This window comes from Drosophila albomicans, chromosome 2L (genome assembly GCF_009650485.2).
Source record: "Drosophila albomicans strain 15112-1751.03 chromosome 2L, ASM965048v2, whole genome shotgun sequence".
NCBI classification, from domain to species: domain Eukaryota; kingdom Metazoa; phylum Arthropoda; class Insecta; order Diptera; family Drosophilidae; genus Drosophila; species Drosophila albomicans.
Genome location: NC_047628.2, coordinates 22,345,593 through 22,447,388, shown reverse-complemented (window position 1 = coordinate 22,447,388; position 101,796 = coordinate 22,345,593). Strand labels below are relative to the sequence as shown.

Sequence of the window (101,796 nt, the reverse complement as noted above, 5' to 3'; positions counted from 1 at the left end):
AAAAGTATCTTTATTTTGGGTCATTGATGTTCGATGTGGAATGTGGATGTGTTGTTGTCTCGAAACATGATTGATTTGTGCTCTTATTTATGGCTACCCAATGTTGGTGTGATGGAATCGAAGTCAGAATCGAAGTCGATGTTCGGAGTCAGAGGCAGAGAGTCCTCTCAGTTTGTAGTATGGTATTTTTATCGTTTCGATTAGCTCAGTGTCCTTGGAACAGGCCATAAAGATGATAAATGATTTGGTTGTGTTTGACTATAAAAAACTTGCATCCTCGTGCATCGCAATGCGAGGGAAAGTGCAACAACGCCTCCTTGTAAGAGAAACGACAATGCCAACAACAGTGAGAGAATGAATACTATATGTATACATAGCGATGCTTTATCCTGTGGCCCACTATTCCACTTTTATGGTTTCACATAACGATTTAGCCGACAACAGCAAAAGGAACTTTTTACAATGCACAACGGCGCATTTAAATTGATTGTAAGCACGAGCAGAAAGACGAAGCAGTGGCAACAGAGTGTGGAACTGGCAGCACAACAGGAAGCATCCAAGGAACTGGCAACATCAATCAAAACGCATTGTGCCGAAGCGCCAGAGTTAAGGATACTGCGGGGAGTACACCACAACACATGGCAGAGAGTCGAAGCACGAAGATCCCAGCTTAAAATGGAGGCAACTCACTATGGCGAATTGTCCGCAGCAGCTCCTCTACCTGTGGAAGCATTAAATTTAAGAACCAACGAAGGCACATTGGGAAGAAGCACCTAGAACCAATACATAAAGACATCCTCTTCTAGCCGAAACACTTCCTTTGCCAGCCAAGTAAGTGCCTGAGTGTGTGTGTGTGTTTTGGTAATATGTGTGTTTGTGCACATGAGCGTGAGCATATTGCCTACACATGACGATGAAATACCCGATTCACTTCATAAACATACTACTGCTAGAGATGTGCACGTGAGCCAGGAAGGAACAAAAGCTGCAATAAATAACAGTTTACAGCTAAAGGTTATCCTCTTGAATGAAGAAATACTGTGGGTCTTAAGGGACGCATTTATGGCGGAAAACTATTTTAGATGGAAGAAAAGCATGAATATAAAATGCACTTACGACTCGCAGCCATAAATCACATAAGTTGTTCAGCAATAGAGCAGTTAATAGAGCAAATATCAGGCATTTAGTGGCGAGAACTTGTGTCGTGCTTCCATTAGCATCACAAAGAAATTCTCTATAAAGTAAAGGCTACAAATATTGTATCTTTCTTTCTATCTTCTGCCCCTACGGATATGCACAAAGTAAGCCGAAAATATGCTAACCTATCTTGTACCCTGTAAGCAAACAATGGGGTTGGGGTGTCCGTAAATATTTTCCGAATAAATTTTTTGTTTCTTTTCTTATTTTTATGTAATTTTTTTCGGCTTTTTATTTTATTTCTTGTTTGCCAGTCGACTGTAAAAATGTTCACAGCTCGAGGTTGCCTTGGGCTTCCTTTGGCTGCTGCTACCGCTGCCTTGGCCTGTTTGCCAGGCTTCTTTGCTAGCTGACTTGCTTGATGCTGTTACTGTCCGCAGGCGAAGCTTAATGTCAGCCGAACATTTCAATAATAATATCCTAGATACTCGTACTCGTACGACGTGCTCTTGTGGGCCATGCCATATTTTGGCTTTCATTTCAGGTCAGGGGGCTTTATGTCCTTTTAAAATGTTATATTAAAATGTAAGCGTTGTGCAAATTCAAATAACTCAGAACGCAGCGTTGATCAGAGCATCTGAAAAGACCGTCCGCCCACTCAAAACCAAGTCAGGGGTTGACTTAACTGGTCATTGACTTTACCAACTTTATGATGCACTAAAATTAAATATACAACGTGTCATATAAATATCGTGCATCGTGTCTGTGCATGTGTATATACTCTCATATTCAACACACACACATACACACACACTCACAAAAAAAGGACAACTTTTATTTGCCACACTCAGCAAAAGGCAGAGGCAGGCTTACGCAGGAGCAGCAGAGCAGAGTACTGGACCTTTTGCGGTAGTCCAGCTAGCAACAGGAGCTGGACATGGCCAATCCCTTTGGCTTGTGCTGCTGATTAAACATATTGCCTCAACCAAAAAAAAAAAAAAAAAGTGAGAAAAACAAAACACACTCCACAAACTTTAAGCCACTAAATTTAATTCACACCGAGAAGTTGGCTCAGTTGTTTTTTCGAGATGCTTTTCGAGCTTGTTTTTTCGTTTTGATGTCCTTTTTTTCTCCTATTTTTTGGCTGTGCTTCGGGTGAATTGTCGCCCCTGTTGCCAGCTTCCGGGTGGGTAGATAATGGATATCATGTTGCCGCTGGGTTTACATTTTAGTTTTACACTTGGCGTTGTAATAAACACACGACAATACCACCGAACTCTACGAGCTTGCTGGCGCTGCGAAAAACCCTTCCAAGAAAATAGCATAAAACGTCTGCTGCGGACGTTGTTCCCACAAACGATTCCACACCAAATTCGTCTAGTTCAAAGCGAGGACAAGAGTTAAGCTTATGAAAACATCAAGTGACCCAACTCTGATCCCCTTAAGCAACTTAGCTGTTTAACCCAAATTACTGCAAGTTGTTTCCTAATTTGGGTTGGATTTTGTTGAAAAAAAGATTCGCCTTTAATCTTGAAGAAAGAGCAACTTTTTTTTTAAATAGCTTAATTTAATTTCACACATTGAGGACTTTTTCAACTTTGTGCGAAAGCGTTGGCTGGAACATTAAGTTACTTCTTCGGCATGTTGACTTTTTTATTTCGCTGTCTGCTGAAAGGGTACAAGCTCTGATATGCATGTGTTTGTATATGTGTGTCTGTGTGTGTATGTTAAATTTTTCTGCCTTCCCTGAGGGAAAAATATTTCCAAGAGAAACTGGCAGCAGAACATATTAATACTTTTTCATTTACATTTGGGAGAGGTTGGAAAACTTGAGAACGATTCGAGGATTTACTGAAAACTTTGCAAGTTGACCAAAAAAAAAAAAAAGAATAATAATAAAATAAAATCCAAAAAAATTTCGAAGAGATGAAGAAGCAGCTGAAGAAAACGAGGAGAAGAAATGTTTGCCTTTTGTCCCCGAAGTTTTCGCATATTTTATCTGCAGCGCTCTGACTTAACTGCGACTAATGGATTTATGTTTCACCAATTTACAAATGGAGATCTACACAGACTTAAAATGTGTTTCTAATAAGCCCCTCTCGTTCTTTCGCTCTCAGCAGGCTCAAATTCAAGTCCTCGAATAATCAAATTAAATCCCGAGGTTATTCGCTTAAATGCCTCCCCCCAAAGTATGCAACATTATTTGGTGTAACAATTTGAAGATTGCTTCGCAAAACCTTTGCATTCTTTATACATTTCACTCTTGCTTTTAAATTTATTTATTATATTTCTGTTGGCTCTTGGCTCTTGGCTTATCGGCCGACCGAAGTGCCATTAACCTTACTCAAAAATCCTATCAGAAGCGTAATTAGGTTGCCTGCTGAGCGGGCAACGAACCGAGCAGCCATCGAACCAACCAGGCAGCAACCAGCAGGCGTCAGGCAGTCATCCTTAATATTAATATTATTATAAATAAATTTAAAACGCAAACTTGCTTAGACCTCAAATTTTCAGCAAGCACATACCGAAATCTTTAAACGCACTGCTAACAAATTGTTGGTGGCTGCGGTGCAGGGGCGATGTCAGGTGGTGCGGTGCTGCGATGGTGCGGTGGTGTGGCTGTTTTGTGGCAGGCGTGAACCGCATCATAAAGCGTAAGCTAAGCCCTTCTTGCTTGAAAAATGACACTTCCGCAAAAAAGGCGATGAACGGAAGCCCAACGCAACCAGCAAAGGAAGGGCCTAAAACAACGAAAATTACAAGGAACAAAGACTGCAGATTATAGCCGCAGGGCAAATACTCTAGCGGAAATTGCTACTATACAAGTTGCAAATAGAGAATGCAAATACTCTTCTGATAAAATGCGCCGAATTCTTATCTCACACTGGAGATATTTTGTACGGTTTTAAAGGCAAGCTACCAATCCATTTCAATAAGCGGTGTATCAAAATCTGATGTATCAATGTTTATTTCTTAGGAATAAAATATATAATTCACGCTAAATTTGTTTGAAATCTAGTTAAAATATCAAGTCAAATAAAGCAAATAAAATGTAAAAATTTACTTGAAATTATTTCAAAATTCTAACTAAAGCCTTCTCTCACGATAGAACAATAATTTGTTACATGCATGTTTTATAAGTCAGATAATCCCCCGACCTTCTAAGTAAAAGCCTTTTTTTTATTGGCATTTCTCAATTGCCTCACATATATATTTTGTTCCATATCCCTTAGTAAAATGTTAATTCTTTTGGCAAGTGTATAACAAGCTAAACAACTGGACGCAACTAAATTGGGCATGGGTTTGGTTTTTGGGCTTGGGCTTGGGATTGGGTTTGAGTTAGAGCTTTTGGGTTAGAATTTGATTTCCTGACTGGCTGCCTTTGCTGCTTTGCTGCCTTTCTTGTTTACTGACTGTTTTTGTTGCCTGCTACTTTCCACTTGCCACTTTACCGCTGGTCGATTGCCGTTGGCTGCTGGTTGGCTGCTTTATCAACATCGAGGAAGGCAGCTCTGGAAATCGACACAAGCCATTTTATTATTGGCTTGTGCTTCCCCCAAAAATGACTAAGGTAGCAACAGAAGTTGATTCCCAACTTCCTCCTCGCCCCATTGTCCTGGTTGCCTATTACTCGCTCCCCGGCGGCATCGTCTTATGCTCTTTTGTTTTGGGTTGACTCAGTGAATCGAATTAGCATGCAAAATCTTTTGTTTGACTAACAATGTGTCAAAGTGTGTGACGAGAGCGCGTTAGTCTTTGTCAAGCTTCGAGCTTCACTCCCAGCAAGCTTCAAACAGCATCCCCCGCACCCGCACCTGACTGACAGCCTCTCTGGAGCCTTGAGGCCATTAGGCTGATAGAGTCACAGAATCTGCATCAGCTTTAGCTCCTTCTCATCGTCATCGTCTGTCCCCAAAGGCAAATGGCACAGCTCTGGCTGAGTAACTTGTCTGATGACACTGCTGGTCATCTGAATGGAAACCGCAACTGAGTTATTGTTATGGCCAATTAAAGACGTCTAATTAGCCATAAACCTGTAACAGTTAAACTAATTCACTTAATGGTCCGGGTTACCCACAAAAGCCATTCAGAATAACGAATGTTTTTCGGTCCTCTTCGGAGGTGGGAAGTCAAAAGGGTTCGAATTAAAGCGTTATCAGTTTATAAATTTAAGCAAGTTCGCACTGATGTGATACAATCGTATATCAATATTTGTCTTTATATTTATAAGTCATATTTCTTTTTTCGATGGCATTAATTTATTGTTATCGAATCATTAAGACATATTTTAAAAGCATCACGCATAGTTAATCTCAATCCGTAAACTAAATGCGTCCTTTCTGTATCTCATGAATTACAAATGGCGAAATGGGAGCAAAATTGTGTTTGGGCCATGATTAATGTACCAGCCATATATCAATGGTAGCATCTCTTATAGGGGTTCATTTTTCAAAAACACAAAAACAAAAAAAAAATGTATTAGGAATTTCATTAAAGCCGCATTAAATTGCAAATGTGTTTCATTCCCCCTTCACTCTGTGCATTTCAGCTAATTATTTATTCCTGCGGTCAGTTTTGTATTTGCCAACTCTATTGAATTGGGTCGCACTGTAGGGGCTTTTGAACGGAGAAGGGAGAGATAGAGGGGTTAACGAGGGGGTTGCTGGGAATGTTGTCCATCTTAGGATATTGTTTGTCATCTATTCTAACCAAACTGAAGCTGCTTAATTAATGTTAGTTTACTTTGATGATGTTGCTGCTGTCGTCGTCGTTGTTTTGTTGTCCTCGATGTCTCGTTGTGGCTCCTCTACATTGTGTTGACCTTTTAGCAAATGCAACTTGAACCACTGTGTGTGAGCAGAGTGGGCAACGGCAATGGGCAGAGGAAGTGGTAGTGGGGAAGCTAGCGAATAAGTAGTCCAACAGCTTGTGCTAAATTAGCAAATGACATAGTCAACATGGCCAACATAGCGGCATGCCCCATGCCACATACCGCATGCCAGCAAGGCCTGCTAACCCACAAAAGAACGTGCAATGCCGACACCATTTACTCGCCTCGCCTCGCCTCACCACCCATGCCCACCTCGTCCCTGTCGCCAGCACATCCATTTCATTCCTGACGCCTTTGCGCTGACACAAAACATAATGCCGACGGGCAATGCTCTTTTAAGCACGCAGCTCTCACTGAATGGATGGGCCGAGTGGGTGAGTGTGGGCGAGAGGGGGAGACTCTGACTCTGAATCTGAATCTGAATCTGACTGTGGTGGCAGTGTCTAGCGAAAGTGCCTCAAATGCGCGTAACAATGATGATTATATATACTCGTACTTGTACTATAAAAAGCAAAAGAGCTCCTCTGGCTCCTCTCATCAGAATTGTGACAAACAAAAAAAAAAAAAAAAAGAAAAATAAAATACCAACAACAACGCAAGCAAACAAACAAAGAGATAAACAAAGCGACTTTTCTCTTGCTTTCGCTCGCTCCTTTGCTGACAGAGACGTTGACTTTAACGCTGCTTTCATTAGTCGTAGGTAAAGATAGTCCCTCCCTCCCTCCATCATCCATCCCCACACCCTCTTTTACGAACCCGCTCGAACCCAGCGAACTCAGCTAACCACCTAGAAGAGCCCATAAACGCCCCGCTGATAGCTTCTTTATGTCTTGGGTCCAACTTGAAGAAGACAGGACTTGCAACTTAGGGCGCCAGCTGACTGTGACACTTGCCCCCCATACCCAAGAAAATTATGCTAAGGCAGCACGAAAAATATTTTAAATTGAAATTCTGTTTATCGCGCTGACAAAATCGTCCAAACCGACCAAAACTCATGGCCCCATCCGCCTACGCCACCGATCCGACCCCCAAAAGAATGTGTCGTTTCTTAGCACACATTGTTGCCTGGCCTCGGCTCGACTCGACTCGACTCTACTTGAATCAACTCGACTTGGTTTCATTTGGTTTGGCGTGGTTTTGGTTCAAATTGGTGCGGTCTGGCCTGGCCTGGCCTGGCCTGGTATGGTCTCGTTGGGGCCGAGTTGCCCTGGCTTTGCTTTGCTTTTCGGGGGTAATTCAATAAAGTGGAAAATGATGCTCATCGTCAACGTAATTTGCTTTCGTGGTTTGCACAAATCTGCCAAGGAGGCCAAACTGACTACTGATATGAGCACTGAGCGCTGAACGCTGAGCACAGTAACCGAGATAAATACATTGTAGGGGCCAAAGTGTGCGAAAGAGATGGCGAAAACGAGGCTCTTCAATGCAGTTAATCGGTTCTTCATATCATATCGTCAAACAGACGGCAAATCGCTGAAAGTTGTCGTCGTCATCATCATCATCATCAGCAGCAGCGGCAGTAACATTTTCATCCAGCTGTGCCTAGAGATGGACTTGTTGCCCTCGTTGCTCTGGCTGTTGCTAGCACAATTCGTGCGTGATTCGGCTTGAGAAATAGATTTAGATATGCATCTAGATTTAAAGCTTAGGCAATATAACCTAATTGAGCTCTTTTGGGCTGCAGAAAGCAGCTGTGGCTTTATGCTTGATTTGATTATAATGTGTTCTGTTCTCAAGGCTTGCAAATATTATTTTTTATATCAGTTACACTTTGGCATAATCAAGAGCAACTTCAATCTTTAGGTTTTTCGGTCAAATTTCCATTCAGCTTAAAGGTTTAGCTTTATATTCGAGATAAACATTATTAATTGTTTTAGCTTTTGTTTTTGGACGTTGAGTGTTATGGGAACGCATCCCTAGCTGGAATGCGATTAGTAGACGCAATAGCATTAACAGTTAGCTGTCGCGCTCTCGTCAAGTGGCACAGTGCGAAGGACCGAATAACTATGGCACATGACGATGGGATCCTGCCAAAAGAGCCAGCCAACAGAATCAAATCCAAAGCCAAAACCCAAACCTAAACCCAATCCTAAACCAAACGAAATTCATTCAAACCCAAAAAGAACCCAAGCGAACAGAAGCAACACATACAAAAGGCAACTGAGTGGCCGGGACACTGATGATGAGGTGTGTGTGCGAGTGTGTGTGTGTGTGTTTGTGTGTGTAAGAGACGACCCCATTACGTGCCAAAGCACTAAAAACAAGCCCAACCAGCCAGCACAGGGTGTTTCAGTTTATGTCAATGTGTTTATGTGTGTCTGTGTGTGTTCGCATCGCTCGTAAATTTTGTCATATTTTCTCGTCTTTCGCGTTCAAAACTTTTTTCCATGATTTTCTCGTTGTTATTGTTGCTGCTGCTCTTCTTGTTAATGCGCCTGACTTTGTTTTGTTTTGTTTTGTTTGCTGTTTTTCTTTTCGCATTTTGTTGTCGATGTTGTTGTTGTTGGTTTTTTTTATATTTTATTTTCATTTTGTATTTTAGCAGCCCATTAAAAAATGCGGCCGCACGCACAGTTTGACATGCACTTTTAATCGATTACAAAGGAGAACGAGCAGCAGCCAAAGCAGCAGCAACAACAACAATGTGCTGACATTTTCTTGGCACACGATTTTCATATTTGCAAAGAGCAAAAAAAAAAAATATTTTTTATATATTTTACATTTTTTTTCTTTTGCTGTGGCTCACATGTGAAGTGAGTATGATTGCGAGTGTGTGTGTACAAGTGCGAATGTGTGTGTGTGTTGTGTTAATGTGTGTTGCCTTTGGGGGCCTTGTTATTATTGTTGTTGCTTAACTGCTGCTGCTGACGCTGCCTCTGCTGATGTCTACGGTGCGATTAAAGTTTATTTTTTCTGCTTTAATTGAATAATAAATTAAGCGAATGTTCAGAGTTGGCCTGGTCTGCTTCTCTGCCTGTCCTTCTCCTTGTCCTCATCATGACACAAAGGCTCGACACACACACACTCCGTGAATGTATCGAGTTATCGAGAAAGTAACGGTAACTGCCAAAAGCAAACGAGCCTGACACATGTAACTACACTAGGCCATAATGGCCACAGCAGAAACAACAACTGTAGTTAGGGAGATTAGGTGTCTGCGTACTTGTGTCTCCATCTCCTCCTTCATCTCAGTCTCAGTCTCTGTCTTTGTCTCAGTCTGAGTTTTTGTCTCCGTCTCTGCGTGTGGCAGGTCGTTAGAGCCCAAGTATTGCTGCACTAGCGTGTAATTAACAAACAAATTTCGTTACAGTTTAAATGGGATTTTGCCCGAAATATATGAGACTTCACTTCGTAATATTCTGCACATCTGTACAGATAATTATGCAAGCGGAAAAAATGCTCACAAAGTTACTGAGGCAAGGTAACCAGCAACATTATACTAAAAGGATTTTTAAAGGTAAACTCGCGAAATTACATTTATTATGAAAGAAAGAAAAATCTACTCCTTTCATTTGAATTTTAAAGAGAATATCTTTTACAATGTTTTACCGTATACAGTTAATTACTAAAAGCAAGCAAGCCAATTTATTTTCTATATTGCAAACTTGTTAAGTTTACCTTAACTTAAGTATTTCTAATTTAATAGGATTATCATTGCTACCTTCATTCAAAAGGATTCTTCAACAAAAATAAATTTCCACGCTATTGTTAGAATAAAGACTTGTGCGCACGTTCTTCACATTTCTATTTTCACAATTTCAACTTAACATTCATACAACTATTGCATCTGAACCTGAATTCTGAATGACGTTAGAAGCCACTTTCCCAAACAAATACCTAAGACTTTGTTTTCAAAACACACTTCAACTGTAGAAAGGTGAAAATCCTTTACAATTGTCGACAATAATTTGCTGCTTTACATTTTAAAACAATTTCCATTTTATGTGAGTTTTGTTTTTCCTCAGTATTTATTCAATTCGTGTAACAAATTTGCTCTTGTTGATTTTTTTGTGTTTTTGTTTTAGGTGTTTTGGGTAAATTGTAATGTGGCCTCTGGGAAAACAAAGTTAACAAAGTTGTGCCTTTTGACCATCGTGTAGCACAAAGTGCTCTGCTCTACCCGTATCACATGTGAAATGCAAATAAAAAGCAAATAATCAAAAAATATGAATAATCATAATAACCGTAATAATAATAATGCTGAATGCTGAATGCTGAGTCTGAGTCGCATTCTGTTATCGAAGTTGAACCTGTCCCTGAACCCAGGCATTGTCCTCTGCATTCGTTTGCATGTTCTAACACGCTTTGTTACCTCCGAATAACAAGAGAGGTGAAAGACAGAAAAAGCTGAAATGGAACCTGAAAGGTGGAATAACAGGTAACTGCCAAGCTCCAGAGGGCAATGAATACAATCAACAAAAAGTGTAAACAACAAGCTAAACAACAACAACAACAGCAACAGCAACAACAAATAAAACAATCAAGAAAAACAAAAACTCTAAGCGAGAGAATGATTAAAAGAGAAGCGCAAATTTATCAAAAGCTAAAATAATTGCAAAGCATTTAAGTTAACGAACGAGGGGAGCGAAGAAGAGAAAGAGAGAGAGAAAGAAACAGGCGGATATGGATAGCAAGAAAGTTGAGAAGCAAATGAAAAGGCATTAGGAAATATGAAATTTAATTTTATTCGGTTTTTTTTTTTGTTTTTGTTGGTTGGCTCAGTGTTTTTATTTTTTTGGCCAGGCCAAAACAATTTTGTCCCTAATGGAAACGTTTTAAGAGCAGCCATATGAGTGATGGCCTCTGTGTGTGAGAGAAGCAGTGCGTAAGAGAAAGTGAGAAACAGAGAGAGGGGAGTGGGGAGTGGAGAATGAAAAAGCGAGGAGTGAAGAGTGCTTAGAGCTGCACATTTAGCAGATAACAGATACCCGGCTAGAGAGACAAGAGACAAGACTATGACCAAAATATATATGCTATGTATACATATATAAAATGCATAAGCTGCTCAGAAGTTTAATCGGTTTATGCGACAGCCCAAAGTTCTCCCAGTGGATATGGATACAGAGTGGTCGATGGGAGAATCGGGGGATAGCGGGTAGCTCCACAATGAAACGCACTAAATCACAAGGGAAGTGCTGGCAGAAACTGCTCCTGTTACTACTTTTTTGAATCCAGCTGGAGCAGCAAGTGGCTGTCAATGCATTTTTGGGGCAAGTCCTTAAGATAAGATGCGGGTCTTTAGGTCTTTGTCATGGAAGCCTGAGCCAGTTAACTGTCGAAACTTTGCTAGGGATTACGCGCACAAACAAAAAAAAAACCCAGAGAGAAAAGGAAGAGAGAAAGGATAAAGGCATGAAATGCAATCCGAAACAATTTTGGTTACTGCCTGTGGCATAGTTTTGGACCATAAATGAATGTGTTCTTTGCAATTCTTCTCGCCGAATAGTTTCGTTGCATAGTTTGAGGTCTGGCATAAATGCCGCAGAATTTGGATCCGAGCACATTGAACTTTAATTAAAGTTTAATATGTGCCAAATCGCTGAAAATGATTCAGTCACAATTGAAAAACCTTTGGCTGCTCAACCGACTGAAACTAAACCAATTTGTACTCATTTACATTTATATGATTTTCTTTTCCATTTTGGTAACCGCAGAACGAATACATTTTCAAACGAATGCCAATTCCAATTTTGAGCTGGGTCCAATCAATAATTCCTTCACTTGTCTTCTCCCTTTTTCTTTTTCTCGCATGGGGTTAGTTGCCCCTTGCTTTGATATTGGCCCGATTCACTGTTCAAATTAAAGTCCCCAACTTGTTGACAACAAACAAAACAAAAAAGCAAAAAAAACAAACTCAATGCTGAGTTATTTTTCTACGATTCTGAGCGATGCAAACACAAACACTAACACAAACACAACACACGAAAATACAAATACAGGACAGACACTCGCACATCGGTAGAATTCCTCACATCATTGAAATATTCGTTATTCGAAGAGTATGCGAGTGTGTGTGTACATATCTGAGATGTGTTGTCCTTCCATTTCTCGAGGGCTAAATAATCGAAAAAGGGGAGTTGCGTTCCGCTACACAAAAAATGAACTTGTCACTGAAATTGCCTGGAAATTTGAGCAATCAAATTGACAGGCATAAATGAATACATATGGCACTGACAGACTAAGAGATATGCTTCAGAATTTGAGTCAACAAATTGAAATAGATAAATCGAATGATTTTACAATTAGCTTATAAATTGAATTGTATTGATGTGAATAGTTCATATAAGTATATGCCTTATTATGTATACAATCTATATACCCCACGTCGCTTCACATATTTTCACACAGCATTTGAATATGCCATATTGAATGCATGTAAACAGGTGACTTCACTGGAATTGCCAAATATTACGTATACGATCTCGAGAAATTGCCAAAACAAATGGAATATTGTCAGAGGTGTGACTGCCAAAGCGAGGAAGGGTGAGAAAGAGGAGGAGGGGTCAGAAACACAAGTGCCAATGGTCGATGGCACTTGAAAATTCGATTGATTTTTTGACAAATTCAGTGAAATTGTCTTTCAACTTTCGCACTGTTTGCACAGCTGTCGAGTGTCAACAGTGGGAAAAACAGTGGAAAACCACAAACAAAATCAAGCAGTGCTATGCAAATTTCACACCCCTAACACCCCTAACACAGCAGCATCGTCAGCCTCATCGAGAAGTGTGCCCCCAAACAGCACGAAGACAAACAGAGTGAAATCAACAAACGCAGCGTTAATCAAAAATGAGTGAATATTTCGTTTTGCTTTTTGTTTTTTAATTTGTTGATCTGGCAATGCGTCACAATGAATGTAAATTTCATAAATGAAGTGCTGCAATGACAGCCGACACACACGCACACACACACACACACGTCGAGAGAAATGCCATCAATAATAAAATGCAATTACAATTGCCAATGAAATTGAACAAACATGTGCAGCACAGGTAACGGAATTCAACACACACATACTCACACACTCACACTCGCACAAAAAGGTCACAAAAATTACATAGCTCAGCAGAGCGCATTGAATTACATTCGCTTCCCAATTGCCGTTAAACTTGCAAATGCAATTTGCAGTTAAAGATACGGATACATTTACATTTGCATTTGCAGCAACAGCTATAGATAGATACACTTGAAGATACAATTGCAAGTGGCATTGCTGTTGCAAGATACAGATGAAATAGGAGATGTAGATGGAAATGGAGTTAGAGTTAGAGTTGGAGTTAGAGTTGGAGTTGGCGTTGGAAGTTAGCTTTAGAGCAACACTAATTGGAAATAAATTCACATTTGCCGCATTCGAGCATTCGTGAAAGAGATATATTACCTGTCTTTAGTTTCAACTGAGCACTTACTTAATTGAGCTTTGCTAAGAAATTTAATTGTTGACTTTGCTTGACTTTAATGCTTCTGAACTTAAGATCAAGTACTCCAAGTTTAGAGTGTTTGATTATTACTTCGAACATTTTTAATTAACTGAACAAAATTTTGCTGCTCATTTACATTTTGTTCAGAAGTGATTTGAAAGCACTGCGATGCCTCAGAAATCAATAAATTCACAAGAATTTATTTGAGATAATGAAGATTTTATTTAATTATTTACATTTATCTAATAATGGGAAGATGAATTTAAAATTAATTAAATCTTTTCATTAGGTGCTTTTTAAATAAAAGCATTGTATTAATTTACTGACACTCTGAAATGTTTAGTCAAGTGTTGGCAAGGATTCTTTGTACTGATTGAATTTTCTTTTAAATTCATTCAATTTATTTATAAATTAAAAATTTATGGCTTTTTCACATGTTAAGGTGAAATCAAATCGACTTGCATAAATCCTTTTATTGTGAGATATTCGAGTAACTCGTTAAATTCTTTACTCAAATGATTTAAAGAATTCTTTGGAATAAATGAAAATTGTATTAAAATATTTACATATATTTCTAGAAAGTGTTCAATGCATGTTTTCATATATAAATTAAATCTCAATTTCATTTCAATTCATTTTTTTTATCTTGAGCCATTCGAATTAAAAATTGTACTTTGTTAGTGAATATATTGTTTATTTGCACTTCTTTTTCAATTTATAGGTACATTTTCACATATTAATTTGACTGGATTTCACTTTACTTGAGCACCTAACAGAAACTTACCAATCATTAAACAATTTATAAATCTATACCACAATTACATTGTTGTCCTTAATTTAAGCCATTGCCATTTAATATTCGATTTCCCAATTGTAAATATTCCGTTTAATTTTCAAGCATAGACATGGTTAAAGTTTCCTGCAGCCAAAAGGCTTAACTCAACTTGTACTCAAACTAAATCCAGCTAATCCCTATTACAGTACACATAATATGATATCTTTTCCCTTCCCACCCGCCCCGTCTACTGCAATTATGAGGAACTTTATTTCACAGGATACCCAAAACTCACCATCTCAATCTCTGTGGTGTGCAATTAAAGGCCACATTAAGTTTGACTAGATAATTAAACCATCACTCGGCTCATGAATTCGGAATGTGCTAAGCATGTTCAGTGGCATCCCAGCCACAAGAGTGTCCATTGGATCAAAGAACTGATGTCAGTACTTGGGAGGGGGGACAAAATTAAATCAAAGTTGATAAGTGTCCAATTTTCATTTCATAGAATTGTAAATCATATTTTATGCTAACTCAGACAACACAGTCTGTTGCAAGCTGTCAATCACAGTCGCAGTCACAGTTGAAGTTGAAGTTGAAGTGGAAGTGGAAGTCGAGTAGTTGCGGCATCTTGGTGGCACATTTATAATGCGGCAGGTGTTGTCCACAAATTGTTCCCGATTGGGAGACCATTTAGTTGTCACTTGAGCAAACATTACTCGACTGCATTAAATTTATGCATTTATTAATTTTATTATGCTGATAGCTCCAATTACAATTACAACTGCAACTGCAACAGCATTGCTGCAGCTGCAAACAACATGCTGTGGCATGCCGCAATATTTGTCACGAAATGTTATTAATTTATGAGGCTGGCCACTGGCGCTCCAGAGGCGCAAAATGTGCTAATAATAAAGATTCAAAAGTTACAAAAACAAAACAACAAGTAGAGGGGTAAAAAAAGAAAAAGAAAAGCTTGAACGCACACTTAATCTAGTTGCGACGTGCTTCCTCTCTCTCTCGCTCTGACTTTCTGCCTCTTCCCCTTTCCCATCCCATCTCATGCAACACTTGAGCGTCAGCCACCACTTGCCACTTGCCACACTCGTAGCAGCAGCAACGTCTCGCAGAGTCATTCAGTGGCGCTTATGTTTAATGCATGCCACAGTCAGCGTGGCAGTTGTAAACGTAACCAGGCAACAACTACCAACTACCAACTGCCGACTGTCGACTGCTGCTGGCTGCTGACTGCGGGCTGCTGACTGCCGTGGACTGGTCTTAATCGGAGTCACAGTCGCAGCAGCCAGCGAGAGTCAGTCAAGCAAACGTTGAGACCATGGAGGCGACTACAAGTGTAACTGCAAAATGGGCCGAGGGAGCACACGCAGAGGGAGATGGAGGGTGACGCCCAGGGAAAACCCCTGGGGAAACTGCGAAGCACGCACACACACACACCCACACGCACACTTACACGCATATAGAAAAACTGTCGTCCTCGCACTTGGCTTTAATATTCAAATGGCAACCAACCTAAAGCAATTGTAGCAAACGCTGCGCGGCAAAAGCAAGAAAGCAAAAAAAACAACGAAATAGAGAATAACACAAGACACAAACGAACCGAAAAAAAAACGCACACTAAACTTGTAGATGCGACCGCGACGAGCAACAGACGAACTTGTAGCTAAAGTTGGAGTTGGAGTTAGAGTCAGAGTTGAAGCTGGAGCGTGAGATGTGCCGATTGAGATGGAGATGGCGATGGAAATGAAGTTGTGGCCGGAGATAGTAATAGAGATGGAGATGGAACTACGCTGACAGCTGGAGCACTGATATACGCGACACACACACACACAACACACAACACACAGAGAGAGATATGTATATTTGAATACGTATACGCAATACTAACGCGACACTCGAGTCGACACTCGCAAAAGACGTTGTTTGTGTCCCGGGTGTCCCAGCAGCGTTCAACGACAACGACAAACGTAGACGGAGACCGCGACTGTGACTGTGACTGCTAACGGCGACTATGACTGAGACGGAGACGGAGACGTTGACGGTGACTGAGACTAACACGCCGCACAGCCAAAATTACACTGAAACCGTTTGTGAATGTGAACTCCAGACGAGCCCAGACGACGACGACGCTGTGCCAGCCAAACCGAAGCCGAGCAGAGCCGGGGAGCCGGCAGCCCAACAACAGGCAGACAGACGGGACACAGCGACAGCGACAGACGGCCGGCCGAAATACAACGGGATCATATTATACGAGCGCCAATAGTATATCTATGGCAACCGAGTCAAATGAACGAACGAACGAACGCAAAGTCACGAGCAATGTGCAGCATGCCGCCTTCTCCTCCAGCCAGAGTCTGCGAGATGAAGTGTGAGAAAGAAAGAGAGAGAGGGACAGAGAGAGAGAGAGAGTGGAGGCGCAATGGTCCATGCAAAATAGCCAAATAGCCAGAGAAATGTATTTTTGGCTAACAGAGCGAGAGCGTAAGCTTCATTCACAACACAAAGTGAGAGCGAATTTGTAATGTAACAGCAAGAGAGAGAGAGTGAGAGAGAGAGAGAGAGAGAGAGAGAGAGAGTGAGCTTTTTCCAGGCAAACTCTCACTGCGCATACTTGCTAACTGAAAACGGAAAAACTGGAAAACTGTTAATGTAAAATGCCTTTCAAAACGCTCTCACGCAATGTCTTTTTGGCTTTGCCATGGCATTTCGCTCTCTCGCTCTAACCAGCTAGCTGCGTCTCTGTCACCTGCTCCCACAACATTCCAGCGCAAAACGACAACTGTGATGTTTATGACGCTTCACGATTTGCTAGCCAAGACTCCATGCTCCATGCACTCTACTACCAAACACTACACTACACTACACTACATTACAGACACTCACACGCACAGATACAAGCGTACTTCAAGATACAAAGATACACTTACTCTTTGCTCGTTCTTGACTCTGGCCTTATGATTTTTGACTCGTAATTGAAATTTCATGCAATATTAGTTTTTGGGTGCCGCACTACAAAGTTGTAAGCAATTCCTTTAGAATTTCCACCCATCTTCCCCCCTCTTCTTAGCACTCTTCGTAGCAGCTGACTAACGCTGGACGCCAACTGTTGATTGGGTAGGTCAAATGCCTGTGGGACAAGTCGTCGCTTTGGCTACACACTCTCAAGCCTTTCCCTTATCACAAGTTGTGGCTGGTGGCTGTTGGCTGTTTGAGGGTCTCTCTCTATGTGTGTGTTTGTGTGTCATGGGCCATGTAGCAGCTTAATGAAGCGCTTTACTGGTCAATAGCCGCAGGCACCTGGCCAAAAAGCTCTCCACTTAACGGCTAAGGCCACGACCGTTGGGGCAAATGTTTTTGGCCTCAAGATTCCACTACAAGTAATGTAATTGCTTTCACAATTGAACAATGAACCTCAGATACTTAAGCCTCCTCTTGGTTGTTGCTTGTCGTTGCGGGTTTCAAGGTAACTGAGACAGCATGAAGTAGGCCCTTGGAAAAAGGGTTTGTTTGACGAAATTTCTGCACAATTAATTAAGAGATATTACAAAACTATTTTGATTCAATTCTTCAACCTCAACTCAGTTATAAAAGTGTGGCAACTTGTTTGATCCTTTATAAAGTATACAGAATTAGGAAAGATGCACAATTCTCTTTGGTGTTCAATAGATTTGTTTATTGCATTTCAGTTTTGAGTTTTTCGTATATTTATGTATAGTAATTAAGTTTATTCTTGTTCATGAATTATTGAGAGAACAGTTTCGTTTTGCTTTTTGCTTTTTCTTTATAGTTTAAATAGTATACAATTCGCTTAACTATACAATTAAAAATCATTTATAAATATTTGAAAAAATAACAATCGTAAATAATTAAATCAACCGATAAATAACAAAACAATGTTTCACGCATTCGCATATATGTTTTTTTGTTTTTTTTTTGTTTTTGGTTTCTTTTCAATATGTATATTTGTATATTTTTATAGTTTCTGTATGTATGTACTGTAATGCATGTGTATAGTATATACTTGTATGTATGCATGTTTATTATTAATTATGTTTTCTTATTAATGCATTTTTCATTGTAAAAACTTAACAAATGTTTTGCAAACTTTATCATTTCCTTCTTTTTTTTGTTAAATGTATGTGTTATGAATTAATTTTTATTTGGTTTTTGTTGTATTTTATTGCAAAGCGTTAGAATTTTTTGTTTTTTTTTTTTTGTTTTGTTAATCTTAGAAATAATCGTAAGTAGTAATTTATTTATAGATACAATATATGTATTAGTTAATTATGCAATGTTTATTATGTATAATGCTTGCTGAGAGATATTCAAAATGTACAAGAGGTTTCACCCAATAATGATATACAGAAGAAACACCGTTCATATGTATCGTTATATATGTATATATATGTGTGTGTAAAGTGTAAAGACTCTGACCTCCCCATCTCCTCACTTCTCTACCCCTCACTCAGCTAATGTCTGAAACCCTCTACGAAGTTAAGAAGTGATTCTGTTTACAAGAACTGAGAGAACAAGAAAAACATTTTCAAATATGCCAGACTTTTAACTGGGTTTATGCTCTAGTTAAAAGGGATATCTTTGCCAGAGATTTTCCATGCAAATTTCACTGGATGTCTGCCAACTGCTCCCCATCATCACCTCCCCCGTCCGTTCCTTCAATCAACAGCATGTTGTCGATTACAGGTTGAAAATAATTAAAGTCAAGTTAAAAGTTCCCTTTGCTTTTGGTACAAGTAATTTGTATGTTATCAACTTGCTTCATATGAGGAGTGAGCAGGCAGACAGGAACAACTGTTGGAAAATTCATTTGTTTTTCTTAAGTTGCACAAAGTTTACACAATGTTTTTCGGTTCGTAGCATCAAGTAAGGTCCATGGCTGCGTACTTATTAGCTGAAAATTTAACACGTGCCCTTAACAAGCGATTTGGCAGCGTCTGCTTGAATGAATTTTAAGCAGTTGCCAACTTTTTTTACTCATTTATTTTTTTTGTTTTTATTAAGTATACGTATCTGTCGGACTGTCTAGAGCATGAAGACTTGCCTTCGTTGACTGTGTCTCTCTGAGCGTTTTGGGGTTCTTCTAATTAGGCAATTACAAAGCTTATAAGCATAGTCGAAAATAAGAAAACAGTTTCGTTTGCACAGCACGAACTGAAGTCGAGTTATTTGAGTTAAATGTTCTCTTTTCGCTAGGGGTTGATCAAAAATGGGATTGAAAAACGCTGAGGAAAATAAATAGCTGACGGGCTGAACGGTTCGCCTTTTCGGGGTCAACTGGCAACCCATTTCATTTAAAACTTTTGATATACCAATATGTACATTCCACTGTTTCTATCTTTGGTAAAACACAAAAAATGAATCGATATGTCTACGACAAAAAAAAAAACAAAAATGAATAAAACCGATTTAAAAACGCGAAAGCCGTGTGTGTGTGCCGATGCATTATTAACTTTAATAATACTTAATATAGCTCTAGGTAATATGTATGTCATGATATGGCCAAATAATGAGGAGTCTACATGTAGATATTGCGTGTTAATAGCCTTCAATTACGAGCACTCGCATGAGTGTATTCACACTCACACTCCCACTCATACGTATGCGAAGATTGATTATGTATTTTTTTGTTTTCGATTTTCAGTGTTGTTGTTGTTAGATTCGGTATTGCTTTCAGATGGATGGCGGGGTTCCTTTGGAACGTTTAGAGAAACGCCTTCTTGGTGGCCTCCAGAGTGGTGCTCGTGGTGGTTGTGGTGCCCATCTGGCTGACGGTGCTATCCTTGCCCAAGCTGGCGGTGCTTGTCACCGCTATGCTTGGCACCGTTGGACCCGATGCCGCAGCCGCTGCTGCGCCCGCTGCTGTTGCGGTTGCTGTGGCGGATGCTGTCATTGCATTGGCAGCTGCCGCTAAGGTGACCGGTATTGTGGGCGCCACCGTGGGCGTGGTTGTGGCGATCGTATTGGTGTTGCTATTGGTGGCCGCTAACTGCGTGGGGAAACGTGGCTGAAATGTTGGCTTACCCATGGCCAGTGCCGGATTCAGATCCAACATGGTGCGTGGACTCATCGCAACGATGCTGGCACCCAAAGGACCTGTGAAGAGTTGAGCAACTGTTTGGTTTTAGCGCAGTTTGACCACGACACGTGTCGATAGGTAGGTAGGTAGGTAGGTAGGTAGAAGTAGTAGTAGTAATATAGTAGAGGATAGACAGAGAGAGAGAGAGAGAGAGTGTGAAAAAGAGAAGAAAGAAAGAAAGAAGTAGAGAGAATAAAAGCATTATTAATTGATATACAATTTAATTAAACGAAACGCAACCAATTCAATTCAATTTCAATAAACTTATTTCAAATTTCGTAGGGTAGACGCAACGCTATAAGTGTTGTTTAATACTGGGTGCACTTGATACTACTCATTACAGGGGGGAAGTGTGGTGGTGGTTGTGGTTGATTGAGGGGGGGGGGGGGGAACAAGAGACACACACGTTGCCACAAAGAGAGTTGCACACACACATACACGAACATTTTACAGTTTACAGTTTGACAGGCACATGTTTTGGTTATATAGGTATGTATAAAATGTACAAAAAGAAAGTGAGAGAAAGACAAACTTAAAGTAATTAACAACTAACTAGATTTAATGACACTCGAGTGGTTGTTAAGTGGCTCGCACCACCCGACGACGGGCAAAAAACATGCAGCATGCAGCATCGAAAAACAATAAGCTACTTTTTGGATACTTTCGAATACTTTCGGTTACTTTAAAGGGTCGTTGGTATAGGCAAAGGGCGGGGCGGGGGCAGTAGCGGTAGCGGGGTGGGGGATTGCTTTTTCAAGTTTCGCACAACTTGCAAACTTTTCGAATCAACGCTGGATAGTTTAAGGTGTGAAGGTTATGGTTGCAGTTACTATTACAGTTACGTTTACGGTTACGGTTACGGTTCAGTTTTGAAGGTTGCTACAAACTAGTTTTAGTTTTTTTTATTTTTGAAATTTTTGTTGTTAAAAGGGGATTTTTGGTGGAGGTTGGTTGCCAGAGCGCACCTACTCGCTACATAGATATATATGCGTTTTGGATATCGTTTTAAAGGATTAAAGAAGAGTACAAGTACAGTTAAGAGTTACTAGTAAGTAGTATAGAGAATAATGGTTAACCAACACACCCGCCCAGCTTAATCCGTTACATTTTATTGCATGGCCTGAGAGCATGAGGGATGAGCGTTTTACGATAACGATACGATAACGATTGCGATTACGATTACGATTGCGATTTAAGTATTACATTTCCTTTTCTCTTTTTTTTCGTTTCTTTTTGATTTTCTTTTGATTTTGTTTGCAATTTTGAGCTTGTCTTTTAGTAGTTGTTTTTCTTTTTTGTGTTTTGTCTTTTTGGTGCTTGCATTTGAACTGTGTTTTCTGTTTCGGTACTTTTTTTGTTTGGAATACAAATTACAAAATATGAACTGGTTCTAGGTATTTAGTCGAAACTGAAGGCCATATCTGAAATACAAAAGTTCAAGATAATACAAAGGTTCGTCAAAAAATGCTTTGTAGTTGGTTTTACGCACTATAAAAATTCAAATACATAATTCCAATACATATACCATATAGTAACTAATCATATAAATATTCTGAACGCTTAGATTTACAATAAAAATACATAAAAAGTATATATTTATATATTGATAATATACACACACTCATTGAAAAAACACACACACACCGTCACACAAAAAATACACATCGAAAATCACATAAGAGAGATAGAGAGAGAGAGAGAGAGATAGGAAGGGATAAATATTTGTAGAATAGAATAGTATAATACTTTGGAACGAAAGAACGAACGAGCCAGAACTGATGAACAACACGTAAGTATACGATACGCAATATCAATATATCAATATTCATAAAGAGTACAATAATATATGTATATATAGAGAGATAGAGAGAAGAAAACACGTAGAAAATTACATATATATTGCACGATCATATATATGGTAGTATATATACGATATAGCAAGTTGGAGTTGCAGTTGGAGTTGGAGTAGTAAGAGTATTCAAGTAGTAGCAGTAGTGGTAGTAGTAGGTGTTGCTAGTACGATAGTAGTTGTAGTAGTAGTAGTAGGAGTAGCAGATGCCGCCGAGTGTGGCACGTGTCTTTATGATTATGGACTCCAAGTGGGCCAACGTACCACAATTGGGATCGTCTATCCGGTGTCAGTTCCATCTTAAAACGTTCTTTCAATTTTCTTAACTCTTTTTGTTCTTTCTTATAAATATGCTATTTGTCTCCAGTTCCAGCTTTCCTTTTCAATGATTCCTTAGTTTGGTTTTCTTTGCTCTTTGCAATTCACTTTTGATTGGGTTCTTCGTCTTTGGTAGAGGGAGAGTGGGGTCTAATCTCTCTTATAATTTGTTTCTGGTGCAGAGTTTTATTTGTTTCATTTGTTTTGGGCTTAGAGCAGCCTGCTCTTTTTGCCATCTCGGGGTTTGCCAATCATGGTTGTATATTCATCTAAGTATTTACACAAGATTGTTGGGTTTTGGTTTGGGTTTTTATCAAATAAATTATAAATGTATTTGGAGCAAAAAGTATATATTGTAAAATTAAGTTCGAAAGAGGCTTAAAATTATTATATCACAATATGGATAAATATATATTTATAATAAAGAAAGAGAGAGAGAAGAAAATAAACCCCATTTTGCCATAACTTTTCGGGGAAGGGCAATATACAAATATGTTCTTGGATTCCGTACCAAAAAAAGAGGTGATAAAAAGCTGATTGATTATGAGTTTTGATGGCGAAGATGAGCTTGGAATGGAGCACTTTAAGTTGGTAATCTTGAGTATCTCCAATTCACAGTCTGAATGATTTGAAAAGCTCTGGGAATGAGCAGCGTTAAAGGAAAGCTAAGCTCGAAGAATGAATCGAGAAATGAGTGAGCTGTGATGTTTGATATGAATGCATTCATTGTAATTACATAGAATACATATATACACGTACATTTCTGGTGGAGGATTTGCAAACGCTCAATGAGCGCACCCAAAAAATTAATCATAATTTATATAGTAGCAATTTATATATAGACAAAAATAAAAATATTACATATTATAGTAAATTATATGGTTATGTAATTAGTCAACTTGTTGAGAGCGAGAGATAAAGATCACTTGAGCTGTGTTGTGCGCAAAGCTGTTGCATAGTTTTGGAGCGATTAATTCGAATAGATAACGCCTAGAAAATCACAATAGCTGCTAAATTGTTAAGCTATTAACACACTGCTAAATTTGATCGATTCAACGATTCAACGATCGCATTGAGAACTGGAGTGCAGCTGTGCAAGCTGTGAGAACTGTTTTTGATCAGCATTGGATATACTACATTAGGTGTGCTGTGTTGAAGCACAGCTCAGTTGGTAACATATGGAACATATGGTGTCGCTTTTTTTTTTGCTGGTGTGCAGCTTGATGACTGTGACAGAGTCGGAGACCGAAACTAAGAGAGAGACAGAGATAGAACCAAAAACACTCACCTGACTTGGGACTGACCAGATCCTTGGTTTTATTGTTCATGCGGCGTGGTCCGGTGCCGCCAGAGCCCATGGGGCCCGAGTGTGGACCAGATCCTGGAGTGCCGCAGCCACTGACACCGCCAGGAGCACCTGCATCGCAAAATGAGAATTCAATATAAATTAAAAGGGGGAATGTTGGGGAGTGCGTGACATACGTTCACCTGGCAGTCGAGGCTGGCGGGGCTGTTCGACGGGAAGCACTCGTCTACGCTTCTTTGGCAGTTTGGCCCGCGCCTGCGTGTGCGAATAGTACATGGCAAAGTTGCTGACGATGACGGGCACTGGCAGTGCAATGGTTAGCACACCGGCTAAGGCGCACAGGGCGCCGACAAACATGCCAATGTAGGTCTTGGGCGCCATATCGCCATAGCCCACGGTGGTCATGGTGACCAGAGCCCACCACAGGCCCAGCGGTATGCTATTGAAGTCATTGTGCGGATTGGGCTGGATGCGCTCGGCATAGTAAACGAGACTGGCAAAGATCACAATGCCCAGCACCAGGAAGAACACCAGCAGCGTCAACTCCTTGGCCGACGCACGGAACGTCTGTATCAGGATCTTCAACCCGGACGAGTGGCGCGTCAATTTGAACAGACGCATGATGCGGATGATCGAGAAGAACTCGAGTATGTCAGCGTTCTCCAGATGCGATGCGAATCGCTGAAGCACTAGATCGATATAAAAGCTAAGCGTGGCTATATAATCTATGATGTTAACAGATGACTTTAAGAATTCACACTTGTTCGGTGACGAGATAAAACGGACCTGTAATATAAAAAAAAGGAAATTTATAAAACGTTGCGACTTTTTTGATCAATATTCAATTTGCGATACTTCACTATCATATTTGACTATTTTATTTTACTTTTATCTTAAGTTTTTTTTAAAATATGGCTGAACTTGATGGCCCACTAAAATCTCTTAAGTTCTTATTAAATAAAATACACTAATTTGGTATTTTCTATCAATTAGTACTCTCCTTAGTTTTTCTACTTTTCCTTAACAACTTGTATTTTCTCCTAAATAGTTTTCTAATACAAATTGAAACTTCTTTATCTACATACAAATATTAAACCTCATAAGTTCTCTCATTTTGCTTTTCTCTCATTCTGATTTAATCTAAATTAATCTGTTAGGCTATTTAAAGACTATATTTATAGACTCACCAGTATCTCGAATGTAAACCAGGCATTGCAAACGCATTCAATATAGAAGAAAGCAATGTGCGCATTGGTCATTGACTTGTCCAGAAACCAGGCGGCGCTGCCATTGGCCGTTTTCACGGTCACATTGTGCACAATGGGCACTCGCATGTCCGGATGTGTTTTCAGGCAGAAGGACAATATCGAAATGCATATGAAGAATACCGAAACGACGCCAATTGTCTGTAAGGCAAGCGAAGACAGTTAGAAAACAGTTGAAGAAATGTATCTAGGTATCTAGAAGTAAAAACTCACCTTGGCGGCATTGGAACTGTAAGGCTCATCGAATAGCGACCAAATGCGCGGCTTCATCTCCTGCCACCAGGATATTGTGCCTTTATAGTAGTCCTCCTCAAAGCCAAATTTACGCGCCAATTCCTCTTCGGACGGTTTTTCCGTATCCAGATCCAAACGATCGAGTACGGCTAGAGTTTCCTGTGTGTCACGATGCTGTAAGGCAATTCCGAAAGTATTTTGTTTTAGAACACTTTAGCATATGCAATGTCAGTAAGCTACCTGTGTATATGTCATCCAGCAGCAGGGCTCCACTTGATTTGAGTCTAGACCCCAAAATTCCAACTCCTCCTCGAACAGCGGGCCACACACATCTGTGGGATAATGCAGCTTGCCGGTTCTGCAAAAGATTCATCTCAATTAGTATAACTTGAACGGAATTTAATGAACTTGAATACAACCTGTAATAGTTGAGCACTTGTGCGAATACACCCGGATGCCGATCGAAGAAGTATTCGTTGAGTATGGGATCATAGTTGGCCAGCGCCTCGGTGAGTCGGGACAGTCGAGTCGCTGGAATTTTCTTCAATGTGGCCTTGTATGTCTCGTGCCTAATGCCGCCCACATTGAGGACCACCCGGTTCTCCGAGTCCATGTTGATTAAATTCATGGCTGCATGCGTATAGTGTTGCATTCTTTTAGGTATATAAGTCATGATCACATTAGGGTCAAAAAGGATATGTAATTGTTTTTATCGAGCTAACACTGATCAATGCTGATCAGTATCTACAGTGTTGTTTAATTGATTGTTGTAGTTGTGGTTGTTGTTGTTGTTGCTGTTTGTGGTGCAAAGTGTTTTCGTCTTAGCTGTTGTTTATTGCTGTGGTGGTTGTTTTGTATCATTGAGTTGGACGTGTGAGTGTGTCAATGGATTTATTTCAGCCGCAAACCTGAATGTTTATCGTATTCCTTGCCCACGATTAATTTTGTAGTTGTCGCGTGTCCCGCTCAAAAGGGTCACACACTCGTACACACACACGCACACACACTCGGACTCAGTCACACACACACACACAGGCACAGGCACACGCACCGTCTCCAGCCGCAGTCACGCCCACTGATGTCACCCACTCTCTCAGTTTGCCGTTGCCGTTGCCGTCGCCGTTCCACGTCGACTCCGACTCCGAATCCCAATCCGACTTGGACTTCCACTCACTTTCGTCAGTTGAACGTGCCTAGCGCGTATGCACTTGAAATTTATCTAGATGTTAGCACGACGAAAGCATTTTGTGTGCTTACGTGCGGCATTGAGGTACTCACTAGGTTGGGGTTTGGTTGAACAACATGGCGCTGAAAATTTTGAGAGAAAAATTGTTGTAAATGAGTGTACTCGTGCATAAAACGAAAGAATTCATAAGTGTATTCACTAATACTTTTAATGTATTTAGTCGTACAATTAAATAATTCAATTCAGTGGGACTATTAATAATACTCAGATGTATAATGTGAGTCTATTCATCAATAACGCGAGTATTAATGGCAGTAATTTCCATAATCGATCATCAGATCAACACCAAATTCGAAAAAATAATTAATTGCAAGCGCAACCTTGCACTGAAACCATTAGAACGTTGAATAATAGCATAAATACAATATTATATCTTTAATCAATATTTTCACTTGGCTTTTTTTGTATACAATTGAGCAGAGCAGCATATTCATATTTTATATCAGTTCAAATGAATCTCACACTTTCACGCATACTCAATTTATTGTCGGAAAACAAATGGTTTATTGAACGATTCTGTTATGAATACAAATATTCTGTATGTGGGGTATGCATGTGAATAAATACCCAGCAAAAAGCCCCAATTACCAAATGATTCACATCAATTGCGAATTCATCGAAACTAAACTAAACTAATGATAAATGCTTCCCAATTTCCAATGATTCTATTACTAATTCGTATTCTAGTATGTGAACAAGTGATTTTTCTGTGGTATACAGACAAAATATACAAAGAAAATAAAAAAAAAATAAAAAATTCAAACTTCGGCGAATACAAATAGAAAACAGAAAAAAGTGAGTACTCACAATAGTACTCAGGCTCTTAAGTAGCAATAATATTTGGTTCAATTGAAATGACCCATTAGCAGCTCGTGAAAAGCATCCCACGATTTTGTTTTGTTTTGCTTCTTTCTAATGACTAAATATAATCGGAGCTGGATATATACTATACTATAATATATACAAATGTGGAGGGGGAGCCAGCAGCGAGAGTACTATATAAATATAGGGGGAATGAATATCATCGATAGCGTCATTAATTTGCCTTGTGTTGGGGCCTCAACGAAGAAGAAGCGACCGCGAATAAAATCGCTGATTCCGTGATTTGCACAAAAGCCAAATATTTGTTCTTAAACAATATTTAGTTTTAACGCTGCATTGTTTACACGCCACGCACACAAGTTTACGCACGCATTCGCCTCCAACTCACACAAATGCACTCACACAGCCACATATATATAATACACCAATACACACACACCACCCACCTCATGTGGCGAACTAATAACAAGCAACAGCCGTTTCATCGAATCGCCTGTCTACTCTGCCTGTCCGTCAGTCTGTCTGTCTGTCCGTCCGTCCGTCAGATTGTGCTCTCTTTTGTCTATCGATTGCCGGCACAGACTTTGTCGATATTCAATGTTTATTTGCTGCCGGACAGACTGACAGACAGGCCAAACAGACTGACGGACAGACGGACGGACAGCTAGAAGAATGAAAAACATGAGCTTTATAAACAAAACAAACAATCGAAACACACGCCGAGGGCAGCCCCCGGCAATAACCCAAATCGTGTGGCTAGGCCGCCTACTGAAGAGAGTGTAGAGATGGAGAAATGGAGACATGGAGACATGGAGAGAGACGCTAGTAGTAGTAGTGTGAAGTAGTCGGAGAGTTTGTTGTGTGGCTTAATATTATATTTGCAATTAATGCTAACGATTATGCTGGCACCACAATCTCTAGCGCAATCTCAAGCTCAATTTCAGCATAGCGTCAGCCTAATCAAAGATTCATGCGCAGTGCTTGTCAAACTGTGCTCAACTGTCTCATCTTGTTCGATTATTTATAAGCCTCCAACTGACAAACTGACTGACTGACTGACTGAGTGACTGTGCGTATAAGACTTGTTAGCCATTAAACGGGCTTATATTAATATGTGAGGTTCAACGTATAGGGTATGTTTCCATAATTTATGCACTTTTAATGAGCATAGAAAACTTCAAACAGCTCCAACGCACACACACACACATATACACTTCCATGCCCACATATTTTAAATGAGTTTTCTGTTTTTCTGGCGTTCTGTTTGCTTTTTATACCAAATTTCCTTCCTTTATGCACACATACACAGCCAAATGGGAGTGTGAGGGGGGTAGGGGAGAGGCGCTGATGGAGCATGGGCACACACCCACCACATCCTGTAGTGCACACACACACACACGCAGTAGCACAGCACACGCACACGCACACGCAAAGTGGGAGTGAGGCAGGCAGGCAGGCGGCAGGCAGTAGGTCAGGAGTGTTGTACGAGTAAGTAGCATGTAGTAAGTGCGGCATGCCTCTAAATGCTGTTTCTTTTCGCTTTTTTTTTGCTTCTTCTTCTCATCCAGTTCTGCCGCTGCTTCGCCTTCGTTGCCTTTCATTTTTCTCCTTTTTTTTTTGTGTGTTGCTCCGTTTTCTCTCTGTTTTTTGTTGTGGTATGAAGTCGTTGGTTGGCTGCCTTCTGTGTGCTGTTCTGTGCTGTGCTGTGGTGTGCTGCGCTTTGGAGTATACATGTTACACACATACACACACACACAAACACACACACTGTCAGGGAATACGTGTGCGTGTATATATCTGTGTGTTTGTGGGAACAGGCGCACGCATCGATTTTTCCGTTTGGTGTAGCACAAAAACTTCCTGATTGTTTTGCTGCCCGTTGACTTTAAAATGAACTGACTTTTCATGCCGTCTTGACATAGATCACACTACCCTCCCCCTCCCTCACGCTCACACACACCCTCACACGTTGCTACACAAATACTATACACACTCACACACACTTTCTCACGCACACTCATAGTTGTGTAGTGGGGTCATTTTCATTTTTCTTTTCTTTTATTTTTTTTTCTTTCTTTGAGTGGGGGCCGCTTCTCACCTATTTGCTGGATTTGTGAATTTTGTGCGCGCTGCCAATAAACATAATCGCTGAATTGTTGTAGTTATCTTGTTGTTTCTGTTGTTGTGTTGTAACAAACCAAAAGGATTGCAACAAAAGGAGCATGAAATGAAGACAACAACTCAACAAAATGGGGGGAAAATGAAAACGAAATGAAAAGCCTAGAACTACACTACACTTTTGTGCCGTTAACGTGCCCCGTCTCGACACTGCTTCGCGTTTTCGCTACGCTCTCGATTCGATTTCTATTTAAATTATTCTTCGTGTTTCGAGTTCAGCGCGTTCCGAACGGTCCGATGCGATTCAACAAACTGAAACCCAACTGAAACAACCACAAATCTGATGGAATTTTTCTGTGCCGTTTCCTTAGTTTACTTATGCTCTTCATTTGCCTCTGTGCCGCATGCGCTGTATGCGTTAACTCTGGGCCTCTGCCACATTTATCTTTTGCTCTGACATTCCATTTTTTCACCAGTGAGTTTAGCGCCTAAATACAACACTGCGTATACGCAATGAAATTTCAAATTCAAGTTTCTAATATATTTTCATTAAATATATTTTTATTTTATAAGTGTTATTTATTACTCTTATAAAATAAAAATATATTTAATGAAACTAGTGTTAATTATTACTCTAGTTATTCATAGTGCAAGTATTTATTACATTTTTTCAAATAAGGAATTTAATTGCAATTGCCTAAGCATTAGAAGGCAACACTGCGTATACGCAATAAATTTTCAAATCATAATTATAAATATGTAGATATTTATTTTTTTGATTGTTTTAATGGTAATTATTATTAAATTAGTTGTATTTCAACAACAAAAAATTATTTAATTTTAATTTGTTACATGCGCTGCATGTCACACAGTTTGAGAGCCACTGCTGACAGTGACGAATGCGTATACGTTCTCTCTGTAAACAATTAAAGCAATTGTTTAAGTTAATTTTGCAGTTTAGTGGTCTCCGTTTGCTCAGTGTGCAATAACAATAATTCAATAAGAGATTGCTAGACAACCAAACACCCATTAATCAAATAACAAGATAAACAAATAAATTTTTTATTGGTCTGCCATTTTGTACAAATATTAGGCGCATTTATTAAGCGACATTTGATTAACATGATTTAGAAAGTATTGTTTATAAAATGCTTACTCCCTTTGCTTCTATCCGATTGATTTGAATTGTTTTATCTTAGCAAATAACGTTTGACAAGCACAGCAAACATGTTTCATACAATAAAATTTTTTTTTTCATTTTTCAGAGGTTGCAATTTGGGAACATCTGAAGTATAGAGAGCCATTGTGAAATACCATTTAATAGAAATATGCAACTATAAATGGACAGGTAAATGTATAATTTACAATTCTACTAAAAATAAATATTGGCTTGGTGACAAAAATGATGCTGCGTGACAGTTTGAAGAAGTTCACGACTGTCTCGACCTGAAACTAAAGTAAAATAGTATTTAAGCCTGCTGCTCTTCCTGACCAGACTCGGTAGTGTGCCAAACGTGGCCAGTTTCAAGGGCCTGTAGCTTGAGCATCTCCTTTTGGCTGTCCTTGGCCTGCAGCAGAAATACACTTTGCTGTAATTTAAAGAAAATAATCAGAAATAATCAGAAAGTAGGAAGTACAAGTTTAGTTATTGACACTCACTTTGACCTCCTTGCTGGTGAGCACATCCATCTTGTCATAGATGATAGCATGAAGACCCAAATCCTTGAGCAGCTTGATTGTGTCCTTGGAATTGTTGTCATCGCCCCAGCAGAAGAGCACTAAGCCACGTTCCTTGGCAAGATTCACCTGGAACATTCGTATAGATGAATGCCCCCAAAATGATAGCTGATCATTTTACCTGGCTGGGATCACGCAACAAATCCTCCGTATGCGCCACAATGCCCAACAGCTGCATCGCCACCGCATGCCACACCGCAGTCTCCATCGAATTGCCACGCGGATCCATATATTTCTCATACTTTGTGGTATGTCCCAATGTCAAGAACATAACCGGATAGCGATTCTGTTTGTACCGCAACATAGTGCAAATATCGGGATCAAAGCAGCTGAACACCAAGCGACGCTTGCCCGCTTTGCGCAGCACTACATCGAGTATACAATCAATATACAGATTACGATCGACAACATGCTCAAACTCCTCCTCCATGCGTCCATCCTGCAGACGTTGCGACCATTTAATCTCAATATTAAAACCAATATGCTCATCGAGCGCATCCAGCACATCAGCAAGCTGTGGAAATGGCTGATGCTCCAGCAGATCATCGTTGTGAAAGGAGCGCGTCTCGCGTGACAATCCCTCAGCGGTGTGATAGACCTTAAGTTTCTTGAGCTGATCCAAAGTCAGTTCACGCATGGGTAGCGCTAGAAAGTCATGTTCCTGCATGCTGCACTTGCTCTTCAGCGACACATAGATCATGAAATCATGATAGACCACAGGTACCAGATCCTTGCTGAGCTGCACATCGAACTCCACCATATCAGCGCCATGATCGGCGGCATTCTTCAGCGAGGTGATTGTGTTCTCTCTGATGACGGCATCCTTGGCCTGCAAATTAAGTCACTTGTTAAATAATTATACAATTCAGAGTGCGTTTTAAAGCCAAACCTTGAAGCTGGTGCCCGAGCCGCGATGTCCCACATCAAGACCCGTCCATTTGTTGTTCCAATAGCGGGCATAACTCACACGCATATCCAAGTGGGCGCTGTGTGATGAAGGTTTAACAATTAAGTAACCCAGCCGCATCATACCCAGTGGCCGATGGCCCTTGGCGCAAGTGATGGCCAGCTCCAGATTGCCCTCGGAGCGTTTAAACAAATTGGGCAGCACATAGTGATAGCCCAAATGCAATGGTGGACCATCCTCCCGGGCCACCTTCGAGCTATAGCTGTAGAGATCAATCAGATACGCCGTATTCTCCATATCCGCAACAGTCAGATGAAAGATAACCAAATCCTCAGCACCACATGCAGTGCCAAACTGTTCCTGTGCACGCACTTCACACTCATCCGAACTAAGGGTAACCACTTCGCTAAAGGCAAATGCTGAACTGTCGCCGCCATTCTCACGCGTATCGTGCGTGTCATTTGATAGTGAATCCTCCAGCTGTGTCACTGTGTCGCCACCAACACAACCGGCGCTAGGTATGCGCAGATTCATGGGCGTCACCTTGACATGAACGAGACGTCGTTTCATGCGCTGCTTGAACGTGAATGGCGCATAGAAGAACTTCAGCTGCACCAGCGTCTCTTTGGTCAACCAACCACGATCTACCCTTCGCTGCTGGCCCAGCACATGACCAAATGTGTCTTCGCACTGACCACTCGGCTCGTCAAGCTCCGCGATACGACGTGGCTGCAATTGGACTTCCCAACGGCGCACCAACAACTGCTCCGAAGCCGCATCCATGCCGCAGACCATATACCGATACTCGGTAGCACACTCACGTGGTATATACACTTGTGCAGTCCACACATTGCCATCCTGCTCATCCTCCTGCTCTTGCTGTTCCTCTCCCGCTTGTTGCCTGGCCATCAGGACTGCTCCACTGTGCTGCCAGTTGCCCAGCGCCTCACAACTGCCCACAATGGCGAGCTGCTCGTTGGCTGCCAGTGGATCGTTCATCAGGACACGAAATGTCCACAAGCGATTGGCATTGATGTCGCCATAGATGCGTTGCTGACTCGCAGGTGGTGGTGTTGCTGGGCAAGCGGAGGGCGCGGCCATGGCGTCCTCCTCGCAGTCGGGGGCAGACCAACGTGACATTATTAATTGTTTATCTAAGCTAATTTATTTTACCAGCGAAACTTTCACTTTGTATATGAAGGCAACAAAGTTCTCTTTGTGTTTTACAGTTTTATGCACATTTCGATAATTATAATTTGATACGTTGGCTGTGATTAGCAGGATGAGAAAAGGGCACGACGCAGTCTCGGCAAAGTCGGCAGATTATCTCGAGTTGGTATCGAGTGCAATTGTTGCTGTTACTGCTATCAACAATCAGCTGTTTTTGTTATTTATGCATATATTATAAAAGCATCTCCGTTTATAATGCTCTGATCCAATTATTTATTTATAATTTATGTCCAAAATGAAACACAGTCGCGAATTAACGTTGTTTGCGCTTAAACTGATACTGCGAGTTTTTGCATTGCAATAAGCAGAAAAACAGATGACATGGTTCTATAGGATTACAAGGTAGCACGCAAAGCAAAACATATGTTTTGCACGTAACTGCCTATTAACGGACATCTGAGCAAATATTATTGCAAACGAAATTAAATAAATAATATTTACATTTATTTAAATTACTAACTGTTGCTTAATACATTTAATGACATTTACCACGGCAGTTGCAAATTTAAATGTGTTTACGTCACAACACTACTGGCAATGCATTAAGCTTTTGTCACGAATTGTGCCGGCTATCGAACTATCGCACGACGCAGCGTTGCCACCTCGAAATTAATTTAACATACATAGTAGCCAGCTTTAACATGCATGTTCTGTATTTTGGCGGGAGTTTTTTTGCACTGGCTTATTGCAGTGTTAATTTTTGCAGAGTTTTGTTGATCTTGCAATGGATCAATATCCCGATGAAAATGAAGAGTTTGAACTGCAATATCAGGATGAGCTCGAGCTGCTGGAGGATATGCCGCACGAGTACGATGCGTACAACGACGGACCCAGTACATCGCACAAAGCGAAAGCAGCTCTCGAGAAGCGGCAAGTATTTGATGTTGATGTTGATGGAGCGCCCCCAACTAATGCAGCAATGCATGATGTGTCGCGGCTGAGCAATTCAACGATAAGTTCGCCACAGTTGTCGCAGATCACATTCGGCGCCACGCAAATCGAAGAAAGCGCCGGTGGCGGCCAAGTGAATCGTCGGCTCTTTGGCACACCCAAAGGACCGACGGCGGGACGTGGTTGTTCCACACCATTTCATCGTATGCCGGCCATCAAAGAGCTTGCCAGCGATGGGACAGATCATGCGGCGCCCTTGCTAACAGCAGCCGCCGAGCAGCTGCAAGAACTGGGATTGCGTGGCAAAAACAAACGGCGTCTGGAACGCGATTTGTTTGGCGACATCGATGATCTGTATCACGAAAGCTACGAGGATCCTATGGTAAAGAAGGCACGCACCGAGGAGCAGCGCGACAACGATGCCATTGAACGCATTCTCGAGCTGCGTCGTAAGATGCGCGAGTCCAGCAAAACAGTGCGACACGATGATGTGTCGCGTCTGAAGGCGTTGCACGACTTCAAGATGAAGAATCTGTCATATGAGATACCCTCGTGGCCATTTCTCGCACTGCAACGCAGCGATCTAGAGCGTCTGTATGTCCGCTATCACTCCGAGGACTATGAGCGACGGCAGCTGGAGTTGCTGAGTGCGCGTGGTCAACAAATTGGCAGCCTGCTGGGCGAAGCCAAGCAACAAGTGTGGCAGGAGGCAAATGAACTGGTAAGAGTCATTCAATCTTTGCTATCAACATTCATTCTAATCTCTCTGTATTTCTTGCAGGTGCTGCGTCGCATGGCTCCCGCTACACAACCACAAATAGAGGCTGCGGCAACGCCTAGCGTCAGTCCAGAGACTGGACGCCTTTGGGTGGACAAGTACAAGCCACGTAAATACATTGATTTACTATCAGATGAAATGACCAATCGCAGTCTGCTCTACTGGCTGAAAATGTGGGACAAAGTGGTCTTTGGCAAGGCCTTCCACAGCAAGCAGGAGCAGCAGGCAGTCACCTCAAACTCCAACTCGTCTTCGGCGGCACAGCAACTGAATAGCTTCAATAAACGCACAGGAAAATTCGAATCGAATGGAGGTTGGCGACAGCGCAAAACACGCCAAGCGCTTAACACCAATGTGGATGAGCTTGGCAGACCTATGCAAAAGGTGGCACTGCTCTGCGGTCCCCCAGGTCTGGGCAAGACAACGCTAGCGCATACGATTGCTCGCCATGCGGGCTACAATGTGCGAGAAATCAATGCCTCCGATGATCGCAGTCCAGAGGCATTTAAGCTGGCTCTAGAAAATGGCACGCAAATGTCATCGGTGCTTAATCAGGACAAACGTCCCAATTGTATTGTGCTGGGTAATTTTGCAGATAATAGTTAGGCTAAAGAAAAAATATTTATCATTGTTTGTATTGCAGATGAAATTGATGGGGCACCAAAGCAATCGATTGAGTATCTGGTTAAGTTCGTCAGCGACGGAATCTACAGCAAGGTAAAGGCCAAGGGAGCCAAGGCGGAGCACAATGTGCTGCGTCGACCCATCATCTGCATTTGTAATGACATCTACGATCCCGCGTTGCGGCCACTGCGTCAAATAGCTTTTGTGGTCAACTTCCCGCCCATCGATGCCGCGCGTTTGGCTGAACGGTGAGTTGCAGTCAAGAGTTTAATTCTGAGACTCGTCAAATGACCTTTCCTATTTTCCCATAGGTTGCTACAAATTTCGCGCAAGGAGCAATTGAAGACAGACTTTGGTTCGCTTATTGCCTTGGCCGAGAAGTCAGGCAACGATGTGCGCAGCTGCATCTCTTCCATGCAGTTCTTCAAGTAAGTTTCGTACTCTTTGTATAAATTCAATTCTAAATTGTATTTTCTTTTCCTTAGTGTACAGAAACACAGCTTGACACTGCAGGATGTGCTGAACAACAATCTGGGCCAAAAGGATCGGCATCAAGGACTGTTCGATGTTTGGGGTGCAGTATTCAGAGTAAGTGCAGCAATTTTATAGATACTGAATTGATAATTCAATGCGCTTGCTCTTCAGATACAACGTCCCAAGAAGATGCTGCAGCAGAACAGCTCTGGCAATGGTGATGAGCCCGCCCAGGTGACAATGACGAACATGTCAGTGGGCACAAGAGTGCGTAATGTACTCGATGTAGTGCACTCTAGCGGTGACTACGAGCGGTAAGCTAAGTAAATGGAATTACTTGAATTATTATACAATTATCTGTTGTCCAATGCAGACTCGCTCAGGGCGTTTACGAAAACTATTTGCAGCAAAAGATGCCGGATCCAAATTTCAATGGTATTTGCGAGGCCTTGCAGTGGTTTTGCTTCACAGATGCACTGCAGCATCAGATCTCAAGGCAGCAGAACTACAGCATTTATCCATATTTGCAGTACGGGTTTGTGGTATGGCATTTGCTCTTTGCCACATTGGCCTGGCCGAAAATTGCATTTCCCACGCGTGGCTTTGAGGTAAGCAAAAAACGACGGCGTTAAACGTTGAGCACGATGACGACAACGACACTGAGGATGATGCTGATGGGCCTCAGGTCGCATCGCTTCTTTTCATTTAGAATGTAAGCTGTAGGTTTTCTTTTGAGGCAGCCTCATGTATTATGCAGTCCTCATTAGCTGGGGCAAACAGTGCTGGGCGAGGGCCACAGAAAAGTGCATAATCAACACAATCAAGCCATGTAATTTCTTGTGCATTATGTGCCTCAAATGCAATCACAAGATTAATGAGAGTTCTCCATAGATTTCACACTGTTTACACTAAAAACAAGCTCGTTCACAAGCAAAGCCACCACTTACCATTCTCTCTCTTCATCTCACTCTCTCTTTACAGTTCAATCAGAAATGCACGAACCAGCGCAATATTTTTCTGTCGCTGCGCAAAGGTATCACCTCATCCGCACAGGGCGTCGGTCAGGGCAACATTCTACTGCTGGACACGGTGCCGCTGCTGAAACGCATTCTATCGCCACAGTTGCGCTCAGTGGCTGTACAACTGTTATCGCAAAAGTGAGTGCATTAACAAGCATGAGTTGTGGATGAATTGAATGGTCTGCTGAGAGACATTTGGCAGATGGCCAAGCTGACGCTAAAGTAGCCCACAGCATCAGTGACAAGATAGAGATTATAAGCTCTTTGTTGATTTCTAAATATTGTATTATTAATGTAGTCTAATCTATGTCTGCAATTCACATCTAGAATTGTAACTTACTTGTATTAATTATCTATTCTTACCAAATCGAAGTTAATATTTAATGGTTATATTGTTTATAATCTATAGTTTCTATATATTATTTACTAATTACCTATTTTAAATTCGATTCCCAATTCAGGGAACAATATGATCTGCGCCACACAATTCAAGTGATGGTCGATTTGGGTGTAAACTTTATTCAAGTCAAATCATCAGAAGGACATTATGTGTTTCAAACCGAACCCGATCTGGATACGCTCTGTGCCTTCCCAGGTAAGTCAACTGAAAGCACTAAATATTTGAATCAAATAATAATACTTTTCTATTTAGGTGCTGCTGGTCTCACGCTGCCGTACTTCAGTCGCCAGTTAATCGCTCGTGAGGTGGACCTCGAGCGCATACGTCGAGCCGCGCCCAAGGGCAGTGATGGAGATGCAGCAAAGAAACCATCTACATCGAGTGCAGCGGCGGCAGCCACAAAGAAGAAGGCGGCATCACCGCGACTGCCAAATCATTTGCAAACATTGAAGCCAAAGCAAATTACGGACATCAATGGACGCAGTGCACCCAAGCAGCAGGTGCGTCCGTGGAGCATTCTCCATATTTCTATGCCATCAATTTGCATGCCTTGCATTTACTTAGCAGCAATTTTGTTGCAAATATTTTTGGCCGTTGCGCAGCTTATTGAAATTTTGCTTTGCCACAATTTGGGCATATGCTACATGTTAGTTGGCCACCATGCCACCCACCAGATGAAGTAGTCTACTCTGGCTTTTGCTCGCGTTTGTGCTTGCGCTGTGAAAATCCTGTAAGAGCTAATAACCCATAAGGGGATTCATTGGGGTCGTAATGTGGGATCAAGCCAAACGAACATTTATTGCCACTCTCGAACGAATGCGACAACAAAAAACGACCAACTGCAGAAAGGTCCTTTACTCTGGGGGTTGTTTTGCAGTCCTGACACTTTATATAAAGCTTTATTCTTATTATACAGCATTTGTTTATTTTTATTTCATTGTTGAAAATTCCCTCCTTGAAAATTAATAATATATTATTCAGTTAATTCATTTGATTTCTTTGTTCTTTCTTCACAGCTCACCAAGGACTTCTTTGGCCGAGTGACTCACAAAGTAACAGCCTCGGCATCCAACGAGGAGGGTAAGTAATTTCCTTAAATTCTTTTATTTTTTTATAATAATAAGCGCTTTTCTCGCAGCCAAAACGGATGCCATTGTTAAGAGTCCTATATGGTATCGCTACAAGGAAGGCTACAACAACGCTGTTCGCAAGGATGTCCACCTAAATGAGCTTCTTTAATCAAAGAGAATCTAGTTATTATTGTTATATTAATCAATCTTATATTTATTATTGCATTTTTACACATATGTTCATAGTTTAAAACTGTAAAATATAATACAAAATAAGGATCAATGTTGTTTGTCTTTAAGGATAGGATTTTCAGAATAAAATTGGCTAAAAATTAAAAAATTAACGAATTTTTATTTTTGGGGTGGGAAATTATCCATTCAAAAATTAACGACCATCCATTCAAAAATTAACGACCATTGGGCAACTCACTCAGGGCAGTAGATTTTCACTCAAGTTAAATTTCACTCAAACTAAATCTTGCAGCTTGCTGCTCATTTCTGTTCGCCTGGTACTTAAATTGACTTTGCAGCCATTTTTCGAGTTCATGACGCCTCAGTCAGTTAAAGTCAAAAAGTGACCAATTATAGGGTGAATTACCAGGCGAACATAAATCAGCAGCAGCTAACAATACAGAAAGTCACATGCATTAAAAGCTCCTAACGGCTTTCTGAATTTGAATGAAACGTCTAATTTGCTTTAACAAAAATCAAATTGCATACTTTTAGGGGCATGCAAAGAGCGACTTTAACAGAACCAAAATTGAAGAAACTCACAAAATCCAGAATAACTCGAGAACTACAAGGACGATTGTAATGTCCTTTGGTATGATAATAGGTATAATCTATAGGTTTTATTTGACGCAGGAAAGGAAAGGATTAATCAAGAATCAGCCGAGATATAGGCTATTTTCTGTTTAGAAAAAAGTCCTTGTAACTTGACAGTCTAAAGGACATTCGTCCTTTTTGTCATACCAATCGGTTTGTATTGATAAGAGCTATCTTTGTTCCAAAGGACATCCCAATCGTCCCTTAAATGGTTGAGATACGGCGAATTTTTACAATTTTTATCAATTTTCCATGCCTACCCCTTGACAAATTTATGGTGAAATTTTTGAGAAGTTTTTCGAAATCACTGAATGTCAAACTGTAGTACTACTTAACCTGTTTACAAGAAAGTATATTCTGTCGAAATCTTTAAGGCTTTGACCATGGTACGCCAAAAACTAATTGTCCTTCCTCGAAAATGAACTGTATCTCGGTCATATCATGTCAAAATTTATTGGACCCGGCATAAATCCGAGTGTTAAAGGAAATGCGCGCTTTTACTTCTTTTCACTTGTTTGTACAGGACAAGACTCTTTTTAAAGATTAAAACTTATGTAATAGTGCAAGAGAAGTGGTGCAATAAATAAAGCTTCAAAATGAATATCACCATTCTAGATAAACACTACTTTGCTGTAGATTCATTTTCTTATCACTTTGTATATTTACATAAAAATAATAAATATTTAACTAAATGAAATAACAAAAAAAAAACTATTTATTTATTGCTGACACATGCGTCTGCTTATCGCATCCGTTTAGCTGCTGGGGTATCACCAGCTGTGGCTGTAGCTGCTGCTGTTGTTGTTGCTGTGGGTGTTGTTGTGCTCTTTGTTGTCGTCTTTGAGACTGATATTGTTGGACGCTTTGAAACTCGCTCACTTACTCGATTGCCGGCTTGGTGTGTTGTGTTGTATAGTTGAGAGTCCCGAGTAATCAATGGCATCGTTCAATTCTGTGTTGGGTTTGTTGTTGTTGCTGCTGTTCGTCTGGTTAGGTGAGAGCAGGCACATTGATACACGTTACACTCGATCAATACCAAGTAAGTTGCAGATACAGCAAAATTTAACCGCAGCGCAATTGCAATTTGTTAATTACGTTTTGTTTATGTCGCTTTGTCAGGTATTTGCTTGATGCCGCCGCCACGTGCTGATGGTATTTGCACCATCGAGATCGATGGCTTCTACTTTGATCCTGCCACAGGAAACTGTGAGGAGTACACGATCAGTGCCTGCCATGTGACGCCTGGGCAAAGCTTTGGCAACCAACAGGACTGCATTGTAAAGTGTGTGCGCGGTCAACGTCACAATCGCGAATACTATAGGAATGAATGAAAAAACAGATCGTTGTGATGCGATTATCGAATAAACAAAACAATCTCACAGCACAGTTCACAGTTCTTATGCTACTTACTATATACTATACAATAAACTACGTCTGAACAGATTCTAATCAAATTCACAACAAAATTCTTATGCCAACTGATCGGTCGCCCTCAACGACCCGTGACGTAACTCCCTATTTTCACATTGTGTTCAGGAGCTTGGACTCTTCGTACTCGACATGGCGAAACGTGATTGACTTTGCCTAGCTTAAGTGTGGCATGTTCCAAGTCGCAGTCTACTTAATTAGCTGACTTAGTTCACTGCGGAGCATCGCTTGCGTCAGCTATTAATACACTTACTAAATGGGGGCACTAGGCATTGATAAAACATTTAGACAAAACGAGTAAAATGCAACACCAAGAACAAGACAAGATTCGTAAATTTTTCCAGACTATTTTTCAGAAAATAAAAAAATTATAGAAATTATAACGAAGTATTCAAAGGTAACTTTTTTTTATAAATATATTGTCTTCATTGTTCATTAGGTACACATTTTTTCTATGAAGTTGCATACAGCTTGTTGTTCGAATAATTTATAATAAGGGTATTTTGAAGTCGTTGACTGTTCATAATTGTGCTGACAGCCCTGACTAAGAGTAGCAATATGGCCTTCTGCAACAGGCACACGCCGGTTTAAGCTGGAATACTGGGGAGCATCCCAGAGGAGATCGTTGAGTGCATACTTCTACATTACATATTATCAACTTATAAGGCTGCGAGACGTGTGTGTGTGTGTGTGTGTGCGTGTATGTACACACTCATAAATGTCTTATCAGTGAGCAAATGAGCAACGTCAGCGTTGGCAGCGGCTATTGGCAGAGCGCAGCCTGATTACTGTGTGATGTTGGCTTTTGTTCGAGGTTTCGAGTCGAGTTTGCGACAGCTCAAAAAGCAGAGCCCCAACTTAGCCAGTGACCAAAAGTGGCGTAAAAATCATATATAAAGATTCAAAAAACACAAAAATTAATTAAAATTGGTTTTACCCAAAACATATACATAAAAATATATACTGCAAAGTACAGCTGATTTGGATTTGAAACCAATCCGTAAAAAAAATTAAATTGTGAATCTGCAATCTACAAAAATTGTGCCAAAAGGTTCGTTGTGAATCGTTGTGGAATTTTTGGGACTAGCACACAAGCTTGGTCTACGTACTGAGCTGAACTCTCGCCGATGTCGATACCGTTGTCGAGTATAAAGAACTCATAAATCGAAATCAACAGATCCGTATACTAAGTACAGTATAGACATAAAGCATTAATCCACTTCATTTATAAGCCAATATATATGGCGAGTAGCTGCGCATTTTCACACAACTTCGTCGCAGCAATTGACGACAGGGAATCTATGGAAATTCAGATGATATCTGTGCCAGCCACAGTCCAAAGCTGAATACACACAAAGGATCAAAAGAAGCAGACTTAAGCTACAGCTACTGCGACTATCACTGTCATCATCACTTCTGCCAGATAGTATTTTAAATTGCAAAATGAGTCGAGGAATGCAAATGCCCATGCTGAGCCTGATCACGCTGTTGCTGCTGAGCCTGGAGCTGCACATGATTGCGGCCAAGACACGTAAGTAAAAAGAGAGACATATGAGCAACCTTTAAGCATTGTTAACTGACATTTCCATTGTTTCGAATAGGCGATCTATGCCAGGTGAAGCCAAGCACGAGCAGCCTCTGCGTGCCGTCCACTCTGGGCATATACTATGACATAGAGACACAGCACTGCAAGTACATGGGATGCAGCAACAAGCGGCTGTTTAACACACTCGAGGATTGCGAGAAGATTTGCAACAATCCGCGACACGTGAAGCGGCGCACTAACATTAACAACAACAAGGCGAATCAAACAACAAATTGAATATACTACTTAGTAATCGCAAACAAAGTTATGAATTCAGTTTCTGGCCAGTTTCTGTTATTAATTGAGCATTGATTCACATTCATTCATAATCATTTCGCGATCGGTTTTACGGTTCATCGGCTTAAATATCACGGCAACTATATTCACATTCGGCCTTGCTGTCGAAGCGATTCTCGTTGCCACCGCAACCGCCATAGATGAAGGCCTCGCAGCGACGCTGGAGAGGATTGTAGGCATAGCTCTCGACGTGACCAAAGCAGCGTCCGCTGATCATCGGCTGCAGACACATTTTAACTGCAACAACACACAAAACACTTCTTAGCGAACACAATTCGATTGTTGGCTATAGTATCACCATGTAGCTTACCACGTTTGGAGGCGCCACTGCCACCGTCGATCATCAGCAGCGAGAAGAGCAGCAACAGCCATTGCCAAGGCATTTCGATGATCCGCCGCGTTCTTTGGCCAACAACTCACTGAACAACTGTCAATTGTTATTTGTTATTTTCCAAATGTTTCTCTTGCCGCTTTGCCAAGATTCAGCATTGACCAAGTTAACTACAAACGTTCCCACAACTATCGGCCAGCACGACTTTCATCTCACCTACTGTACTTTTTTGGTTTTTGTTTTGTCAGTTTCGCTTAGATCATTGATTTATTAGCTTAAATCGTAGATTAGATTTGTTGTTTGCTAAGTGCATATATTAAACATTTAGTGCAAAGGTTAAAACACTTGGAGTACTGCGCATTTTTTTTTTGCTTTTTCCTACACTGCTTAAATGGAAAAGTTTGCTTTTAATTTGTTTGTAAAATATATTATTACTAGTGAGAATTTTCCCACGTGTTTTGCAATTAATATTCGTATCAATTTCAAGTGTTGTAATCTGCATTCATTTGACATTGAGTTTGATTGGTTATCAATTTGTAAACTGCATTACAATTGTTTTTAAATTGTAAACTATCAAGACAACATATTAAGATAATAACTCCTAATATCTGTTATTTATGCCTTACAACAATAAGAAGAGAGAGAGGTTAGAAGAGAATAAAATTTCTTGCTGCAATTGAATACACAAATTTCTGAAAAACAGTTGTAAAAGAAAATAATCTAATTAAGTATTCCATTCTCGTTATACCTCATTCCCTAACGGATACCCTACACCCAACACAAAGTATTAATAGCAGCCAATTAGCTTAATTATGATATCTAAACGAGTTACTTATCGAAAAAATAATTTTAATTGGCTTAGATTTTTAAATATGCAACATGGAATAATGTTTACAAATAAAGATTTATCTGAGAGACCTTAAATCGATATGCCTTCGTTTCCCACTAATACCCTGCACACAAAGTGCTCATAACAAACAGCGTTGTTCGCAGGAATGACGTAAAAACTTTGCAGTGGCAACAGAGAAAAAGAAAACATGTTCCGCATATCAATGACAACAACACCAGCTACAGAGACAACAAATTGAAGTTGATTTTGCTTGGGGTATTTCCAATAAAAGTGCGAGAAAAAAAGATCTAAATGATGTTGTTGGAGCTAAAATGAGCGAGCTTTCGATTTCAACTAAAGTTGTTTACATGCATACGTTAATCGAGATACAGATAGATTTTGCACTTTGCATATACATAGATAGATTTGGGGCACTTTGGGTAAACGCTGGGGGAATCTATGGAGCTAGAGCCCAGTTAATTAAATGAACTAATAAGAGTTGAGTGTATTCACGTTGCTCTGTTGCTTAGTTTTGGGTTTGCATCTCGTCGTTCAACTGGGGACTAGGCCTAATTTAGTAATTAAACACACAGTTACAGATGGACAGGGGTAGAGGAAGGGGAAGGGAAAGGGACAGGGGTGCAATTAATGTGTCTCGCTTGGGCAGCATTTCAATTATTTCAAGCAAATTAAACAGTTAACTGAATTGTCACCACACACACACACACTCACTCACACACTCACTCTCACTTGGCATTTCGGGCATTCAATCAGCCAAATTTGCGTGCCACCCATTTGTAGTGCGTTTGAGTGTTGAGCTAATGAATAAATAGCACGATTCTGTTGGCTGTACTCTACTCATAGTACTCTCCCAGCATGCCTAATCATCTTCATCATTATCATCATCATCCACAGCATCGTTGTTGAGTGATAATTCAATTTGACCTGTGCATTAACACCTGCCAACGTTTTTGCCCCAGTCTCGGTCTTGGCCACGTCATTTAGGCCCTTATAATGTCCGTCTAATTATCACTTTGGCCTGCATCGTCCTGTGATTTGTCTCCGTCTCTGTTAACCAATTCTTAATGCAATTTTAATGAGTCTGCCAAGTGCAATGCATTCCTAAGTATGTTTAAGTACTCATACTTATTCATACTTATATTCGTATTCATACCTTTACTCAGTACTTAGTTCGAGTGCAGTCAGTAATTGCTCATTTATAATGCAAATTGTTGTAGGGAAATTCAATGCGAAAATTTTGACAAATTACTAGTTATAAATGAGTATTTCACTCACTAAATACTTGAATATTTATATGAATAATTGCGAATATGAAAAAAAAAATAATTTTGTTGAATATAGAAATTAAATCAAATAAAGCACTGAGTGATAAATTTAATGTCATCAGATGTGCAAGAATTTAATGAGAACTGATTTACTAAACCAGATAAAAATTATAACAAATTAACGCAAATTCCATAGATGGTGATACTGTAGATACCCTATATATATGTCACAAATATTTCGACTAATAATTTAGAATAATAACTAAATTCTTCTCGCGTAAATACTATTTTGGATTGACTTCTAACGATGAAGTTAGAAGTCATTAATATTTAAAGTAAACAAATGAGAAATAAATACATCACAGTGTAAACAAAAGTTCAGGTTTTGTGCTTAGAAGCTTTCAAGTCAGCCTTTCTATATAAATACAACTGTATATATATGTATATATATTTGTGTTGAAGGTATACGTGTGTATACACATAGATCTGATAATTAAGCACGCTCGCGCTCAACACGTCGTATGCGCAATTTGCGTTAAACGCCTCGCTTAACAGCAGAGACACACATATACACGCACAGTCCCTCTCACAGATCACATATTCATTTGTTCTACAAAAGCTCGTTAGGCAGTTGAAATCATAGAAGATTTCAGCGGTTCAGTTGTTGTTTGCAGTTAATAACGCGCAGTTATCAGCAGCGATCACATTGAGCATGAAGCTGCACCAGATGACCCAGTTACGAGTGATGTGGCATGCCGCCATACTGTTGCTCTGCCTCGCCCAACTGACGCAGGCGGTGACCACAGCCAAGCCCAAGACCCTAGTACAGGCAACACAGCCAACAAGCACCACAACTACAGTAAAGACTAGACAGCTACAACAACAACCGGCACAAACTCAACAAAAGAAGCAAGGTAAGGTCGAATGAATATTTATATTTGGCAGTTGCAGTTGCAAGTTATTTTCTGTATCTCTCGCTAGATCCTAAATGTCTGCAGCCTCTGGAGATCGGTCCATGTCGCATGAGTCTGGAGCGTTACTATTACAACAAGGATAAGAATGCCTGCGAAACGTTCAAATACGGCGGCTGCCGAGGCAACGACAATCGCTGGGGTTTCCAGCAGACTTGCGAAGAGGCGTGCCTCATCAGAAAGTGATTCAAGATATATTCAGTCATACACACGCAGACACAACGCATAATTTTTAGACAAATAAACATTTGAAATCAAACCTATCGCGAGTTTTGCCAAGTCAAACATCAACAACAAGTTCTATGAAATATTTATATCCGTGACTCAAATTCCAAGCGTTAATTTGTTTACATATTGAAATGAAGCGTAAATATTTATTAGTTTATTTTAGCGTGTTGTTACCGAATTATGATAATTGAACTCAGTTGAAACAGTAGATAATTGATTGAATTCGTGAAGACTTCAATATTTCAAGAATTAAGTATGAATGAATTTATTATTTCTAAATGAAATTTAAACATAAAACCTTCGCAAACATTACTTATGATTTACGAATCTCTAAAAAAAAGTTAATTAATGATTTACTAAAGGTGTTTTCTCACCCATCTTCTGAATTCTATTCAAATTTGTATCAAATCAATTATGCAAAAAGATTTTTAAATCAAAGAATTTAGTATACTAATATCAGTTGAATAAAGAAGCAAGAATTTGTTAACTTTATTGTAATATCCAAAAATGATATTTCAACATTATTCATTGATGAATTTATTATTACTAAATGAAATTTAAACATAAAACCTTCGCAAACATTCCTTATGATATACGAATCTCTGAAAAAAGTGTATTAATGATTTACTATAGGTGTCCATCCTTTCTCACCCAACTTCCTAATGATTCTATTCAAATTTGTATCAAATCAATTATGCGAAAAGATGTTTAAATCGAATAATTTATACTAATATCAGTTGAATATAGAAGACAGAATTTGTTAACTTTATAGTAATATCCAAAAATGATATTTCAACAATTTATTAGTTATTCGCATATTAAAATAAACTTGGCAAACTGTGCAAAAAGAACTGCGTGGGATTTTCCAAATTATCAAGTTTTGTTTACCTTTTTCAACTCATTCTGTGGCTTTAGTATGATTTTTATACAAATTACGTGGGGTTTCCCACGTATTTCAAATGTAGTTCTCCAATTTGTAAACAGTAAAGTAAAAAAAGCAATGTAAATTAAGGAAATCATTTATGTAGTTAAATTGTTTCCAGCTAACTGATATTGATCGTCATGAATTATCAAACAAGCCTAAGTATCGTGATAGTTTTACGTAATACATGATCTAGTCGAGGAAGTGACTGCAGCTGTGCGGAAATGATTGAGTACCCGAAAAATCATTTAACCGGGTTTTAGCCCTATCTACGTACATATCATATTGCATAGTGCTATTAATGGGGATCGTTGAACTGATACTTTAGAGGCATTGGACGTCAGAAACTGTCAACGAGACGAGGCTGTGATTGACAAGCGCCGGCGAATGAGTCGAGTAAATACAACGCCTCTACAACAACAACAACACGTAAAGAAACTATGGATAGTCGTCGTCGTACGTGCGGCTTGAGGTCTTCTGACTCATTTCGATGGGCAATTGCAAGCGGTATTTAAGCCTGGCCAAGTGCCCCAACTGAATTCATTCGCTACGCAACAATCGAACCGAAATGTATTCCAAGTCTTGCTTGATTACCCTCAGCGTGCTGAGCTGTGTTCTCGCTGTGCTGAGCGCCGCTGTGGATCAATCCCAGCTGCCGTCCAAGTCGGAGCTGGTCGTGGAGAAGCAAGTGGATGGCCAGCAGCCAGCTGTGCCCGTCGATGTGAATGCCGTGTCTGAGCAGTGTCATCAGCCAAAGGAGACGGGACGTTGCTTTGCGCTTTTCTATCGCTTTGCCTACAATCTGGATACTCAGTCTTGCGAAGAGTTCATCTATGGCGGATGTGCGGGTAACAGCAACAACTTTGACACCAAGGAGCAGTGCGAACAAGTCTGCCTCAGCAAAGTGGCACCAACCACAGCACCATCCGCAGCTGAATCTGCGACTGAATCTGCTACCGAACTGACTACGGAGCAACAGCAACTAGAGTCCAATAGCAGCTCTAGTCAGGCCACAAAAGTTTAGTGTGAAGCTCCCGTTCATCTAGTATATAAGTATTGTATTATTAAAATAAACTCTCTCGTTATTGCGAAGTGCAAGTAATTTAACTATATGTTTACCTATAGGTATTTATACTATACCTATGTTTTGTACCAGGAGCGTTCTGCGAAAAATATATAATATACAAACAAACATGTCACAAGAAAAATTAAATAAACAGAATTTATTATTTATCCAAATCTGCGTAATTCTATTTAATTTGATTTCGGTGAAATACAAATTTTGGGTGTGGCTTTTCACAAACGTGACGATCATATCACTCACGCTCTTTAACATTTTCATTAAGTATCTTTGTGAAAGTCTATATCTAAAAAGAATCTGCAATTGAAAGTTATGGCAAAGTAATATAAACTACGACCTATTAAGTAAACATATTTATGTTTTGTTCTATAAATTCGAGTATTTTTTAAACAGATCTGAAAAAAGTTAAAAATAAAAAATATTAGACAATTTGTAGTTTATTTAAGAACAAAATTTAATTAAATTAGCCTAGCATTCATTTTGATAACAGATACTCTCACATATTTACTTTTTGTTGCCCAAAACTAGAATCGATTTCAGTTTCGTTGATGCCCATATGGATAAGCGGGAAATGTTTTCAGAGTCAATATTCTCTTAATAAAATAACAATTTGTAATATTTACATTGTTCGCACCATTTTAAATCCGCTCCTGGTGATTCCCATCAGCGGATTAAATAAAACAGAATTCACATGCATTTGTTAATGAACTTTAACTTGACTTAGACACACAATTGTACGCTCAAACATACGACAAATATATAAACACACCTCTATTGAGCTCTGTACATAAGAGTACACAATCGCACACACACACACATTGATGATTTAGCTAAGTAGGTGTAGCCCTGGAATGGTATAAAGCATCGAGTTTCATTCAATAATTTAGTTAGTCTCTCTCTTAGAGTGGTCGTAAAATATAGTTTCAATTGCTGAATATGAAATTCGCTACGCTGATCTTTGTGCTCTGTGCACTGTTTGGTTTCTCTCTGGCCTACAAGAACGGTAAGCATAAGGATAATTGTAGTTAATGGATGATTCCCTTCTAACTGTGTGACTTATTCCTTGATCCTCAGCCAAATGTGGCTTGCCCCCAGCAGTTGATGGTAATGGATTGATCAAGTGCGCCGCCTTCCAGCCCAGTTTCAGCTACTATCCTGCCGAAAATGTATGCAAGGACTTCGTTTATGGCGGATGCGGTGGAAATGAGAATCGCTTCGCTTCCAAGGCTGCCTGTGAGGCCGAATGTGTGAACTAAGAACCTTAACTTCGATCTGAATAAAAAGTATGAAATTAAACTGCTGCGTTTCGTCACTGAAATATTCTAGACTCCAGGGTTACGAGTGTGTGTGAAGGCTGATCATCTAAGCTTATCAGTATTTCATTTCCAGTATTTAGAAACTGAGTTTCGGCACCAAGCATTGCCGACTGCGACAGCGATTTGAGTACATTTTCGAATAAAAATAGTTCTCTGAGTTCAAGATTCAAATTTTGATAGCTGGCGATCCACATTTGTCAAGGGCACTTCTTTTTGGCAGCAAATTAAATAAGATCGGAAAGAAAACAATCGAATAAAAATGGAAAACCTTTTTCGAATATATTGCTATGCATTAGACGTCAAGTTGCTGAATGACTCGTCATGGAAAACCCTAGAGTTCTCTCGTTATTCTCACGCTCATAAATCTGACAATGTTGTCTAATGAATATGTGACTACAGCTGACTTGTTGTCGTTCAACTAGCAATTTGTTTATTGTTTACTTTTCAATATATAGTACTTAAAACCCGTTCTATTAAGTAAGAGCAAATAAGAGCAAAAGTGTTTTTGTCTCTGTCAGGCAAGGAAATGTGTAATAAACTAACATATATTCGGAAATTCGTTTGGCATTAAAAATATATATACATATGTATAAAACTGGTTAAAATTTAGGCGATAACTGATAAAATCAAAAGCTTAAGACATATTATTACATATTAGAAAGGGGGAAAAATAGTCGAATAACTAAAAACACACTTAGTCTCAATGTTTATACAGTTAATTAAAGTACTCTATTTACCACTATTAAACTAAACAGGAATCAGAATGAAGATCCTTTTTTGCATTAGTGATATTTATAGCATTCTTTGTCGGCTCCTTTGCCCAAGAGGAAGGTAATTGATGTTCCTGTGATACAATATTTAAATGGTACAGTTCTTAAATTGTGAGATTTAATTTTGAAATCATATCTCACAGAACGTTGTTATGACCTTACAAATACGCTGGTATCACGATGCAAATTTCAACCGTTGTATGCCGTCTAATTTGTATGAACATATTATATTTATTCGCAACAAGAGTGTATCGACAAATGTGTTGAATAGAACTCACATTTTATTGTACTCAAATACTGAAAGCAATGTCTATTAATCTGATTCTTTCTGTAATCCTAAATAAAGATGCTGAGCTTTACTAAGCTGTCACTATTTAATAATAAAGCATTCATTTAATAATAGGGACTTTTAGGGCTTGGTTTTATATGTGCACCCACGTATAAGAAGCTTAAACATGCCAAACTAATAATATTTAAATATATTCCGTATAAATTGATAATGCTTAAATGTTTTCATATATACTGATATGATGAGAGAATATATTAGTTCGTTGTCGTTCATCAACAATTTGTTTATTGTTTACTTTTCAATATACTCAGAACTCATTCAATTAATAACACACAAACATTAGGGAATCACCGAGCACATGAATTTCCCAGAAGCAAGGAAATGTGGAAACAACAATACGTAATAATCAAAACATTTGGGCGGAAATGCGCTTGACATTCAAAATCTAGTTGAAACTAACTCAAATTTGGGTGATAACAAATGAGCTTCTCGGAGAGCACGAGCGCTGTGCTAAAGTACAAATTTAATGCTCTTTTGCGAGATACCCTGTAGTTAACCTACAACAAAAAAATGTAAGACGTATAAATACATATTTAGCTCATGCGAATAGAGAAAGAAATAACCACAAAAAAAAAGAACATATACATCAATTGCGTGTACGAAGTGTATTTAAACTACAACTAAGTATCGCATGCACTCAGTCTCGATTTTTATTCGGTTCACTAAAGAACTCTATTTGCATCATTTAAACAAACAGGAATCAGAATGAAGTTCCTTTTGGTAGCAGTGCTCTTCCTTGCCTTCGTAGCCAGCTCTTTTGCGTTTAAGAATGGTAAGCGATGTTGTTGGGATAAATTGATTTATATAATATAATTTTTAAATCAAATTTAACAGCGGCCTGTGGAGAACAATTTGCCAATATTGGCATTGGAAGAGGTTTCTTCCCGAGTTGGTCCTACGACAAGAATACCAACAAATGTCTTCCGTTTATCTATGGCGGAGTTGGAGGAAATTCAAATTCATTCCTTTCGGAAGATAAATGTATCGAGACATGTGTTGAATAGTTTATTCCAAATATCACTTTATTATTCAACATTTTAAACCAACATACATATATTCTTAAATACAAAATGGAATATCTATAATTCTGAGTCTTTTTTGTTGCTCTTAATAAAGTTGTAAGGCATAACTAAAGTGTCACTCTATAATAATGAAGCACGGGTTATTCTCCCCCTTTCAGGGTAATAAAAGAAAACGCTAAACATATCATATCGGCGTACCTGTTGATTTTTAAAATAAATACAGTCTGTTTGATTTATTAGAGTATTTCAAAATCTATCTAGCGAAGGGATTCAGGCTTTGCTAGCTTGCGTTCTTTGTACTAAGGCTTAAAAAAAACTCACATTATTTTTATTTTTTTTACGCCGCAACAACATGTTGCATCTACATTTTAAAATATTTGTATTCTTTAATGACATTTATTCTCAATACAATAAATAATGCTTAACATATTTGGATTATGTTAACCAACCCACAATTGTTTTAAATTTTTCTAGTTAACTAACGCAAAATTTGTAACAATAATTGATTTACATTTCAGACATATTATAAATCAAATAACTGAGAAAAATATACATTTTCAGAAACTCTCAGTTGTAATTAACTAACTCATAACCTTTTCCTATTTTGGCATATAATTAAATTTTGTTATATAATAAAAAGTACGAGCAGCATGTTCGCATTTCGTATAAATACAGTTGAAATCAGTTAGGATTAGTTAGTAACCCGGGAATAAGAGTCACTGTCACAATGAAGTATATTGTTTTGGCCATATTTGTGTTTTCCCTGATTGCTGTAGCAAAGTGTTGGAATCGTAAGTAATAGAATTTGAAATATCCTGTAAATACTCAAGATAGTTTTTTATTTCAATTTTAAGTCAGCTGCTATGAGCCTGTTTCGAATAGAGGATACTGCTTCGGATTCTACAAGTTGTGGTCCTTTGATTATACCACAGGGCAGTGCGTACCGTTTGTCTATGGAGGTTGCGGTGGAAATAATAATAGATTTGAGAGTAGAGAGCAATGCGAGTTCTTATGCTTTTCATGAATATGATGACGAGTTTTTGAATAAATAATTGTGAATAAAGTTTTCGTTTAACAATTACAAGTCCGAATGTTGGAATATTTTAAACAGCTGAAACGATTGAGAAATAGTTTTGATTGCAACTACTACAGAAACTGTTATATTGTATATTTTGTAGAAATGAAAAACTTATTTGTTTAAAGTGTTTAATATTCGATTAGGAACGCATTTCAGGTATTCATATCAAAAACAGTCGACTTCATCTAAGCGTCGTCACTACAATTCCTGTATTTTCACCATGAAGTACGTTTTATTTGTCCTATATCTGGAGCTTTCTCTTATTGCCTGGTCCATTGCGGCTCAAAGTCGTATGTAGTTAAATGTTATAAATAAGTTAAGGACTTCTAATAGTTTTTTTTTCCTAGGTTACTTACCAGGATGCGATGAAAATGATATTGAAACAGAACGCTGTATTAAACTACGACTAAGACTACCAATTGAAGGACTATTTCGTCGCTAAGATGTAATCTTGAATTGATGTGGATCTTCGAGCATTGCAATTTACATTCATTTAATATGATTTCAAAGATCTTGTATCTACAAATAAATGCAGCAGATGAAAATTTACATATATGTTAGTTTTCAATTAGTTCTTTCTCCGCTTGCTAAGTAGAATCGCTTTAAATTATTCACAAATCTCATTTAACATGGTAATTATATAATTGAAGTGAATCGACTATGACTTTTGTTTATTGAAATAAATAGCGCTTTAGTACAGATTTACTTTAGTATAGATTTATCACTACTGCAATGAAGTGCTTTTCATTTATCTTATTTGTGACGCTTTTTGCTCTCGTCATCTGTTTTAATCGTAAGTTATGCGATTTGAAATTATTACATTTATCTTTTATACTTACTATGTAAACAATTTACCTCAAAGCTGCTTGTTATGAGCCCCATTCGGACACTGGACCCTGTAGAGCAGCTTTCCCTATGTGGACCTACAACCCGGCAATAAACAAATGCATAGAGTTTACCTACGGCGGATGCCACGGAAATGCGAATAGGTTCGATAGCAAAGTAGAATGTGAACAAAACTGCCTTATAAAAACACGCCTGTATGGACAATGATGGAAAATTATGGAATATGAATTTCAATCATGCTAAGAAACGAAATCCAATATTGCATAAAATTTCTCAGTTTGTCAAATAAAATCTTTGCATTTATGAATCCACCGTTTATTTTGTTCTTGAATGGAAAAAGTTCATTTAAATCGATGAGTACTAAATATCATAAAAATAGTTGTTTGTCATCGAAATTATAAAGAATATCTTCCATTGAGTAATTTATTAATATCAATAAAAATTACTTTTCTTGTGCTCTTTTTGATGTTGCACATTGTTTTTGCATTCAAAAAGAGTCAGTCCTTGATTTATAATTACTATGTAAGAATTATTAACTGAATCTGTAAATATCTCTGGTTTTAGATACTTATTTATTATACTTATTTAACTTTCACATTTATTTGAAAGTGATAACGATTTTAAATGTGGTGCATTAAAACACAGTTTAAGATTGCAGTTATCTAATCAACCAATGCAAAATGTTTAGATATGTAGATTTGGAGGATGGAGGCGAACTAGAGTGAATGGATGTGTGCAAGATGTAAAAAAAGGGTATATTTTTCTTTATTTTTTGTAAATAAAGAGCCTTACAAATCAATTTGTTGAACCGAATTATTGAAATTTTGTGTGTGAATAATGCATTTTAACTTGCAGTTAATGCGGCTTGACTTTAGTGTTTTCGGACTAGTTAATTATTTCAATTTGGCATACAAATTATTTTGCGAAATCTAAAACCGAATGGAATATTATTAAATACTATATTTGCACCAATTTACTATATAATACAGAGAAATGTTTGAAACGCTCATATCATAGTTGGTACTTCTACTGAAAATACCTACTATTGGTGAAAGTGATAAGCGTAATAAAAAAAATAATTCAAACAAAAATATATAACAATGTAGTTATGCTGTTTTTGCTATTGATTGCCCATGTTGTCTCTTTGTGGGCATTAAATAAGGTCAGAAATTGCTTTTTAAATCTTGTGCAATTGTGCATGAACACATAGAATATCTCTTACATTTAGCTATATGCAGACTCCCACATTCAGTCATTATATAAATTATATTTCTAGTCTATTAATCGATTTGACAAATCTGAAAACTACCTTTTTTTGTATGTACATAATTGGCGAAAATTCAGCTTAAATAAAGGCAACATAAATTGTCTGAGTGCTAAGATAAAAAGTCTAGTAAAACTTGATTTTCATGTTATATAGCGAATCTAATATTTCGAAATATTTTTACACAAGTATAAAATTACAAATATTTTAATTGTAACCGAGTAGTGTTTTATAACTTAAACGTTTAGCGTAAATAATGTTAATGTCGAAAAGGGCGATTTAATGGTGACCGTAATTTCTTAACAGTTCAGTTTCTATTTGTCAATAGTTAAAATCACACCTGGTGAAAGGGAATAAGACAACGAATATTAATATTAAAATAAAGAAGATGAAGTTCTTATTGCTCATTTCAATATTCGTGGCCTGTGCTGCCCACTGCTTGGCATTAAAAAACGGTCAGTTATTTATTTTTTTAAAATCAGTGCAATAATAAAACTAAACCGATAAAATTATTTAATATTTAGTTGAATGTGGCTTTCCACCTTTTAAACAAGGCATTGGAAATAGAATTTGTATGGCATATATGCCTAGATGGAGTTATAATTTAAAAACAAATGAGTGTGTTTGGTGGGTATATGGAGGATGTGGTGGCAATGCAAATCAATTTGGAAGCGAACAGTTGTGCAAGGACAGGTGTAAGGAATAAAAAAAGATGCAAGTTTGTTAACAACTACAAAATGTATCAATCATTAAATGGTTAATTAATGTTATTTGTTTTTTTTTTTTGTCAATAAAGCGGTTACACATATCTAATCACAGCATTTTATTTTTATTCTTTAACAAATCTTAACATTATTTTGATAGTCAAAACCTCAAAAAATCAATTTGTCAAATCAAATTGTAATAGAGAAATGTTTTATAATTTGAAAGTATAGCGTGAATAATGATAATTAAGGATGAGAATCTTTCTAAAACATCGATTTAATGGTGACCGTAATTTCTTAACAGTTCAGTTTCTATTTGCCACTAGCTAAGGTCACATACAGTGACCGGGAATAAGATATCGAATAATAATATTAAAAAAAAAGATGAAGTTATTCTTGCTCATTTCAATATTCTTCGCCTGTGCTGCCCACTGCTTGGCATTAAAAAACGGTGAGTTATTTATTTCTAAAACCAGTGCAAAGATAATACTAAATTTTTAAAATTATTTAATACTTAGTTGAATGTGGCTTACCACCTTTTAAGCAAGGGTTTTTTAAGGAGGGCTTTGGAAATGTAATTTGTCTTGCATATTTTCCTAGTTGGAGTTATAATTTAAAAACAAACGAATGCGTTTGGTGGGTATATGGAGGATGTGGCGCCAATGCAAATCGTTTTGGAAGCGAACAGAAATGTATAGAAAGGTGCAAAGAATAAAATAAAAATTGCAAATAAGTTTGCAAGTATAAAATGAACGAAGCAATAAATGGTTAAATAATGTAATTTGTTTTGTTTGTCAATAAAGCCGTTACTTCAACATATCTAAGCACTGAATTTTATTTTTAATCTTTAACAAATCGATACCCACAATTTTATTATTATTCTTTGCATAAATCCAGAATAAATTTTAGTAATACAAATTATTTTGCTAATCAAAACTTTAAAAAATCAATTTGTCAGTTTAAAAACCAAGTTGTAGTACATAATTAGAGAAAATCGAGCATAAATAAATACACTACAAATTTTGTGTGGTCTAAGAGAGAAATTTGTGCAAAATTCGATTTTAATGCTCTGTACCGAATCTAATATGTCTAAAAATTTTTACACAAGTATAAATTTTCAAATTATACCCGAGAAATGTTTTATAATTTGAAGGTATAGCGTGAATAATGATAATCAAGGAACAGAATCTTTCTATAAGTACGATTAAATGGTGTTCGTAATTTCTTAACAGTTCAGTTTCTTTTTGCCACTACTTAAGATCACAACTCGTAAAAAGGAATACGAGTAAGATAAAGATTATCAATATTAAAAAAAAAAAGATGAATTTTTTATTGCTCATTTCAATATTTGCGGCCTGTGCTGTCCACTGCTTGGCATTAAAAAACGGTCAGTTATTCATTTCTAAAACTAGTGCAACGACAATACTACATTTTTAAAATTATTTAATATATAGTTGAATGTGGCTTACCACCTTTTAAGAATGGCGATGGAATAGTTGCTTGTATGGCACGTATGCCTAGTTGGAGTTATAATTTAAAGACAAACGAATGTGTCAGGTGGACATATGGAGGATGTGGCGGCAATAAAAATCGTTTTGAAAGCGAACAGGAATGTAAGGAAAGGTGCAAAGAATAAAATAAAAATTGCAAATAAGTTTGCAAGTATAAAATGAACGAAGCAATAAATGGTTAAATAATGTAATTTGTTTTGTCTAAGCACTGCATTTTATTTTTATTCTTCAACAAATCGAAATACAGATTTTCATTTTTATACTTTGAATAAATTCAGCACAAATTCTAGAAATATAAATTATTCTGCTAATCAAGACCTCAAAAAGTCAATTTGTGAGTTTAAAAACTAAGTTGTATGTATACAATTAGCGAAAATCAAGCATAAATAAATACCCTACAAATTGTGTGCTGAGATAGAAATTTGTGCAAAATGTGATTTTCATGTTATGCACCGAACCTAATATTTTTAAATATTTTTACTCAAGTATAAATTGATTTATATTATATGTTAATTGTAGCCGTGAAGATTTAACGTTGTTTGAAGGTTTAGTGTGACTAATGTGAATAATCAATGATAATTCAGCAAGCGAATCTTTCTAAAAGTGGTATTTAATGGTGACCGTAATTTCTTAATGTTCAGTTTCTATTTGCCACTAGTTAAAATCACACCTGGTGAAAGGGAATAAGACTAGGAATATTAATATTTAAAAAAAAAAGATGAAGTTCTTATTGCTCATTTCAATATTCTTTGCCTGTGCTGCCCACTGCTTGGCATTAAAAAACGGTCAGTAATTCATTTCTGAAGGAAGTGCAATGATAATACTAAAAAATTAAAATTATTAAATATTTAGTTGAATGTGGCTTACCACCTTTTTTGGATGGCGATGGAATAGTTGCTTGTATGGCATATATGCCTAGTTGGAGTTATAATTTAAAGACAAACGAATGCGTTAGGTTTATATATGGAGGATGTGGCGGCAATAAAAATCGTTTTGAAAGCAAACAGGAATGTTTGGCCAGATGCAAGGAATGAAGCAATAAATGCAAGGACTATAAGTTTAGATTTTTAAATTAGCTTATTCCGACAATCCATAATAAATTTTGCAATTAATGTAATTGGTTTTTGTACTTTAATAAATTAAAGATATTAAATAAAAGAAGAAAAACGAGAATTTGGTGTCGACGATAATTATATTATTATTATTATATTTGAAAATAGAAATAACACAAACTGATGGCGTAACGAGGTCGAATATTACATTTGTAAATCAACACAATTTCAAAACGCTCGACGCTGTAGAACTACGATAAGAGAGCTCTGAAAATGTCAACTTAATGGTTAACTTAACAGTTCAGTTCGTATTTGTCGCTATTAAGAAGAACTTCTAGTAGCAGCTGAATTATTATTAATACTCTCAAAAATGAACATGAAATTTGTTGCGGTTTTTCTAATGTTGGTTGCTTATTTTGCCCATTCCTGGGCATTAAAAAATGGTCAGTTATTAACTAAAAAAGAAAAAAAAACTATTTTTTACGTACGATTATAAAAATATATTCAAATTTAGATGTATGCGGATTACCACATTCACAGGATGGCGATGGATTTTATGTGTGTAAGGCACAAATTCCCAAGTGGAGCTATAATTCTAAGACAAATGAGTGTGTGAACTTCACTTATGGAGGTTGTGGTGGCAATGACAATCGCTTTGAAACCGAACAGCAATGCAAGGACAAATGCAAAGAGTGAAGACAACAAGATGCTGTAGATATTTGATTTCATTTAGCCAAGGACTCAAAACATTCATTTTATAAACCAAATTTTTGCGATCTTATGAAAAAGTTAACAACAATAAAATGAATCTTTAGGATGATGTCATTCTTCACCGAGAACATGCGAACTTGACAAAAATCAAGTAGAATTTGATTTTTTAATGAGCATTATGCTTCGTTATTTACTGTACGCTAGTGTATAGAAATTAAATTAGAAATATTACCAAGGGATGACGCAACAAGGTTGCTTGAAGCAACTTGATTGCTTTTGAGAAACAAATCTTTAAAAATATACAATTTAATAGTGAGCTTGCTTAGTGAACATCTCAGTTCGTCTTTGACATTACTAAGAATCACTTTAAGTTGTGAGAGTGAGCAGCTGAATAATTATTAATAAAACCAAAACTTAGAATGAAATTCGTTGTGGCATTTTTGATGTTAGTTGCTTGTACTGCCTTTTCATCGGCATACAAAAATGGTCAGTCATTGCTTTTGAAATTCTTATCAAAGATACAATTCTAAATGTCTATAATAATTAGATGTATGCGGATTACCACACTCAATAGATGGCAATGGAGTGGTTACGTGCTTCGCTTACATACCCAGTTGGAGTTACGACTCTAACGATAACGAATGCGTGAACTTCATATATGGAGGATGTGGCGGCAACAAGAATCGCTTTAAAACCAAAGAGGAGTGTGAGGATACATGCGTCGTGTGAACAAAACACAAATCCTTATAATAAAATCATCATATTATAATAATAATGTGAAATAAATGATGTCATTGCAATCAATCTAACTATTGTACATATATTATTTTTCAATCTTTCCAAAAAAGATGTAAACATTTCATTAGTTCAACATCTAAATTGTCCGAGACTTTATTAGAGGTATTCAAAAATATTAAGTAGAACGTTTTTGTTTGTAAACAAAAACCAAAAATTCCCCCAGCTAATGACGAAATAAGCTGATGTATTTAATCACATATAGTATTTCTAAACACTGACACAAATATTTACTAATAATATTATATATTGAAATGCACAGAGCTTTCAAGCTTTGTTGCAGCTTGTGTGTTTTGTGAGAAATGCGATAAGAAGTCTAAGCAAAGCTTCCAAATTTTACATTCATAAATGTGAGCGAGTTTACTTGCCAGTTCAGTTGATACTAAAAGCTACTTGAAATAACTTCTCAAAGTGCTAGAGAATTATTAAATAAACATTGAAAAAATGAAGTTCCTTGCATTCTTTTTGGTGATCGTTGCCTGTGCAGTCAATTCTCTGGCATACAAAAATGGTCAGTAATTGTTTGCTAAGTGAAATCTTTGAGTGATCATTAAGTGTATTTATAAATATGTTACCTTTAATATTTAGATGTTTGTGGTTTGCCGCATTCTTTAAACGGCGATGGACGCATATCCTGTGAGGCATATATACCCAGTTGGAGCTACGATCCTGAACACAATGAGTGTGTGAAGTTCATCTATGGAGGCTGTGGAGGCAATGGTAATCGCTTTGGAACCGAACAGAAGTGCAAGGATAAATGCGTGGTGTGAAGGCGATAAAATAAAATTGTTCAAATAATAATTATAAAACAAAAATGTAATGACGTAATTTGTAGTTGAGTCATTTAAAACGATTTCCATAACGCCGTGTAGTTGCAGTATACAGCAAGAGTTCATAAAAGTGTGAATTCACTAATTAGCTTTTAGAAAAGAAATATTGTGATTCCATTTCCTTTCGATTTCAAGTCGAACGTTTTGCGCTGCACTTACATATATAATATAATATTGTGCTTAACGACCGTGAACACAAGTACTTAAAGATGTTTGACACTTTTCACCCTGAAAATACGATTCGTTCTACAAAATGTTTCTAGTATTGCTTTGGGTTTGATTATATGGATAGCTGAAAACAGAATAGATGATGCTGATAAGAGAAGAGGGCTACAAGGTACGATATTCGCGAATAAATGACAGTTGAATGGTTGACGTTGGTAAGAACTGATCAATGGAGACCAGAATCTTATACTTTCAATTGATTAGAGTCCCTTAGCTAGAAAGCACTTATGAAATATGAAAATAAACAGAGTAACAAAATCAGAGTATTAAACTATAGACAGAGAGAACAAAATTCATCTTGAAAAGCGGATTGCAAATCTTGATTTGAGATATTTTCTATCTTAAAACAAGAAATCTTAATTGTAGCACATTTTTTCTTTTTGTGTTGTAACTGTATTATTTTAGTCAATTCAGAGACGCTAGAATGAAGAAGTAAACAATTAAATATTTGATGGCAAACAAAGTGAATCATTTCTGAAATTAGATGAACCAAAAACTTATTTACTCTTGGAAACTATTTATGTATATGTGGACTGCTGCTTAGCTGGGGTCATTTGGCTTATCGACAAGCGAACAGATGGATTCAGTTTGGTGCCAGCTGTCTAACGCATTAAGCTTGACTATCAACTCGACTGTTGTTATCTGTCTGGACTTTCTATTGTGACCCAAACTGTCGCTTGCACTTGATAAGCATGTAGCTCTGCAATTTCCTGGAGCTATATGTAACTGGCTTTAAAAGGCGCCAAGCTCTCGAGTTGCAGTTGCAGTTGCAAATATGAAGTATGTGTATCTGTTGCTTGTGGCAATTGGTCTGACACTGAGCCTAGTCAGTGTCCAAGCCAAGCCAGGTGAGTGTCCTATAATAGTAACATATGAGAACTTGACTGATTGATTGACGTGTCACAGCGAAGTGCACGCAGGAGACATCGATGAAGGGCATGCCACAAGATGGGGCAGCCTGCATGGCCTTTATGCCCAGCTGGAGCTATGATGCCGCCAAGAATGCGTGTGTGGAGTTCATTTTCGGCGGCTGTGGCGGCAATGACAATCAATTTGGCAGTCGTGACGAATGTGAAAAGGCCTGCAAGGACTAAGTGGGGCACTGGAGTCGCCGCCACTTGAAGTTGGGCAAAACCCAACAAAAACATCAACAACAGCAGCAGCCAAAGCAAATAATCGAAATTAAATAATAACACAACATACAAAAACCGGCAAGCGTGTTTTCGAAATAAAAACAAAAACAAAAGATTTCACTATAATTTCAAGGTTTGTTGTTATTGCAAAAAAAAAAATAAAATAAAGATGCGGATTCAAGTCTTGACCCTGGCGCGTTGTCCAGATAAGCCGCAGCCGGTTTCGTGCCTATAAAATGGGCCCAGCCAGCTGGCGACCAACTCAGTTGCAATATTCGTAGTGTTCGCACAACAGATTTAAACCTTTTTTCTCAATCAAAATGAAATACTTGGCCGTTATGCTGTTGCTCTGCACTTTGATGGGCGCCGCTCTCGCTGGCCTCAGAAATCGTAAGTTTTCTAACACACCTCGCTGTCTTATCACAGTCAGCTGAAGTTCGCTTTCTCTCTCTCTCTCTCGCTCTGTAGCTGTGTGTGGTGAGGAGTTTGGCAAAATTGGAACTTGCCGCGCTCTGCAAAACAAGTTTACCTATCGCCGGGACACCAACGAGTGCATTAGCTTCAACTACAGTGGCTGCCATGGCAATAACAATCTCTTCGACACGAAGAGCATCTGCGAGAAGACTTGCAAGATCTAAACTCTAGAGAAAGAAAACGTTGTTGTTTGATAATATATTTTGATAGTTCAATAAATTGAGTGCTTGTTTTTATTATTTCGTAATATGATCATTTATTGTTTGTAATTAACTTGTTAAACTTTTAATAACTGCATTTGAATTATTCAATATTCTGCTTGGCTTGTCTTAATTAAGATGTGTGTTTGTGTGTATAAGTGTATGTGCCTGTGTATGTATGTGTGTGTGTGTGTGTGTCGGTGTGTGCTTTTTCCTGTGAGATATTCTACTTAGTTGTTATTATTTATTTTTACTTTTCTCTAGGCCGTTAGCTAACTGTCCTTCTATATGCTAGTTTATATATATATATAGTATTTTTATTTAATTGTTTTCTTTTCCGTATTAGAATTACTTTTTTTTGTTTGTAGATAGATTAAAGTATTTTTAATGATTTTAAAGAGAACTGACAACTGTATTCTGAATCAGTTTAATGCTCAGCCATTGTTGAAGCGTTGAAACTCAAGTCAAGTGCACTTTATTCAACAACCAAAAAAAGAAATAATTTGTAATTTCAAGCTGGCAAAAAGTATTATAATTAAACGTGTAGATCAGCATAAACCTATTAATTAGTTATTGTGCTGTTCTCTTCATTTGATTATGTATGATTTACATTGCTACAGAAAGTTCTCTCCGCTCACTTTCCACTCTCAATACTCTCTCGATTATCAGCTAATCTCAAAGTTTGTTTTGTGTGTGTTGTGAATGTGTGTGTTTAGATTGCTCTTTAGAAGCCTAAGACTAATGCTTAGTTGCTAGTTGCTGCCACGTCGCACATGTGGATCATTTAAATATTTATGCATATAGTTTGTTAATAGTAGAATCTAGAGTTAATAAATGTTATAAGTAATTAAATGAATTGCACCTGTTGCCTCTACTCGCTCTTCGTGGGCAACGCGTTGCCATTAAGTGTGGCACTTGCTGTTGGCGAATCTTGTTGCTGCTGCTGCTGTTGTAGTTGCTGTGATTGCAGCTGAGTTGGCGTGGTTGGTGGCGACAATGTGGCATGATGTTGCTGCTGTTGCTGCTGCTGATGTTGTTGCTGCTGTTGCTGCTGCTGATGATGATGATATGCGGCCGCAGACTCTGCCAAATCGAGCAGCGCTGCTGAAGTTGAGCTGCTGCCAGGCAAAGCAGCCGCTGCTGCTGCTGCAGCTGCCACAGAGCCGAGGCCATTCATAGTGCTCGCTGTCATGTCCTGTGCCTCATGCTTCAAGCGTAAGCCATTGTTATTGTTATTGTTACTGTTGCTGCCACTATTGTTGTTATTGTTATTGTTATTATTGTTGCTGTGATTCATAGTATGTCCCAGCGCCGGATGATGGGCAAAGGAGAGCGGTGGCAAGTGCAAGCCAGGGAAAGCCAAACCAGCTGCGGCAGCCGCATGCAGCGATTGCAGCAATGCTGCCGAATGCTCTTGTGCCTTGCGCCGCAATTCGGCCACCGAATTGGAGCGTGGATCGTGTGCCCCGCCCCCCGATTTGGGCGACTCTGGCGAACTGGCTGCCGAGCTGCTGCTAATGGGCACATTCAAGGGCGCCATCACGGACCCCGAGGCCGAGGTAACTGGCGGCATTGGCGGCGGCTTCAGTGAGCAACACGAACAGAGACTCTGGAATGGTGACACACCTGCAAAATAAGCAAAAGTTTTTTTTAAACATTTTCATCAATTTCCCCTTTTGCTTTGCAGCTCGAATTTTGATTTTGATGCATTAGCCCAGCTTGGACGCAGCTGCGTTGCTGTAATTCAATAAGCAATTGCTTTTGATTTGGATTTCACAGCCCTGATTGACAGCCCATCCATACAGATTATGCCATTAGCCCCCTTCCCCCCACTCACCTTTGAGGCCCGGAAAGAGCGGCTGATGTGAGAACTGTGCCGCCAAATGCGGTGGCAGGAAAAGCGGTGGATGGTTGGCGCTGCGCTGAGCCGCCGCTGCGGCTGCTGCTGCTGCCACCGCGCTCTGCTCGCTGAGCACAGGACGAAAGCCGCAATTGCTGTAAGTAGAAGAAAGCAAATCAATTTATTAAATATTATATTACAAATATAATAGTCATTAATATTGTAGTTATCAGTTTTTGGTTCTATTTAAATGTTTAGTTCCACATTATTTTTGAGTTTTTAAAAGAAAGCAAAAAAATGTATTTAGAAAGCATAAAATTTCCATTGGAACATCAACAACAAATATAATACTCATTTTTAATTAAAAGTGTTTGGCTCTATTTAAATGTTCAGTACTTTTTGTAAGTTCGCAAAATTTCTTCATTATTTTCGAGTTTTTAAAAGAAAGCAAAAGAAAATGTATTTAGCTGGCATAATATTTCCATTAGAGCATCAATAATATGTAGAATTGACATTATAATAAAAATATAACCAAAATTAACCAATTCTTACGCAAAACCAAAAAATGAGCGAAATTATATATTTTATCGGAAAAAGTCTCGCACGGGACAAATTTCGCCATGGAATTACCCATATACAAATTTTGAATACCCAATTTATCAAATGCTCATTATTGTTTTGTAAGTTCTTCATAATTCTAGTTATTTTAGTAGAAGACAAATAAGTTTATTACGTTGAGGCAATATTTCTATAATCGCTATGTAATATACAAGTATGAAACTATTAACTAACTTTCCATACTTTTTTATATCTTTCAAATTATTTGAATTATTTGTCTTCAATATATCATCAACATACATACTATATATGCATATTAAAATTTACTACAACTTTTTATCTTGCTCTGCTTTCTTTCTTCCTGCTAAGAATAGAGTTCATTTTGTTTAATCTTCTTAATATTCTCAATTTGTATTCCTTAATAAAGACAATTTCTCCGCTTGAATCATCGCCATGTGAAAGTAATGACCGCTTTAGCCTTTCTCTATTCCATTCAGCCAGCTAAAGCTGTTGATGAAACTGTATCACAAAACACCCAACGCGATGCGTTGGAGCAGCAAACAAACAGCACGCAAATAGAGTTTTAATTAACGCTTAATTGAAATAAATTAAAACATTTTTATGCGTAATTGCATTATTATTAATAAACCTAAATATGTTGCATATGTGTTGTTGCCCGCTGCCCGTTGCTCAATGTTATTGGGAGTCGTCTAGGCCCGTTCCCATTTTAATTGAATGAAATATAGCGCTTAGGTCACATTCCAACACCCTTTTCCCGCTTCTCTGTGAGCCTACAGTTAATGCAATTTAAAAATTTTAATTGATAAGCGAGCCAAACAAACAACAACATACATACATAGATAAATTGTTTGCCTCACATAATCCATTAATAAAATTATTATCGTTTTTACTAGTCATAATTGTTGACATTATTATTTTCACCCGCTTCATCATGAGATATGAGATGAGAATGAGAATGAGAGAAAGAGAAAGAGCGTATAAAAAATGCAATTTCCATTTATTCCAATTCACACTAAGCTTTTCAACGGACAACAGGATTTGTGGGCCACGTTGCAAATGTGTCCAAAATTTAATAATTCTTAGTGCGGCCTAACTCGACATTCAGCAGGCAGCAACTCGACTCGGGGGATAAGTGAGAGAAGGGGAGTGAAGAGGAGAGAAGAGCTACACAAATCTCTGAATGCTAATCGAGTTGCGTTGTGGCCAAAACGAGAGCCAGGACTGAATGTCGCGACCACAGCCATTTGGGCCACAGTCGTCGCGGCTGACGCTTTTAATTCTTTTCACTTTTTTCCCTCTCACGCTTTTTCCCACTCAAAAACTTCATGTTTTTTCTTTATTTTTTTTTTTTTTTTGGCTCGTCCTTGCCCTGCTTTTGTGCCTATTCTGATTTTTGAGATTTTGACTGCTGTTTGGCTTTTCTGTTGATGGTGGAGGAGGAGATGGGAATAGGAAAGGGAAAATGGTGGGTCACTATTTTTGCGGCATGAAACAGAATTTTGTATGTAGCGAATGCGTAATTTTTCATCTTTTCCCTCAGTTTTCGTATTTCATTTTTTTGATCTATTTTTTGATGATGAATTTTTAAGGCATTTTTAAGCTGTATTCTACAAAGATTGAAAGGGCATTAGTTAGATTGGACACGCGATGAGGTCAAGCAAAAAAGTGAGCAAAACGATGTGGAAAGTGACATCAATTATTATAAAGAGATGGATTTCAAATTTTTAAGACTTGAAACTTATTTAATAATGGGAAATACCATATTTTAAGTTATTATTTGTTATATGCATATTTATTGAAGAAGAAAGTTGAGATCTATTAGAAAAATTTTTAAGGGTTTTTTAGAAATCAATTAAATATTTCTTGCATATCAATAAAAATCTAAATTTACCCCCATATCATAATTGCTGATGTTGAAAAACTGCAATTTCATTTTCTACTCTGTGAATTAGTTTGGTATGCAGAAGTTGCAGCCAATTAGGCCAAAAGCAAAAAGGAAAAGTCCAAGCTCAAGAGAGTGAGACAGGGAGAGTGTCGGAGCAGACGAAAGAGAGGGAGAATGTGTACAGTCTGCAGCAGTGGCAGTTCTATTTGCTGTCTCAGTCGAGCTGCCAACTCGTTGCGAAAAAAGCAGGTAAACTTAAATGTTTGCGTATAATTAAGCACTCATCCTTTGGTCGTAATTAAATTTTGCATGTGCACATCCAACAGCTAGCTGCGTCTGTGTGTGTGTGTGTATACATAGAGGTGTATGTGTGTGTGTCTGAGACTGGCAAAAATTTTGCAAGAACGTCGCTTGGCCGCAGGCAGCGTCCATGCTGTTTGACTGTTCTCCTCTCGTGCTTCCCCCCTCTGCACTTCTCCTCTGCCTTGTAGTCAGCTGTCGCCGCCTTAATTGCAACACTCAACAAACGTGCCCAGTCAGAGATTCGTTGCTCTCGCACTCCTAATTAAGACATTCAGCAGCTCGAGTGTTGTCGTTGAGCTCGTTAGTTAGTACATAACTTTTGCTCTGGGCCAGAAAAGCCGCGACACAAAGGGGTTGTAGACGTAGAGGAGAGAGCGGGAAGATGTGTTGGCTCTCGCACGTTTGTCAATGTCAGACTCACCTCAGCTTTGCTCAGCTTGGCACAAAGTTTTCTTTAAATTTTCGCACTTTTCACAGATTGCCTTCTGCCAAGGATAAAGTTTTTCCCAACTTGGCTTAATGAATTTTTACACATGTTCCCGCCGCACTTCTTCTACTTTTTTAGGAGGGGTGCCACTGCAAGCAGCTTCGCATAATTTTTCTGGCAAACATTTTAATGCTTTACGCAATTCTAACAAATTAAACTCGAGCAATCAACACCTCAATGGCTTAGCTCCACCCTACTTTACCTCTACCCACACACTTTACTCTGCTGCCACTCAACACACATCACAGCCAAACTCAATTTCCGCAAAGTGTTTGCCCTGGCAAAAGTTTATTTTTTTTTGTAGAATACCCTTTATACAATATAGGAGGACTGATGGGGTTGTACTATAAACTTAAAAGTAATTTTAATATAATCAGAAGTTGAGTTGAACAAATTTCTATCTCTTAATTATTTATATTTATTTTTATAATGCATACTCAAATTTTGTAGATATCTATTTCCTAACTATATATATTTCATTATTATAAATAATTATTATCATTGCATAAATTAGTAAATTTAAAATGAGTAAATTTACAGGATATTCTTTAGTGAGTTTCAATTAAAGCATAAAAGCTTATTTTAGCAGCAACCTTTAGCCAAAATTATTTCCTACTTCCGACCCAAGCAGCCGAAATCAACAACGCGAAAGCGAGCATTATGAACATTATATGCTTATTATATTAGGCAACCCAAAGTCGTTGCTGTTGTTGTTGTTGCTGTGGGTGGAACGAGAAGAGCCCCCGCCCTTCTCCCTTACCCATTCCCCTTGATTGTGCGCGAGGCAGCGGCTTATTTTAATTGCATGATGAATATTAAAATATTTGTCTAATTTATTATTCAAGCATTCGTGCGCGCAAACATCAACGACCCAACAGACAAGCGAACGAGTCGAGTCAACTGTAAATACTCTCGCACACATCAATTTAAGCATATACACATTATAGTATATATATTATACTAAGTATATACTAATAAATCGGTATGTGTTGGCAACATTATTTGGTTTTTGGCCTCTTGTTGATTCATGCGCCTGCTTACATGTTTAAGCAGCTCACAATTCTCCCTCCCATCTGCATTTCCCCCCATCTCCCCTGGCCATTGGAACTCCTAATTACGCATTTAGTTATTTGTGCATAAAATATTTGGGGCCAGCATCAAGTTTTGGCTAACATTTTCGGGTTAAGTAGTTTGCAAATGCATGATGATGCACTGGCATTTAATTAACCTAATTTCCTGTATCCAAATAGCCGAAATTTAAATTTTCCTACTATTCTACGAATTCCAAAGCACTCAAGACAACTTAAAGTTGACTCGTACAATTTTTAAAAGAGATATTTGATATTTAAATAAATAGATGATACATTGCAAATATTCAACTGAATATCAATCGATTCAAGGTGAGCGCTCTGAGTACACTTCCCTTCCACTTTAAACGAACTGATGTTCGAAAATCAATAAAACATGAAAAATGTTCAAACTGAAGATCTGTTAACCTGTTTAGTGCTATTTCACTTGAATTGTTTATGCAAATTGTCAATGAAATGTTGATTAATGTGTAATTATTAAAGTTCAACAGCTGACAGTTGTATTACTTTTTTTTTGTTTTTTATTAATAATGCGATTGTAGGTCATTATTATGGTCATTTGTAACTATACAAAAATTATAATTATCATTCGACAATTGCGATAATTCCAATAATTCATGAATTGCATGACGTGCAAATTTAATAATTATTTACTTTTTAAGAGACTTAATGAAGTGGTTTTGTTGTTTTGTGAATTTATCAAACTATTTTTAGATTAAAGAGTTTATAAAGATTATATCATACATTTAAAATAATAATAAAAATATGTAATAAAAGAAGTCAATTGCTGATTTCAAATTTGTATCTTCTAAAGTAAATTTCACGAATATAATAATATTAATATATATGTTTTTGATTCTGAAAACTTCATAGCCCCATTCTTTACAGCATTATGAAAATAATAATAATTCTGAAAACTTCATAGCTCCATTCTTTACAGCAGTACGAAAATAATAATATTAATGAGTATGTTTTTTATTCTGAAAACTTCATAGCCTCATTCTTTACAGCATTACTTATAATAAAACACTTTATGCATAGATAATTATCTTTGTCAAACTGACGTCAGTCAGAACATAAGTTAAGTTCCAGGCGAATGATTGAACTATGTGTTTTACATAAAATATACGAGAAGTGAGAAAGAAATCTACAGAATAAGATAAATAAATGTTGCTCGAGATAGTTCTCTGAGTGCATATCTAATGTGATGATAAATGCTTGCGATGAAACGCTCGAGTTGCGATGAAGCAAAGAAAATGGCAGCAAACACACACACAAACACACATGCAGAGGATATCCGGTTGAAGGCATTTGAATAACAATGGGAAAACTTATCAAACGATATCAAAGTGCTGAGCAGCAATTGGCATTAGCATATAGCGCACAAAAGTCGGAATTGATTTGGTCAACCGTTACAACAACAACAACAACACAACTAAAAGTGGGCAATGATTCAGCTGGAACAGCATCATCATCAGTTTTCCTGCTGCCCGCCCAGTGGGTTGTCTCCTCTTCCCCTCAAGCACTTGGCTTGTCAGCTACTGCTGCTGTGCTATTATATCCTGATCCACTTCCTGATCCTTGATGTTGTGTTTTTTATTGTGGTTGTTGTTGTTGTCTGGACGCGTTGACATGTGAGCTAAAAGAATTGCGGACAAGTATTTGTGTGTTTTTTTGGCCGCCCGTCGCCTTTTTGCCGGCTGATGAGACCGCCCATTGTTAACCGGCACACTCCATCCCTTCACCCAGTCATCCAGTCATCCCCCTCTGCCCACACACTGCTCTCAATTTGGTGGCAAAAAACACACACACAGGGCAATCGCCTTTTGTCGGGCGTGGCATATGGTTACATTGGATTCACAACAAAACACCAAGCACAAAACACAAAACAGAAAACACGAAACACCCTCATTTACGCCCAATTAAATTTTCAAGTTGCTTTTTATGAACCACACTTAAGTATTTTACATTTACGATGTTTGCACAGCAATCAAACCATTCATCTACTTAAAAATGAAAAAAATATGGTAGAGAATATTTATAAAAAAGACCAGATTAAACACTGATATAAATAATGGTTTTTAAAATGATACCTCAAAGAAAATATTACTATAAATACATATGTAAGTAAAACCTTAGAATTGAATTCGAAAACACTTTGAGAAAATACTTCACACATTTTACATCAATTCAGCATTATAAATGTGTAAGTACATTTTTTATTATACTCATTCTTCTGTGAAGAAAACAAACTGAATGGAAAATATGACAGTTTGGATGTTTTAATAATTTGATATCAAATGTAGAAAATATTATATATATATATATATATATCTAGGAAAGAGACTTTCTTAAAGTTCTCTGAGGTATGTTTCTAATATTTATTTCAATTTTCGGTTGATAAATTCTGTCAAATATATACTAGAATTAACATACCGAAGTAAAAAAAGTAGTCTCTTCATAAAATATTTGTGAGAATCCGAAATAAGAAAAATTCCGGACTGCACATATTCTCGATATCACAATCAATCTGTCGGAATACAAAATAGATTATCGAGCTGATTTATCTACTTGCTGAAGACAATTCGCAATTATGGAAAGACAATGTAGGATTTAGTCGGCTGTTGATTAGACGCTGTGTTCGCCTTCAGCACGTGCTTAACATCGTTCATATCGAGAACAGCATCATTAAGGATCGAGTATGAGACCGAAAGAGAGATCTGAATGCAGGGGCTGGGAGGGGGGCCACTCTTAATGTTTCCGCTGGCGCACACGACATCCGGTCAACGGATGTGCGCCAATGGAATTTAAACGTTTTTATCCAAAACATTAACTGAATCGTCTTCCGCTGCGCACGCCTGCTCAATAACCCGTAGCCCATCATGGCCCGTAGTCTCGGGCACCGCAGGAGTCGACAGTCAGAGTCAAAAGTCCGCGACCATCTCTGAGGCAAACCCCAACCCCATCTAATAGCATTACTGCTCTCATTGTGGTCATTACAACTACCTTATTCGTTGCCCCGTTCCCCCGTTTGTCTGCATTTCTCGTCTTCTTTCATTCTCACTCGTAATCAATTGCTAATTTAGTCATTCCTTAAGGGTTGACAGTTATCCCGCTGCCCGCTTCTCTCCCCTAATTTGCCCTGCTCAGATTTGTAAATATTTGCTTGGCAAAATTGCACTCGGGGGTGGCAATTGTTTTGGCCTCTGTTTTCATTTCCATTCATAGCTACTGCATCTTTTTTTTTCCTGCCAGTTGTCATTGTTGTTGTCAAATTGACGACAAAATGCGACACTTGCCATAAATTTATTGTTTGTTTGTTGCCTAATGCCATTGTAAGTGGAGGCTTAATGACACGCAAGCAATTAGCAGATCGTTCACTTTTAATCGCTCTCGTTTTCACAAGAGGGCGGCACATCGGGAGATTGGCATGTGTAAACACATGGGAGTGTGCCGCGTGTTATGGATAGCACTCATTTCAGCCGAGGACCAAAAACTAATTAGCTTATGACGCACAAGGCTTACACGCCCATAACTGTGACTAACGAAATATTTTAAGTAGATAAAGAAAATGTTCTTGTTCCGAAGAATATATACAATCTAATTTTCTTGAAAGTGAATTGTCCCCTTTTTCAAAAAGAAATATGAAATTAATGTTGTCAGCAAAAATTTAAACAATATTTTCTTAATTTCAATACATCTTTGAAAATATTTACAAGAACATAAAAAATTGTCAAATTTAATATGATTAAACCTAAAAGAACTTGTAATTTTTCTCATAATTTCTGTCTTGCTAATTCTTGAAAAACCATCTTAAGAAAATAGCCAATAAATATCATAATAGAATACTTAATAAATTACTTTTTTTGTCATTTTATAAATACTATATTTTTATCTATTCCACTATAAATGATGAATATATAAATTATTACATATTTGAATGAATTATCCAATGAAATTCTTATACAATCGAATTGTCTTGAAAGTGAATTGTTTAAATAGAATAGTGAAGTGCACTGGATTCTTTTGTTTGGGTAAATGTACACTATTTTCTGAACTTCAAAATATCCTTGAAAATCTTTTCAAATATCCGATTTTAAACCTAATAAAAATTATAGTTTTTTCAATGATTTACCAAATTATTATCTCGTGACAATTCTACCAAAACCAACTTACGAATTGGCAAACAATGTTCAAAATTGATTACTTAATATGTAAATGACTTTTATTATAATTTAATAACCACTACTTTACTAATATATTAATCATTTCACTGACTAAATACATGTATACAAAATCTGTAATGGATTGTTTCAATGTTGTAAAGAATTTTACAACGAAATTGTATTAGTTTTAGGTTCTCTTAAGGAGTTGAAATGTAGACTACACAAATTATCACAACCTTCAACAAACTTTTTGATCCATACAAAACTATCCAATAATACTGATTAAAATCGTAAAATATATTTGTTGTATAGTACTTACGTATCGTTGGCGACGCTGCCGGCGCCGAAGCTGCCAAAAATGTGGCTGCCAAAGGCCGCAGCTGCAGCTGCCGAATGGGGCAGCTGAGCGGAGTGCGGAGTGGTTGGCGTCGGTGTCGGGGTGGGGGTAGACGATGCCGAGTTGTTCGATGAGGCAGCCATGCGGGAGCCCGTGGTCAACGATATGGGGCCGCCCACCTCGATGGGTGAGTCGGTGTTGCGCGAATTCGATGGACTGCTAGGTGCCATGCCATGGCCCAGACCCAGGCCAACGCCAACGCTGGCCAGAGGAGTGTGCTCGCGCATGCCCGGCGAGGGGGAGCCGGCGCTAATCGAGCCCAGAGACTGCGAGGCGGAGTGCGGCGTGGTGGCAGTCAACTGGGTGGAGGACAACGGACGCTCGTTATCGCTGGAGTCCAGATGATGGACACCCGGGGGGCTGCGTGAATGCGAATGCGAGTGCGAATGCGAATGCTGCTGCTGTTCCATGGGACCATTTGTCAGGGGACTGTGCGAACGTTGGCGTGAGCGTGGCGGCAACTCGTCCATATCATCGTCGATCTCGCCGGTAATGTCTGGCGAGGATTCGCGTGAGTCATGCAACTGTCAAGGCGAGGCAAAGACAAACGAAATAATTGTAGTTATAGTTGAAGAAAGCTTTGTAGTTCCCCAGTCTAGGCTTACCTTGTCCAAGGAGCTACTGCTTTCGCCATTTTCTCGCTTGCGTTGCTCATCCTTAAGCCGCTCCGCCTTTCGCCACTTGGCGCGTCTGTTCTGGAACCAAACCTAAATGGATAGAGAGACATAAAGAATGGGAGAGAGTGAGTGCAAAGTTAGAAAATCGCCGGAGTACTACAGTTTGGCTGCCAGCCAATTGAAAATTGAAAAACTTTCCACACACACACATAGACATTGGCCGGGGAAAACAATAAACGAAATTTTCCACCTCAGAAACTTTAACAATTTGCTGTGCTTCGCACCGCCCCCGCCTTTTGTTTTATTGTGCCATCTAAGACATAAACAAACAAAATCTGATTTTCAATTTTGCGCAGGCACACAAAACAAATTTGCCCTGTAATCAGCGCCTAAATTGGTAAGGGAAAAGGCGGAGAGGGAACTGGATGTGAACCAGGAGGAGGAGGAGGAGGAGACAAACACACATGGCAGAGCGAGCAGCGTCTTTCACTAATGAGCTTCAATCAAGACAATGCCCAGGCATTCGCTTCGCATCCTTCGCATCCTTTTGCCTGTTTGCTTATGCGCGCGTGTTTCCTTTTTTGGCTGCTGTTGTTGCTTTTGCCTTTGCTTTTAGTTCCGGTTACGCTGATTCCATGCTTAGAGCGCCCCCTAATGGGATTTCCAAAGGGGGCGCCATCTTGAATGTGTCTCCCTCTCTCTCACTCGCACAGAACTGAATGTTGTGTGTGTGAGTGTGTGTGTAAGTAAATTTCCTAATCAAAATTCAAATTAGACATTGTGCAAAAGTTCGCATTGTTGTAATCATAACGCAACATAAAACAATTTCAACATTTTGCGCCTCGAGGCGACCTCCCGCTATTGCTCTGCCCCTGCTCTGCCCCCCCGCCACCTCATGGCGATGGCAGCCATGTTGGCAATGCCCAGACACAATGCTCAACCCCCAGACTTAACCAAACACTAACCGTATCCAACAGCAGCTTTGGCATCAGCTTCAGCTTCAGTTCCTGCTCCAGCTACACTGAAGTCTGAACAATAAATTGCGCACAATCCAACCCCCAAATGGCAGCACAACCCTGCCGTCTCTACCCCCCAACAAAAAGCTTGACTTGTTGTTGGATATTTCTCTGTATGTGTGTGTGTGTTTTTTTTTTTTTTTGGTGGTGACGCCCACCAGTTACTTAATACAATATTTATGCCATAAGCACATTACCAATAAAATATGGCTGGGCAAACTTTTTTCCAAGTGCTGCATACAACCCCCTTTTGCAACTTCCCCCCAGGGGAGGTCTGCCCTCAGCAACAGAGATGGGTATAACCGAGTGAAGAAGCGAGACGGATAGTGTAGCTGCTTCTGCTTCTGCTGCTGTTGCTGCTGGCGCTCTCTGGTTATTATCATGACAAAAATTGAATAATGAAAAACAATTGTGTGCGTCTGCCTTGACTTTTCCAACCAATTTTCCCTCTGCGCACACACTCTCTCTGAGTATGTGTGTGTGTGTGAGCTTCTTCAATAATAATTTCATGCACAATTTTGCTTTGTTTTATTGCAGTTAACTGAGCTACCCAGTGCCTTCCTTCGCCTGGCATCCACTTTGCTTATAACGTGTTTCTTTATTTATTCAATTCGCTTGGTTTAGTTTCTTGATTGCTTGCCGAAGCTCATCTGCAGCATCTTAGAAGGAGGGAAGAGAGTGAGGGGCGTCTTTTGAGCTTCTTGCTTTTGGCAAATTCATTTACAACGTTGCTAATTCATTTCGCTTTTGCATATTTAATTGACGTTGAGAGCACACTTTCTTCTTCTTTCATTTCATTTTCTGTAAATTTCATTTGGTTGCGGATATAAAAATCATTGCATACTTTTAGGAGCATCGTTTAAATTTGTCAGGTTACCTCACCTGCAGTTGAATCTTAAGATTTACTTGAGTTTAAGGTGACTGTTTATTCATGTAATACTTTCAGCTTATATTCGCAAGAAAATCAACAAAATTGTAAATCAGGATAATCAGATTTTGACTTTGACTAAAATAAATTTTTAGTTTATCTTAACATTTTTTTCGGATATAAATTGAAAGACGTTTATTGGTATCAATAGATATATTTGATGGCGACTTTTGATGCATTAAATATTAAGAATTACTTTTTATTCATGTTCACTTTATTCGCAAAAGAATCAACAAATGTTCGAGTTAATAAATGTACTTGTAAATGAATATTTAGTTTACTTTTAAATTCATTTCTGTATTGTAGCTTTAAAAATTAATTGAAAGAGAGTTTATTAATGTCAATAAACTTAATATTCAATTTTTAAAATTACTTTTTATGCATTTGATTATTCTAGCTATTGTTTGCAAGAGAAAATGTAAGAATGGGGAAGACTTTCTTTTTAGATATGTTACGCACTCACTTCAACTTTGGCTTAAATCAATTTTATTTTCATACTAAACTTGTTACGGATTTGAAGAAGTTAATTGATATTAATGAATATAACATTGCATTTCTTAAATATTTCAAAATAGTCACAATCATTTTGTTGCATAAATAGTTAATATTCTCATATAAATTTTATACTACTTCCAAATAAAATATCTCATGATCGTTTTTTGTTTGTATTTCATATAAACCAATGTAAATTATTTTCTGAGTACATAAATTTAATTTATACTCTTTTGCTTCAGCTCACACGTCGCAACGCTGAAGTGTACCCATTTCAGAGTAACGCTCCCTATCAAGGATATTGCCACTCATAGGTTCTACTTCATGTAATTTATTTACCGTCGCTGCTGAAGAAGAATGAAAGCGAAACGCCTCAAGGCGGCAAAAGTGCTCATAATTTCGATAACAATGTGAATTGGGCATAAGGTAAACATAACATAAAACAAATGAAATATAAAACAAGAGGCAAGGACTCAGATGCTGATCAACAAAATTTGCGGTTACAAGTTACAGAAAGCGATTTGCGATGAAAAGGAAAGCAAACAAATAAACAGCGGTAAATAAAACAAAGTTGCGACACAATGTGGCAACAATGTGGCAACAATGCGTGCAACGCAAACACACGAAAAAACGCTCACAGGGAGAAGGTAAACACCACCCAGCAGGATGGGATTGCGGATGAGGTCGGACTGGGTAATTACAAGCAAGTGCGCACCATTAGCTTCCGCAAACAGTGGCACATCGCGAGAGCGGGAGACGGGAGACGGGAGAGCGGACGCGATGATGATGACGCAGCTCAAGTGGAATGAATGAACAGATGTGTTAATATCAAACGCATTTCGTGAACCCTTTGCACCACAGTCTCAGTCACAGTCTCAGTCGCTGTTGCCGCAGCCGAACAATAATTGGGCTACCGCAACAGCAACACCCCCTGGTACCAGTCCCTTCACCCCTCTCTCTCTTCGCCGCAGCCCTTTTGCCGGAGGGCAAGCATATGCAGCATACAAGTTTGCGAGTCCTGGGCCATCAACTTGGATCAGCATTAAAGGATTATTGAGGCAAATGCAATTATTTGACAGGCACCGCCAACCCCTTCGGGCATCGTCTTGAGAAGTGGTTTCAGTGGTTGGGTCGTTGGGTGGTTCAACTATTCCCCTTGTTCCCCCCACAATTCCCCTGCCGTTGCTCTGTGATTATAATAAATTATCAATTATTGGCATTATATGTGCCTCGTTCTCTCTCAGACTTTGTGGGCGTTGTGGGTGTGGCAACACCCAGCAGCATTGTCATGCTGCAGACATAATTCTAAACGAATTATATGTGAAATACTGTTGTAATGCGAAACGGGGTAATCGCCCCGTTTGACGAGGGATCCCTGAGCAGGTTCATAAATATTTTGTTACGAATGAATATTAATGATTTTTCTTATGAATTGTAATAGAGACGAAATCGGAGTAGGAATGCTATTAAGGTCAAGATTTGTGACTGAACTATAAATAAGCTATATTGATTGATTCAATGCGTATTCTTAGACAGAAGAAGTTAAGTAGAAGCTCAGTAATATATTAAGTTTCTATATAAGAAAGTAAAGGCTTAATTCAGAATAATAGTTGTGATTAGCCAAGCGAAGCTTGCTCATAAATCTTTATAAATAAATACCGCTTTAACTGTAGTCATTTATATATGAAATCCCTTTTTTACATTAATTATGTATTTTGTATTCTCTTTCTCTTCAAAAAGTAGACAACATAAGCCGTCTCATTCAATTCACTGTCAACTCACATTCATTCACAAATTTCCTTGCTGGTTCATTAGACAATAATAATTATAGTCAGTTGGCATTTGGCATTTGGCATCGTCAAATTGCGGTTTCACATTCAAATTTATAGACTCTTAACAAATTTGTGGTTCCGTTTCACAAACCTAAGCATGCAAATTCAGTCAGAAACCAAGAGAACGAGAAGAGAGTGAGAAATCTTTGTGAAAATTGCACTTGTTTGTGGAAATTTGTAATCATTAGCGTTGGCAATTTGTGACACTGTGCGGGGGCAGCCTGGCAATTAGCGGATCTACTTCCACAATTGGAGAAGCACTACGAGCACAAAGGGGGGGGATGGGAGAGAGACATGGCTCTCTCTCGCACTCAAGATGTGGGTGGCTGGCACTCGAGCACGTTGCCCACGCGGCAACCGCTGAGAGATTGAGCGACTGAGCAAATTATGTGACAGAGAAAACTTAATGAGGATGCAACGCTAACTAGACACGTTGCCACTGCGAGCCATCGAGCTTTGCTGCACCACACAGAACACAGAACATAGAACTTAGAGCTGAGAGTCGACCCACACACAGGTGGCTATTAAAACACTTTGGTGTCGCGTTAGGCTCTGACAATGACGCACTCAGTTATTTCCGGCACAATTAGCGTGCCACAAGCACTTGCAACACACACATAGAGTCTAACCACCAAAAGCCAACACCACCCCCCTCCAAAAGCCAAAAGTCTTGGCAGAGTGACAGGTTCCCAGGCGCAACCTGATACTTTGAATTAAATTTGTAGCAAATTTCGATGTCAAATGTCCAACAATGGGACACTTGTCGCAAACACGTGTACTTGTCAGCCTAACAAAATTATCGGGCAACCACACAGAAGAAGAAGAAGAACAAAAATAACACCCAGCCACCCGCCTGTCAAATAACTTCTGACTTCGGTCCGAGTTTTTGAGCTCAAAAACTGCTCTTTAAATATCGGCCACAAAAACACCACAAAAATAAGTGAAAAAGAATATATTTTTAGCCCGAAAAAACAATTGGACAGACTACGAAAAAAAATGTGAGGGAACGAGACGAGTCGAGTCTTTTTGGAGCAGGCTTAGTCTGGGATTTCGATAATGGAATGAATGCCAAATATTTTGATGAGGGTGCTTTTCCAACATCGCAGCATTTTCAGCTTTTCCAGCAGCATTTTCAGCGACCACATTTTGACACATTTTTATCCCAATGCGAAAAATGCGGAAATAAATTTTATAATAAAATTTATTATGTACTTCGTTTGATTCCCGACTGACGCTTCCTTCATTCTCCCCCTCGCTCATTTGCCGCTCACTTGGACTTGGATGGCGGGTTCCACTTGGTGGTAACCTGATATGTTTTTCACTGTCAATTTTTGATGTTCGGCGTCTGTCGCGACGCATTTCATTTACTTAATGCGTGCCACAGTGCGAGTGCGAAAGAGACAGCGATGTATAAGCCTGGTTGGGTCTAGACTGGCAACTGATTTTCTTGATACACCGACAATTTGCCTACTTGACAGAGACAAAGTGCTTTGAAGTTGAGACTGTTGCTTATAAATGATATTGATTGATAAATTAGCTCAAACAAAAATATAAAAATGCGCAGCGATTTCAATTGCAAGCATCGGAACAGGTAATTCAACTGGGACGAGATATTAAGGACTTAAGATGGATTCACTTTGAAATAGAGTTTCGCAATTGGATGAGGAGTTAATGCAACGAGTCAAGACTTGCGTTGCTTTAATTTCAAATTCGAACTTTTATTGTAAGTAAAAAAAAGAAGGATAGAGAAAAATAAATATACAATAAATAATATACAATATTATATTACTAAAATATGTCCTCTAAATATCTAGACATTAACAAACCTTCAAGTTTTTTTTACTTCACTTTTTAACGCTTCTCAACACTGCAAACGCCTCATGCAAGCAACGTTTTGAGCACTTAATATTTGTGGCATGCGAAAAGAAGGCGCTGTGAAAGCTGCTTTTTATAGCTGTCTTATCATTGGCTGTATGGGAAACTCGTCTCTAACTTGTATATTGAAAAATAAATTTGATTTATTACGAATATTGTGCCGGCAAGTAAACCAACAATTTGGCCAGAAGCATTTCAAGTTGCTCGTTTGTCAGATTGCCAGTTTGCCAGTTGCCCAGAGAGTTTTCGCCAGCTTTCGCCATAAGAACTTTGCATATTTGCCTCATTCAAAATGTATATAGAATATTTTTTAAAGGCAGTTATTGCATTAGGTTGTACATGACCCCCAACGCGTCGTCCCACTCTCTCTCTCTCTTGCTCTAAGACATGCATATGCATTATTAATAGCCCAAACTGGGAGTTGGGGAAGATTGAGAAGAGATGGAAGAGCGCTTTGATCAGGCTGCGTGACCGGGCTAGGGTTGCCAACATTCTCGCTATTCTTGTGAAATTTGATACAATTTATGAACAAAATTTTATTTTACTTTTAACCTTTTTTTCTCCGAATGATGGAAATATGGAGGAGGGTGTTGGGCACTTTCATATTTTGCATAATTTCTAAAGGGTTGACCTCCATACAGTTGGAAAATCACAGTTACATTTCAGTCACACTCACCTGAACTCGTGCCTCCGTTAAGTTGATTTTCATGGCCAGATCCTCGCGTGTAAATACATCCGGATAATGGGTCTGAGCAAATGCCGTTTCAAGCTCCTCCAGCTGTTTTTGTTGTTGTTTGTTGGACCATTAAAAATTTACAATTACTCTCTTAGTTGTTTTCTCATTTTCTTGATATCCTCTCTCTCTCACACTTACCTGTTGCAATGTAAAGGTTGTGCGATTCCGACGTTGCTTGCGCCGCACAAAAGTCTCATCATGTATGGCAGGATGATACGAGTAGCTGGTATCTATAATGGACGAGCAAAGTCAAGGAATTAGCTATACCAAGGTGTTTGCATTAGCTGGCATAATTAAACTAGTTACAGCTCACTATTGCTCAATCTATCTCTATCTTCTCTATCTTGGTATCTCTTTCTCTATCTGTCTGACGGTGTTGAAGCATAAACTGAGAAGGCATAAGCGCCACTAAGCTGGCGACTGGTTTGCTAGGAGCACTTAAATGTAAGAGACAAAGCATAAAATATACCCGACATGAAATAAAAGTTGAAAACATCGGATAATAATAAAAATATGTAAAAATATATATTATTCATTTACATATATAAATGCAAATATACAAAAATAAAAATATATTGAAGTTAAATAAAAAATGTTCGTAAATATAGTTATTAATTAATAAAATGATAAAAATCATATTACATACAGAATATGTAAAAAATATACAATATTAACTTAAGAGAGAAAATAATTGATTTAAAAACAAAATTATATAAATAAGAAGATAATATAGATACATAAAATAAAAATATATATTCTTCAAAGGATTTTTTAGAAATATATTGTTTATTTAATTAATTTAAAGATTCAAAAAAAAACATTTCGATTGGCGTATTATTTATCTACACTAAAAGTTTCATAACTCTAGAGAAATGTCAACACTCTCAGGTTATGCTTTAAGTTCAACAACTCTTTAGTTTTGAGCTCATCAATATGCCAGTTAGATGTAGAAATGGTATGAGACTGTATAGCTGAGACTTTGTTCGGTGGCTGGACGTGCCTTTTTGCTGAAAGCCAGCTGTTGCCAAAATTGCAAAATTGCAGGCTAATTGAATTTTGTAGCAGCAGCGCCATTTTGTATGCTACAAAATATTTTATAACTGCCTTTGAGCAGAGTCAGCAAACGAAAGAGAAAGACAGCTCTAGCGAGGGAGATGAAGAGAAGTATGTATAAAGAGTAGATGGAGAGCGGGAGTGGGAGGAGGGGGCAGTAGCAGAGGCAGAGCCAGAGAGTTGGCTTGTGTGGCATGTTGACAGCCGCACTTGACCTCAGCAAAAGGCTGAGAGAGTGAAAAGGCAAAAGCATGAAATGAAAGCCCTGAATTGAGGCCAAAAATTTTCGGACTTTTCATTGTTGTTGTTGTTGTTGTTGTTGTCGTCATTGTTGCTGTTGTTTTCGTTGTCGTTGTTGTTGTTGAGCCTTTTTGCCTTGTTGTAAAATTAATTTTCAATTTGATTTTAAATAAATAATTAGCTAGCAAATTGCAAAATTTAATTTTAATTTCTTCTGCTCCTGTTGCTGCTGTCCGTCGTACTTAAGCTCGCCTTCTTCCCCTACAGCTCGTCCCACCTCCCAGTTACAGCTGCTGCTTCCGCTGCTCTCCGGCTGCTGTGTCAACTTTTTTTGGGAGGCTGCCTTAATCCGATTAGCTGAAAATGTTGTTAGTACCCCGTAGAAGCCCGCCGACTCTCATTTGCGCCATGTTGAAGGTCGCCATCTCTCTCGCCTATGCTCTTACTCTCTCTCTGTCTTTGTCTCTGGGGAATTCATATAATGCGCACTAATGTTGTTTGCTCACAAGTTGCCGCTGGCTTATCAAAGTGTCGCTATGCAGCATCAACAGCAGCTGCGTATTTAAGTCTCGATTAATATTTGATTATGGCAAATAATTACAAAATTTTGCAGGTGCATTTGCCACTCTAGCCACTGCTAATGAAGCCAGAGATAGATCGAACTCTTAGTCTATCTACTGCCCGTTGCCAAAAAGTGCCTGGCTAATCAAATAGTCAATGAGACGAGTACGTTTTCGTTTTCTGGCTAGGCTTTTTTTGTGGGCGGGGGGCGGACAACTTTGCTAATCAAATTGTTCGTTGCCAATAATTGCTTGAAATGCAAATGGACGCCTTGCAGCATGTTGCAAGGCCTGCTGCCTGCCGCTTGCTGCCTGTTTTGAGGCCAAAAAGCAAACGGCAATGGCAACGGCAATTAGCACAATTAGGTTGCCAGTGCAAATCCCCAAAGCGTTCAGCAGGCTTTTTCCTCCCTCCTCCCCCATTCACTACTCAGCAGCACACACACTTTGCCTGCAATAAGAATTTCATGTTGAAAGCATCGACCGATGTGCTAGTCCAAAAACATCAAATGTCAGTCAGGCAACAGTAACAACAACAGCAGCAACAACAACTCAACTAACCGCACTTGTCAGGAAGACAGGATTAACAAATCCTTGTTGGCAAATTGATTCAAAAAGTACGCAGAGGGCAAACGAGACAGACAACGTAGACAGCCAATGAATAAGATTGTACGAATGAACAATTGAACGACTACAAAAATATCCTGTAAATAGCTGAATACAAAAAACTGCAAGTCGAAGAGTTGGAAAACAACTAAACTGATTCTGATCTGCATCTTATATTGTATCAATTCCTACACCAATAATTTATTTTCATTCTTTTTTCAATCTTTTTCATAATAATACAAAACAATGCACACCGAAAATTAGTAAAAGAGTAAGAAAGCTTTTCTGACCTTGATCTTCTTTCTTTTTCTTGAATTAATTTATTTTGTTTTTTGTCTTGAAGAAAAAAATATATCTTATTCAGAAGACATACAAAGACTATTCTATGAGCAAAATGTATCAGTCAGAGATAAATATATTTTTAATATCTCAACCCTATCACAATATCCCATTTTCTATTTTTATCTATATCACATCGCATCGCATATCAAATTTCATTTCACTTTAGTTCTATGCACACCATTTCAATAAATTAATGCATTCATTGTTTTCTTATCTAATTACTCTGAAATTTTCCTGTTGATTAATCTGATGTTTGCACACACCTTAAAGGACCCCGTTTTCGTTCGTTTCCGTTTACAGGGCATAACAAGACCTCTCTGTATTTCTATGCCACTCTCTCTCCCTCTCACCCTTATTCGCAATCATTCCATCACTTTTCTCTCTCTCTCTCTGTTGCTCTTGCCATCTCTGTTTGCCGCCCCGCTCGTTAGCTGCGCCGGTAATGGGAGATAATTCAATTTTTAAACATTTGGCATAACAAGCGAAACCATCATTAAGGGATTTTTGGTCCTGACTGACGTAGTCCTTGCAATCAGCTACCCCTCTGTAGTAGTATCTTTGTATCTGTAGCTGTATGTATAAGTATCTGTATCTATAGCTGTTGCTGCTACTGTTGCTGTCGCTGTATCTGTTGCTGTATCTATAGATGTTGCCGTAGTTGTATCCGTAAGATACTTGTCTGCAACTTTTGTCTGTGTCTGCCACTTGATTGGCATGCAGCTTCACTTGACTTTGGCTATGTCTGACTAAAAATCAATTTTCATTCGATTTATGTGTGTGTGTTGGAGTTTTCCGACTTGCGTAATCTCAGACAAATTAACATTTATTATAGTTTTTGGGCTGCAAATGAGTTGTGGCCCAGTTTCAGTGTCTTCAACCTTGCAAATTGCTTGCGACACTTTTCGTCTCACACATTTTTGTGCCAAGCAAGCAATTTTTCCTTGATTTCCCCAATTCCCATTGCATAAGTCACTGCCGCAACAGTCCTTTGCGTCCCTCTGGTGTCATGGTTTCAATTTCAGTTCTCTCCGTCTCCATTTCCATTTCCATTCCGCATTTCTCAGTTCTCAGTTCTCAACGACATCGCACGCGCTCGAAATTTTAAATTAGTTTAGCAATTGAGAAGCGTTCCTCGGTGTCGACGAGTGTTGGAGAATCACGAATTACGAATTACGAATCACGAAACGAAACTAAATTGAATTAGGAATGCAAATTTTTGAGCTTTTTGATTTGTGTAAAGTGTCGCAGTTGATACCTCAAATATTTGATATACGAGAGCACATAAACACTGTGCTTTAGAGATACAACTTTGGCATAACTTGATTTGAGGTTTCTTGTGCGCTATCTTGACCATGCAAATGTAGCTTTTAAGTTGAAGATACTAATGGCAATATTAGATAAAGGCCTAACAATATTAGATTTAAGTTCAAGCTTAGCAAACCGACTAAAATGAACTTAAATATTCTATATTATTACAGTTGGATTCTCAGTTTCACCCGCATTTCAATGTACTCAATCATTTTACAACCTGGTTTAATAATCATTTCAAAAGCCGCTTAGCATTTGTAATTTGCAACAGATTTTCGAATTCAACTCATTAGATGTGGCTGTAGTTTGAGAATTAGCCAAAGTATCTACTCATAAATTGCATTAGTGACACCTTTGCTACTTCGAGAAGTCGACTCCTTGTGTTGGCTAACTGAAATCAAAAGCGACAGTTGAATTTGTTAGCTAATAAGCCACAAATATGCGTTGCTTGTTGTTGCCTCATCATGAGCATAAGTTGTCTGTAAATACTATATATGTCTGCTATATGTATCTGTAACTCAAACTGTAGCTGTCTGTCTTGTCTGTCATATTGAATAAGTCAGCGTCGTGTTTTGGCAAATGGAATTTGCACCTTCTGGGCAGCTGATTAGGGGCAAAGACGTGAGGCACAAATACCGTACGTGCAGCTACCTCATACATAATACATACAAATAGTATACGTATCCTGTCTCTGCCCTTTCCTTCTCCGCCTCAACCTTGCCTCCAGCCTCTTGTGTAATGCGTTCGTAAGTCTTGAGGATAATCCCATTACACTGTACTAGCTGAGCTCAGGCAGCCGAAAAACTAAACTCTTAAACTTAAATGCTCTGCAATTTTGCAGTCGGCACCTTTTAAGTTTTATTGCCCTCCCCTCCGAAATAAAAAAACTGTAATCGATTAGTGCTTTTTCGGCGGCAGGTGGCACCTTTGATTTCGATAGATAAATGCCGCTGAATGCTGACGAAATCGGCATCGGTTATCGACTGCATCGACAGCGGTTATTAAGTCGCAATATCCCGCGACACTTTCGCACATTCCAAAGCCGAGAGCTGAACACACACAATTTGCATGCCAAAGCCAAAATAATTGCATGATCCGAAATCCAACCAAACCCAACAAATTCCCTCTCTTTACCTCCCACTTCTTGGGCACTCCTTTGACTCTGGCTCTGACTCTGAATATCGATTGAGTTGCCGCCTCGCTTCGCTTTTTTTTTTGTTATTCCTTTTTTTTTTATTCAATTATAGTTATATGGCAATGATGGGCAGCTTCCTCTGCATGCTCGCTCTCGCTCAAAAGGCGAAGTTTATTATCGTGAGTGGCGGGTAGAGGGGAGAGGAATAGGAAATCGAATTGCTCTGTGGTTTTCTTTCGACATTTCAACGAATGGCGTTTAATGGAATTTTTATGCGTTTGCCATTCCGCGAATTGTCAATAAGTGAGCGGCTGTCCTAACTGACTGATGTACTGATTGGCTGAATGACTCGTTCACTGACTCTTTGCATCGCCAGTTATGACAAAAAATTAGTTGAAGCACTTTTAGAGAGCCCTTTTTGCTATCAATGCCTGAAGTGCAACTCAAGTGCATAGCTGATTCCATTCGTTACAGTTAAAAGCTTAGCAGAAATGCTTTGCTGAGTCACAAGTACAGAACATAATAAACTTTTTTCAATTTGTAAATAAACGTAAGGAAAACATTTTGATCGAATTAATGTAAACTAATTTTAAGCAACGCGAAATATTAGGAATGGAGTTCTAGCGATTACTATTCTTAAGTAAATTAACTTTAAAGATTCCAAATTATTTGTATAACTGTAATACAGTAAAGTTATTTCTAATTAAGTTTAAAGAAAATATAACTTTTAAGCTATAGAATTTGTACATTCGCAAACATGAGATACAAAATTAACTAAAATGTAACATTAATGCTACAGTTATATAACCGATCTTTTTTATTAGTAATTAGTCTCATCCTTATTCAATTTACATCATTTTGTTTACATCGACTACTTTCCTAAGTGTATATCTTTCTATTCTATTCTACTTGTAATACAGATGCCAATTTATTCTCCTTAGAATGGAACATTTTTCTAAAATATCATATTTATGCTATAGTTATTTGATATATATTTCAAATTAATAATTGAGATCAACCTTAAGATTATTATTCAATTTCTATAATATAATTTATGCCGAATACTTCAAAGCTCTGCCTTGGAGGATTGTTATGTATTTAAGATACATTATCTGCATTGTAATCGATTTCACCAGTTCATTCATTAAGCTTGCGAATATTCAATTAGAACCAAGTTGATTTTCTCTCTCTATTTCAATCTCTCTCTCTCTGTCGCTATGTCTCATGCCCTCTCTCTCTTTCTCGCCCTGTCTGTGTGATTGATGCTACCTGTCTCTGTCTGTCTCGTTGTGCTATTGGCACTTGTGCACACACTTACCCTCTGACCGTTTCGACACAAAACTTCTGCGCATAATTCATGCAACAAACCCTCGACATGTGCCTTCATGTAATCCGATATGCGACACAAAACCCATTCCAATGTCTACCCCAGTATATGTGTATGTGTGTGAGTGTGTATGTGTAGCACGTATAGCGTGCCACTAATAGAATAATTCGTTAATGTAACTAGAAGATACTTTGAGTGCGAGGACGAGTCGAATATAATCCGTTGTCGACGATTATCATTGGCTTTTTATCTAAAATTTAATTCGGCTTCTATTGAGAGTTGCGATTGCACTTTTGCCTGGCACTCAACTTGCCTCAAAAACTGAGCATCTGTTAGCTAGATGTATTTGGCAGATACTTTTATAGAAGCGTTTCATAGTTTCATACTCACATGGATGCGTGGCAGCAAATGGATAGTCCAGTGTGGGCAAACGGGGCGGATGCGGTCCGCAGGGATGCAGAGCGGGCGGGCACTGATAGCAAAACATTCCTCTGCCCGCAGCTGCAGGACCGAGCTGCAAGGAGAGAACAAGTACAACGAAAGATGCATAAGATACAGATACAAAGTTACAGATTGTCAATTGAGAAAACAGCGAAAATTGGTTAAAGATTGTCAGTAATTTTGATTAATTTACTTGCCAATCACGTACAACTATTTGAGGCTGGGGCGCACTTGTAATTTAAATGCAATTCAATTGATGATGATGATGATGATGATGACGACGAAGACGTCGGCAGCGACAGCGATGCTGACTGCAATGCGGGCCGACTTTGCGTCGCCTTTAATGTTGTCATATGCACCTCAAACTCAATTCGATTCAATTAAAGACAATTACAGCCTTATGACAAATAATCTACAATCGATTTGTGTTTCATTTGTTCCTTGTCGCTCATCTCTCTCTCTCTCTCTCTTTCTCTATCTTTCGGTCGTTTCTCTTTTGCAGTTGCTTAGTGCAGTTCGCTGTCTGCATACAATTAAATTGTCCTCAAACGAATCAATTGATTTAAATTAATTGCATTTGCCGCAAAAGAGTCGCAACATTCACTCACTCACATACTCAGTCTTTCTGTCCGTCTGTCAGTTTGTCAATCTGTCAGTTCAGTTAGCTTGCTTCATCAACTGAACATCAGTTATGTTATGAGTGCAATTGCCGCCCAGTTGGCGCCTTTGCATGTTTAGCTCTTAATTAGTCCATGAATAGTCCACATCTCTTGGAAAAACTTCACTCTTCCAGTCAAAGTTCTAGGGGAAAATGTCGAGAGAAAGTAATCAACCACAGTTCGTATGGGAAAGTCAGGAAAGTTTCTTTATATGTTGTGAAAATGATACTTGTGAGAAGATCCTATTGCTCTTAAGATTGTTACAAGAAACTTTAAATGATTTTCTTTTTCTTTATAAAGAAAAGGTTTGGCAGTAAATCATAAATATAATAACAACAGATAAAAGTATTTTAGTTAATATCTTTTAATAATTTGCATTTTTAAGAAGAAGCTTTATATAAAACATATGCACACAATTACTAAGAAAAATCTAAGAAGTTTTAAGTTTATTAATATATTGATTATGTTATATGGTTAAAGAAGAATTTACTGAGAAATATGTAAAAGATTCACTTAGCAAATATACTAAATATGCTTTCATCTTAATAAATATTATAATATATTATATTTTAGATGCAGAGCAAATCTCGCAGTTTGTCCGCAACAACTTAATTCAAGAATATAAATTGTATTTGCTAAGTAAATCTTTTACATTTTTCTTAGTAAATTTTTCTTTAACCATTTAGAATCTCAGTTTGCAATGTATACTACGATATACATATGTTTCCTATTAAAATCTTTTCATCACTCTGCTTCGATTTGAAGTCTGTTAACTTTACTTAAATAGATTAAACTTCCGGCTAATCTTTTCCCATAATCCAGTTAACTTAATAAACCCGGACTTGAGCTCGTTTTGCATGTTCGAACGTTCTTGAAATCCTTCATTCCGCCATTTAACTCTAAACTCCCTTCAACTATAACTTCCATCAACTGTTTAGCTCTCATCCACTCAATAAATATTATAGATGCAGAGCAAATCTCGCAGTTTGTCCACAACCACTTAATTCATGAATATAAATTGTATTTTCTAAGTAAATCTTTTACATTTTTTCTTAGCAAATTCTTCTTAAACCATTTAGAATTTTAGCTTACAATTTATACTACGATAAACATATATGTTATTTCCTATTAAAATCTCTTCATCACTTTGCTTTCTTAAGCTTCGATTTGAAATCTGTTAACTTTACTTAAATAGATTAAATTTCTTTCTATAATCCAGTTAACTTTATCATTTTGCATGTTCATGAAATCCATCATTCCACAATTCAACTCTAAACTCTCTTCAACTATAACTTCCATTAACTGTTTAGCTCTCATCCACTCAATAAATATTATATGTTAGATGCAGAGCAAATCTCGCAGTTTGTCCACAACAACTTGCGCACAATAAACTATTTAAAATGCTATTCCAAATAGCGTGCCATTAAAATTTCAAAAATCAATTTCAGAAATAGCATTTTGATTTGATTTACATTTAACACCCCGGGGTCAGTCAACACGAAGCGACTGCGAATACGTTGTGAATGTGTGCGAATACTCACACATACACATATGATACATATTATGGGCAAAAACAAGCTACTCTCCGGGTAATATGCATGGCTGGGCCCCTTTGGGCCACACCATTAAGCCGTAGTTGGAACGGAAACAGTGCCCGCAAAATGTGCATGGACCGATGTGCCGGGCCGGTCTATTTAATACTCCCAAATAATTCAGCATAAATTATTCAATGGAAATTAATTCACTAACAACAGTTACAGGGTAACGTTAGCATGGCACCTACCAGCTTCCCAACTCTCGGGTGCCACTAAAACTTTGCACAGTGAGGAGAATCGTTGTAGTTGTTGCTGTTGCTGTTGGTGGCAGGTTGAGGAGGCAGTGGCCGCATGTGCAACATTAGACACGAAATGGCAATTTTCCATTTGGCAAATGAGTTTTGCGGCCGACGGACTCCAAATACAACAATTATGCAAAATTACAAATTCTCACAATTCTAATGGAATGCTCTGGTCAGGAGTGGAGAGAGGGGGAGAGAATGGAGACTGAAAAGGAGGGAGCTGCAGGTGATGCTTTGGCTCGGCTGTTGATGCTGACTAAATGGAAATTTATTGGCGCCACGCCGTACGCAGCTCAGGGACGCAGCTGGCAACAGTTGTAGAGAGGGGAGGAGAAGGGAGGAAAGCGAGGTCGAGGATAACCGCGCCGCATTCGCATACGCTCGTCCTCCTGATGCCGTTAAATTATTTTGCGTGTGTAAATTTGGCGGAAATAGTCTGTAACATGATATGCTAACACTTGTGGTCCACAGCGGGTAGAGAGCGAAAGAGACAGACAGAGAGAGGGAGACAGAGAGAGAGAGAGAACGAACGTGTGCAGGCCATAAATAAAATTCATAAAGTTTTTTAACAAATTTACTCAAATAAATTAAAATGGCGCAAGGAAGCGGCAACAAATTTGTTCATGTTGTTGTATTCATGAGTTTTGAATGGATTCGTTGCGTTGCGTTTGCGTCTCCCTGGATGGCTGCGTTGCAAATTCTATATATGTATATGTATATATAGTGTGTGTGGCATGCCATCAGCTGTAATGTGTCATGCAGAAGTATGCACACAATTAATTTTAATTGCAATTGAAATTGAAATATAACTAGAAATGTGAGCACAGGAAATTGCGAGCACACAACACACTCCGTCCACTCGAAAATATGAAAGCAAACATTCTGTAATTCTATTCCCAAATGTTTTTCCATATCATAAATTGATGAGAAATGCATCTACTATCTAGTTTTGTCCTCGCCATTGCATTTGTTTGGTTATTAAGCACTCAGTTCTATGCTGCAAATTGATTTAACTTTTTCGAGAGTAGTATAAAATTGAATGCCAAATTAGAGTCGAGCTATAAGATGACTTTTTGTCGTTTGATAAAGCTTACAGTTGTAAATAAAATAATACATAATAATAGCAAAAATGAGAAAATTTATAATTACTTTAAACTAAAAGAATTAATATCCTATAAATTTCGTTGCATTATTTCTTATTTTAATGGAATATCTGTAACTTATTATAGCATATTTAAACATGATATTAATGTTTATTTTTAGTTTTAACTAAATATTCTTAGCTTAAAAGAAACTTTATCTAAACACTAAAGAAGAACTACATTCTATTTTGTATTGAAGTTTGGTTTTATTTTCATTTATAATCCCTGTGTTGTAAAATTACTTATTAAGTTGTTCCTCATTTAATAATTATTAAAAATATATATAACTCTGATCATTACATATTTAACTATGCTTAAGCATTTTTAACCAATTTTGTAAAAATCAGTTTAAACAAAAACATTAAACAAGTTCTTTCGAAAATTAAAGAATTTCATAATGATAAAAATGAAGATCTTAAATCATAGATGGATTCTACAAATAAAGTTTACTTTTTATATTTATATTTGTTGAGATATTTAATCAGTAAAAGAAAGCTAATACCATAACAACCCAAAACTGAATACACATTAAAAATCCAATCTCAAGCTCCCTAAGAGATTGATTCTCTTTAAAGAAAGTAACCTTGTGGACTGACAAAAAGTGTTGCCTGCTTCTAGGCTGGGCAAGTAATTAACACACTTTGGGGCCCACTTTGTGAGCGGCAAACACACGCAGCTGCAGTTGCAGTTGCAGTTGCAACAACACTTGCCACAGTCGCTGACTGCAAATGCAATTATCCAATTGCACGCAATGCACTTGTGAGCGGCTTTTGGGCCTAGGCGTAGACAATGCAACACGCTGCTGTCGCTGACACAAACGCAGAGGCAGACACAGAACCCCCGTGCAACACGCGAAACTCAATTAGCAGCGCACTAAACAGCGCAACGATTTCGATGAGTTGGCCGAAGAGGAGGAGGAAGAAGGAGGAGACAAGGAGAAGCTGCCACAGCTGGAGGTGCAGCAGGCGCTGACAAAACTGGGCAAATCTGTGTGCTAAGCTCGGACTCGGAGCTGCCTTTGTTGTCACACACACACGTATGTGAGTGTGTGTATGCGCCGTGTGGCAAGTTGAGCAGCCGTTGCTAGTTTCTGCCACGAGCCGTCGCCAAAACGGGAAATTCAATCAGAGCTGTAGGATTAGCCAGCGGCTGCCAGTGTCTACCCCAATTGCATTAGGCAGCAACAGCAACACAGCAAACGGCAACTGCAGTCGAGTCGCCTCCATTGTCTGCTTTCTCTTTGCCACATTCACATCCACATCCGTGTTTTGTGCACTCTACGCAGCGTTAATGGAATTAAAAATTTAATAACATTTTTGTGTGCTTTTTTTCACAAATATTTTGTATGCTTGTTTGTTGCGTGCGCTTTTCAAGCCAATGCATTTGGAGTTGCTTCCCCCTTTTTATGTATATATAGTACATACATATATATATCTCTATCTCTTTCTTGCTCCCCTTGTTGCTGGGTGTCGCTGCTGCTGATTGACTTGTGTTTCATTTTAATTTGGTTAATTCAAATTAATCAAGCGAAGTCGACAACTTTTTATCGCTCGGCGAGTGCATTTGTTTTCATATCGGGGCCATCAATTTTTAAATGGGGCATATTCAGAGTGGGGAAAATATTAAATATGTTTCAAATATTCAAATATAAAAAGGTATGATTAAAGATTGGAACTAACAAACGATTTATTACTTGACATAGTTCAAATTAATGTTATATCAGTAAAATATTACATGATTCCGTAATACATAATTTCATATTCAGAGAGGCGAAAATATTAAATATTTTTCAACTCATCAAGAAAATGGAAGAGGAGTTAAAAATACATAAGGAGGATTCAAATATAAGAAGGTATGATTAAAGATTGAAAATAACATTTACGATTTATTATTTGATATGTTTTAAATTAATGTTATATCAATAAAATAACACATGATTCCATAATATGGTATCAATTTAATTTCTATCAACTACATTTATGACATAAATAAGAAAAATAAGTCAAAAAAAGTATAAGCTCAAATAAATACAGAATAATACTGTACATATAACATATAATAAGACAAATATATTAATATCGAATAAAAATATAAATTCTGTAAGGTTGAATGTTTGACACTTCTTTAAGGTGATGTAAAATTCATGAAAATATGTTAATCGATTTAATATCTTTTTTCCAATAATCTTTTATTATTTCTACTATATATGAAAAGAACAAATTTTGAAAAAGCAAGTTGTTTATATTTTAAATAATTTTTTATTAAAAAAAAGGTCAAATATCGCCTTTTTCACGTTTGTGCTTTTTAATTATTTTCCTACTTTAATAAGATATCTGGTGGCAGTATTCTAAAGTCGTGCCTTGACAACACGTACTGAACAAAGTGCATTGGCATTATTGGTCGACATGAATATGCATGCACACTCTTTTGTCTGTTCTGTCTGCTCCAGCACAGCCCCAGTTTCAATTCCAGCTGCTGCTCTGGACAACTGGACGACTCGACAACTGTACAGTTGGACAGCCACTGGACGGAGCAACTGTCGCAGACGCATTTCCACTTTGTTGTTTGCTCAATTAATGCAATTGCTCGCCTTGTTGTTGTTGCTGTTGTTGTTGTTATTTTTGTGACATTATTAATTTATATTTATATTACTTTTACTGATGTTGCTGTTGCAGTTGCATAATGCGCATCAGACGTCGCTGCTGCAAATTGCATTACATTTTGATGCGTTTTAATTAATTTTGAGTTAATTTTTATTATTTTCTCAATGTTTTTTATTTGCTGTTTGGTTTTGTTATGCATTTTTATGGCAGTTGAATTTTGTTTGAAAAGTTATTTAGAGTGAAACGTTGACAATGATGCTGAATCAGCTGTTTTGGTTAATCAAGTTAATCAATTTACGTAAATTGTTAAAGATGCGGAATAATGAAATTGAAAGTGACTAGATTAATAAATTATTATTTTATGTATTTTTACTCGACTTAAGTATTATTTTAAATTTTATTCTGTAATACTTTTATTTACCTTTTTAATTTTGTTGAGTACTAAAATCTTTTTCTAACGTGTCTTAACAAACTTACACTCTTCAATTGTATTATTCGGCTTTTTGTATACATTTTAATGTACCAAATTATATTTGAAAATATTTTTGTTGTACTACATTAGTTTTAATTCATATTACTCTGAAATTTTCTCTATGTATAATCCTATAAACTTCAATTTAGTATACTTTAATGTATCTAAAAATACCATATAAATATTATTTTTACTTCATTACATTTTTAGAACTTTATTATGAAATTTTCTAATCTTCTGTCCTTTCTAATTTAGCTTCTATGATATCCGTATTCTCTTCAATTTCATTATATCTTAATACTTACTTGGGACTAAAACCGACATTTTCATTTTTAGGAGTCCCGCTGAATATATGAAAAAAATACTATATATGTGGTATTTCTACTTTATTACGAAATTTCCTAATCTTTGTCCTTTCTAATTTATCTTTTAAAATATTCCTATTTTCTTCCACTTTTAAAAACTAAACTTACTTGTTATATATAACACTCTTTGATCAAATTACTTCCCTCATATCTTGTCTCAATTTCTCAGATCAGGATCAGCCGACTAATTTATGAATAGAAATCTTTCTTTCTGTCAGACAGTTTAAAGAGTGTAAATTCGTAGACGCTTTCACATACGTAATAGCGACACTATCCGTAGTCCACAGTCGGACAACTAACCCAGATATCTGCCGCCCCCCCTCCACAATCCCCTGTCTGGCAAATCTGGTGGCTCAACCACCAAGGTCATAGTCACATCCAAAACGTCACTCCACACACACACACACACACAGAGAGAAACACATACTCGTGATTCCTCTTCATGCCCTAATGGACTTATCGGGCCTACAAAATCTCAGCGAATCGCGACTAAACGAGCTTAAAACAACAACTGAGAATACAGAGAGAGAGAGAGAGAGAGAGACAGAGAAAGAGAGAGAGAGAGAGAAAGATAGACGTCAAATTTCGCGAGCTGGCATAATTCACATAGCCAGACATGACAGAGAATCGCAATCGGAATCAGAATCAGAAACAGAGAATTACAGAATGAGAGATTCGAGTTCGTTATAGTTGTTGTCGTTGTTGTTGTTGTTGCATCCACGTGCGAGTCAGCTGCAATCGCTGCTGCCTCGTTTTGCCTCATCCCGCTTGCATTAGAGCCACTTAAACGCATTTGCGAAATTGCCTGCCACCCACACAACAACAACAACTGCAACAACAGACGAAGCTGCAACATGAGCAACAACAACTGCAGTTTTGTTTTTTTTCTCTTGCTTTCAAGTTGTTGTTGCTGTGCCTAAAAGCGCGATAATTTTACGCCGCCAAGAGGTGTGCAACGAATGTGAGTGTGTGTGTGTGTGTGTAGGAGGTGTGTGTGTGGGACTCGGCTCACTGTTGTTGATGAGGTTATCACTTTGCGAAAAGTAAAGTGCATCCGTTTTTAGAATTGTCCGTCCACATAATCAAACTAAACTGGCGCAACGTCCACGTCCTCCTCTCTCCTCTTTATCTCCCCGTCTCTCTCCATCCCTGTCTCTGGCGTTGATTGCAGTTTTTGGCTGTGTTTTGTTTTTGCTGCTGCGGTTGCATTAAGCGCATTTGATTGCGTCAATTGGCTCGCGCCTAGGCTCAAAACACAAAAATCCAAAAAAAAAAACACAAAAAAATATAGGAACTAAATGGCACGATTTAGGCGGGTTTCAAGCTCCAAAAAATACCCTATAAGAATATTAATTTTTGAAACAAATTCTGTATAAAATAAGATATTATTGTCCTTAACATATTTTGTAAGTTTTGTGAAACTTTTTGGTTTGATTTCTAATAAGTTCAAATGTAAACTGAGGAATGTTTTATATAATTGTAAAGTTTTCTATTAAATTAAATTCAGGAATATTAATTTTTGAAACTAATTCTGTATAAAATAAGATATTATTGTCCCGAACAAATTTTGTAAATTTTGTGAAACTTTTTGGTTTGATTTCTGATAAGTTCAAATGTAATCTGAGGAATGTTTCACATAATTGTAAAATATTCTATAAAATGAAATACTAAATTAAAAAGAAATTACAATATTAAAACATTTGACAAAATAATTTGGTATTTCTCTTAATTTAATATTAATTATTAATTGGAAATAAAAAAAAAAAAGAATTTGATATTAGGATGAATTGATGCATGTTTAGTAGGTAACTTTTCCTTTCCTTTCCTTTCCTTTCCTTTCCTTTCCTTTTCTTTTCTTTTCTTTTCTTTTCTTTTCTTTTCGTTTCTTTTCTGAATTTATACTCTTTAAGGATTACTTCTTTATAATAATGAAAGTAGAGATCACTAGTTAAAGCTTTGGCAATCATAAAAGGTATTAGATTGCTCTCTTTGATTGCTGTTTCAATTACAAGGTACCTAAAAAAATGCAGCCTTATCTAGGGAATCTCTGACTACGAAAATATCACTAAATTGAATTATGTGCGCAGCTCAGCAGCCAGCCAGCCATCTCCCATTCCACCCACCGCCCGCTGCAGTTGCTCCGACTGCGATCCGTGTCCAAGTGTCGCCAATTGTGCAACACGCAAGGCGAGAAGGGGCAACAACAAGCGGCAAGCGGCAGGCATCAGGCAGCAGGCAACGGGTGACATTTGACGAAAGCCAACCCTTCAATTTGAATACGTCTTCGGGGCGCCCGCATATAGGAGGTCTACACACACACACACACACACACACACATTTGAATACATTTCCATATACGTATGTGAGCTGGTAATATTTCTCTCTGGACAATTGCGTGGTTCGTGTTTTGTTTTATTATAAATATTTTGATTGAATTTTCTGTTTAATTAAAGCAAATTGCTTTTTATGTGCATTTGCCAACGGGTAACTGCATTCAGTTCCAGTTGTTCTTGTTGTTCTTGTTGTTGTTCTTGTTGTTGTTCTTGTTGTTGTTCTTGTTGTTGTTATTATTGTTGCGCCTCGGGGGTTCTCTCGGCTTGTTTAACTGACAATTTGAGAGATTCTTGGGAAAAATTGTGGAACATAGAACATATTCCACACTCTCCCAAGAGAATCTCAATTTATCATACTTATCAATTTTATTATTAATCAAAATATGTAAAAAAGAAAATAAATTTCGATTTTTATCAAAATCTCTAATAAAATTGCATTTTCCGAAAAGATTCTCAGTTTATTACGACTGTTAATTGTATTATTAATGATTTGTTTACAGATTGATAAAGTTTTTTCTCATTCTAAAACATTTTGAACCAAACGTTGAATTTAGCACACTCGAAATTATTATTATAATGAAATATATAAAACGTGAATTCAAATTTTTCAAAGTTTAATTCGGTTCTAAATTTATGCCTGCGAAACATTTTGATCAAATATATTTTTATTTTATCACATTTCCCAATTGGTTGCTTTCCTTATCGCCACACACACACCGATGATGGTTGATGGTTGACCAAGCGCAGCAATTGGCCCAGTTCATTCAAAAAATGTTTTCAATTTCGATAGTCAATTCAATCAAGCAATCAATAAACATGGCAACTAACCTCCAACTATGCCCAATAGCCATTTGTACGATAATTCTATTTGCTAATTTAAATATGCCAAATTGTATTTTATTTTTATGCGCAGACACACAGAGAGTGAGAGAGAGAGAGAGAGAGAGAGGGAGAGAGAGGGAGAAAGTTTGCACCTTGTTCATGCCCATTTTGTATTCCCGATTCGCAATTCCCGCTGTTCCCTGCTCATTCCCTAATTGAGTTGAACGAAATGAAAACGAATCGAAACTTGGCGATGACAACAACAAAAATGAACTGGCAACCAACCATCGTCATCGTTGTGTGTTGACCCCTCAACTGGCACCCACTCAATTGAGGGGAACTCAAGCTCCACTCGACCAGGAGTTTCAGTTGGAGTCGGAGTCGGAGTCGGAGCTGAAGTCCACATGGCGTTTGCATGGCTGCCAATTAATTTGCGGTTGATCAATTCAATTTGTAGCTTTGCCTCTCTCTTTCTCTCTCTCTCTCTTGCTCGCTTTTTTGCGATACCATCTTTACAGACGTAGCAGATAGAGGTAGCCTCCTCTGGTAGCCTCCTCTGGTACCACCCAGGCTTTAATTTGTTGGCGCGCTTCGGATTCGTTTGGCAAATTATTGGCCATTGATTTTGTGCTCCCCTCCAGCACGTGTCTGCGCTCCTCGAAATGTAAAAAAAGAGGAGTTCATCCTCTCATGGGGTGCATTGGAGTTTGTGTATTTTGGAATGGAAAGAACCGCAGTGCTCGGCACTCTTTTTAATTACCATCAATTATTCAAACTGCATTTGGAGTGATCAACTTTGGGTCTGTCGTCAATTAAGCTGCGTGTTGAAAAAGAGTTTTCTTTTCAATCTCTCCCTCTCTTTCTCTTTATTGTTCTTCTTCATGCTCCACACAAAAGTTTCTCATGCCACAAGCATAAAATCCTTTTTTTCTGCTCTGAAGTGTTCACGAATTTTGTGCGATTTCTGACAGGAAAGGCATCAACACAAACACTTTCGATGTGCCTCTTCCTCGAGTGGAGGCACTTAAAAAAACTCTCACACATACACACACACATACTTGAAGACACTTGTACAAGATTTTTATCAAATTTCAACTCATTAAGAAATTTTTAATGCAAATTAAAAACGTCTAAATAAATTACGCGCAAAATGTTTGTGCCTTGAAATTGAATTGAATTGAAGCGAATTGAAATGAATTGAATTGCATTTGAAGTTGGCAAACTTTACTTATAGAGATGCTTAGAATGAAAAAGAGAGATGAGATGAGAACTAATGAGAATTTTGATCAGAGCTTGATTTTGCAGCTGCTTAGCCAAAGAGTTATGTAGAAACTTTATAGCCATAATGTGATATTTATTATATTGGTTTAGAAATTCATTATTATATTTATTATATTGTATTATTTCAATATACAAATTTAGCACCTTTTTTCATAAAGAATTTATATTTAAAATACAATTTTATTGACCTTAATGATGTATCTGAAACTTATTCTATTTAATTTTTTGTTGATGAAATAAGACCAAATATAGTAGAAGTGAAAGAATAACTCTTTATGTAGATTTTATATTCTTTCTAATTATAAAATTATATTTAAGATACAATTATAATGACCTAAATTATGAATCTGCAATTTATTGAATTCTTGTTGATAAAATAATACCAAATATAGTTGAAGTGAAAGAATAACTCTTTATGTTGATTTTATATTCTTACTAATTATGAAATTCCCTTATAGTTCTTCTTTGTGAATTCTAATATATTGATAAATATTTATATTTACATTAAAATTTCTGTAAGTTATTTCCTCAATAGTATTATCTTCAGATTTCAAGTCACGTGCATTGCATAAACTTGACATTAAGAATATCAATATGGTTTACTTTTATTGGTATCATTTAGCATCTTCCTTCCGTCCACTCTCTTAACTACCTCAAATTGAATTTCTCTAATCTTGCCAAATGTTTCTAATAGGTTAAACTTACCTTATTACCGTCCGTGAAAATTTTGGCAGTAATTCTTCAAGCGTGGCGAAGAAAGAAAATCCTTGCGTGTAGTTCTTGAGAGGTGGCCTCAAAAGCAAGAACAACAACAACAACTGCAGCAATAAAGAGAAACTTTTCGGCAAAAGTGTAAAGAGCGTTTCAAAGCACTTGACAGACAGCGGGTAAGTCAAAAGTTCGAAGAAAGAGTGCGTGCAGTTGAAGTTTTGTGTTGCGTTTATCTCTCTCTCTCTCTGTCTTGATGTTTCTAACTGTTATTGTGCCAGGTGTGAACTAGGCAAAACTTTTGAGTCACACTCAATCAAAGCTCTAATTTAGCGCAAAAGTTTCAAGTTTAACACACACTCGAACTCACACACGTGACTGGATTGCCGTTGTAATGTGTAATGTGTTTTTTTTGCTGCTATATTGATGCAAATTTATTTGTCTTTCACTCGCACTCTCACAGCTCCCAGCGACAACAACGACAACAACGAAGGCGAAGACGAAGACGAAGAGGACACACCGAAAACGCTCAATTGCAACTTTGCTGCTTATCGACACGTAGATTTTGCATGAACTGTTCTACACTGTTATACGCTGATGCTCTCTATATAACACTCAGAATTTGATGTGAACCGAACGCGTGCAATGGTCGATTGCGAATGATCTAACTGCCGACGCAGAGGCTGCGACGTTGTTTCTGTTACTATCGCTGCGTTTGCTGCGCTACGACGCTGACGTCGCTGTTGTCGTCGCCGTCTAAAGATGGCCGCAAAACGGGGGTTGGGTTCGGCTTGTCGGCTTCTCGGCTTTCGGGCTTCGTTTTGCTGCTCGCGTGCCTTCGCTTCGTTTGCGCTGCTTTGCTATGGGGTCCCCTAAGCGCCGCCTTGCTGTGCATTTATGCATTTCCCGTTATTATGCGCGCATGCGCTGCGCTGTCAGCCAGCCAAAGCAGCGCGCTGTTGTTCTGTTCTGTTGTTGTGCTGCTCGCACAGCTGTGCGCTCTGTCCTGCACACACACACACACAAGCGCACACACACTCGCGCATACGTAAGACAATTTTCTCATTTTTCGCAGGGCCATCAAGTTTTCTTGTTCGCGCATTTTCATTGTGAAATTGAATTTTCGGCATGGGAACGTCCAGGACGTCAACGTTGATGGCGTCGGCGACGGCAGCGGCAGAGGCGACGGCGACGGCAGCAACAACTGACTTCTAATTTCTCCACACGGCGAGGCTACTTTATTTTATTACACTTTATGCGGCAGGCGAGAGGGAGAGCAAGTGAGCGAGCGAGTGAGATGGCACGAGAGCTGCTTTGTCTCACTCTGAGGCTGAGGCTGCCTTAAATTGGATTTTCATCGTTATGCTTGCCGTTAAGTGAGCGCGGGAAGAGGTTGTTGTGGCGTCTAAGAGAGTGAGCGAGAAAGAGAGCGAGTGGGAGAGCAAGTATGTGTGTGTATGTGTGTGAAGGCAAAGCTTTCATCCATTGTGCTCTGGGTGGTCCGTAAGTTTTGTTGTTGTTGTTGTTGTTGTTGTGCTGGCTAAAAGCGATTACTCAGCGTTGGAATTTATTTGGCATATCATTTTTGACAACTCAATTTATTTTTATTAATTTGCTGCTGAGCTGCGACGCCAACGTCGCCGCCAATGCTGATAGCGTAGTTTTGTTCTCTCTTTCTCTCTCTCCCTCTCTCTCTCTGT

At 38.2% G+C, this 101,796-nt stretch overlaps 16 protein-coding genes and 1 long non-coding RNA gene across 29 annotated transcripts; 13 read left to right on the top strand and 4 right to left on the bottom strand.

The window, feature by feature from the left end:
- Positions 1 to 18,328: 18,328 nt before the first annotated feature.
- On the bottom strand, positions 18,329 to 29,731 carry LOC117566014 (potassium voltage-gated channel protein Shaw). Of its 13 annotated transcripts, none has more exons than XM_052002429.1 (10): positions 29,409 to 29,731; positions 26,521 to 26,550; positions 26,151 to 26,449; positions 25,662 to 25,895; positions 25,483 to 25,600; positions 25,222 to 25,416; positions 24,931 to 25,149; positions 23,920 to 24,529; positions 23,726 to 23,854; positions 18,329 to 20,305 (listed from the first exon to the last, which is right to left on the bottom strand). In XM_052002429.1, exons 4-10 carry the CDS (start codon positions 25,892 to 25,894, stop codon positions 19,896 to 19,898), a joined length of 1,914 nt encoding a protein of 637 aa, XP_051858389.1. In that variant the 5' UTR covers position 25,895; positions 26,151 to 26,449; positions 26,521 to 26,550; positions 29,409 to 29,731; the 3' UTR covers positions 18,329 to 19,895. The 13 variants fall into 13 exon arrangements, 10 of the variants coding, with proteins under 10 accessions (XP_051858389.1, XP_051858390.1, XP_051858391.1 ...); XM_052002430.1 differs by having other exon boundaries at positions 26,151 to 26,435; XR_007954535.1 differs by adding an exon at positions 22,384 to 22,706 and having other exon boundaries at positions 20,148 to 20,287; positions 26,151 to 26,550.
- Positions 29,732 to 30,484: 753 nt separating this feature from the next.
- On the bottom strand, positions 30,485 to 33,603 carry LOC117566013 (glycerophosphocholine phosphodiesterase GPCPD1). The gene is made up of 4 exons (XM_034245433.2): positions 32,055 to 33,603; positions 31,287 to 31,994; positions 31,088 to 31,234; positions 30,485 to 31,017 (listed from the first exon to the last, which is right to left on the bottom strand). The coding sequence occupies exons 1-4, from the start codon at positions 33,210 to 33,212 to the stop codon at positions 30,898 to 30,900; spliced, it is 2,133 nt and encodes a 710-aa protein (XP_034101324.1). The 5' UTR covers positions 33,213 to 33,603; the 3' UTR covers positions 30,485 to 30,897.
- Positions 33,604 to 33,971: 368 nt separating this feature from the next.
- On the top strand, positions 33,972 to 38,823 carry LOC117566010 (chromosome transmission fidelity protein 18 homolog). The gene is made up of 12 exons (XM_034245431.2): positions 33,972 to 34,914; positions 34,975 to 35,554; positions 35,615 to 35,843; positions 35,907 to 36,023; positions 36,081 to 36,183; positions 36,241 to 36,383; positions 36,443 to 36,677; positions 37,051 to 37,226; positions 37,550 to 37,683; positions 37,741 to 37,988; positions 38,505 to 38,568; positions 38,627 to 38,823. The coding sequence occupies exons 1-12, from the start codon at positions 34,027 to 34,029 to the stop codon at positions 38,725 to 38,727; spliced, it is 3,018 nt and encodes a 1,005-aa protein (XP_034101322.2). The 5' UTR covers positions 33,972 to 34,026; the 3' UTR covers positions 38,728 to 38,823.
- Positions 38,824 to 40,212: 1,389 nt separating this feature from the next.
- On the top strand, positions 40,213 to 40,824 carry LOC117564809 (early lactation protein). Its single transcript, XM_034243729.2, has 2 exons — positions 40,213 to 40,422; positions 40,503 to 40,824. The coding sequence occupies exons 1-2, from the start codon at positions 40,320 to 40,322 to the stop codon at positions 40,712 to 40,714; spliced, it is 315 nt and encodes a 104-aa protein (XP_034099620.1). The 5' UTR covers positions 40,213 to 40,319; the 3' UTR covers positions 40,715 to 40,824.
- Positions 40,825 to 41,317: 493 nt separating this feature from the next.
- LOC117564810 (uncharacterized) lies at positions 41,318 to 42,673 on the top strand. The gene is made up of 2 exons (XM_034243732.2): positions 41,318 to 42,342; positions 42,413 to 42,673. Exons 1-2 carry the CDS (start codon positions 42,255 to 42,257, stop codon positions 42,631 to 42,633), a joined length of 309 nt encoding a protein of 102 aa, XP_034099623.1. The 5' UTR covers positions 41,318 to 42,254; the 3' UTR covers positions 42,634 to 42,673.
- LOC117564811 (PI-actitoxin-Afv2a) lies at positions 42,669 to 43,401 on the bottom strand. Its single transcript, XM_034243733.2, has 2 exons — positions 43,004 to 43,401; positions 42,669 to 42,930 (listed from the first exon to the last, which is right to left on the bottom strand). Exons 1-2 carry the CDS (start codon positions 43,074 to 43,076, stop codon positions 42,758 to 42,760), a joined length of 246 nt encoding a protein of 81 aa, XP_034099624.1. The 5' UTR covers positions 43,077 to 43,401; the 3' UTR covers positions 42,669 to 42,757.
- Positions 43,402 to 45,786: 2,385 nt separating this feature from the next.
- LOC117565301 (kunitz-type serine protease inhibitor mulgin-3) lies at positions 45,787 to 46,369 on the top strand. Its single transcript, XM_034244338.2, has 2 exons — positions 45,787 to 46,053; positions 46,121 to 46,369. Exons 1-2 carry the CDS (start codon positions 45,852 to 45,854, stop codon positions 46,294 to 46,296), a joined length of 378 nt encoding a protein of 125 aa, XP_034100229.1. The 5' UTR covers positions 45,787 to 45,851; the 3' UTR covers positions 46,297 to 46,369.
- A 1,422-nt stretch (positions 46,370 to 47,791) lies between these two features.
- On the top strand, positions 47,792 to 48,499 carry LOC117565300 (kunitz-type U19-barytoxin-Tl1a). Its single transcript, XM_052002094.1, has one exon. It carries the CDS (start codon positions 47,829 to 47,831, stop codon positions 48,282 to 48,284), a length of 456 nt encoding a protein of 151 aa, XP_051858054.1. The 5' UTR covers positions 47,792 to 47,828; the 3' UTR covers positions 48,285 to 48,499.
- A 724-nt stretch (positions 48,500 to 49,223) lies between these two features.
- Positions 49,224 to 49,637, top strand: LOC117564408 (male accessory gland serine protease inhibitor-like). Its single transcript, XM_034243140.2, has 2 exons — positions 49,224 to 49,344; positions 49,416 to 49,637. The coding sequence occupies exons 1-2, from the start codon at positions 49,278 to 49,280 to the stop codon at positions 49,595 to 49,597; spliced, it is 249 nt and encodes an 82-aa protein (XP_034099031.1). The 5' UTR covers positions 49,224 to 49,277; the 3' UTR covers positions 49,598 to 49,637.
- A 1,769-nt stretch (positions 49,638 to 51,406) lies between these two features.
- On the top strand, positions 51,407 to 51,979 carry LOC117564795 (male accessory gland serine protease inhibitor-like). Its single transcript, XM_034243716.2, has 2 exons — positions 51,407 to 51,548; positions 51,611 to 51,979. Exons 1-2 carry the CDS (start codon positions 51,482 to 51,484, stop codon positions 51,778 to 51,780), a joined length of 237 nt encoding a protein of 78 aa, XP_034099607.1. The 5' UTR covers positions 51,407 to 51,481; the 3' UTR covers positions 51,781 to 51,979.
- Positions 51,980 to 56,909: 4,930 nt separating this feature from the next.
- Positions 56,910 to 58,255, top strand: LOC127565197 (uncharacterized). Its single transcript, XR_007954599.1, has 3 exons — positions 56,910 to 57,077; positions 57,145 to 57,247; positions 58,157 to 58,255. It is a non-coding gene; the product is annotated as an uncharacterized LOC127565197 (long non-coding RNA).
- Positions 58,256 to 58,418: 163 nt separating this feature from the next.
- Positions 58,419 to 59,094, top strand: LOC127565196 (male accessory gland serine protease inhibitor-like). Its single transcript, XM_052002682.1, has 2 exons — positions 58,419 to 58,696; positions 58,768 to 59,094. The coding sequence occupies exons 1-2, from the start codon at positions 58,624 to 58,626 to the stop codon at positions 58,947 to 58,949; spliced, it is 255 nt and encodes an 84-aa protein (XP_051858642.1). The 5' UTR covers positions 58,419 to 58,623; the 3' UTR covers positions 58,950 to 59,094.
- Positions 59,095 to 59,294: 200 nt separating this feature from the next.
- On the top strand, positions 59,295 to 59,768 carry LOC127565145 (male accessory gland serine protease inhibitor-like). The gene is made up of 2 exons (XM_052002402.1): positions 59,295 to 59,450; positions 59,512 to 59,768. The coding sequence occupies exons 1-2, from the start codon at positions 59,384 to 59,386 to the stop codon at positions 59,691 to 59,693; spliced, it is 249 nt and encodes an 82-aa protein (XP_051858362.1). The 5' UTR covers positions 59,295 to 59,383; the 3' UTR covers positions 59,694 to 59,768.
- A 357-nt stretch (positions 59,769 to 60,125) lies between these two features.
- On the top strand, positions 60,126 to 60,587 carry LOC117565282 (male accessory gland serine protease inhibitor-like). Its single transcript, XM_034244310.2, has 2 exons — positions 60,126 to 60,270; positions 60,348 to 60,587. The coding sequence occupies exons 1-2, from the start codon at positions 60,204 to 60,206 to the stop codon at positions 60,527 to 60,529; spliced, it is 249 nt and encodes an 82-aa protein (XP_034100201.1). The 5' UTR covers positions 60,126 to 60,203; the 3' UTR covers positions 60,530 to 60,587.
- Positions 60,588 to 61,498: 911 nt separating this feature from the next.
- LOC117565281 (male accessory gland serine protease inhibitor) lies at positions 61,499 to 62,073 on the top strand. Its single transcript, XM_034244308.2, has 2 exons — positions 61,499 to 61,662; positions 61,721 to 62,073. The coding sequence occupies exons 1-2, from the start codon at positions 61,590 to 61,592 to the stop codon at positions 61,906 to 61,908; spliced, it is 261 nt and encodes an 86-aa protein (XP_034100199.1). The 5' UTR covers positions 61,499 to 61,589; the 3' UTR covers positions 61,909 to 62,073.
- Positions 62,074 to 62,199: 126 nt separating this feature from the next.
- Positions 62,200 to 62,660, top strand: LOC117564748 (chymotrypsin inhibitor SCI-II). The gene is made up of 2 exons (XM_034243638.1): positions 62,200 to 62,337; positions 62,416 to 62,660. The coding sequence occupies exons 1-2, from the start codon at positions 62,268 to 62,270 to the stop codon at positions 62,583 to 62,585; spliced, it is 240 nt and encodes a 79-aa protein (XP_034099529.1). The 5' UTR covers positions 62,200 to 62,267; the 3' UTR covers positions 62,586 to 62,660.
- Positions 62,661 to 62,670: 10 nt separating this feature from the next.
- Positions 62,671 to 100,818, bottom strand: LOC117564747 (optomotor-blind protein). Its single transcript, XM_034243637.2, has 8 exons — positions 100,094 to 100,818; positions 87,824 to 87,947; positions 81,001 to 81,092; positions 80,803 to 80,904; positions 73,972 to 74,073; positions 73,289 to 73,890; positions 64,459 to 64,616; positions 62,671 to 64,247 (listed from the first exon to the last, which is right to left on the bottom strand). The coding sequence occupies exons 2-8, from the start codon at positions 87,918 to 87,920 to the stop codon at positions 63,493 to 63,495; spliced, it is 1,908 nt and encodes a 635-aa protein (XP_034099528.1). The 5' UTR covers positions 87,921 to 87,947; positions 100,094 to 100,818; the 3' UTR covers positions 62,671 to 63,492.
- Between the last annotated feature and the right edge of the window lie 978 nt (positions 100,819 to 101,796).

Bases quoted from the DNA above. Each gene is read 5' to 3' on its own strand.
- LOC117564747 (XM_034243637.2), bottom strand. From the start codon at position 87,920: ATGTTTTGCTATCAGTGCCCGCCCGCTCTGCATCCCTGCGGACCGCAT. The intron at 73,891-73,971 runs GTAAGCCTAGAC...TCGCCTTGACAG, and splicing joins GCAGTAGCTCCTTGGACAAG to TTGCATGACTCACGCGAATC. The intron at 64,248-64,458 runs GTGAGTGGGGGG...CTTATTTTGCAG, and splicing joins GCTCTTTCCGGGCCTCAAAG to GTGTGTCACCATTCCAGAGT.
- LOC117564795 (XM_034243716.2), top strand. From the start codon at position 51,482: ATGAAGTTCCTTTTGGTAGCAGTGCTCTTCCTTGCCTTCGTAGCCAGC. The intron at 51,549-51,610 runs GTAAGCGATGTT...CAAATTTAACAG, and splicing joins CTCTTTTGCGTTTAAGAATG to CGGCCTGTGGAGAACAATTT.
- LOC127565145 (XM_052002402.1), top strand. From the start codon at position 59,384: ATGAAATTCGTTGTGGCATTTTTGATGTTAGTTGCTTGTACTGCCTTT. The intron at 59,451-59,511 runs GTCAGTCATTGC...TATAATAATTAG, and splicing joins TTCATCGGCATACAAAAATG to ATGTATGCGGATTACCACAC.
- LOC117565300 (XM_052002094.1), top strand. From the start codon at position 47,829: ATGTATTCCAAGTCTTGCTTGATTACCCTCAGCGTGCTGAGCTGTGTT.
- LOC117564748 (XM_034243638.1), top strand. From the start codon at position 62,268: ATGAAATACTTGGCCGTTATGCTGTTGCTCTGCACTTTGATGGGCGCC. The intron at 62,338-62,415 runs GTAAGTTTTCTA...CTCGCTCTGTAG, and splicing joins TCTCGCTGGCCTCAGAAATC to CTGTGTGTGGTGAGGAGTTT.
- LOC117564810 (XM_034243732.2), top strand. From the start codon at position 42,255: ATGAGTCGAGGAATGCAAATGCCCATGCTGAGCCTGATCACGCTGTTG. The intron at 42,343-42,412 runs GTAAGTAAAAAG...TGTTTCGAATAG, and splicing joins CATGATTGCGGCCAAGACAC to GCGATCTATGCCAGGTGAAG.
- LOC117564811 (XM_034243733.2), bottom strand. From the start codon at position 43,076: ATGCCTTGGCAATGGCTGTTGCTGCTCTTCTCGCTGCTGATGATCGAC. The intron at 42,931-43,003 runs GTAAGCTACATG...GTGTTGTTGCAG, and splicing joins CAGTGGCGCCTCCAAACGTG to TTAAAATGTGTCTGCAGCCG.
- LOC117564809 (XM_034243729.2), top strand. From the start codon at position 40,320: ATGGCATCGTTCAATTCTGTGTTGGGTTTGTTGTTGTTGCTGCTGTTC. The intron at 40,423-40,502 runs GTAAGTTGCAGA...TCGCTTTGTCAG, and splicing joins TTACACTCGATCAATACCAA to GTATTTGCTTGATGCCGCCG.
- LOC127565196 (XM_052002682.1), top strand. From the start codon at position 58,624: ATGAACATGAAATTTGTTGCGGTTTTTCTAATGTTGGTTGCTTATTTT. The intron at 58,697-58,767 runs GTCAGTTATTAA...ATTCAAATTTAG, and splicing joins TTCCTGGGCATTAAAAAATG to ATGTATGCGGATTACCACAT.
- LOC117564408 (XM_034243140.2), top strand. From the start codon at position 49,278: ATGAAATTCGCTACGCTGATCTTTGTGCTCTGTGCACTGTTTGGTTTC. The intron at 49,345-49,415 runs GTAAGCATAAGG...CTTGATCCTCAG, and splicing joins CTCTCTGGCCTACAAGAACG to CCAAATGTGGCTTGCCCCCA.
- LOC117565301 (XM_034244338.2), top strand. From the start codon at position 45,852: ATGAAGCTGCACCAGATGACCCAGTTACGAGTGATGTGGCATGCCGCC. The intron at 46,054-46,120 runs GTAAGGTCGAAT...ATCTCTCGCTAG, and splicing joins AACTCAACAAAAGAAGCAAG to ATCCTAAATGTCTGCAGCCT.
- LOC117565281 (XM_034244308.2), top strand. From the start codon at position 61,590: ATGAAGTATGTGTATCTGTTGCTTGTGGCAATTGGTCTGACACTGAGC. The intron at 61,663-61,720 runs GTGAGTGTCCTA...GACGTGTCACAG, and splicing joins CAGTGTCCAAGCCAAGCCAG to CGAAGTGCACGCAGGAGACA.
- LOC117565282 (XM_034244310.2), top strand. From the start codon at position 60,204: ATGAAGTTCCTTGCATTCTTTTTGGTGATCGTTGCCTGTGCAGTCAAT. The intron at 60,271-60,347 runs GTCAGTAATTGT...TTTAATATTTAG, and splicing joins TTCTCTGGCATACAAAAATG to ATGTTTGTGGTTTGCCGCAT.
- LOC117566010 (XM_034245431.2), top strand. From the start codon at position 34,027: ATGGATCAATATCCCGATGAAAATGAAGAGTTTGAACTGCAATATCAG. The intron at 35,555-35,614 runs GTAATTTTGCAG...TTTGTATTGCAG, and splicing joins TCCCAATTGTATTGTGCTGG to ATGAAATTGATGGGGCACCA. The intron at 38,569-38,626 runs GTAAGTAATTTC...CTTTTCTCGCAG, and splicing joins CTCGGCATCCAACGAGGAGG to CCAAAACGGATGCCATTGTT.
- LOC117566013 (XM_034245433.2), bottom strand. From the start codon at position 33,212: ATGTCACGTTGGTCTGCCCCCGACTGCGAGGAGGACGCCATGGCCGCG. The intron at 31,235-31,286 runs GTAAAATGATCA...CGAATGTTCCAG, and splicing joins TGTTGCGTGATCCCAGCCAG to GTGAATCTTGCCAAGGAACG. The intron at 31,018-31,087 runs GTGAGTGTCAAT...TTTAAATTACAG, and splicing joins TCACCAGCAAGGAGGTCAAA to CAAAGTGTATTTCTGCTGCA.
- LOC117566014 (XM_034245434.2), bottom strand. From the start codon at position 25,915: ATGACTTATATACCTAAAAGAATGCAACACTATACGCATGCAGCCATG. The intron at 25,601-25,661 runs GTTGTATTCAAG...AATCTTTTGCAG, and splicing joins CAAGTGCTCAACTATTACAG to AACCGGCAAGCTGCATTATC. The intron at 25,417-25,482 runs GTAGCTTACTGA...ATTGCCTTACAG, and splicing joins GCTGGATGACATATACACAG to CATCGTGACACACAGGAAAC.